The sequence below is a fragment of the Coregonus clupeaformis genome, chromosome 37, assembly GCF_020615455.1.
Source record: "Coregonus clupeaformis isolate EN_2021a chromosome 37, ASM2061545v1, whole genome shotgun sequence".
In the NCBI taxonomy this organism is placed as follows: Eukaryota; Metazoa; Chordata; class Actinopteri; order Salmoniformes; family Salmonidae; genus Coregonus; species Coregonus clupeaformis.
The window spans coordinates 28,053,750-28,197,928 of NC_059228.1; the positions used below are offsets into that span (position 1 = coordinate 28,053,750).

A 144,179-nucleotide genomic window follows, 5' to 3' on the forward strand; every position below is an offset into this window, starting at 1 on the left:
TAAATCGCTGAGGTGTCCAGAAGGCCAACTGGGAGGGAGTGACTTGTAATGAGCTCACAGCGATCCATCATACAACAACAATGGCAGCATAAGCAGTCTGATATGTTCAGAGTTGGGCTCTCTGCCTTCAAAGACCTCTAGCGTGTTGAGTCGAAAGGAAAGAAAGGCTTGTTGCCCTGGAGTGAAGTCATATGTAGTACACATGAAGATAGTGTGGATAGTGGATACATACTGTAGTATAAACACACTGAAACACAGTTAAATAGTCACTCATTAAAACTGTGTGATGACAATGAATGGGCAGGAACACATTGACAATGTCGGTTGGTAAAGGGTCACCTATTAACCCTTTGAATTACTCTAATGTCCTTTTAAATGGGTCATTAGTAGAATCCTATGGTGTTGTAATCGACAGAGACAGCCTGTGGGCGTACAGTAGTGATATCCGATAGCTGCGAGAAAAAAGTCAGGAACAGCTTTATGCAGATACTGTACCTACATGTCTTCTGTTTGGGTTTCACCATGTGATTGTCGATAATATCTAATTCATCCTTTCTCTGTGAAGAAAGACAGACTGACAGATACAGTATAGTATACTTCCTGTGTTGTTTTTCATTTGGGTGTTTCACCATATGATTGGTGAAAACAATGTCATGCTCATACTTCCTCTGTGCAGATAGACAGAGCAATAACAAACAGCGATTTGGAAAGAAGTGCAGAATTGAGTACAGTCCTTTTTCCTTTCCTGTGAAAGAGAGAGTCAATAGGGCTGGGTGAGGGAGGTGACCCTCTCAGCTCTTGAATCCTTGCCCATCCTCTACTTATCAGCTGTGCTCTACACACCATGTCAAACTTCACTCCTTCCCTGGAGCATGACCTAGGAAGAGAGGCCTTTGAAAGATATTTCCATCCACCAGCCAAATTGGCATAAATCTTGTTGAGTGAGTCACTCAACCTCAATGGTTCCACTACTACATCTCTCTCCACTGCTGTGGAGTGGAGTTGTTTGCTGTGGAACGTGGAAGCTCTTCAGCCAGCCGTGGCTGGAGGTGTCTGCTACGCATATAAATAATGCACTGTAATACGATGACGACAGAACAACAAAAACAGGAAGAGAGGGGAGGGCTCTATTGTCTCAGTTTATGAGAGGCTTTTTCCTCACTCAGCTCAAATTTGGCTCTGCTGCCCAGTTGGGGTTTGTATGGGTGTGTGTGCAATGTACATGTGGTGTGGATGAAGGACCCGTGACCAATTTAAGAAGAACAATCAAGGCTTATACGTATGGAGAACTAGTCTGAAACTCGGGACCTTTTGATATGCCTTCACCTAAGGTACTGTATAGCAGTTATAACACTTACCGCTTCACAACAGCTTTAAATCTAAGAGACAACCACCCTTGCAGCAATACACCAGCACTGGAATACATCATAAGCAAACATAATATTGGCAATTGGCAATGAAATGGGATACATTCAGGAGAGGTCAAAGGGCACTGACTTGGAAACGGACACTGTTTCCATATTAGGCCCATGCATTCCCTTACCCATCACCCCATGATACATACAGCTTTTCTTTGGAATAGGGGAAAGTGGCTAACAGTGCAACTCCCCCTCCTCCATCTCTCCTCTTCCCTCTCACCTCCCAGGATCTGACATCCCAATGTTACCACCCACCACTCAACCCTGCTGATGTCTCGTCCGACAGGAACATCACAGAAAATGCTGCAATTAATATCGAGGCACCTCTGCACCGCTCTAATTAGGCTTTCATATCAGTCTGCTTCCCTGTAATTACAGCAGAAGCCAGAGCACAGCTCCTGTGTTCACCGCAAACACTCTGTAATCACTGGCACTCCCCCTCCACAATGCTGCCTGCCTTTAAAAGGCATGCCCAGTTCAGAGACAAAGTATTGCGTCTGTGAGAGAAATGCACTCACAAACAGGCACACATTAACACTATCTCTCTCAACAACAAAAAACATACACAAACACTCATTGTTTAACACACACTCACAAATAAAGATATGTCATTTCTCTGAACAGACATAGATGAACAGAAGCACAGCAGATGCACACGTGTGCACACAGACATACTGTGAACACGTCCTATCAATACTCCTCATAATAAAATCATTAAAGCTCAGATAAACCTTTACAGTGGAGCATGCAATTACATAACATGCATAATTCAGTCTTTTAAAAATGATGCTCCATCAACCTACAGTTAAATACTACGTTAAGACAAACAAGAGACAACAAGTAATTTGTTCAATTGGCTCAACCTATAACCCCAGAGGGACAAGACACAGATTTGTCTTTCACAGCAGCATCTTTCGGGGTTTATGGGCGGGTTATGATGGAGACAGTAGTACAGATAATGAATGCTACAGTAGGCATCTCTTCCAGACTCCTGGAGAGATGGGAGTCACATATCCCTCGGGTGAATTAGGAAGCTGGCGGAGGCCGGTGGCAGCTGGACACAGGGAGGGCATGGGGATGATGAAGACCACAGGGAGGGCATGGTGATGATGAAGACCACAGGGAGGGCATGGGGATGATGAAGACAACAGGGAGGGCATGGGGATGATGAAGACCACAGGGAGGGCATGGGGATGATGAAGACCACAGGGAGGGCATGGGGATGATGAAGACCACAGGGAGGGCATGGGGATGATGAAGACCACAGGGAGGGCATGGGGATGATGAAGACCACAGGGAGGGCATGGGGATGATGAAGACACAGGGAGGGCATGGGGATGATGAAGACCATGCTCTCAGCTCTTGAATCATTGCTGATCCTCTACTTATCAGCTGTGCTCTACACACTTATGTTACAAAATGGGTTCATGTCAGGAGATGGTAGAGGAGCTCCATCCCACAGCCTACAGTATAGGCAGGGCCAACAGAGGAAGATGCTGAAAGGCCATCAGTAGGAACATGGTGCAGGACAGGAGGAAATGTGTGGTTGGGTGTGAAGGTGACATGCAAAAGCAGCGTTGCAATCTGAAAGGAAGGCAGAGCCTCAGAGTGGACTGGGAATCAGATGTTCTGAGAGACATGGCAGGCATTAATTTGCTCGAATCGAATCAAACTGTATTTGTCACATGCTTCGTAAACAACAAGTGTAGACTAACAGTGAAATGCTTCCTTACGGGCCCTTCCAACATCGCAGAGAGAAAAACAATCGGCATAGTAGAAAAAATAGAAAAATAATAACACGTGTAATAAATACACAATGAGTAACGATAACTTGGCTATATACATGGGCTACCAGTACCAAGTCCATGTCCAGTGGTACGAGGTAGTTGAGGTAGATATGTACATATAGGTAGGGATAAAGTCACTAGGCAACGGGATAGATAATAAACAGTAACAGCAGCGTATGTGATGAGTCAAAAGAGATTAATGCAAAAAGGGTCAATGCAGATATTCCTGGTAGCTATTCCATGATAGTTTGCAAGCCCTGTCACATTCGACGAGCGTCAGAGCTGGTGTAGTTGAATTCAATCTTGGTCCTTTATTGACACTGCCTGTTTGATAGTTCGTTGAAAGGCGTAGCGGGATTTCTTATAAGCGTCCAGATTAGTGTCCTGCTCATTGAAAGCGGCAACTCTAGCCTTTAGCTCAGTGCGGATGTTGCCTGTAATCCATGGCTTCTGGTTGGGATATATACCACAGCAGGCTTTTGAGGGGAGGACGGCTCATAATAATGGCTGGAATGGAGTGAATGGAATGGTATCAAATACATGGAAACCTCCTGTGATATGTACGTAAGGTCACTGTGGGGACAATGTTGTCGATTCACTAATTAATGAAGCCGGTGACTGATGTGGTAAACTCCTCAATGCCATCGGATGAATCCCGAAATATATTTCAGTCTGTGCTAGAGAAACAGTCCTGTAACTTAGCATCAGCTTCATCGGACCACTTCCTTATTGAGCGAGTCACTGATACTTCCTGTTTGAGTTTTTGTTTGTAAGCAGGAATCAGGAGGATAGAGTTATGGTCAGATTTGCCAAATGGAGGGTGAGGGCAAGCTTTGTATGCGTCTCTGTGTGTGGAGTAAAGTACAGGTGACATGCTGGTAGAAATGAGGAAAAACGGATTTCAGTTTTCCTGCATTAAAGTCACCGGCCACTAGGAGCGCCGCCTCTGGGTGAGCATTTTCTTGTTTGCTTATAGCCCTCTACAGCTCGTTGAGTGCGGTCTTAGTGCCAGTATCGGTTTGTGGTGGTAAATAGACAGCTACGAAAAATATGTCTTGGTAAATAGTGTGGTCTACAGCTTATCTATCATGAGGTATTCTAACTCAGGCAAGAAGATCCTAGAGACTTCCTTATATTAGAGATCATGCACCAGTTGTTTTTAACCAAGAGACACACACCCCCTCCTCTGAGCTTCTCTGACGCAGCCGTTCTGTCCTGCCGATGTATAGAAAAACCAGCTAGATTTATATTTACCATGTCCTTGTTCAGCCACGTCTCTGAGAAACATAGGATATTACAGTTCTTCAGAGCATGTTGATAAGATAGTCTCGAATGGAGCTCATCCAGTTTATTCTCCAGTGATTGCACGTTTTCCAATAGAATGGAGGGTAGAGGCGATTTATCCACTCTCCAACGTAGTCTCGTCAGGTATCCCGCACGCTGGCCTCTATAGCATCGTCTCCTCCTTTTTTAGAGTGTCGAGAATTTGGGCCTGGTCGCAATAATCAGTATGGCTTTCGCCTCCGACTCATTGAAGTAGAAGTACTCGTCCAAATGGAGGTTAGTGATAGCTGTTCTGATGACCAAAAGCTATTTTCGGTCATAGGAAACGATGGCGGAAACATTATGTACAAAAAAATACACAAAATAGCACAATTGGTCAGGAGCCCGTAAAACGGCCGCCATTCCCTCCAGCGCCATTATATGAGTGCTTTTTGCAAGATGTGTTTGGTCGTGATCAAATCAAATTCAATGCAGGGCAAGTCAGTGTTACACCTGATAGATCCATTTCAACCTACAACATCAACCAAAATCAGTCAAGGCCTAGTTAATTTTTCTGGGAAATACCTTAACAGTAGGCATAGGCCTATCTTTACAGTATATTTACAGTTCAAATGCCTATACTGACAAATATGGGAAATCTGCAACACTCACATTTAGATTGTAATTGAATGTGATTACTCATTTTGGGCTGCCATATCTCTCCGTGACAATGCAGCATCAGATCTATACTTTACTTCTTGCCTTCCCTTGTAGGATAACGCCGCCCATATGAGCTGATCTGGGGTCAGTTTTACTTTCAACTAAGATTTTTAATACCTACAGGAATTAGGTATAGGAAGCTGATCCTAAATCAGTGGCGCTCGAGACCAGGGATCTCGCGTTACTAGCCTTTTTTCTATACCTCAACCATCAGGGCCTTCCAAAGATGGTGGATAAATGAAGATAGTCCACTCAGGCCGTTTACCATTGAAAAAAATGGTAAGTTCTCTGTTCCCAAAGACACCAAGCGCGACAGCAGCTGGCTGTTCTGTGTAGTTGAATGTAATGTAACCAGAGAAAAATGAGGGAGTGGGGTGTCTCGCTTCCTCTTCCGTCTCTGCTACCACTTTCCTCCGCATTCTCCCCTGGTTAATGCGATATGGGATCCTTGGGAAGTCATTCCCCTAAACCCTAACCCTAACCCTAACCTTAACCCATACCCTTACCCTCACCTTGACCATAACCCTTACCTTAACCGTTTTAAATGTAAACTTCAATGGGGTGACGTCAGAGTTCAGAGTTGGGACGTCCCAGGGATCCCGTTTAGACTTATCAGTCTCTTCAGTATCTCCCTTTGCGTTTACGAGATCTCTCCCCGAAACCTGAGCGAGGCAGTCACTGAAACGAGAGGCGATACCCTCCTGCACAACATGGCTACAATTGTAACCTCGACCAGATTTACAGACGAATATCAGCTGTACGAAGAGCTCGGAAAGTAAGCGACATTAACACTATATATTCCTATTTTACCTTTTCCTGTAGTGCTTTGTAGACTATCATTGTGCGTGTCTAGTCTACTGTTGACAAGACAGGTTGTCAAAAACAGTGAATGCTCACCCCCCACCCCCCTTGTTAATTAAACCTGCTTTATAGTCGAACAACATATTTATTAGAATACATCTCGAGCTAGTATCGGATGGCTCGAGCATGCATGCGATTTGTACCGAATTTACCGTGGCTGTGTGTTATAGATATGTAGCGGATTATATATATAGTGTTGATTTATCTTAAGGTAGGACTTTCTCATGAAATTAATTTTAAAGACCCCCGACCCCTCCCCTCTATCTATTTGTTATAATGTCAATTTTCAGTATTATTTTGTAATTGGTAGAGAGCCACGCAGGAAAGAATGCTGCACTACTTGTGTGACGATATACAGATATAACTGTGTCGTCCACATCGAAAATGTATCCACTGTGTTTCATTCTGTGCATTTTAACAAATAATTGCTACACACAAAGCACCAAGTAGAAAAATACTGTTTAACCCGTCTGCGTTATTTTTTGCAGTTAGCAGTGGCAATGGTGTACGTCCAACCACATATAACAATTTTTTTCCGGTTTCAAGTATGCATGATGACATCATAACATAGACAGGCTATGATAGGCTTACTACACAATTCAGTTAGTCTACAGCAGACTTTTCGTTATTTTATCATGCATTGGTTTATTCTCAGATCGCTCACGTTTCTTTGCACTGTAGTTATGACTCGGCCCTTCCATATGACAATTTGCTCTGAGCTGACTTTCACGCACAAGCAGCGAATGATGGAGACACCCAGAAAGCAGAGCAAGTTTTCTGGCATTCTTATCTGAAATATTAGGTTATAAAGCTCGCCAGCTGGTAGTCCTAATAAACCAGAAAATTAGTTACCTCTGGTTCATTCAGCCATTCATATGGGGAAAAATGAATGGGGAAAGAATTGGGTTTTGTGATAAATGACGAAAATAAGGTCTGAGGTTAACACAGCCTTAGGAGGTCTTATACGTTTTGTTCTATGAGATAATATTAGTCAGTTAACATGACTGTTTTGATTACATAAATACTTCAAAATTCACAAAAAGTGACGTTAGCTGATTAAGATTATCTCATAGAACAAAAATCTCCTAAGCCTGTGTTTACCACAGACCTTATTTTCGGTGTTTATCCAAAACCCCTACAAAACCCCATTAGTTTCCCCTAGGCTTTGGCCAATGAGCCATGGCGGAGTGACTGCCTACAAAAATATGGCATTACTATTGGTCTCTACCACATGATACATCATTTTGTTATCACATGCCAAACAACAGTTAGCTTTGTATTGCCTTTGCCACAGTGATGGGCTATGTATCACTACCGACGATTAGTTTTAGCCTATTCATATTGCAACATTTCTCATTTAAAAGATGTAGGGGAGAGTGGGTTCAATTGTAACACTATTTTCACCTTTTGCCATTTTCTTTATTACTCAGAGATGGATTGAACTAGACACAATCCAGATTTTGGTGGGTTGTATTTTGTGTGCAGTAGTGAGAGTTGTCACGAGCTCATGTAGCTGTTTTGTTTATTAATTTGTCTCATTACAGGGGCGCCTTCTCCGTTGTCCGACGATGCGTTAAAAAGTCCAATGGCCAGGAATTTGCTGCTAAAATTATCAACACTAAAAAACTCTCAGCAAGAGGTAAGACAAAGGGAAATATTACACCACTTACTATGTTGAGTGCATTGATGCCTGTGATATTGTTTTGACTAATCAGATATAGTCCAATAGGAGATCGACACTGGAGGTAGTTTTCTCATTGTTAGTTTATTCAATTACCCATGTGCACATGAAAGCACTTGATCCATTTAATATCTAGTTCAAACAACATAATACAATTGCATTATAGGTTAGTGTTACATACATCAACTTGTCAAAGGGTGTGTGCCAAGTTGCATAGTGTAGGTAAGTGCAGCATATTTTGGGAGCTCCTTGTTCAATGAGATTAACAGTAGTATTCATCTCATGGTGTTCCAGTCCAGCAGGATATATTGTTACTGTGCCTGCCTACCCCAGTCACAGTAGCTCAGCCACTGTGTCTGTGTGTGGTGCGTTTGTTTATCCTCTACTCTTGCCCTCAGAAACCAAGTGTGTTTGTGAATATAGACTGCCAGAGGCCTTTTAGAAGGATCTGGATCACCTTTGTGTTGTTTAGTCATAGCTGTGGTCACAATACTACTCTTTGCTGCTCACATTTTCTCCACAGAAATCTGGACAATACATCAATTAAGAAGTGACCTTTAAGAGGCCTCACCTCTTCTCACAAAATGATTAAGTCAAGGGATGGGATAATTGAATCCATAATGCATGGTTGACTGTAAATTAATGTCGTTATGCAACTTTGGTGAATCTCAGTTTATGTTACGCCTCTCACAATACCCCCCTTGGCCGGAGGAGACTGTCACATCTGCTCTAATCAAGCCTTGGCCAGGAGGACTGCATGGGGATACGTCAGACGTGGCCAATCTGCCACTGCTGCAGCAGCAGAGACAAAAGGCTATGGATCTATTTCGGGGAAAGTGGACACTACTGTATTGGGGTATTGAGTGGGCCCATCTCCTGTTTGCTCCTGACATTGTGATGGAGATATTCATTAGATTTTTTGGGCCTTTCCGTCTCTGTCACTGCACGCATTGAAATGTCAAATAACTACGCCATGCTTGTTAGACTGTAATTACACTGAAATTCCATGTTTGCGTCATCAATTTTTCGGGGGCATTGTAGTCGAAGCCCTTGCTTGCGTCAGGCCCGGCTGCCAATGAATCCAAGAATAAATCTTCCTGAAGCACAGTCTTAGCTGTGCTGACTGGCTATTGACCTATTAAACCAAGCAGTCTTCTACTGCAAGTCTTAACAGTATCTCAACAGTGACCACACTGTTGCAGATAATGGCCTCCCTGCCATGTCTTGAGAAGGCTTTAGCGACGGTTTGCGCTGTCCTGTGGGGATGCCAGCTGAATTACAACAGGCCCCACTTTCCCCTCTGCCCCCCTCTGCAACGGTCTCAACGGATGGGCCAGTAAACAAAGAATTTCTTTAAAATCACCTTAAAAAAACAACAACTGGTAATTAGATCTGCTGTGTTTCAGCTGCGTCTGCAGAGATCCCATCAAGTAACCTGGCAACTGGGTTCTTGAAACTGTTCATCCTGTTGACAAGCACAGAATGAGAGGAACGCTCCAGTCCTATTGAGCTGAATAAAGGAGAAGAGAGGAGGGCCAAGTTGAGCCAGAGCCCCTTACCCCCTTATCTCCCTACAGCTCCTCATGCCCACTGCCCTTAAAGGGAACTCATGGATACCATTTTTATGTCTCTGCGTGCAGTTTGAAGGAAGTTTAAGGAAGTTTGGCGATCCATTGTTAACTAGCATTAGTGAAAATACTGGAAGTCTATGGGATCAGCTAGCTGATTGCGCTAACTCTAGCTGATCCCAGATACTTACAGTCATTCTGCTAACGCTAGTTAGCAATTACTTGCGAAACTACCGTCAACTTCCTTCAAACTGCACGCAGAGACATAAAAAGAGTATCCATGAGTTCATCTGACTCCGGGCAAGTAGATAAATTGTCACACTATCCGTTTAATCAGAGCTGAAGGCCCTGGACATGTCAATGTGTTTTACACAAACAGAAACTGTAATAATGTCCCTCAGATCTACCATCCATCTAGACATGGGGAAAAAGGCAGAGCCTCCACTGCCAGCAACGCTTTATTTATGTATAAAGTTAACAGGAGGAAGACGGAACAATCTAGAGAAGACAAACAAGCTTAGCTGCTATTAGTTGACAGTGCTCAGTGTGTGTGGACATGTTTAACTATACTTGGGACCAGAAGTCCCCACAAGAAAAGTACACAAACAAAAATGAGACCAACTGGATATATTTTGCCGGTCCCCACAAGGAAAAATGCTATTTCTAAGGGGGTTAGGGTTAGAATTAGGGTTAGTGGTTAAAGGTTAGGGTTATGTTTAGGTTTTAGGTTATGTTTTGGGGTTAAGGTTAGGGTAAATGTTAGGGAAAATAGGATTGTCAATGGGAATGTGTGTTTATTCTGTGTGACTGTGTGTGTGTTCATCCTGTGTGATGTGTGTTTATAAAAAGCAATGGCGACCAGATCTTTTGTGCTAGCTGGGAGCTTTGCCGCATTTGTGCAGATAAATTTAGTGCATGATGTGGGTGGGATTAAATCCCATTCTGGGTGTGTGTTACTGTTTGTGTGAGGTCAGGCCAGCCGTGTGTAGGTCAGTGATTATGCCTGTGGATTGTGTGTGTGCAGTCTGTCTTCCAGAAGCAGATTGCCACGGTTGAATATCTCTCACATGTAAAGTCTGCTGCTTAATCCATGCACCTATTGTAGGTTGGACTGCGAGGAAGCAACAGTATACCTCTCCATCAGCCATCCTCTTCCAGTCTATTTGATTGCTACAGTCTACCAGAGCTGCTCAAATGTCAATAATCCTACTCTTAATCCAAACCAAGTCAAATGCGGTCGGTGAGTGTTTTAAGTGTCAGCTGAGGTGCTGGATGTCAACCCTCTCACACACACCCCTTTATACAACACTTTTTACATAAGTAAATATTGGTTGGTTTAATACATAGTGCACCCTTTGCATAATGCACTATTTAATGCCATAAACTCTAAATTATGTAAGATTGTGTCATTGTATGTTTCTTAGCTCAGTGTTTTATGGCAAGCTGAGCTGTGGTCTGTTATGTTAGGGCTCTTGACAGTCAGTACAATCTCATCCACACACTTTCTTAAACACACACACACACTCGCACTCACACTCACACACTAGGCTTGGTGTCATAAAAAATTCACAGTTTGTCCCATTTAAAGATTCACCAGGGCAGTACTGCTACATTTATCACGCCTCTGCCAATCGACGTCCAGCGAGCAGCACAGAGGAAGCCTTCCAAGGCCCTGATAACACGCCTGCCTGGGCCACGATATGGCAGCTGATCTGGGAGAGGAGGACACAGACACCATGTCTCTCTGGACAACCTCTTCTGGGGGGCTCTAACCAGTACAGCAGGGGTTAACCTTCTCCTGCTTCACCGTGTGTGTGTGTGTTTGCCTGCCTGCCTGCGCGACCGTGCGCGTGTGTCACTATGCCCCTCTGCATGGAGACCTTTTAAAATGTACCCTGTCACTCACAGTGTTTGCTGTGGGCTGGAGGGGCCGTGAGGGGCTGGCTGGAGAATAAGAGGAGGAAGGGGGTTAGCTAGCTGGATGATGCTATATGCCTGCCTGGCTGGGTGGGATGGAATTTACGCGGACCCTGATCCTGAACCCTATAGTCTGAGTCTGAGCAGCCTGAAAGGCCCTGGATGGTGTCGAGAGGCTGATGGAACTGTACTGCTGAATAATTGACGCTAGCACGAGGCTGTGCTGGATGGAAATTGTTCAAGGGAGAGGGCCTGTCTCTCTACCTCTTTCCATCTTTCTCTCTCAATCGCTCTCCCTGTCTCTCTCTCTTTCCCTTCTCCCAATCTCTCCTTCCCTCCCGCCCTCTTTCTCTCGCTCTCTCCCCATCTCTCTCTCTCTCTCTCTCTCTCTCTCTCTCTCTCTCTCTCTCTCTCTCTCTCTCTCTCTCTCTCGCTCGATCTCTCTTTCTCTCCCTCAGTGTCCTCCTCTCCCAGATCAGCTGCCATATCGTGGCCCAGGCAGGCGTGTTATCAGGTCCTTGGAAGGCTTCCTCTGTGCTGCTCACTGGAGGTCGATTGGCGGAGGCCTGATAAATGTAGCAGTACTGCCCTGGTGAATCTTTAATGGGACAAACTGTGAATTTTTTATGACACCAAGCCTAGTGTGTGTGTGTGTGTGTGTTTAAGAGAGTGATTGTGTGTATGTGGGTGCAGGGTAGATATCGGACGTGGTTAAGATGAAATATCATAACATAACACATGTACCATAATGACCCCTCATACAGCCCATTCCCCTTCTTATTTTGTGGGGGCAGAGGCATCAACACAGGCCAATTAGTGGGGAGCAAGAGTGTGTTTTCACTGGATGGCAGCAGTGGGGGGAGCTGTGTGTGTGTGTGTTACTAACCACTTATGGGTGGATGTGTATTTCTCGGGCTTCTCACGCCTGAATGGCAAAGGCCTTCTCCCAGTCTTCTGTCCTGTTTTCTCTCTCTCCTAGGCATCTTGTGTGCTGTCTGATTATTGTGATTCAAGAGAGAATTAGGTGTAGACATAAGGAAAGGTCCCTATTTGCACATATTTAGCATTGTTAGAACATGGTTCTGCGGAACTACTGTACACTACACATTAGGGTTGTCACGATACCAGTATCGCGATACTCTGAGGGATCGTGGCAAGGAAACATTTACATTACATTTACATTTACGTAATTTAGCAGACGCTCTTATCCAGAGCGACTTAGAAATTGGTGCATTCACCTTATGATAGCCAGTGGGACAACCACTTTACAATTTTTTAATTTTTAGAGTATATTTTAAATTTCATTTGTTTTATATATATCTATATATATCTATATATATATATACTATTTTTTTTGTGGGGGTGGGGTGGGTAGAAGGATTACTTTTATACTATCCCAGGTATTCCTTAAAGAGGTAGGGTTTCAAGTGTCTCCGGAAGGTGGTCAGTGACTCCGCTGTCCTGGCGTCGTGAGGGAGCTTGTTCCACCATTGTGGTGCCAGAGCAGCGAACAGTTTTCACTGGGCTGAGCGGGAACTGTGCTTCCGCAGAGGTAGGGAGACCAGCAGGCCAGAGGTGGAAGAACGCAATGTGAAACAAAACATGAAATGGATTGAATTTCCTGAGGAAAACAGTCCTAATGTTGGAAACAAACAGCCTAATGTTGTCACCCAGAATCACATGTTTCTTTTCCAAGCTTCAGTACCAGTCAAAAGTCGGGGGCCCTAAGCGACCACATATGCCTGGAGCCGGCCCTGCATACATGTCTGTATGTCCTTATCTCTTTACGAGTGTATGCATGTACAGTACCAGTCAAAAGTTTGGACACACCTACTCATTCAAGGGTTTTTCTTTATTTTTACTATTTTCTACATTGTAGAATAATAGTGAAGACATCAAAACTATGAAATAACACATAGGTAATCATGTAGTAACCAAAAAAGTGTTAAACAAATCAAAAATATATTTTATATTTGAGATTATTCAAAGTAGCCACCCTTTGCCTTGATGACAGCTTTGCACACTCTTGGCATTCTCTCAACCAGCTTCATGAGGAATGCTTTTCCAACAGTATTGAAGGAGTTCTCACATATGCTGAGCACTTGTTGGCTGCTTTTCCTTCACTTTGCGTTCCAACTCATCTCAAACCATCTCAATTGGGTTTAGGTCGGGTGATTGTGGAGGCCAGGTCATCTGATGCAGCACTCCATCACTCTCCTTCTTGGTCAGATAGCCCTTACACAGCCTGGATGTGTGTTGGGTCATTGTCCTGTTGAAAAACAAATGATACAATACAGATGCAATGGCGTATCGCTGCAGAATGCTGTGGTAGCCATGCTGGTTAAGTGTGCCTTGAATTCTAAATAAATCACAGACAGTGTCACCAGCAAAGCACCCCCACACCATCACACCTCCTCCTCCATGCTTCACGGTGGTAACTGCACATGCGGAGATCATCCATTCACCTACTCTGCGTCTCACAAAGACATGGTGGTTGAAATCAAGAATCTCAAATTTGGACTCATCAGACCAAAGGACAGATTTCCACCGGTCTAATGTCGATTGCTCGTGTTTCTTGGCCCAAGCAAGTCTCTTCTTCTTATTGGTGTCCTTTAATAGTGGTTTCTTTGCAGCAATTCGACCATGAAGATCTGATTCACACAGTCTCCTCTGAACAGTTGATGTTCAGATGTGTCTGTTACTTGAACTCTGTGAAGCATTTATTTGGTCTGCAATTTCTGAGGCTGGTAACTCTAATGAACTTATCCTCTGCAACAGAGGTAACTCTGGGTCGGTCCTCATGAGAGGCAGTTTCTTCATAGCACAATAACTGTTCGTCGGGAGCTTCATGAAATGGGTTTCCATGGCCGAGCAGCCGCACACAAGCCTAAGATCACCATGCGCCATGCCAAGCATTAGCTGGAGTGGTGTAAAGCTCGCCGCCATTGGACTCTGGAGCAGTGGAAACGCGTTCTCTGGAGTGATGAATCACGCTTCACCATCTGGCAGTCCGACGGACGAATCTGGATTTGGCAGATGCCAGGAGAACTCTACCTGCCCCAATGCATAGTGCCAACTGTAAAGTTTGGTGGAGGAGGAATAATGGTCTGGGGCTGTTTTTCATTGTTTGGGAAAGCCCCTTAGTTCCAGTGAAGGTAAATATTAATGCTATAGCATACAATGACATTCTAGACGATTCTGTGCTTCCAACGTTGTGGCAACAGTTTGGGGAAGGCTCTTTCCTGTTTCAGCATGACAATGCCCCCATGCACAAAGCGAGGTCCATACAGAAATGGTTTGTCGAGATCGGTGTGGAAGAACTTGACTGGCCTGTTCAAAGCCCTGACCTCAACCCTATCGAACACCTTTGGGATTAATTGGAACGCCGACTGCGAGCCAGACCTAATCGCCCAACATAATAATAATATAATAATATAATATGCCATTTAGCAGACGCTTTTATCCAAAGCGACTTACAATCATGCGTGCATACATTTTTTGTGTATGGGTGGTCCTGGGGATCGAACCCACTACCTTGGCGTTACAAGCGCCGTGCTCTACCAGCTGAGCTACAGAGGACCACCAGTGCCCAACCTCACTAATGCCCTTGTGGCTGAATGGAAGCATGTCCCCGCAGCAATGTTCCAACATCTAGTGGAAAGCCTTCCCAGAAGAGTGGAAGCTGTTATAGCAGCAAAGGGGGGACCAACTCCATATTAATGCCCATGATTTTGGAATGAGAGGTTTGACGAGCAGGTGTCCACATACTTTTGGTCATGTAGTGCATCTCTCCTTAAAAGCATGATTCGATATGCATCTAGATACATGGGCTCCGATACGATACAGGAATGATACTTTTAGTTTGAAACGATTCAGTGCGATTTGGACTCTGGAGCAGTGGAAACTATATGATTCGATGCACTAACAATTATTGCATGAACACATTCAGTTTCCATTCTAAATTAATATCTGATACTGATTGAGCTCAGGAGCTGAGTTGGATGTGTCTGAGCTGACTTTTCTGAGCTGAATGGCCCTGGTGTGTTGTGTGTGTGTGTGTGAGAATTATGTAGTGCCTCCATGCTCAATACGGACCATAGGTCCCCCCCAAAAAACAGAAACGATTGCACATTTTTTAAATTTTATTTTATTTACTCGGTCAGGCTTCGACCCCTGGTATCATATAAACACACATAAGACATGGAAGAATGCATAGAATTGCAGGAAATTAGCTTTAAAACAGAAAATCAATCTCTGCCATATGCAACATTTGTAGAATTGCAGGAAATTAGCTTTAAAACTGCAACATTTTCTCTTCGCCAACAAGAGGGGTGTGAACAGATTGGGGTCACATGGGTTGCGAGGTGGGGGTTTGTTACTACGCCGATAAATTACATTACCCATCCGGACCTTTGCCACCTAGGAAATTTGTGTGACCGGACCTTCTCAAATAGTACTTGAGGACCCCTGATGTAGTGTGTGAGCTGAGCCATAGGGCAGACTGAGCATCAAAATCCTCATTACCCTCTGATTAACTTTATAGCAGATTAAAATGTTTTGAGCTAGGAGTATGTCAATATTTATCGTTAGAAATTAGCTATGACATACAGTACATAGCCAATTAATATAACACAGCTTTGGATTTCAACCCCTTCTCAAAAGCAAATGGTTTGACTGTTTGAAACTTCATGAAGGAGAGCTGCTCTCTTCTTCCGTTCTGGCCAGTGTGGCTCGCAAAAATGATTGCAGTCCTAGTGAAATTACACCTTTACCCCGTTCATGTAAAAATGACCAAATGCTGTTTAAAGCAGAACTCCCAAAAATATTTTGTACGGTGAACCTGGTAATTGAAAATCCCCAATCAGCAGTTAGATGTGCAATCAGCAAGATGTGAGTTGTGTCCACTCCGGTAGCCTACACAGCTCCACCGGTAAAACACAATTTTCTACAGCGCATTTGGTAACAATGACCCAGCAAATTATATTGGTTGTCCCTCAATTAATAAAGCCTATGATTTAATATTGCGAAAGCCATTTTACAAACCTCTGAATGCTGAAGGTGCTGCGCAGATGTAGCCTACCAATATTTGACCAGGGACAGGGTAGGCCTACCTCTCGTTGGCGCGAGCAGCTGCGTCTCCTGCACTGTGAGCATATTTCTTATCTGACTTGACTAGATCAATGTCATACGCAGTTACATGCATAAACATTTGATAGGCTGAAGGAGAGGACGCATCAATTCAGTCACAACAGATTAGAGGTATTTTCATAATAAGGCAGAAAACATTTATATGAGTAAAATGCGTTAGTGAACCGGCGATTCGTAATTTTTGAATGGGTTTCTAACCGATGCATGCTTCATTTGGTTCGGGCTCCAGCAGACTGATGCACTCGCATCTTAAACATTTGAACTAGGGACCGATGCATATCGGTAAATCATTATGTAACAGTGTTGCTTCCGTCCCTCTCCTCGCCCCTACCTGGGCTTGAACCAGGAACCCTCTGCACACATCGACAACAGTCACCCTCGAAGCACCGTTACCAGTCGCTCCACAAAAGCCGCGGCCCTTGCAGAGCAAGGGAAACAACTACTTCAAGGTCTCAGAGCGAGTGACGCCACCGATTGAAACGCTACTAGCGCGCACCGCTAACTAGCTAGCCATTTCACACCGGTTACAATTACATCCCTACAGATAATGCTATTAAAATACTGACGTTGTCCTTCAAAATGGGACCCCCCCAAAAAACGATACTGATTACTTATATACAGTGGCTTGCAAAAGTATTCACCCCCCTTGGCATTTTTCCTATTTTGTTGCCTTACAACCTGTAATTAAAATTGATTTTTGGGGGGTTTGTATCATTTGATTTACACAACATGCCTACCACTTTTTTATTGTGAAACAAACAAGAAATAAGACAAAAAAACAGAACTTGAGTGTGCATAACTATTCACCCCCCCAAAGTCAATACTTTGTAGAGCCACCTTTTGCAGCAATTACAGCTGCAAGTGTCTTGGGGTATGTCTCTATAAGCTTGGCACCTCTAGCCACTGGGATTTCTGCCCATTCTTCAAGGCAAAACTGCTCCAGCTCCTTCAAGTTGGATGGGTTCCGCTGGTGTACAGCAATCTGGAGCTTTGTGGAGTGTACGGCTTAAAGTGGTCCTATGGACAAATACTCCAATCTCCGCTGTGGAGCTTTGCAGCTCCTTCAGGGTTATCTTTGGTCTCTTTGTTGCCTTTCTGATTAATGCCCTCCTTGCCTGGTCCATTAGTTTTGGTGGGCGGCCATCTTTTGGCAGGTTTGTTGTGGTGCCATATTCTTTCCCTTTTTTAATAATGGATTTAATGGTGCTCCGTGGGATGTTCAAAGTTTCAGATCTTTTTTTATAACCCAACCCTGATCTGTACTTCTCCACAACTTTGTCCCTGACCTGTTTGGAGACCTCCTTGGTCTTCATGGTGCCGCTTGCTTGGTGGTGCCTCTTGCTTAGTGGTGTTGCAGACTCTGGGGCCTTTCAGAACAGGTGTATATATACTGAGATCATGTGACACTTACATTGCACACAGGTGGACATTATTTAATTAATTATGTGACTTCTGAAGGTAATTGGTTGCTCCAGATCTTATTTAGGGGCTTCATAGCAAAGGGTGTGAATCCATATGCACGCACCACTTTTCCGTAATGTTTTTTTTTTTGAATTTTTTGAAACAAGTTATTTTTTTCATTTCACTTCACCAATTTGGACTATTTTGTGTATGTCCGTTACATGAAATCCAAATAAAAATCCATTTAAATTACAGGTTGTAATTCAACAAAATAGGAAAAATGCCAAGGGGGATGAATACTTTTGCAAGGCACTGTAAAGATAGCTTGGAAGCTAATTTGTAGCTTGCTTGTGACTGATTAAATTGGGATCATTTGGGTGACAGTGCGTTTCTGTTCCTCAGCATCTTAATCAGCACAGCCAGTACTTTTCTGACTCACACAGTGACCTCACAAATGAAGTGCTCATTTGTTCTGTGGTGGGGACCGCTACTAGTGACATTCCATTAGACTACATTCCATTATACTCTATTACATTAGACTGGATCTGATTGATTACTTCGGTTGGAATCCTCATATGGGCTCTCTGTGGTCAACTGTGTGTTTTGTGTTTTGTGTATTTGAGTCATACTGTAGTCAGTGCTGATTTGTGTATCCTAAGCCTCAGGTTTCTATTGCGCTTCTCTCCACTTGTCATTCTTCTGCTGCTGCTGCATATGGAGTCTATCTCAGCACAGAGACTGAATGCCTGAAGTTGGTATTTTTTCTCCCTTTAAAAACTGAAATTGTGTGTCTCTCTCTCCGCCCACCCACTTGGCTGAAACCCCAACCCCCAGAGATGAAGGAACAGAGGTGTGTGGGTGGGTGTGTGTGTGTGTGTGTGTAATCCAAGGAGAATAAAAACACCCAGAAGTGAGAAGTGTCGAGTCATGATTACTCATAGTTAGGGGTAGGTGGCTGGATGTGGGGGTGTACAGGCACTGTTCAGTCCAATTCACGCTGGATTCAGGCAGAACTGTGTGTCCTTATTCCTGGCTTCAGTATGAAGAATGGCTGGGTTTGTGTTTGCTACTTTCTTTTTGCTTCCTCTAAGACTAAGGGGTGGGGGGGGTCCATGACTACCCTGAAGAATCAAGGCCATTTCTGATAAGCGTACTGAATTGTTGCTCTGGGTTTGGAGGTGTGTGTGTGCGCCTACGTACGTGCACACACTCCGATCAGGGTGACAGTAATGCTCTAACCAAGCGGACTTTCTCTCTTTCACTGTCTCTATCTCTATCCCTGCCTCTCTCTTTTCCACTCTCTCTCTCCCTGCCTCTCTCGCTCTGTGGTTGGAAGTGGTTTCTGTGTCAAGTGTGTGTGGTGTTAGTAGTAGGTACCTGCATTTCATAGTGAGCCTGCCAGACCAGGCCATGGCTGTGGATCTCCAAGCCTCTGAGGCACGTAATAGGATAATCCCAGCCTGATCGCAGAGACACATCGTGACACCCTCAATCAACCTGTCGCCTGGCAATGATCAGCCCTATTACCCCTACTGTTACTGTCTACTATACCTAGTCTGGCCTTTATCGATCTAGAACACCAGACATTATACAGAAATCACTAAATATATACACTACCGGTCAAAAGTTTTAGAACACCTACTCATTCAAGGGTTTTTCTTTATTTTTTACTATTTTCTACATTGTAGAATAATAGTGAAAACATCAAAACTACGAAATAACACATATGGAATCATGTAGTAACCAAAAAAGTGTTAAACAAATATATTTTAGATTTTAGATTCTTCAAAGTAGCCACCCTTTGCCTTGATGACAGCTTTGCACACTCTTGGCATTCTCTCAACCAGCTTCATGAGGAATGCTATTCCAACAGTCTTGAAGGAGTTCCCAAAAAAGTGTTAGGTGGCAGGCTTTAGAGAAGCGGTCCACAGCGACCAGGATGGTGGTGTTACCCTGAGAGAGGGGAAGATCAGTTAGAAAGTCAATCGATAAGTGGGACCATGGCCGTTGTGGAACTGGTAAGGGATGTAACTTACCCGCTGGAAGGTGCCTAGGTGCCTTACTCTGGGCGCACACCGAGCAGGAGGAGACATACACCCTCACTCCTTAGCCAAGGTAGGCCACCAGTACTTCCCGGTCAGGCAGCGCACTGTACGGCCGATGCCTGGGTGACCAGAGGAGGGGGATGTGTGTGCCCAATAGATAAGACGATCACGGACACTAGACGGCACGTACCGCAGCCCAGCTGGGCACTGAGGTGGAGATGGCCTTACACTGGGGAACTACCGTGTAATCAGGGAAGTTGACGTGGATGGTGAAATGCGCAGCAGAGGGCTCTGAACAAGTGTGGGTTTGCGCTACCTGGGGTGACGCGAGAGTGCCCTGCCTGCCGCCTCCAGATCCAGAAGAACTCTGACGACATCGTGCAGAAGAATGTCCTCTCTTGCCAAAAGAGTGACACTGGATCTGTCCTCCGTTCTCCCGGATCGCTGTACCACCCAGCTCCATCGGAACGTGATCCGGATTGAAAGGGGGTGAAACGGGCAGGCCCCTTCCAGGACGTCCTCTCGAAGCCAGCAGGTTGTCCAACCGGATGGCCATGTCCACCAGTTGGTTGAAAGTCAACGTGGTATCCCGGCAGGCTAGCTCCCTTCGGACGTCCTCACACAGGCTGCATCGGAAGTGGTCGATGAGGGCCTACTCGTTCCACCCGGACCCATCCGCTAGAGTTCTAAACTCCAGGGCAAAGTCTTCCGCGGTCCTCGTCCCCTGCCTCAGATGGACCAGACGCTCACCCGCCTCTCTTCCTTCGGTGGGATGAGCGAAGACTGCCCGGAAGAGGTGAGCGAACTCTCTGTAGTTGTCCAACGCATCTCCTCCTTCACTCCAGACCGCATTGGCCCACTCGAGGGCTTTCCCCGGGAGGCAGGAGATGAGGGCAGACACCTTCTCCCGATCCAATGGAGCAGGGCTGATGGTGGTGAAATAGAGGCAGCGGGCCGCTGTCCCGTCATATTCCCTCGGTTGAGACAAGTGAATACCTCTGGGTGCTGGGGTGTGGGTGGCTGGATCCGGTCGCTCAGCTGGTTCTGCAGGGTCGGGTCCTCTCCTCTCCAAGCGCTCGACGGCCTGGAGAACCCGATCACTCGCTTCGCCCAAGCTGGCTAACATGTTGAAATGCTCTCGGCCCCGCTCAAAGACTCCAGGCATATTCCCCGCTCCTGCTGACTTTTATTGGCCACATGCGCCAAATACAACAGGTGTAGACATTACAGTGAAATGCTTACTTACAGCCCTTAACCAACAATGCATTTATTTTTTAATAAAAAAGTAAAATAAAACAAACAAAAAAAAGTGTTGAGAAAAAAAGAGCAGAAGTAAAATAAAATAACATTAGGGAGGCTATATATACAGGGGGGTACCGGTGCAGAGTCAATGTGCGGGGACACCGGCTAGTTGAGGTAGTTGAGGTAATATGTACATGTGGGTAGAGTTAAAGTGACTATGCATAAATCATTAACAGAGTAGCAGCAGCATAAAAAGATGGGGTGGGGGTGGGGGTGGGGGGGCAGTGCAAATAGTCCGGGTAGCCATGATTAGCTGTTCAGGAGTCTTATGGCTTGGGGGTAGAAGCTGTTGAGAAGTCTTTTGGACTTAGACTTGGCACTCCGGTACCGCTTGCCGTGTGGTAGCAGAGAGAACAGTCTATGACTAGGGTGGCTGGAGTCTTTGACAATTTTGAGGGCCTTCCTCTGACACTGCCTGGTACAGAGGTCCTGGATGGCAGGAAGCTTGGCCCCAGTGATGTACTGGGCCGTACGCACTACCCTCTGTAGTGCCTTGTGGTCGGAGGCCGAGCAGTTGCCATACCAGGCGGTGATGCAACCAGTCAGGATGCTCTCGATGGTGCAGCTGTAGAATTTTTTGAGGATCTGAGGACCCATGCCAAATCTTTTCAGTCTCCTGAGGGGGAATAGACTTTGTCGTGCCCTCTTCACGACTGTCTTGGTGTGTTTGGACCATGATAGTTCGTTGGTGATGTGGACACCAAGGAACTTGAAGCTCTCAACCTGTTCCACTACAGCCCCGTCGATGAGAATGGGGGCATGCTCAGTCCTCTTTTATTTCCTGTAGTCCACAATCATCTCCTTTGTCTTGGTCACGTTGAGGGAGAGGTTGTTATCCTGGCACCACATGGCCAGGTCTCTGACCTCCTCCCTATAGGCTGTCTCATCGTTGTCGGTGATCAGGCCTGCCACTGTTGTGTCGTCGGCAAACTCAATGATGGTGTTGGAATCGTGCCTGGCCATGCAGTCATGGGTGAACAGGGAGTACAGGAGGGGACTGAGCACGCACCCCTGAGGGGCCCCCATGTTGAGGATCAGTGTGACAGATGTGTGGTTACCTACCCTTACCACCTGGGGGCGGCCCGTCAGGAAGTCCAGGATCCAGTTGCAGGGGGAGGTGTTTAGTCCCAGGATCCTTAACTTAGTGATGAGCTTTGAGGGCACTATGGTGTTGAATGCTGAGCTGTAGTCAATGAATAGCATTCTCACGTAGGTGTTCCTCTTGTCCAGGTGGGAAAGGGCAGTGTGGAGTGCAATACAGATTGCATCATCTGTGGATCTGTTGGGGCAGTATGCAAATTAGGTTGGGTCTAGGGTTTCTGGGATAATGGTGTTGATGTGAGCCATGACCAGCCTTTCAAAGCACTTCATGGCTACAGACGTCAGTGCTACGGGTCGGTAGTCATTTAGGCAGGTTATCTTAGTGTCCTTGGGCACGAGACTATGGTGGTCTGCTTGAAACATGTTGGTATTACAGACTCAGTCAGGGACATGTTGAAAATGTCAGTGAAGACACTTGCCAGTTGGTCAGCACATGCTCGGAGTACACGTCCTGGTAATCTGTCTGGCCCTGCGGCCTTGTGAATGTTGACCTGCTTAAAAGTCTTACTCACATTGGCTACGGAGGGCGTGATCACATAGTCATCCGGAACAGCTGGTGCTCTCATGCATGCTTCAGTGTTGCTTGCCTCGAAGCGAGCATAGAAGTGGTTTAGCTCGTCTGGAAGTCTTGTGTCACTAGGCAGCTCGCGGCTGTGCTTCCCTTTGTAGTCTGTAATAGTTTTCAAGCCCTGCCACATCCGACGAGCGTCAGAGCTGGTGTAGTACGATTCAATCTTAGTCCTGTACTGAATCTTTGCCTGTTTGATGGTTTGTCGGAGGGCATAGCGGGATTTCTTATAAGCGTCCGGGTTAGAGTCCTGCTCCTTGAAAGTGGCAGCTCTACCCTTTAGCTCAGTGCGGATGTTGCCTGTAATCCATGGCTTCTGGTTGGGGTATGTACGTACGGTCACTGTGGGGACGACGTCATCGATGCACTTATTGATGAAGCCAGTGACTGATGTGGTGTACTCCTCAATGCTATCTGAAGAATCGCGGAACATGTTCCAGTCTGTGCTAGCAAAACAGTCCTGTAGCTTAGCATCTGCGTCATCTGACCACTTTTTTATTAACCGAGTCACTGGTGCTTCCTGCTTTAATTTTTGCTTATAAGCAGGAATCAGGAGGATAGAGTTATGGTCAGATTTGCCAAATGGAGGGCGAGGGAGAGCTTTGTATGCGTCTCTGTGTGTGGAGTAAAGGTGGTCTAGAGTTTTTTTCCCTCTGGTTGCACATTTAACATGCTGGTAGAAATTAGGTAGAACTGATTTAAGTTTCCCTGCATTAAAGTCCCCGGCCACTAGGAGCGCTGCCTCTGGATGAGCGTTTTCCTGTTCACTTATGGCCTTATACAGCTCATTCAGTGCAATCTTAATGCCAGCATTGGTTTGTGGTGGTAAATAGACAGCTATGAAAAATCTAGATGAAAACTCTCTTGGTAAATAGTGTGGTCTACAGCTTATCATAAGATACTCTACCTCAGGCGAGCAAAACCTCGAGACTTCCTTAGTATTTGATTTTGTGCACCAGCTGTTTTTTACAAATATACACAGACCGCCACCCTTTGTCTTACCGGAGTCAGCCGTTCTATCCTGCCGATGTAGCGTATAGCCCGCTAGCTGTATGTTGTCCATGTCGTCTTTCAGCCACGACTCTGTGAAACATAATATATAACAGTTTTTAATGTCCCGTTGGTAGGATAACCGTAATCTTAGGTCATCTAATTTATTCTCAAATGATTGAACATTGGCTAATAGGTTTGATGGAAGAGGCAGTTTACTCGCTCGCCGTCGGATCCTTACAAGGCACCCTGACCTACGTCCACGATATCTCCGTCTCTTTCTCATGCGAATTATTGGGATTTGGGCCTTGTCGGGTGTCTGTAGGATATCCTTCGCGTCCGACTTGTTGAAGAAAAAATCCTCGTCCAATACGAGGTGCGTAATCGCTGTCCTGATATCCAGAAGCTCTTTTTGGTTATAATAGACGATGGCAGAAGCATTAGGTACAGATAAATTACAAATAACTCGGAAAAACACACATAATAGTACAATTGGTTAGAGGGCTGTAAAACGGCAGCCATCTTCTCTGGCGCCATTCAATACACCCGCTGTTGGGTGGGTGATTCTGTAGCGGGTGATTTGAACGTAGTCAGGCGCAGGAGGTGTAAATCACAGAATAATGGTTTATTCGGCCAATACAGCGGTTCGCAGCAATGCGTAAAAAAACAACAGTGCGACTTAACGGCACACTGGGGAAAACAAAACACACAGGTGAATATTCCGGCGATAAAGTACATAATGCTCCACCGAGCTATCGACACCTCCACATGGAAACAATCACACACAAAGACATGGGGGCAGAGGGAATACTTATAAGGGACTGATAAGGGGATATGAAGCAGGTGTGTGTAAAAAACAAGACAAAACAAATGGAATGAGAGGCAGTGGTTAGATGGCCGGTGACGATGAACGCCGACACCTGCCCGAACAAGGAGAGGAGGCAGCTTCGGAGGAAGTCATGACAATATTTGAGATTCTTCAAATAGCCACACATTTACATTTTTACATTTTTGTCATTTAGCAGACGCTCTTATCCAGAGTGACTTACAGTTAGTGAGTGCATACATTTTTCACACTTTGCTTTGATGACAGCTTTGCACACTCTTGACAATCTCTCAACCAGCTTCACCTGGAATGCTTTTCCAACAGTCTTGAAGGAGTTCCCACATATGCTGAGCACTTGTTGGCTGCTTTTCCTTCACTCTGCGGTCCAACTCATCCCAAACCATCTCAATTGGGTTGAGGTCGGGTGATTGTGGAGGCCAGGTCATCTGATGCAGCACTCCATCACTCTCCTTGGTCAAATAGCCCTTACACAGCCTGGAGGTGTGTTTTGGGTCATTGTCCTGCTGAAAAACAAATGATAGGTGGTGCCCCTTGCTTAGTGGTGTTGCAAACTCTAGGGCCTTTCAGAACAGGTGTATATATATACTGAGATCATGTGACAGATCATGTGACACTTAGATTGCACACAGGTGGACTTTATTTAACTAATTATGTGACTTCTGAAGGTAATTGGTTGCACCAGATCTTATTTAGGGGCTTCATAGCAAAGGGGGTGAATCCATATGCACGCACCACTTTTCCGTTATTTATTTTTTAGCATTTCTTGAAACAAGTTATATTTTTCATTTCACTTCACCAATTTGGACTATTTTGTTTATGTCCATTACATGAAATCCAAATAAAAATCCATTTAAATTACAGGTTGTAATGCAACAAAATAGGAAAAACGCAAAGGGGGATGAATACTTTTGCAAGGCACTGTAAGTACTATAGTATAGTCTGTGGAGTGTTTCTGTGTTTCTTTTTTACATGCAGGGGCCTAATGACTAAACGGTTCTATAAAGTGGTTTATTTGGCTGCTGTGCTGTTTGGATGGCTCAGTTTATATGGCCATCTAACAGAGCAGAGCAGAGGAGCATGTTTATTGGCCGGTAGTCTGCTGTGACCTGGGCTAACACTACTACTACTCCCAATGGACAGGATTACACTGGCTAGCATTGTGCTGCTGCTGCTGGACAATCTGCTGGTTTATTGTAGCCTTTTTCAGTCTGTCTGTGACACCAACAAGAGCCACTAAATAGTTGAGTAAGGGATGCTTTCGTTGGGCACAATTGTTTCTCTGTGTGAGAGATAAGGCTGGGCCCTATTTGATAATGTGGCGGCGTAATCCTCAACTCCAGGTTATTATCGTTCTCTAAATGTTTGTCTGTTCTTTCTCTTTATAAGTCAGTCTTTATCCTCTTGTGACTGTATAACATGCAAACACACACACACACACACCCACACCCTTCTCTGGTGCTCCTCTGAGTAAATATTGATAGGCCTTTTGTCATAATTATCTATGTGTATGCTGTTGCTCCTGTCCCTCACTGACAGCTGCAGTATTTCTTAAGAAGATGTCTGAGCGTTCAGCCTGCCCCTCGTGTGCACAGGATCAATGTAGGCACTTTAATGTCTTGGCCATTGGCCCTAGATGCCCCACACACTCACTCACGCACGCATGCAGAGCCTTGCCCCATGGCCCAGCGTTGGGATGGCCTTGGCCTTCCCCAAGGCCATCTCCGGTTTCTCTGTTCCCAGTTTGCCAAACACCTCAAGGTTAAAGTTCATAGTTAGAACCTAAAAGCATTGTTAAATCGCAGAGCTGTTGTTTACCGACTGCCTCAGACCACTCGAACAGCTAAGTGCGTCATTAGATGTGTTTCTTTCCCCTACCGCGTCACTTTATACACAGAAGATCTCCGCTAAACATAGCATCAAGATGTTTATCTGTCTCTCTGTGACTGCCGATAACTTCACAAGGAAGTTGACTACAAATAAAAAAATAGCCAATGACTGCAATTGTTACAAAGAAGCAAAGGATAAAAAGATGCTTCAAATGAAAACCGAGATGACTGCATTAAAATATAAATAGCTACCGACCTACAGTAGAGGCTACATAAGCTTATATATTTCAATGATATTGAAATCAATTTCATGTTCATTCAATTCAGTTTTATTTTGCTATTTGGCTGCTGTCTAATTTTTGCCTCAACATATTTCATTATGTGTAGCCTAACATGTGCACAGTGATGTGCTAAATCTTGATTTAGTGCATTAGTATAGAAACCTTTTCCAGTACACCACACACTGACGTCATGCACAGACTCTTGGCGGCAGTAAGAAAGCCATTTCCATCTGCGCCCATTCAACATAGCCTAGATTTACGTTTGTATTACTCCTAAACAAAATAACTTTTTGAATAGGCCGCCTCAATATTTGCAGCCATTGGTGATAATATATCTCTACGAGCTGATCCGTCGTCAGTATTGTGGAATAATTATAATGTTAAGGTAAGATTTGAATGGAGAAAGCTGACCCGAGAGCAGCGCTGCCTTTCTTTCAATCCTATCAGTATCGACACACGCCTCAACGACGCACTTAGCGAACGTTCTCTCTGCGTGGTGTTCTGGGAAGCTCATGTTACATCTTCGGCCGTTGTAGGAAATAACATTGTTAAAACACTTGTAAGCCTAAGTTCCATCGCTATCGGGAAACCGGACCCTGGTCTGTTTATGGTAGCCAGGGAATCAACTGTGTAGTCAAATTCAACCCCTCTTCAGTCACTGACAGTTAGCCAACACAGCTTAGACCACCTCAGACAAGAGTCAAACAGAGACCAAACCCTTCATTTAAAAGAGGTTGGTTAGATGGTGGTGTATGGGAAGTTATTGGCTGTCAGTAACTGGCAGACCACAGGTTTGCTCGCACAGCACGGCAACAAAGGCAGAGTAGGGTCACTCGGGGGTAATGAATGGTGATTAGGTTGCCCGTGACCATGAGTTAATCATATTATATTTGCACAAACCTGGATAGTACACATGTGTCTTGACACTACACAATAATCATGTGTGTGGCATGTTAACCCTGGAGGTACACGGTCTTTGTGAACAAAATACTTGTTAAACTTGTCTCTCTACACTGCTTCTCTGTTGTGTGAGAAGTCACAACCCTCGTTTTGGCGACAACTATTTAGTCAGTTTGAAGAGCGTTTTAATTAAGTGGCCTTCACGCTGACCCTAGATCACCTCTCCCAGTTCACCCTTGACCTCAAACTGGAAGCTCCTAACTGGCTGAAAGAGGCTGTGGAATACCATTCTTCAAACCCAGCAGCCTATTTATTCTGTGCTGTGTAGGATGTTTGATGTTTGTGTACCTCCCTATCTGTGCTAGTGGCCTCATTCAGCCACACTAATTGTGCACACCCTGTTGACAAGGTTGCGTCTCACTTGGTTGCCCGTGATGTGAGCGGTGCTGCATACATAAATCTAGTGAATGTAGCATTACTGTCTCTGAAGAGAGGTTGAATGGGAAAGGAGGTGAGGTGCACACACTTAACCGTGTAATCTTCCATACTAGCTGGAGCTCTCTATCTCTCTGGTAGCAATGTATGCCAACCATGCACACACTCACACACATAATTCACACGTATGCCAACACAGGTGTCAACACACTGCCTGTATTCATATCCATATCCATATACAGTACATATGGGTCTTTCTATAAATAATGTGTGACATTGGAATCAACATTTCAAAATGGTTTGAAACTTAAATAAAAATGTTTTTTATGCAGTTCCACATGTGTACTTAGAGGAAAAATGCAAATTGGCCCATAACTCCAACTATACAACAACATAGGCCTAGGAATATACTGTACATCCTTTAGTCAGGGTTCATACAGACATTGGCAAGTCAAATACTAGGACTTTCAGTGACTTTTTCAAGCATTTAATTGTAATTTTCAAGGATGTCAATGTTATACAATTGTATAATTTATATAATTGTACATATAGGGCCTAATATATAATCCCCCTCCCCAAAAAGCCATTACCACTTTAAGAATATATTTTTTTAAATAGACCATGCCAATGCATTGATATTCAAATTATTATTACATCTAAAATATGTGAGAATAATGACTTGCCTGGCTAAATAGATTGGATGCATGCATGGCGATCTTTCTGTAGCCTATGTGGCCGACGCAGGCACACATAATAAAGCCAGGAATAGTGGTAGCATTAATCTCACCATCGGTTGTTTTTATAATGAGAAAGCGACCAAAAAACAGGTTCATTTTGTAATGGAAGGATTTGTATGGAAAGCCAAGTTGAAGCCAGCAATAGATGTTGTCGTCCTCATAATAACCGCAAATGGTTTTACTGCAACAGAGTAGCACAACACTCTTCAATTGAAGCGGTGGGAAACAAACGAAAGTGGCCACATCTCTCACAAAACCGGATCAAAAAAGAAATCATGGATAATTATAAGGGAGAAGGAGAACTTATAAATTGGCTACAATACTTACAAGGACTTTTCAAGCACCAAATTTCGAAAATGTCTGATTTTCAAGGTAGGCCTATTCCAGTGCTTGAATTTCTGAGCTCCAAATTCTAGTTCAAGTAGGCTACTTCAAACCCCTTGTATTGTTTAAAATTGCAGGTGTAACATGGAAACCAAAATGTATTTGTCATGTTATTTCATTACCAGATCATATCGTGACGAAGCCCACTAGGCTATTTAATTTGTTGTCATTATATACAGAATAATTAATAGGAATAGCGTTGGGTGTTGTGCAATAGTCTATTCTACACAATTGCGCACAGTAGACTCTGTGTCCAATCCGAGGCACAAAAATATATCAAAACATGAACTCATAGTTTGATGCTTTCTCTGTTAAATCTAACGAGACCCTGCTGTAAATAAAGCTGACAACAACAGATGATCAACATCAATTCGCTAGGGATATTAGATCCAACGTGGATCCAGGCACAACTGTCTTCACTGGCGTAACGAATGAGACACCAAAATATACTGGACATTCCTCACGAACACCTTTTTTCCAGCACTTGGGCTGTTGTTGCATCGCATGCGCTCTCACAATAGCTGTTCGTCACATGACTGTCCTTCGGAAAATTCCTTCCTGGATCAGATGATGATGTGTGAAAAGATCACGGCGGAATTTAACAGCTCGACACCAAATAAAATAAAATAAAATGTTATTGGCCACATGCGCCGAATATAACAGGTGCAGACATTACAGTGAAATGCTTACTTCATAGCACTTGATGGTTTTTGCGACTGCACTTGAAGAAACGTTCAAAGTTCTTGACATTTTCCGGATTGACTGACCTTCATGTCTTAAAGTAATGATGGACTGTCGTTTCTCTTTGCTTATTTGAGCTGTTCTTGCCATAATATGTGACTGACTGCCTTGATTCGGTCTTATGTAGCAAAATAATTTGAAATTGTGTTTTTTACGTTGGATAAAAGCAGAGACACAGAGCTACAAAATGGTATGTCATAGACTGCATTTAAGAGAACAATGGGAAAGTATTTTTGCTTTGAAAGTTGATAAACTTGTAATCTCACTTTTGAGAAAATGGGTTTTGAATGTTTTGGTACCGAGTAAAGAGCTCTTCTTTGTCTACCCACATTCAGCATCGTTCACACCCTCTTAAGCTTTAGCCCCACCCATCTCGTTTCGCTCTCTGAGCGTTCAGAGCGCACACTTGACGCTCTGGCCCATGAATTGGGTTGATCCGAGCATTCTGACCTCAGAAGAGCGAAACGAGATAGTCAGTTTTACGAGGGCATGTTTGGCAGCATGAGTGAAGGAGGCTTTGTTGCGAAATAGGAAGCCGATTCTAGATTTAACTTTGGATTGGAGATGCTTAATGTGAGTCTGGAAGGAGAGTTTACGGTCTAACCAGACACATAGGTATTTGTAGTTGTCGACATATTCTAAGTCAGACCCGCCGAGAGTAGTGACTCTAGTCGGGCGGGCGGGTGCAAGCAGCGTTCGATTGAAGAGCATGCATTTAGTTTTACTAGCGTTTAAGAGCAGTTGGAGGCTACGGAAGGAGTGTTGTATGGCATTGAAGCTCGTTTGGAGGTTTGTTAACACAGTGTCCAATGAAGGGCCAGATGTATACAAAATGGTGTCGTCTGCGTAGAGGTGGATCTGAGAGTCACCAGCAGCAAGAGCGACATCATTGATATACACAGAGAATAGAGTCGGCCCGAGAATTGAACCCTGTGGCAGCCCCATAGAGACTGCCAGAGGTCCAGACAGCAGGCCCTCCGATTTGACACATTGAACTCTATCTGAGAAGTAGTTGGTGAACCAGGCGAGGCAGTCATTTGAGAAACCAAGGCTATTTAGTCTGCCAATAAGAATGCGGTGATTGACAGAGTCGAAAGCTCGATGAAGACGGGGGGGAGGGGGAGGGGGGGGCATGGGCAAGTTGCAGCGGAGGGTGGCGAGCTGGTGGCCAGGGTAGGGGTAGCCAGGTGGAAAGCATTGCCAGCCATAGCAAAATGCTTTTTGAAATATTCGATTATCGTAGATTTATCGGTAGTGACAGTGTTTCCTAGCCTCAGTGCAGTGGGCAGCTCGGAGGAGGTGCTCTTATTCTCCATGGACTTTACAGTGTACCAAAACCTTTTGGAGTTAGTGCTACAGGATGCACATTTCTGTTTGAAAAAGCTAGCTTTTGCTTTCCTAACTGATTGTGTATATTGGTTCCTGACTTCCCTGAAAAGTTGCATATCGTGGGGGCTGTTCGATGCTAATGCAGTACGCCACAGGATGTCTTTGTGCTGGTCAAGGGCAGTCAAGTCTGGGGTGAACCAGGGGCTATATCTGTTCTTAGTTCTGAATTTTTTGAATGGGGCATGCTTATTTAAGAGAGGAAAGCACTTTTTAAAGAACAACCAGGCACCCTCTACTGACGGAATGAGGTCAGTATCCATCCAGGATACCCGGGCCAGGTCAATTAGAAAGGCCTGCTCGCTGAAGTGTTTTAGGGAGCGTTTGACAGTGATGAGGGGTGGTCATTTGACTGCGGACCCATTACGGACGCAGGCAATGAGGCAGTGATCGCTGAGATCCTGGTTGAAGACAGCGGAGGGGTGTATTTAGAGAGTAAATTAGTCAGGATGATATCTATGAGGGTGCCCATGTTAACGGATTTAGGGTTGTACCTGGTAGGTTCCTTGATAATTTGTGTGTGATTGATGGCATCTAGTTTAGATTGTAGGATGGCCGGGGTGTTCAGCATATCCCAGTTTAGGTCACCAAGCAATACGAACTCTGAGGATAGATGGGGGGCAATCAATTCACATATGGTGTCCAGGGCACAGCTGGGGGTTGAGGGGGGTCTGTAGCAAGCGGCAACAGAGACTTCTTTCTGGAAAGGTGGATTTTTAGAAGTAGAAGCTCAAACTGTTTGGGCACAGACCTGGATAGTATGATAGAGCTCTGCAGGCTATCTCTACAAGAGATTGCAACTCCGCCCCCTTTGGCAGTTCTATCGAGACGGAAAATGTTGTAGTTGGGAATGGACATTTCTGAATCTTTGGTGGCCTTCCTAAGCCAGGATTCAGACACTGCTAGAACATACCCTTGCATGAATCTGCTGGTAGTGGTAGCTACCCAACCAGGTTCAATGTTAGCTAGCTAACATTAGGCTCTAACTAGCCAAGCAAATGGCTCTGAGATATGAATAATAACATCATACACGTAACGTTAGCTAGCGAGCCAGCCAGCTAGCTAACATTAGGCTCTAGTCTAACTAGCCAAGCAAACTACTCTGAGATTAACTTTAAACAAGGCACACCTGTTAATTGAAATGTATTCCAGGTGACTACCTCATAAAGCTGGTTGAGAGAATGCCAAGAGTGTGCAAAGCTGTTATCAAGGCAAAGGGTGGCTACTTTGAAGAATCTCAAATACAAGATATATTTTCATTTGTTTAACACTTTTTTGGTTACTACATGATTCCATATGTGTCATTTCATAGTTTTGATGTCTTCACTATTATTATATAATGTAGAAAATAGTAAAACATAAAGAAAAACCCTGGAATGAGTAGGTGTGTCCAAACTTTTGACCGGTACTGTACACTGTGGGGGATTTGTGTGCCCATGAAAACTGTTTTCACCCTGTAACATAAGGAGACCACAAATGTTACGTAGTTACACTGCATTTCTGAGCTCTCTATGCAAAAACTGTCTGACAGCTAGATCCAGGATTCTTACAGGGTTCAAGTTTAATGTTTAATTTAACTGATGAATGCCTAATATATTATATAATGGCAACTTACACTGCCATAAATGCAAGGACAGAAAAGTCATGTTTTATGTCACACCATTTTGGACATCCGTTAAGACACAAGCCATGAGAAAGGGTTAAACATTTGATTGAATATATCTATGTTCCCCCCTTATATGTTAATTATTTTCACATATTATTATCAATGACTAATCAACAGCTATAACAAGTTGTCCAGCGTAGGAAATTCCTCACTGGTACCCTAGTTTATAGAAGACTCATATACATATACACTGAGTATACCAAACATTCTGTCAGGGCGTCAGTGAAATGCGGTAGGCGAAGTCAAGCGCAGGACACAGAGCTGATCAGAAGACGTACTTTACTCGAAGGTAAAATAAAGAACAACAACCTCCACACAGGGAGGGAACAAACTCGCACACTAACGACTGCCGAAACATGAACAAATACACACAACACACAGTGAAAGACAGAGGGTTAAATAGGGAAGACATCACTACATAATGGGAAACAGGTGTAACCAATAAAGACAGAACAAATCGAACATCGATACATGGATCGGTAGCAGCTAGTACTCCGGTGACGACGAACGCCGAAGCCTGCCCGAGCAAGGAGGAGGGGCAGCCTCGGCTGAATCCGTGACAGTACCCACCCCTTGATGCGCGGCTCCAGCTGTGCGCCGTTCCGGCCTCGGGGACGGCCAGGAGGACGCGGAGCAGGGTGGGTCGGATGACTCTGGTGGAAATCCCTCAACATGGAGGGATCTAGGATGTCCCTCCTAGGGAAACAGAAACCTACCCACATCCTGGTTAACTCTCTCCACCTGCCCATTACTCTCGGGGTGAAAACCTGAGGTAAGGCTAATCGAGACCCCCAGACGTTCCATGAACGCCCTCCAGACCCTTGAGGTGAACTGGGGACCCCGATCCGACACAATATCCTCAGGTACCCCGTAGTGCCGGAAGACGTGTGTAAACAGGGCTTCAGCAGTTTGTAGGGCTGTAGGGAGACCTGGCATAGGAATGAGACGGCAGGCCTTTGAAAACCGATCCACAACGACCAGGATCGTGGTGTTCCCCTGCGAGGGGGGAAGGTCCGTCACAAAGTCCACCGTTAGGTGGGACCACGGCCGTTGTGGAACTGGTAGGGGTTGTAATTTCCCTCTGGGCAGGTGTCTAGGTGCCTTACACTGGGCGCACACCGAGCAGGAGGAAACATAAACTCTCACGTCCTTAGCTAGAGTGGGCCACCAGTACTTCCCACTAAGACAGTGCACTGTCCGACCGATGCCAGGATGACCAGAGGAGGGTGACGTGTGAGCCCAATAGATCAATCGATCACGAACCTCAAGCGGCACGTACCTCCGACCCTCTGGACACTGGGGGGGAGTAGGCTCGGTACGTAACGCCCGCTCGATGTCCGCATCAACCTCCCACACCACCGGTGCCACCAGACACGACGCCGGGAGTATGGGAGTGGGCTCAATGGACCTCTCCTCTGTGTCATACAGTCGGGACAGGGCGTCTGCCTTAGCGTTCTGGGAACCTGGTCTGTAAGTGAGAGTAAACACAAATCGAGTGAAGAACATGGCCCACCTTGCCTGACGAGGGTTCAACCTCCTCGCCGCCCGGATGTACTCCAGGTTACGATGGTCAGTCAAAATGAGAAAAGGGTGTTTAGCCCCCTCAAGCCAATGCCTCCACACCTTCAGGGCTTGAACCACAGCTAACAGCTCCCGGTCCCCCACATCATAATTGCGCTCCGCCGGACTGAGCTTCTTAGAAAAGAAAGCACAGGGGTGGAGTTTTGGTGGTGTACCCGAGCGCTGAGACAGTACAGCACCGATCCCAGCCTCGGACGCATCCACCTCAACCTGGAATGCCAAGGAAGGATCCGGATGAGCCAGCACCGGAGCCGAAGTAAACAGGTCCTTCAGATGCCCAAAAACCCTGTCCGCCTCAGCTGACCACTGCAGACGCACCGGCCCTCCCTTTAGCAAGGAGGTAATGGGAGCCAATACCTGCCCAAAGCCCCGGATAAACCTCCGGTAGTAATTGGCAAAACCCAAGAACCGCTGCACCTCCTTCACCGTGGTTGGAGTCTGCCAATTACGCACGGCCGAAACGCGGTCAATCTCCATCTCCACACCTGACGCGGACAAGCATTGTCCTAGGAAGGAGATGGACTCTTGGAAGAACAGACATTTCTCCGCCTTCACATACAGGTCATGCTCCAACAGTCTACCAAGCACCCGACGCACCAGGGACACATGCTCGGCCCGTGTAGCGGAGTATATTAGAATGTCATCTATATACACCACTACACCCTGTCCATGCAGGTCCCGGAAAATCTCATCAACAAACGATTGGAAGACTGAAGGAGCATTCATCAGACCGTATGGCATGACGAGGTACTCATAGTGCCCCGAGGTGGTACTAAATGCTGTCTTCCACTCATCTCCCTTCCGGATACGCACCAGGTTGTACGCGCTCCTGAGATCCAATTTAGTGAAGAAGCGCGCCCCGTGCAATGACTCCGTCATACTCGCAATCAGAGGTAATGGATAGCTATATTTTATTGTGATCTGATTTAGACCACGGTAGTCAATGCACGGGCGTAAACCACCATCCTTATTCTTCACAAAAAATAAACTCTATGACGCAGGGGAAGTGGACGGCCGAATGTATCCCTGTCTCAGAGATTCGGTGACATATGTTTCCATAGCCGCCGTCTCTTCCTGTGACAGAGGATACACGTGACTCCGGGGAAGCGCAGCGCCTACCTGGAGGTTTATCGCACAATCCCCCTGTCGATGGGGTGGTAATTGAGTCGCCCTCTTTTTACAGAAGGCGAGAGCCAAATCGGCATATTCAGGCGGAATGTGCATGGTGGGAACCTGGTTCGGACTTTCCACCGTAGTTGCCCCTACGGAAACACCTACACACCTCCCCAAGCACTGATTAGACCATCCCTTGAGAGCCCTCTGTTGCCATGAAATAGTGGGGTCATGAGAAGTTAACCAGGGAAGCCCCAACACCACGGGAAACGCAGGAGAATCAATCAGATATAGACTAATTATTTCCTCATGCCCCTCCTGCGTCTTCATCCTGAGGGGCGCTGTGACCTCCCTAATCAGACCTGACCGGTCCATCAGTGCGTTGCCTACTGCCTCGACTCCTTGGAGGCCCTCCCCAGCACCGACCAGCAGTGTGTCCTCTGCGGCCACAGTTGGTGCAGGGGATGGCCCCTCTACTGGTCTCCCTCATAGCAGCACCTCCGAGCTCCATAGGGGTAGGGTCGGAGGTGCTGGGGGGTGGAATGGACGGCCCCTGATCCGGACGTCTGCGGGTGGCCAACAGGTTATCCAGTCGAATCGACATATCCACCAGTTGGTCCAGGTTTAGGTTGGTGTCCCTGCAGGCCAATTCCCGACGAACGTCCTCCCTCAACCTACAGCGGTAGTGGTCGATGAGGGCCCTCTCATTCCATCCTGCGCTGGCAGCCAGAGTCCGAAAGTCCAGTGCGAATTCCTGCGCGCTCCTCTTCCCCTGTCTGAGGTGGAATAGACGCTCACCCGCCGCTCTCCCCTCTGGTGGATGATCGAATACTGCCCTAAAGCGGCGGGTGAACTCCGCATAGCTGACAGTTGCGGCGTCTATTCCCCCCCACTCGGCGTTGGCCCACTCCAGCGCTTTACCGGACAGACAGGAGATGAGGGCGGACACGCTGTCGTATCCCGAGGGAGCCGGGTGGATGGTTGCCAGGTAGAGCTCTACCTGGAGCAGAAAACCCTGACACCCGGCAGCTGTACCGTCATAAGCCCTCGGGAGCGAGAGCCGAATCCCACTGGACCCAGGAGGTGAAGCGATGGATATTGGTGTAGGTGGTGGTGTAATCGGAGGAGGTATAGGAAGACCTCCTCTCTCCCATCACTCCATAGTGTTCACCACTCGTTCCATGGCGGTGCCGAGAGCCTGGATCATGGCCGCTTGTTGTTGTACGCGTTCCTCCATTGATCCGGCTGGCATCGCGGTACCTGCTGACTCCATGTAGATGGTGTGTGTTTCTGTCAGGGCGTCAGTGAAATGCGGTAGACGAAGTCAAGCGCAGGACACAGAGCTGATCAGAAGACGTACTTTACTCGAAGGTAAAATAAAGAACAACAACCTCCACACAGGGAGGGAACAAACCCGCACACTAACGACTGCCGAAACATGAACAAACACACACAACACACAGTGAAAGACAGAGGGTTAAATAGGGAAGACATCACTACATAATGGGAAACAGGTGTAACCAATAAAGACAGAACAAATCGAACATCGATACATGTATCGGTAGCAGCTAGTACTCCGGTGACGACGAACGCCGAAGCCTGCCCAAGCAAGGAGGAGGGGCAGCCTCGGCTGAATCCGTGACACATTCAGAACAGCCTCAATTCGTTGGGCCATGGACTCCGCAAGGTGTCGAAAGCGTTCCACAGGGATGCTGGCCCATGTAGACTCCAATGCTTCCCACAGTTGTGTCAAGTTGGCTGGATGTCCTTTGGGTGGTGGACCATTCTTGATACACACGGGAAACTGTTGAGCGTGAAAAACCATGCAGCATTGCTGTTCTTGACACAAACCGGTGCTCCTGGCACCTACTACCATACCCCGTTCAAAGGCACTTAAATATTCTGTCTTGCCTATTCACCCTCTGAATGGCACACATACACAATCCATGTCTTAATTTGTCTCAAGGCTTAAAAATTGTTAACCTGTCTCCTCCCCTTCATCTACACTGATTGAAGTGGATTTAACATTTGACATCAATACAGGATCATAGCTTTCACCTGGTCAGTCTGTCATGGAAAGAGCAGGTGTTCTTAATGTTTTGTATACTTAGTATACATAATATACACATACACATATACACATACATAGATTAAGCTTGATTTGATTCTGTCAATTTTTCACCAATATAGTGATTTACGAGATGAAGTGGAGAGGATTTCGAAGTGGAGAGGATTTCAGCAGTCTGGTTGCTGGGCTGTGAGGGTGGAGGTGATACAGGGCTGGCATGGGTGGGGTTTGGTGTGGGCGGAGGGGTGGCAGTGGTGGGGGGTGAAGAAGCCAGGGCTGTGAGGGATAATCTTGTCATCTATTTAACTAGTGTGTGTGTGTGTGTGTGTGTGTGTGTGTGTGTGTGTGTGTGTGTGTGTGTGCAAATACCAGCACTGTGTGTTTGCATGTGTAATTGTAAATGTTAGTGGAATGACCCGCAGGGGAAGGATGCATGATTCATAATTCATGCAGGTTAGGGAGTGGAAATGACAGAAAAGGCAATGGACAAGTCTGCAGCAGGTGGTAGTGATGCAGAGAGTAGGGAGAGGGGGGGTGAGGGAGAGGGTTTAAAAGAGAGAGGGAGGGAGGGAGGGATAGAGAGAAAGAGAGGGGAGCGAAAGAGCAGAGTGCTTTCTCTGTGCCGCAGTGTGATGGTGGTGTCTGGAGGGTTGCTATGGTTTTCCTGTTGTCTTCACTACCGATGCACACTGCTCTGTCGCCAGGGTGTGTGGTTGCATGCTAATGTGTGTGTGTGTGTGTGCATTTGCCAGGGTCAGTGCTATCCGGAATCCTTGGGACATCCCTACCCTAAACCCTACCCTTACTCCTACCCTTATCCTAACCAAAACCCTTACCTAACCCAACATTAACCCTTACCTTAACCATTTTAAATATCAACTTCAAAAGGGTAGAGACGTCCCAAGGATCCCAGATAGCATGGACCTGTGTGTGAGTGTGTGAATTTGATACAGGCAGAAAGAGACAAGCGACAAAACAGGTTATCGTGTTACTAGCCTGGTTAGCTCGGTTGGCAGTGCATCACAAGGCAAGACTGGTTGGTTACATCAGCCTCTATACACCGCTGTATCATGCCATTACAATATTGACATAACCGCGGCTAGGTATCGAGAAACAACTTAGTCAGTAGTAAATCATGTTAATTAGTAATAGCAGCATGGTGCCATGGTGCTGTACCCTGTCTGTGTAAATCTTCTATTTGTACAAACACACATGGCACATCTGTCAAACAACATGCTGCTTCTCTATGTGGAAGCCATGAAGTCGTGCTAAGCTAAATGCATATCAGCCACCCGTTTGTTACAGCTTGACAGTGTGTGAGGTTGGGTGTTCTCACACACCAGTCACACTGGACTGTGCGATTGGGATTTGTGTGTGTGTCCAGGCACATTTTGCACTGACTTAGTCAAGGAATTCAAATGATAGAAGAGTAAGTGAGAGATTCACAGAGAGAGGTAGAAAAGGGAAAGAAGAGAGGAAGTGATAGGGCGATGAAGTACACTAGAGAGAGGGAATGATCTGGCTGGCAGAAAAAGGGGTCAGGTGAACGTTACCATGGCAGGCGAGAGGATAGAATGTCATAATAGAGGAGAGACAAGGCACACGTAGAGGGAGAGAGACCGAGATGAAGAACTAGGGCTAGGGGTAGAGAGAGGTGCAGGGCGCCAGTCTTAGCCCCCGAGGCTCTTTGTCAGCAGTATATGCTTTAAATAGTGGATTATCTCTCTTCTCACCCCTTCTCCTGTGGGATAGGGTGGGGGGGTCTTTATTCCTGGGAGATGAATAGATCACACTTGCTACTGTATAAGGGGAACAGAGAGACTGCCACTGCTGGGTGGTGCAGGTGCAGTCATTGTAAGACAGTGTGTCATTTGTCTCTTTGTATTAATACTTGAATCATGTACTCTGTAGGAGACCTCATATAAAGCAAGTGATGACTTATAACAATTATACTGGAGACCTTTTGTGATTTCTGGATCGTGGATGGCTCTGTCTTCCTTCCTTCCTTCCTTCCTTCCTTCCTTCCTTCCTTCCTTCCTTCCTTCCTTCCTTCCTTCCTTCCTTCCTTCCTTCCTTCCTTCCTTTCTCCCTTCCTTTCTCCCTTCCTTCCTTCCTCATCTCTTTCTCTATCTCACCATCTCTTTCTCCATCTCTCCATCTCTGTCTCTCTGTGCACGGCCCTTTGTCTTGCTAATTCAGTGTGCTCAGACAGCTGGTGAGTGGAGTGGAGGGCCTGAGGCTGAAGGGATGAGGGGTTGAGCGGAGCAGACCCAGGTGGCCCTGAGAGGAGAGATGGAGGAAGAGAGAGATGAAGAGACCAGCATCTGATCCAGTGGAGTGCTGGCGGTGGAGCACACCCGCAATAACATCTGCTAAATATGTGTATGTGACCAATAAAATGTAACTTGATTGAATTGGAGTGCTGGTGGTGGAACTGTCAGTCTGGAGGGGGACAGGGTGTTCTTGGCTGGTGTAGTGGGTGGTCTTATTGGAAAAATGGAATGGAAGTGGTGTCAATCTGAGCTTGGTTTTGATTTGGCTGGAAGAATGGTGTGTACTGTTACTAAGGGGCCCTGCTGCAGTCTCTCCTGCTCTTCCTCTCTCTGTACCTACTTCATCATCTTCATCTGTGTGATGTGAGGTGTCACAAGTCATTAGCTTTGCCTGCTCTGATACCTTCCTGACCTCACCACTGTTTGGCCACAAAGACACTCTCTTCTCCAGGCTCTGCCTTCCTGGATACATCCTAGAGCTGGGCGATATGGACAAAAATCTATTTAGAGAGAAATTACCTGAATTGATGCGATAATGATAAATAGAACGATACATTTATAACATGAATGTTCACCACAGTTTATTTTATTTTATTATCCTTTAAACTACTACTGCTAGTTTGATGGTTGTAGCCATCAATTGTCCCATTAACAATCACTCATATTAACAAAGGTTTAATTTAATTCCAAACTTTAGTATAGGCTACTTATCGTAATGAACGAGATCAGCCAAATGCCTGTGATAGTGATCGGTATGGTTGGTGTCAATAATTTTCAGGTTTATCGTCCCAGCTCTAATACAACCAGCCAATCAGAGCATTCTACCCTCTGTGCCCAGTGCCCACAACCATCTGAGGGTGTCTTGTGTTGTTAGACACAGATGTGACAAGATGCACACACACACACACACTAGTGTTGCACGGTATACTGAAACCTCTGTACTTTTTCAATACTAGAACATGAAAACGGTTCGGTACTAGATTTTGTTTTACTTTCGGTACTTCTGTCAAATGTCTTACGTCTTCTACTGATTGAGAGAGGGTCAAGTTTGTCTATCAGTGCAGTCGATGTCCCCTTATAGCGCGAGAGCACCGTGCCTGCTCCACTTACTCATTGCTAGCTTTAGCGTGTCCTGAGGAACCACTGCCCTCACTTTAAAATGCAAGAAGATTCACTACCCTAGTACCTTGTTTGTGATACCATAACGCAAAATATTGCTGATTTCAAAGCTGATTGTCATTTAAAACATTTTTTATTCACTTCGTCTCCCCCGCCTCACGTCTCTCCCAGTCAAGATCATCTTTGCTCAAGCCTCAAACTGTGTGTGTGAATGATGTCATGAGTCTTAGAGAGAGCGCACACTTTTATAAAAGAAGAGATTGCTTCTTCTATGCAAATGTTGTTGATCAGTAAAATAAAATATGTCCCATCTGTAGCTCCATGAAATCAGCCAAGGCAAGCTCAATAACTCAATGCATGCACACACTTCTATTACATGCGTTCACCTGTATTGTGGATAGGCCTAGGCTACATCTTGATTTACCCAGATTATCAATAGACTAGAGATTTACCATTCAAATAAATCATTACCATTATGATATTTAGTTAGATTTGTAAAAAAAATACAAAGTGAAATTGATTGTATTATTTGTATAATTGATTCATTAATGAATACATTAAAAAATCAAAACTTTGTAATGATATTGAACTCAAAAGATCTGTCTGGATCAGGTGCCATTCTGTGACTCTTTTTCTGCCGTGGTATTGTTTTAGTATTGAGTATCGTGATGGTATCGAGTATTGCGATACTAAACCTGGTATCGGTATCAAAGTCAAAACTCTGGTATCGTGACAACACTAACACACACACATCCTGTGATGGTGCATGTTTTTGTTGGAGCATAATGCAGTAATAAGTGGTGATGGGATATGGCACAGTTGTTTATCCCGTTTCTCTCTATGGCAGCCTGTCTGAAGAGCTCTATTTCCCCTTGAGATGCTCCAGTCTGAAGAGCTCTATTTCCCCTTGAGATGCTCCTGTCTGAAGAGCTCTATTTCCCCTTGAGATGCTCCTGTCTGGTGTTCAACCTTCCCAAGTTCTCTCACGTCACCCCGCTCCTCCGCACACTCCACTGGCTTCCAGTTGAAGCTCGCATCTGTTACAAGACCATGGTGCTTGCCTATGGAGCTGTGAGGGCAACGGCACCTCCGTACCTTCAGGCTCTGATCAGTCCCTACACCCAAACGAGGGCATTGCGTTCATCCACCTCTGGCCTGCTGGCTCCCCTTCCTCTGCGGAAGCATAGTTCCCGCTCAGCCCAGTCAAAACTGTTCGCTGCTCTGGCACCCCAATGGTGGAACAAGCTCCCTCACGACGCCAGGACAGCGGAGTCACTCACCACCTTCCGGAGACATTTGAAACCCCACCTCTTTAAGGAATACCTGGGATAGGATAAAGTAATCCTTCTACCCCCAAAAAAAATAAATAATAATAATTGTAAAGTGGTTATCCCACTGGCTATAAGGTGATTGCACCAATTTGTAAGTCGCTCTGGATAAGAGCGTCTGCTAAATGACGTAAATGTAAATGTAAATGAAGAGCTCTATTTCCCCTTGAGATGCTCCTGTCTGAAGAGCTATATTTCCCCTTGAGATGCTCCTGTCTGAAGAGCTATATTTCCCCTTGAGATGCTCCTGTCTGAAGAGCTCTATTTCCCCTTGAGATGCTCCTGTCTCATCGCTGACCTCACTTAATACACAAGCAGCTTTTATCCACCTGTACTCACGGTTACAGTCAGCCCCTCTGGCTCTCAGGGTCGCTGTACAACAAACTAAACAAGATTATTTTTCTCTCAGAGTATTATTCTTTTACTATAGTGGATACTCAAATCTAATGAAGCAGAAATATGAGCCTACAAACCTAGCCTTCTCTATAAGGGCCACAGACGCCTGCCTCATTTCAGTTGGATCTCGTGCCCAAACACTAAGCCATCCCTTAATCGGGGACATTATGACCAGAGTGGGCTTAATCTGCCCTCCGTGCCGCCTGATTCTGTAAGCAGATGATTTGTAGAAGAATCCTTTCCTCTTTTCCCCTCTTTCTCTTTTCCCTCTCTTCCGTGACTTGTGTGTCCTATGGTGACGGCCTTGAGTGCTGGGATTATGCCACCTCTGGATTACCCATGATCCTCCCCTCCTCAGGGATTGAACACGGGTGGTTTGACCCCCCCCCCCAACAAATATACTAAGATAAAAATGAATGTGTCTTTAGCTCTCTCCCAACCTTACCCCTCTCATGATATCAGTAGAGATTTAGCTTTTGGTAATCGTTCTGAAATCCCAATTGTAAATGAAAAATGTTCTTTGAGCGGTTCTGGACCGGTTCCGAATTACATTTTGGTGTACAAAGCGTTCTTTGATTGTCGTAGGTTCCCGTGTCTTATAGTGGCAGAAAGCCCCATCTCTCTGCTCTCCGCTCCCACTCTCTAAGTGGAGCTGACTTGAAGTGTCAGGTTTTAGACCCTACATTTGCATAGGGAATGACGTGTCACATTCTCTGGCCTATCCAGACAAAGGAACAATTTCCTGTGTCTGTGAAACTCACAGCTGTGCTTGCAATAGCGCATATGAGACCGGATAATCTAGCGGATGCAACAATATATGTTTTATCTCAATGTGATATTCTCAGCCGGATTTAGAGCTCTCAACATTAACGAATATTAAATAATTTCATGGAATTTAACTAAGACCTTTCTCTTGGTCACAGACAGACTAAATCACTTTGTGCTTAAAGCTGGTTCTAATGAGTTTGCACACATTTGAATGGTGTCACTGTGCCGCTCAGTGGACGTTTAGGTGAAAATTCTCTGTTGGAAGTTATATGAAATAGTGCCAATATTTTACTGTCATTAAGTATGATAATTTTTTTGTATAGTTATAAGAAATGTGAAAGCTTATAGTAAGTTGTTTATAATTTGATTGTTACTATATTTAGAAAGCATTTCAGTCATTTCAAGCTCTATTGCCCCACTTTTGTTGAATAGGAAAAAAAACATGGATACCTTTTTATATTTTCAGAATATTTGTAATATTTACTTGAGCTTGAGTCTTCAAAAGTGAGTACACCTCAGCAATTTCGAACTGTTTTTTACCAGACCTTTGTAAAACTGCAGCATTACCAGTTATTGTTTATGGTCATCTCATCAAAAATAATTACATTTGGGTATGTCTATTTCGGCGGAAATTGAAATTGTGCCCTATCAATGGGTGTAATTCACTGAAAGCCTTGACCCCAGACCAGCATTAACAGTATTTGATGGATACAGATACAAAAATGAGCTCTTAACATAGAGGAGTGAAGGACCTGATTCCAACTGACACAAACTTGTCTTGAACCAGAGGATAGTAGACAGGTTTGTAGACAGGACGACTGAGGTGTTGGGAGAGCAGTCAGGATGTGTCTGTGTCTACGTCTCCTCTCATGAGTCTCAAAATGCCTCTTTGATTCCAACCCGATGATTAAGATCAATGCAAATAACCCCGGTCCAAAGGAGAACATCAAGGAAAAACACACAAAAACAAGGACAAGTACATAAACATGACTGTTTGTGGTAAATGTATCCCAAAAATGAGTGTTTTTAGCAGGTGGCCCCTGATGGTGCTTGCATAAGGTCTGTTTGCAGTGACTCTAGGAGAGGGGACATGGGATGTCGGGGGATGATGCTACTGTTTGTGTGATGGGCCAGAAACATATAGGAAGGAGCAGCCAGAGTTGATGAGGGCAAACAAACACATCAACAAACAAACAACACCCACTACCCAGAGCAGGAGCATGGGGAGGAGGAGAGGCAGTAGCACTCCCCCCTACTGGAGCTGGGGTTGGTACAGGCCACCACATGTTATGGCCCTTTCCTACCTGCATGTGGGAACCGAGTCTGAAAATAGGGACCATAGAGCAAAAGCGGGGGTGGATTGGATTGGATGGGTGTTCTAATGAAATATAACAGAAAAAAGAAAAAAGCATCTTAGGGCTGTTTTCGTCTTCCTATTGTCTCCTTCTCTCTCCATCCCTATATCCATCCCCTCGCTCTCTCTCTCCCTCTCACCTCCTCTCTGGGTTGCAGCTGTGCATCAGGCTTGTCTCTGGGGGGCTGAGCGAGCCGTGATGGGTATCTCAGCCTCGTTTGCATACTGCGGAGGTGGAAGGAGGGGGTGTGAAGCTACTGTCGATGGCAGGCGAGCTAGCGAGCAGCCAACAGAGCTCTCTTGGAGCAGAGCAAAGCAGAGCATGTGTTATCACTGGGCTCTGCCAGGGTCTCAGGGCATCAGACTGTAAACCCCATCAAGACTACGCAGCACATAGAGAATGAGAAAAGAGGCTTTATGTAACCCAGCGCACACAAAACTCACTGTATACTAGCACGCATGCAGACATGCTGTAGTGTAGACACACACTCATACAAATCATACTGTACCCATTGCGCCGTTCAAGGGTTGATCTCTCGCTCTGTGATTGGCTGTAAGTTAGTGGTGTGGGCGGGAGGTTATGTTGTCTGGCCTGACATGAGCGGTCAGCTGTCACAGATGCCTCCCTCTGGATGCCTGACCTTTCAGAGCTGACAGCGACCTGCTTAGAGGGAGAGAGGGAGGGAGGAGAAGAGAGGAAGAGAGGGAGGGAGGGAGGGAAGAGAGGGAGAGAGGGAGGGAGGGAAGAGAGGGAGAGAGTGAGCAGGGATTCAATAGAAAGAGACAGAGTCCCTACAGCTTCTGCCCGTCAGGGTTTGGAGGTCTCAGGCAGTGCCAGAGGTGAGACCAAGTCACTATTATCCGAGTCTCAAGTCGAGTCCTAAGTAGAACAGGTCAAGACTCGAGTCAAGTCCAAGTCGTGCATTCTAAGAGCAAGTCAAGTTTTCAAGTCTCAAGTCAAGTAACAAAAAAAATCTATACATGCAACGACTTGTTCAACTACAAATCTTTGTCTATTTATTGAGGCTACCAGACAGCCCTTTTCATGATTTTGTCTGCAACATATTTTGATTAGCCTATGTAATTGTAAAATAGTGACCTTGTAGCAGTGGTAAGGGCTTAAAATCAGCAGACGGCAAGGCAGGTTGACGTGCTCAGAGTGTAGATTTATTTACAGGTCTTGGTGATCCAATGGTGAAAGCGCCATATGATGCAAAATATGCAAGTAGATTTACTAAATATAGCTTACATGGGCAATAGCCCAAAAGAAATAGCCTCTGTATCAGGCTTAACCTGCCCTATCTGAATGGACACAGGTAGAGGGCAAGACTGTACAACCTCCTGTTAAGAAACCAAATCGAATCTGTCTAACAGGAGCTTAAACAGGTAGACCTACATAATATAAGAACTTGGCCCACAGGACCATACAATTACCCAATTGGCAATTATACTGAACAAAAATATAAACGCAACATGCAACAATTTTAAAGATTTTACTGAGTTAGAGTTCATATAAGGAAATCAGTCAATTGAAATAAATGAATTAGGCCCTAATCTATAGATTTCACGACTGGTACAGATCACAGATACCTTAAAAAAATGGTAGAGGCGTGGATCAGAAAACCAGTCAGTATCTGGTTGGACCACCATTTACCACCATTTTTTGGTTTTTGTTCAGTTTATTAGTGTACAACTAATAAACTGGTTCTACAATGTAAAGGCAATTTCCACATCCATTGTTACATTGGTACATTCATCTTAATCAGACTTAATGATTATTAATGATGTTTCAACACCATGCATACATTTTCTCTTATTCAACGTTCTGACTCCAGGCCACGTAGCCTATTTCTATGCGCACTGAGGCGCGCGAGCTCATATAATGCACAACCAGAATGACAGAGACATAGGACACAGACACACGGAACTCCGACATAACCCGGGAAATATGAACAAAGGAAACCATACATTGAATTAAATAAACAGAACTTCTACCTCATGAGTCTTGTGAACGTTCATGTGCACAATAAACATTGCGCCCACTCAGAGGGTAAGAAATGGTTGGTTAAATGAAAATGTATCGTAGGCATATCAAACATGAAACAATAAACGGTACGGGATGGAATGATGAAATGCTAGAAGATATTGTAGTATTAAATGGAATATAGATTGACCACATAGGGCCTATGCATTTAAAAGTGTGAAAGCAACAGCAAATATTTCAACAAGAGAAAAAAAGCACTCTCCACTGGCGGGAGTTTGGAGAGTGCAAGTGAAGAGCAGCACCTATAGTGCGTCTTCGCCACAGTAATAATTAATTTTAAACAAATTCCAAATGCAAATTCAATTTCAAGCAATTGTTACGTACCAAAATACCAGTAGGCCTATGCTAGTAATTGTTGCCCCATCGCTGATGAGCCGTTAATATTCTTGATCACCAAACAATTTTTGGAGCTGCATATTTATTTATGGCAATCTTCTCTTCCTATAATTTGACGTTTTCGCTGCACCCAATGCTATAGCTGTACAGCAAATCAGCAATCTGTTTGCTAGCTCACCACCCAACCTGTGTTGATTGACAGTTTTCTGGTCCAATCAGAGTGCCAAGTGTGCGTTTCACTAGCCAATCTGTTGCAGTTTTTTTTGCAAGGGAGATGCTGCGGCTACTGTCTCTGGCTGCATGGAGAGTAATGCATGTAGACTCTGTGCCACGAAATGAGTGACAAAACATTATAAAACCTGGCCAGATAATTTCAAGTCATCAGTCTCAAGTCATCAGTCTCAAGTCATCAACTTTGTGACTTGAGTCAGACTCGAGTCCAAGTCATGTGACCCGAGTCCACAACTCTGGGCAGTGCACACACTCTTTGCTTAGGCCACTTTACCACACTCTACACATTTTACATTAACATTTTAGTCATTTAGCAGACACTCTTATACAGAGCGACTTACAGCAGCAATTAGGGTTATGTGCCTTGCTCAAGGGCACATCGATTTTCACCCAGTCAGTTCAAACCAGCAACCTTTCAGTTACTGGCCCAACGCTCTTAACCGCTAGGCTCCCTGTCACCCCCCACCACACACTTTAACTCTCCCTAGCCCACCAGAGCCTAATGAACCCCCGCTCTGAGTTCTGATAGGGTCTCTCTTCTCTGTGTCCTTACTCTGCCCTGCTCGACTCTGCTGTGTGTCTGTATCTCCGTATCTCCCTGTGTGTCTGTGACCTCTCCTGAGCGCTAGCTGGCTGGCTGGCTGGCTGGCTGAATGACTCACCGCCAAGCTAAGCCCTAGGATGGATTGTGGTATTTTTAGCCGTCTGGGCCACACTGACCTCTCCCTCTTCCACCACTTCCTGCTCATCTGTCATTACCAGGAGCCATTGTTTACATCCCATGAGCCGACCCCACCTGGCACCCACTGTGACTCTCTGGACATCGTAGTGTGACTCTGCTCCGCCTCTGACAAGGGCTCCTAATGGTGACAGAGGACTGGGAGTGTGTGTGAATGCCCTTTGGGATGCAATGAGGAGGGAGGGACGTTTAGTTTAGCTTCTATCAAGGTGACCCTGTCATCTTCTGACAATGTGATCGGACAGGGCAGTATGTCATCTCTGATATTTGAAGGCCGCCAGTGGTGTGTGTGGAAGTGGTTGACTGTGTTCCCCTGTGTTTCTGCCCAAATCTACTCCCTGAGAAGCAGAAGCAGGTGGACACCCCCACCATTTCTTCACCAGTGTTGCTGTTGCTGTATTGCTTCTGCTGTGTCTTTCTCCATGCTGGAGTCTGAGTCTTAATAAAGATATGTAGCTGCACTTGATAACTCACCTGTTTCACAGATCACCGATCCTGCTAATGAGCTCAGAGGGAATGGATTTTCTCTCACAGTCAGCAATTACTTACAGATGCTATGGAGCAAATAGCTCAGTCTGAGCCTCGGTGTTGGAGGAAGCTTAGTATGGTGTAGTCTGGATAGGGGTTCAGCCAGGGTAGCAGGGCTAAGATGATAGGGTTAACCTAGCCTTGATATGCTCCGGCTTCGCCTCAATGGATAATCTCTGTCAGAGTAGTGGAGCCGCTAGGCTTGCTATATCTGAGTCACTGTTTGTTTCACAATCCCTCCTAGCCAGACTGGCCATGTCTGAGCATGTTGAACAGACGCCACATTAAGGCAATATCTATGAAAAAAGTTTGGTTTTTGGACTCCTGCCTCAGCAGTGCGGCTTATTGTAAAATAATTGTCCAGCAAGCCTGCCAAACTGGGGATTTAGAAGCGAACTGGGGAAGAGATATTTCTGTAATGCGCAACTCCAATCAGTATTACAGCTAACCCTGACAACATGCTTCGCCATTTCCTGGTTGCTAAAATTCTAATAGTTCGCCTAATTTCAGTTTATGTGACAAAACAAGCAAGTATAGTGTAGAGAATAATTGTACCATCTAATCCGCTATTAAATATATTTTCCATAACCACAAATATTATATTCTCAGCTGTTTGAAACTAGTGTACATAACGGAAAGTAAAAGACGCAAAAAGCTAAACTTAAGAACTGGAAGCCTAGAAATAGCGCACATAGAAAATATCTACCGCATCTTAGACTTGCTTTCAATGTGAATGACAGATCTGTAACTCATATTTCTATGTGAATTTGGTTGGGTTGCCCAAAAAGTATATAGAAATAAATATTGCAGCTTTAAATGTGGTCCTGTATGTCTCAGTTGGTAGAGCATGGCGCTTGCAACGCCAGGATTGTGCGTTCAATTCCCGGGCCACACATAAGTAAGTTGCTTTGAATAAAAGCGTCTGCTAAATGGCATATATTATTATATTAAATAGGCACCAGTCTCTGTGCAGTAAGCAAATGATTGGTGATTGGTGGCAAATTATTGGTGAGAAGTCCTACAGTTTGAATCGCTGTAATGGGAAGGGACTGAAATCAAAAGGCTTCTACTCGGCTCCCTGCAGTAGCAACACACACAAACCATTACTACTTGTTGAATTGGAGCAAGCGTCTGTGCATTCCTCCGCTTGTGTTCCCTCTGCGAGAAGCAACGGTGCTTTGATCACAGATGCAACTCTTTCTCAGGGTAGGATTACAGTGGCAGTGAGCTTCCCATATGCCACAGATAACTCTGACTCTCTACTCGCTCTTCACTACTTTCTTTTCATCCTATCAGACAAGCATGTTTCTTTAAAGTGAAATCAAGGCATACTGTCGACATAACCCATCCTTCTTAGGGCTTGAAACAGTGTGTTCTTTCTCTATTGTTGAAACATAATCAGTCTGTAAAAATAGGAAAATATTGATGTACTTTAATTGATGGTTATAATACAGGGTTAATTATTTAGGTTTTCACCTAGAATATGATGGCAGGCAATGTTCACTGTGTCTCTTCTCCATGACCTCTCATCAAAATATCCATCTCATACCAACTTATTTTCCTCAGAAATGCTGATCTCAAAGCCCTTTATAGGTCAAAACATTAAAGTACTGTAAAAACATCTATCTCTAGGGGTGAATCTAAATAGTCTGAAGTAGCTTCCTCGCCTTGTCTCCTTTCCTCTGTCTGCATTGTTGAAGAAAGGAGACGAGGAGCGGAAACCACTGAGCCACTGAGGTGCGCTCCCATTCTTTTACCAAGGAATGATCATGAAACGAAGCAGATGACAAAAGTACACTATTCTGAACTATTGGAATACTTCCAAAGAGGTAACAAGCACAACCCTACCCATAATCCCTCCACTAGGACCCTGGAGGTAAATGGAGCACCTCAATAGGGGGTGGTGGTGTGGAGTCCCCTCCCACGTCCTGTGAGCGCAAACAGGGGGCCTATGACATCGTGGCATGGATGGTCCCGTGTTAGAGATTGATTTTCGAGATGGCCGATAGTGAGGCATAGGGCTGGACGATATGGCCAAAATATCATATCACAATATTTTTCAAATCTTTGATGGTATTTTATGTTTTTGAATAATATAAATTCTAAATATGCTTTATGAGTAGTGCATGACCTTAGAATGTATGTGTTGCCACCCTAAGTGATTTCAATGGGTCTTTCTCCATTCTGATTGTTTTATACCGTTCAATTAAACTTAAACCAAAAATATTTATCTGGATTTTCTGCATTTTCTGCATTTCCTGCATTCGTTTGAGATCATTTCCACACTGCCACGTAAGCCTGCACGATATTGGGAAAGAATTGAGGTGTTATTTTTAACCAAATATAGCAATTGAGATTTGACTTGCGATTTAGGTCAAAACACTTGGGTGAACTGTTGGAAACATGGAAATAGAATGATTATTCTAATTCTATAGTTAGAATATAATAGTGGGCTCTTTGAATAGAGTGTTGTTTGACATGACAACAAATGAAAATGCCAGGGAGGAGTTATTGTGACAGGGTAGGAACCAAAGTGTTAGTCAGTGTTTCCTAGGGGACCCTATAATCTTTGGCTACATTAAATGTTTCCTCTTAGCTACTTCATGTAGCTAACATTTGATTTGATTTGATTTATTAGGATCCCCATTAGCCGACACCAATGGCGACAGCTAGTCTTACTGGCGTTGGACATTCATGCTTCGCCTAATCCTCTTTGGTTTAGAAGATACTGTTGCACAAACAACATGCTGATTTAGGCCTACACCATCACTGGTATCAGGCTGTATTAGCTAGCTACGTTTTCTCTGACTTAGTACATTTATTAGCTAGCTAGCCAGCCAGCTAACTAGTGATTAGCATTAGCGGCTAACATGATTTAGCCACATCTTGCTTAGAAAAGACAAACTTGCTGTTTGTAGATGTAAGAAACACAAACTAATAGTGTAATTATAGAATGCTTGTCGATTTATATTAAGACACAAAGTGGAAACAGCGTCGTGCTGCATTGACCATACAGACTGAACGCAAGTGTCTTGTGGTCGAGCAACAACAAATGCGCTCCTTGAGTGACGGGGCGGGGCTAGGTCTGTGTGGAAAGCGGCATGGAGAGAGAAAGAGAGAGAGTGGAGACAGATGACTCAAGTAGGGGGGTAAATTATAAAAATGAACTTTACACACAGCGTATCACATTTAACAAACCAAACATTCAAATATCGTTACAGAAGTTAAAGTAAAAACCCAAACCGGTCCGTTCATCAATACCGGTATATAGTAAAATACGGCACACTGTTTATTTATCCATCTAGCTCATCTGGGAGGTCTACACAGAGAGACAGAGCGGGATGGATGGAGCGCCCTTCAGTCTACTCCAGTCACTCACTTATGTCTGGAAGAAAGAAAGTGAACCATTCCTGAACAAACTCCTCTTTCTGTTAGGGTTAAAGTTGGCCTCCCTTGGTACTTTAGCCTTGGTAGCTTTAGTGCGTACTTAGAATTCCCACGGGTGCAGTTGAGGTGTCATAATATATGACAAAATAGACAGACACCTATGATTTAAAACTGAACAAGAAGTCCACTTAACATTTACATAATTGATGCGATAGCCCAACGAACGTTTGGGGATTTGCATGCTAAACTGTTTTCAATAGGTTATGTTCAAGAAGAAAGACTGAATGTCTCACACAGGCAAGGCATGGTGCGTACCTGTTTTCACCACCACTATTATACTTTAGACTGAAGAAATGGTTTTGGGTATTTCTTCAAGGGTCAAAGCCCTCAAACTATGTCTCTCCATGAGAATGTGTAGAATCTGAGAGGAGAAAGAGGTTGTCATGTACTGCCGTTCATCCACTGATTTAGCATCAATCAAACAGCTGACCTCTCCTAAGCAGAACATGATGCACAATCAAACTGCAAGTCATTGATTGCACACTAACTGCCTTGCCAATTATTGAATCCACAAGGGCTCGCTCTACATTCAAGATCACGTTTCCCTAAACCCCCACACCCACCATTGTTTTTGGAGTTTTTTTTGTGTGCGTGGCGTTAGTGTGTGGCTGTGTTCGTATTGTCTGTGTGTGTCTGTGTGTTGGTGTATGTTACTGTCTGACCCCACGCATGCTGAGCAGTGTCCCTGGTGCAGTGTCTGGAACAGAAACACACACACACAGAAAATACAAACACACCCACACACTAAACCTACGCACACAAACCCTCTAAAAACAATGGTGGGTGTGGGGGTTTGGGGAAATGTGATCTTGAATGTAGAGCGAGTCCTTGTGGATTCAGCAATCGGCGAGGCAGTTAGTGTGCAATCAATGGTGTGTTTGTATACATTTCTGTGTGTGTGTGTTTCTGTTCCAGCCACTGCACCAGGGACGCTGCTCAGCATGCGTGGGGTCAGACAGTAACATAGACCAACACACACACAGACACACACAGACAATATGAACACAGCCACACACTAACACCACGCACAGACACACACAGTGCATTCGGAAAGTATTCAGACCCCTTGACTTTTTCCAAATTTTGTTACGTTACAGCCCTATTCTAAAATTGATTCAATTGTTATTTTTCCTCATCAATCTACACACAATACCCCATAATGATGAAGCAAACACAGGTTTGTAGACGTGACGCTTGGCATTCAGGCCAAAGATTTCAATCTTGGTTTCATCAGACCAGGGAATCTTGTTTCTCATGGTCTGAGAGTCCTTTAGGTGCCTTTTGGCAAACTCTAAGCGGGCTGTCATGTGCCTTTTACTGAGGAGTGGCTTCCATCTGGCCACTCTACCATAAAAGCCTGATTGGTGGAGTGCTGCAGAGATGGTTGTCCTTCTGGAAGGTTCTCCCATCTCCACAGAGGAACTCTAGAGCTCTATCAGAGTGACCATCGGGTTCTTGGTCACCTCCCTGACCAAGGCCCTTCACCCCCGATTGCTCAGTTTGGCCAGGCGGCCAGCTCTAGGAAGAGTCTTGGTGGTTCCAAACTTCTTCCATTTAAGAATGATGGAGGCAACTGTGTTCTTGGGGACCTTCAATGCTGTAGACATTTTTTGGTACCCTTCCCCAGATCTGTGCCTCGACACAGTCCTGTCTCGGAGCTCTACAGACAATTCCTTCGACCTCATGGCTTTGTTTTTGCTCTGCCATGCATTGTCAACTGTGGGACCTTATATAGACAGGTGTGTGTCTTTCCAAATCATGTCCAATCAATTGAAATTACCACAGGTGGACTCCAATCAAGTTGTAGAAACATCTCAAGGATGATCAATGGAAACAGGATGCACCTGAGCTCAATTTCCAGTCTCATAGCAAAGGGTCTGAATACTTATGTAAATACATTGTTATTATAATTTTTTTACCTCCATTTTCTCCCCAATTTCGATCTTGTCTCATCGCTGCAACTCCCCAACGGGCTCGGGAGGTGAAGGTCGAGTCATTCGTCCTCCGAAACATGACCCGCCAAACCGCGCTTCTTAACACCCGCCGCTTAACTCGGTAGCCAGCCGCACCAATGTGTCGGAGGAAACACTGTTCAACTAACGACCGAGGCCAGCCTGCAAGGAGTCGCTAGAGCGCGATGAGCCAAGTAAAGCCCCCACGGCCTAACCCGGACGACGCTGGGCCAATTGTGCGCCGCCCTATGGGACTCCCGATCACGGCCGGTTGTGATACAGGCTGGGATCGAACCCGGGTCTGTAGTGACGCCTCTAGCACTGCGATACAGTGCCTTAGACCGCTGCACCACTAGGGATGACCCTGTTTTTTGTGTTTAATAAATTTGCAAAAAAATCTAAAAACCTGTTTTCGCTTTGTCATTATGGGGTATTGTGTGTAGATTGATAAATCTTTTTATTTCTTTAATCCATTTTAGAATAAGGCTGTAACGTAACAAAATGTGGAGGAGTCTGAATACTTTCCGAATGCACTGTATATACTTGAATTCTTGGGTTTCTTTAACTCACATTGTAGTTGTTGTGATTTTTTAAATGTATTTTATGAAAAAATATATTATTATTATTATTATCACTGCATTGTTGGGAAAGAGTTCTCAAGGTAAGCATTTTACCATACAGTTTTACACCTGTTGTGTGCTGTGCACGTGGCAAATTAACTTTGAAACTTGAAACACAGTCACACACAGCCATGTTCCAGATTAACTGTCCTACTGGACGTTCCCTGGCCCAGCAGTGAGAGCAGGGTGGGGCTGTACTGGAGGGGCTGTGTGGATATAGTGTCTTCTGTTAATGTGGTTAGGTAATAAAGACATATGTGCGCTGTTGTAAATTATTCCAATGGTATGTCATGTTACACACTGAATGTCACTCACATAATCCACTGTTGAATATGCGCAGTGTGTGTGCTGGCTGTGGGCATGATTTACATTCTGGGAAAGGAATTAAAAGCCCCCACCACAGGACAATGCCACCCTATTTCGACATAATTCTTGTCCTATAGCGTAAATTCTCATTTAGGTTCAATGACGCAGGCCTCTAATACATATTCACGAATTGGGGCTGTGAACGTTGTGGTGATTTCCACATGGAGTAGAGAAATAACAACAAGTAGGGCACTGACAGCTGTCAGTGTAGCTAGCTAGCATGCTAACCTTATCTAGCTAGCTAATGTTATCTGTTGTTGCTACACCGTATTCAAAAGATTTGCCAGCTGGCTAGGCTATGGCTGGTGCTGGAAATGGATTTGTCATAAGCATTTAGGGAAAACTTCACCACAGATGGTTAGGGGAAACCAGTGTCTTTGACATTGCCATCTATTGTTATCTCCAAAGTTTTTCAATAAATTGCAGCCGCGAATCCGCCATAGAAATAGAAAGAATAAGATGAAGCTCCGGTAATATGGATAACTACTTGAACAGTTTGGACTAGAGACGCATTTTTCTACATCGTAATGTACACGGTGCAACCTTTGGTAGGCTGCTGGCAGGCTATTCAGCTGCGCTACAGCTGCGCTACAGCTGCGCTACAGCTGCGCTACAGCTGCGCTACAGCTGCGCTACAGCTGCGCTACAGCAATGCCAAGTCAGCCCGTGCTCATGCCATGGTTCTCACAGCTAGGGGAAGTGAAATGATAGGCTACAATGACTTTGCTCATGATGCATGCCGCAAATGATATGTACCAACACCCTTAGATCATCGTAAACGAAATGAAACACCAATAGAAATTATGTAACTAACAACAGCACAAAATAGATAAACAAGTTCATGGAACTTTCTTTCGCCGGTGCTTTTTCATTATAGGATAGACACTTGTGATTTCTAGCTGCACCAATCAAAGCAGTGGAGCGTGGTCAAAACCATTTTTCTTGGGTTGACGAGGGGAGCGGGGTTCCAAAATGCAATCATATCACACGCAATTCTACCATTTATAAAATTGTCATATATATACAGGTAAAAGTCAGTAAATTAGAATATTTTGAAAAACTTGATTTATTTCAGTAATTGCATTCAAAAGGTGTAACTTGTACATTATATTTATTCATTGCACACAGACTGATGCATTCAAATGTTTATTTCATTTAATTTTGATGATTTGAAGTGGCAACAAATGAAAATCCAAAATTCCGTGTGTCACAAAATTAGAATATTGTGTAAGGGTTACATTTTGAAGACACCTGGTGCCACAAACTAATCAGCTGATTAACTCAAAACACCTGCAAAGGGCTTTAAATGGTCTCTCAGTCCAGTTCTGAAGCCTACACAAACATGGGGAAGACTTCAGATTTGACAGCTGTCCAAAAGGCGACCATCGACACATTGCACAAGGAGGGAAAGACACAAAAGGTTATTGCAGAAGAGGCTGGCTGTTCTCAGAGCTCTGTGTCCAAACACATTAATAGAGAGGCAAAGGGAAGGAAAAACTGTGGTCAGAAAAAGTGTACAAGCGATAGGGATCACCGCGCCCTAGTCAAGATTGTGAAAAAAAACCCATTCAAAAATGTGGGGGAGATTCACAAGGAGTGGACAGCTGCTGGAGTCAGGGCTTCAAGATCCACCACCAAGAGACGCTTGAAAGACATGGGTTTCAACTGCCGCATACCTCGTGTCAAGCCACTGTTGACCAAGAAACAGCGAAAAGCGTCTCACCTGGGCTAAGGAAAAAAAGAGCTGGACTGCTGCTGAGTGGTCTAAAGTCATGTTTTCTGACGAAAGCAAATTTTGCATTTCCTTTGGAAATCGAGGTCCCAGAGTCTGGAGGAAGACAGGAGAGGCACAGGATCCACGTTGCCTGAAGTCTAGTGTAAAGTTTCCACCATCAGTGATGGTTTGGGGTGCCATGTCATCTGCTGGTGTCGGTCCACTCTGTTTCCTGAGATCCAGGGTCAACGCAGCCGTCTACCAGCAAGTTTTAGAGCACTTCATGCTTCCTGCTGCTGACCTGCTCTATGGAGATGGAGATTTCAGGTTCCAACAGGACTTGGCGCCTGCACACAGCGCAAAATCTACCCGTGCCTGGTTTACGGACCATGGTATTTCTGTTCTAAATTGGCCAGCCAACTCCCCTGACCTTAGCCCCATAGAAAATCTGTGGGGTATTGTGAAAAGGAAGATGCAGAATGCCAGACCCAACAACGCAGAAGAGTTGAAGGCCACTATCAGAGCAACCTGGGCTCTCATAACACCTGAGCAGTGCCAGAAACTCATCGACTCCATGCCACGCCGCATTAATGCAGTAATTGAGGCAAAAGGAGCTCCAACCAAGTATTGAGTATTGTACATGCTCATATTTTTCATTTTCATACTTTTCAGTTGGCCAACATTTCTAAAAAATCCCTTTTTTGTATTAGCCTTAAGTAATATTCTAATTTTGTGACACACGGAATTTTTGATTTTCATTTGTTGCCACTTCAAATCATCAAAATTAAATGAAATAAACATTTGAATGCATCAGTCTGTGTGCAATGAATAAATATAATGTACAAGTTACACCTTTTGAATGCAATTACTGAAATAAATCAAGTTTTTCAAAATATTCTAATTTACTGACTTTTACCTGTATATATTTTTTTTTATACAGACTAGATCAAAAATAAGTTTCACTTTACAAATTATCCAATGGATTATGATGATTTTCTGATAAAAGAGTGGAGGTGCAAAAACACAAGTTTGCACTCCCTATTTTAATTTGCTCCATGGCTCAGGCGGCAAAGTGTAGGCTACGGTGAAAAGCTGTTTGGCTCAGCCAATGATTATATATAATTCTATATTATTATATTGTTCCGCTCAGTTGCTACTCGCGAAGAGGAAGAACTTTGCAGGTGTTTCTGATTAATAAATAATGCGATGCTAGTGGCTAGTAACATTTAAATAAAACCCTGCCCTGAAAAGAAACGTAGACTGAAAAGTATTAGCACGTCATATCATAGGGGAAACACAAGACATTGACATGGAATAATATCTGAAGTTACCACTTCGGATTTCCCATTTCAACCCCAAATATACAGTGCATTCGGAAAGTATTCAGACCCCTTCCCTTTTCCACATTTTGTTACGTGACAGCCTTATTCTAAAATTGATTAAATAATTTTTTCCCCTCAATATCCCATAATGACAAAGCAAGAACAGGTTTTTAGAAAAACATCAATACCTAATTTACATAAGTATTCAAACCCTTTGCTATGAGACTGGAAATTGAGCTCAGGTGCATCCTGTTTCCATTGATCATCCTTGAGATGTTTCTACAACTTGATTGGAGTCCACCTGTGGTAATTTCAATTGATTGGACATGATTTGGAAAGACACACACCTGTCTATATAAGGTCCCACAGTTGACAATGCATGGCAGAGCAAAAACAAAGCCATGAGGTCGAAGGAATTGTCTGTAGAGCGCCGAGACAGGATTGTGTAGAGGCACAGATCTGGGGAAGGGTGGAAAATTATTTCTGCAGCATTGAAGTTCCCCAAGAACACAGTGGCCTCCATCATTCTTAAATGGAAGAAGTTTGGAACCACCAAGACTCTTCCTAGAGTTGGCTGCCTGGCCAAACTGAGCAATTGGGGGAGAAGGAGGTGGAAGGTGACCAAGAACCTGATGGTCACTCTGACAGAGCTCTAGAGTTCCTCTGTGGAGATGGGAGAACCTTTCAGAAGGACAACCATCTCTGCAGCACTCCACCAATCAGGCCTTTATGGTAGAGTGGCCAGACAGAAGCCACTCCTCAGTAAAAGGCACATGACAGCCTGCTTGGAGTTTGCCAAAAGGCACCTAAAGGACTCTCAGACCATGAGAAACAAGATTATCTGGTTTGATGAAACCAAGATTGAACTCTTTGTCCTGAATGCCAAGCGTCACGTCTGGAGGAAACCTGGCACCAACTCTACGGTGAAGCATGGTGGTGGCAGCCTCATGCTGTGGGGATGTTTTTCAGTGGCAGAGACTGGGAGACTACTCAGGATCGAGGGAAAGATGAACGGAGCAAAGTACAGAGAGATCCTTGATGAAAACCTGCTCCAGTTTGCTCAGGACCTCAGACTGGGGCGAACGAAGGTTCACCTTCCAACATGACAACAACCCTAAGCACACAGCCAAGACAACGCAGGAGTTGCTTCGGGACAAGTCTCTGAATGTCCTTGAGTGGCCCAGCCAGAGCCCGGACTTGAACCCAATCGAACATCTCTGGAGAGACCGGAAAATAGCTGTGCAGCGACACTCCCCATCCAACCTGACAGAGCTTGAGAGGATCTGCAGAGAAGAATGGGAGAAACTCCCCAAATACAGGTGTGCCAAGCTTGTACCCAAGAAGACTCGGCTGTAATCGCTGCCAAAGGTGTTTCAACAAAGTTCTGAGTAAAGGGTCTGAATACTAATGTAAATGTGATATTTTCAACATTTCTAAAAAACCTGTGGAAAAAGTCAAGGGGTTTGAAAACTTTCCAAATGCACCGTATAATACTTTTACTAAAACTATGTCTTACTTACTTAAATTGTTGTGCAACATCATGGGTAAAGTATGGGCATCGTCTTTCAGCTGAAATATTTTTGAAATTCCACTCTTGTGGGCATTTAACCATCACCACAGTTCCATTTAGAGCCTTTAAAGCCATTATTGTAAACTCAATCAAAACATCCCTCTAAGAACGACTAAAAGCATAGCTCTCTTGCTCTCCCCATCTCTCTTTCTATCTCTCGCTCTCACTTCTCTTTCTCCTTTTCTTTCTTTCTTTCTTTCTTTCTTTCTTTCTTTCTTTCTTTCTTTCTTTCTTTCTTTCTTTCTTTCTTTCTTTCTTTCTTTCTTTCTTTCTTTCTTTCTTTCTTTCTTTCTTTCTTTCTTTCTTTCTTTCTTTCTTTCTTTCTTTCTTTCTTTCTTTCTTTCTTTCTTTCTTTCTTTCTTTCTTTCTTTCTTTTTCTCTTTCAGCCACACACAAACACACAGTAGACGTAATCCTACTTGTGAACTTAAACGTAGTCTGTGTGCCCTGTGCTTCACTCCTATAGCTTTAGTTTCTTTGTCTTTGATCTCATCTGTTGCTTTTGAAAATAATTTCTACACACAGTGAAGGACATTGGATGACTCAACATGAGTGAATGAATGAGAGAGTTCAACATCAGCCTTGTCTTTGATCCATGATCACATTGTATGCTAAGCCACATCTGAAGCAGACTGTAATGGTGAATGCATTGGTAACAGGTTATTTTACAGTGTATGGCTCCCTGTCTGTTTACAATCAAATTCAATCAAATTTATTTTTATAAAGCGCTTTTAACATCAGCAGTTGTCACAAAGTGCTATACAGATACCCAGCCTAAAACCCCAAAGAGCAAGCAATGCAGATTATTATATTCTACTATTATGGCATGGTCATTACATTGTGACAGTAGGTGGTTGGGAACAGCTGGATAGGCTGCTGCTTTGATGCTGCTCCTCTCCTGAATGGTAGAGAGGTGGAAGGCGAGAGAGAGAGCAGAGAAAGAGAGAGAGAGAGAGACCGAGAGGGATCTGAGATGAATATTTAATGCAGGAGCTGCGTTATGTCATTTCTGGGAATTAGGCCTCACTGACTGTCAGAAGGGATTGGAGAGGAGAGGTCAGATGGGGAGAGGGGAAGAGGAGTGGCAGCTGGTTGGATGCATACACACACACACACACACACACATACAAATGTGCATACCGTATCACATATACATGCACATACACACTACAAACATAACAACACATGCACACACCTAGAGGGATAGTGATTGGCTGTAGTTCAGTGGTCCATGGTTGATGGGTTATCTGAGGGGCTCAGGCTGGGTGTGTGTGGGTGTCACGGGTCGAACTGTTGGCAGTCCCGTAATCCTTTTAAAGGTCAGTCTATCTCCCCCTTCTATCTCTCTCTCTCTCTCTCTGTCTCTCTCACTCACTCTCTCTGTCTCTGTCTGTCTCTCTGTCTCTCTTTCCCTCTCTCTGTGAGGCCTCCTAATTCAGCTGGTGGAGTGAGCCATCCAGGACCACCATGATGGAACTCATTTGTTAACACAGTGTTCTCCCTTTGTTAGTGCCGGGCTGGAACAAAAGCATGAACACCCAGTAGCTATCCATCTGTGTTTCTTTATCCACCCTATCGCCTATTTCTCTCACTCAGCATTTTCACTCTTTCTACAGTACTCATTCACTCACTTTCTTATGTTCACTTTCTCTCTCTTTCTGCTCTCCCTTGTCTCTCTCCTCTTCTCTCCTTTTGTTCTGACTCTCAGTGACAGACCCTTCATGCCGCAGTCTACCATTATCTTTTCACAGCAGCCAGCTTGTGTGTGTCCAGAGTGTGTGTGTGTGTCACAGGAATGTGTTTGACAGACAGAGAGAGGTCGTGCGTGTGCACAGCATCCTCAGATAATGTCAGAGCTTAAATGGCCTCAGATCCCAACCTTCAATTTAAAATAAAATCCCCCCTTTTAATCCTGAGCACTGTGGTCTTGTGTTGTAGAATAGATTACCTGGAGGTGTGTGTGTGTGTGTGTGCAAATGTTCCTGGCTGTGTGTATGTTTGAGTATTTGAGAAATGACAAGCCTTTCTGAGGCCAGGTGCTCAAGTGTCGAGAGCTGACTTTTTACTTCTGAAATTCTCCGAACAGGAAAGGTGTGTTTGTGTGAGTGACCGTGGGTGCGTGCGTGCCTGTGTGTGTGTGTGTGTGTGTGTGTGGGTGTACCGGAGTGAGGTTTCCAGCATACTCTCTACTCTGCCCCTGCAACCTCTACTGTAAAATCCCAGTGGCTCTGCCCATCTAATGGCTGCCACGGCTAGCCATGCTCTGTGTATGTAGCCATGTCATATTCCATTGATGAGGTCACATTCTTTCCGTGGGCCAGCTATGTAAAAAGCCAGACAGATGATTCCAGCACCTAGCCAGCCAGTTGGGATGACTGGGAGGCTCCGTTTCCCAAATCCCAAATCCTGGACGGGGGACAGGAGCGTGAGAGTGGGATTAGGGAGGCCAGAGGTCAACTCCATTCTGCCCCGGTGTAGTAACACACACATAACACACACATCTGTCCCCGGGAGCCTAACAGCTGGTGCCAAGGTCTGGCTGAACTTGGCCCACAAGCTCTCTCCTCATCCCACTGTACCATCTCTTTATCTGTCATTCTATCCATCTATCTGTCCATCCAATCTATCCATGTAGGGCTGCAATTGGAGCACTAGGTTTTAATACTGCCCACCCACGCACGTATGGATGTGAACACACACGTGTGCATTTGCATGACATGTGCACGAACACACACACACACACAGCGCCGCCCCTTACTATTAGAGTCATTAACTGGACAGTGATTGTATTAGTCTGAGCCCAGGAGACTCATTTAACTAAGTGCAGTAGGCTTGTGCTGCTGCAAGCATTTTGTGCATAGCTGTGTGTTCTAGTACACAGATCATTTGGCTCATGTATGCCTGGATATGCTGTACAGTATTATGAACTTCCATTTCTCATATTCTTTAATCAAAGGCTGTTTGATGAAGCAGGTCCACTGAGTGTAGTATAGTTTAATATACGCCAGTATAGAACATCAGTTTAATGTAAACCTCCTTTAGGATGGAGCCTGATTTGGAGTGGAGAAATGCTGTTAACTGTTGGGTCTTGTTGCCAAGGTTACCACTGATTAGGCTTTGGCGATATACTGTATATACATACCGTATACCGGGGTATTTTGAAATACCGTAATTGTTATTTTATTTAAAAAATCATAATGGGGGGTGTATTGTGTGTGTGTGGGTTTTCACACTTACTGGTGTTTACATTTACTGTATGTCTGAAGTACATTGAGTAAGTGATCACTTCTCCACCATCCTCTCCATCTCCCCTTCCCCTGTCTCCTCTGCCTTAGCCCTGGTTCCTTGTACTGTAGGAGCTGAGTGGAGGGAGGCGTTGGTTGTGCATGGCTGCTCAGCCTGCTCATAAATATCAGGACCCCACACCGGCCTGGTTAAATGTACACTGAGTGTACAAAACATTAGGAACACCTGCTCTTTCCATGTCATTGACCAGGTGAATCCTTGTGAAAAATATGATCCCTTATTGATGTCACCTGTTAAATCGACTTTAATCAGTGTAGATGAAGGGGAGGAGACAGGTTAAAGGAGGATTTTTAAGCCTTCAGACAATTGGTGTTTGTGTGTGTGCCATTCAGAGGGTGACTGGGCAAGACAAAATATGTAAGTGCCTTCGAACAGGGTATGGTATTAGGTGCCAGGCGCACCGGTTTGAGTGTGTCAAGAACTGCAACGCTGCTGGGCTTTTCACGCTCAACCTTTTCCTGTGTGTATCAAGAATGGTCCACCACCCAAAGAACATCCATCCAACTTGACACAACTGTGGGAAGCATTGGAGTCAACATGGGCCAGCATCCCTGTGGAACGCTTTCAGCACCTTGTAGTCCATGCCCAGACAAATTGAGACTGTTCTGAGGGCAAAAGGGGGTGGGTTGCAACTCAATATTAGTAAGGTGTTCCTAATGTTTGGTATACTCAGTGTATATGGAAGAGAGATGGGGGAGATGGGGGAATAGTAGGTCCGTCCGATTGGTGGTGGGACAGCAGAACGGATGAGACTCCACTGCCTGAATGACTGTATATTTGTATATTTTTTATAGTGCTACTACTGAATGTAAAGAGCCCAGTGAACATAACATACATGATAAATAAGGATGTTCCCACCAGTCCCATTGCCCAATGGTGGTTTGTGGAAAGTGTTTAAAAAAATGGACGGATCCTGCAGGGTATCGACTGAACAACAGAAAAGGTTTCTCTTCTGACTCTTTTCCTTTTACTCTCCCTTCAGATCATCAAAAACTGGAGCGAGAGGCCCGCATCTGTCGCCTGCTCAAACATCCCAACATAGGTGAGTGCCTCCTACTGTACTTACCATAGTAGGCTAAATAAAAGTGTGTCTGTATGACAACCTGAAAAAGAAAAGGAGAGCTGCACACTTTAGGAGCTCAGATGCAATCATTTAATAACCTAATAACCAACGTTTCGAAAGACAATCTGTCTTCAACATCTGTATGACAACCTATAGTTGAAGTCAGAAGTTTACATACAACTTAGCCAAATACATTTAAACTCAGTTTTCACAATTCCTGACATTTAATCCTAGTAAATATTCCCTGTCTTAGGTCAGTTAGGATCACCACTTTATTTTAAGAATGTGACATTTCAGAAAAATTGTAGAGCGAATGATTTATTTCAGCTTTTATTTATTTCATCACATTCCCAGTGGGCCAGAAGTTTACATACACTCAATTAGTATTTGGTAGCATTGCCTTTAAATTGTTTAACTTGGGTCAAACGTTTCGGGTAGCCTTCCACAAGCTTCCCACAATAAGTTGGGTGAATTTTATCCCATTCCTCCTGACAGAGCTGGTGTAACTGAGTCAGGTTTGTAGGCCTCCTTGCTCACACACGCTTTTTCAGTTCTGACCACAAATGTTCTATAGGATTGAGGTCAGGGCTTTGTGATGGCCACTCCAATACCTTGACTTTGTTGTCCTTAAGCCATTTTGGAAGTATGCTTGGGGTCACTTGTCCATTTGGAAGACCCATTTGCGACCAAGCTTTAATTTCCTGACTGATGTCTTGAGATGTTGCTTCAATATATCCACATAATTTTCCTTCGTGATGCCATCTATTTTGTGACGTGCACCAGTCCCTCCTGCAGCAAAGCACCCCCACAGCATGATGCTGCCACCCCCGTGCTTCACGGTTGGGATGGTGTTTTTCGGCTTGCAAGTGGCCCCCTTTTTCCTCCAAACATAACGATGGTCATTATGACCAAACAGTTCTATTTTTGTTTCATCAGACCAGAGGACATTTCTCCAAAAAGTATGATCTTTGTCCCCATGTGCGATTTAAAAAACGTAGTCTGGCTTTTTTATGGCGGTTTTGGAGCAATGGCTTCTTCCTTGATGAGTGGCCTTTCAGGTTATGTCGATATAGGACTCGTTTTACTGTGGAAATAGATACTTTTGTACCTGTTTCCTCCAGCATCTTCACAAGGTCCTTTGCTGTTGTTCTGGGATTGATTTGCACTTCTCGCACCAAAGTACGTTCATCTCTAGGAGACAGAACGCATCTCCTTCCTGAGCGGTATGACGGCTGCGTGGTCCCATGGTGTTTATACTTGCGTACTATTGTTTGTACAGATGAACGTGGTACCTTCAGGCGTTTGGAAATTGCTCGCAAAGATGAACCAGACTTGTGGAGGTCTACAATATTTTTTTCTGAGGTCTTGTCTGATTTCTTTTGATTTTCCCATGATGTCAAGCAAAGAGGCACTGAGTTTGAAGGTAGGCCTTGAAATACATCCACAGGTACACCTCCAATTGAGGTCAGAAGCTTCTAATGCCATGACATCATTTTCTGGAATTTTCCAAATTTTGAAAGGCACAGTCAACTTAGTGTATGTAAACTTCTGACCCACTGGAATTGTGATACAGGGAATTATAAGTGAAATAATCTGTCTGTAAACAATTGTTGGAAATATTACTTGTGTCATGCACAAAGTAGATGTCCTAACCGACTTGCCAAAACTATAGTTTGTTAACAAGAAATTTGTGGAGTGGTTTAAAAACTAGTTTTAATGACTCCAACCTAAGTGTATGTAAACCTCCGACTTCAACTGTACCTGCTGAGCGAGAGCAGTTTGGTGGCAACCAACAATGACAGGACGAAACCGAGGTGACATTGTTGTCAGTCTACTTGGGGAGCAGGCTAACAGGATAGCAGTTATTCATGCTCGGCTGGTTGCCTAGCAACAGGTGAAGTCTCTCGCTGTACATTTGACCGCTGCCAAAAAGTCGTTGGGATGTCCAGTGGAAAAAATTAGATTTGAGTGGTTAAATTCTGCCTATATTTCAGGCATGTTGGTTTGAAGAGCATTGGGGGTGTCTCCAGTGTCAGTGTGTTACATGGTGTCACAGCAGAATTTCATGGAAGAGAGATAGGGTATAGGCAAATGGAGGAAGCCAGCCAAATTAACTTATGCCCACTAGTGTGGGCCATTTGCATGGTCCGACTGGTGTGTGAGAGCCACGGAATTGAGGAGTCAACCCACCACCACATGCAAACTCAGGGAAATGACAGTCGTCACCTCTCCTCACACTGCAAGCCAGCCTCTCCCTCCACTACACTGAATGTGCGACATACGTGCAGGTCAGTGGAGGCTCCTCAGAGGAAGAAGGGGAGGACAATCTTCCTCCATGAATTTCATGAAAATAAAAATAGTGAAACATTAAAAAATTTATCATTTTTAGATAAAACTAAACTAAATATATTCATGTCAACAAATAATTGATTAAAACACACAGTTTTGCAAAGAAGGTCTACAGTAGCCTCAACAGCACTCTGTAGGGTAACACCATGGTGTAGCCGGAGGACAGCTAGCTTCCGTCCTCCTCTGGGTACATAGACTTCAATACAAAACCTAGGAGTCTCATGGTTCTCACCCCCTTCCATAGACTTACAAAGTAGTTATGACAACTTCCGGAGGACGTCCTCCAACTTTGCAGCATGAAATGACATGTTATCCCCCCAATCAAAGGATCAGAGAATTAATCTAGTACTGAAAGCATAACATGCTGTCTAGACCGGGCACCCGCGTGCGTCCGCCATGGAGCGCATAATGATTTTGTACATCCACACCTAACGCGATCCAGACATGTAGGTTGAACTATCAAAATGAACTCTGAACCAACTATATTCATTTGGGGACAGGTCGAAAACACATAACACTCATGGACATTTAGCTAGCTTGCTTGCTGTTGCTAGCTAATTTGTCCTGGGATATAAACATTGGGTTGTTATTTTACCTTAAAAGGTCATTTTTTGTAGAATTTTGACCCATTTTGAGTCACACAAAATCGTGTGTTCTCTACTTCAACATTTAATACACAGATAAAAGGGGAAACTAATAGTTTTTAGTAATCTCTCCTCCTACAGTAGTAAGTAGTAGTAGTAGTGTTCTTCTTCTGTGGACTTTATATGTTAGTTGTGGACCTCAGTTCATCGTTCAATCACCCACAGCTAGCTGGCACTGCAGTGCATAAAATGTGGTGAGTAGTTGACTCATTTCTTCAAAAATTAAGGAGAAGCGAGAGAGACAGAGAGATTCATTTTCATTTTTAGTCATTTAGCAGACGCTCTTATCCAGAGCGACTTACAGTTAGTGAGTGCATACATTATTTTTTATTTTTTCCATACTGGCCCCCCGTGGGAATCGAACCCACAACCCTGGCGTCGCAAACACCATGCTCTACCAACTGAGCTACATCCCTGCCGGCCATTCCCTCCCCTACCCTGGACGACGCTGGGCCAATTGTGCGGCGCCCCATGGGTCTCCCGGTCACGGCCAGCTACAACAGAGCCTGGATTCAAACCAGGATCTCTAGTGGCACAGCTAGCACTGCGATGCAGTGCCTTAGACCACTGCGCCACTCGGGAGAACAGATATTTCACTTACTCACTTTCACTTACTTAGCTAGCAAATGCAGCTAGCTAGTTTAGCATACTCAAACTGAGGGATGCTATGTTAGCTAGCTGGCTATGACTATCCAACACAACACTAGAACTCCAAGTTCCAAGTCAAAGTAAGCTTTGGTTTTACTAATTTATTGCCACCAGGGCCGGCTGTTGTAATTGCTAAACTGCTGACTGACTGTACACTGTACTGCATGATTGTAGCGTGTTTAGTTCTATTAGCTATGTTGACTATGACGTTTCTTTAGCTAATATGGTGACAACGATGTAGGCTGTGTGTAGCGGTTATGATATGGTTTGGCTTGGAAAGGTTTTTTCGCCTGGTCACATTCAGCTGATGTGTTGTGCATTGAAGTCCACAAGCGCAGGGACAAGATGAAAGGAGGAGACAGCGTAAATGTGAGAAGGAATACAACGTGGCTGCTATGAAAGTGAACTGTTTACGTGTGATCAGGGGTGTATTCATTCCGCTGATTCTGTTGAAAAACTTTAGCAAACGGAACGAAACGGGGATAAACATACCTGAATTTGTCCAATGGAAACTCTTGTTTGCAACTGTTGGACTAATCATTACACCCTAGATCAGCTATATGCAGGCAAGAGTGTGCAAGGCGGTATTGAATGTGTCTGTCCCTCTGTCCGTCACCTCACATTTTTCTCTCGACCTGTGTGCACCTACGTTGTAAACTTTTATTCATTAACTAGGTTGTAGCAACCTCATGATGGGTATTGCGAAAATAGGAGTATCATGTAGTAGCCTAAACCTATCGATGTTACATTGAACTGGGTGAATGGAATATGAATGGCAGTCATCCAATATGCTGTAATAGAAATAAGGCCATGCTCATGGAAAAAATTAATTGTCCTCCCTCATCTTAAACGGCACCGACCGCCACTGATGCAGGTGTGTGTTTGTGCAAGCGTGTGCAATGTTTGTGTGTGCGTACATGCGTATGTCTGTGTGTATGTGAGATATGTATGACAGGAATGTATATTGGGGAGATTGGTGTTGGTGGTGAGCTGTGTGGCTGAAGACAGTGGCACTGTGTGTGTGTGTGTGTTTGTGTCTGTGTGTGTGTGTGTGCAGGTGGGTGAGAGCAGGTGGGTGGGATCAGGCAGCAGCAAGCAGGCCAGGGAGACAACATGTAATTACACTTTCAAAGCCACAGAGAGAAGGGGGAGGTAGATAGGGAGGGAGGACCGGATAAAGCGAGGGAGGAGAGGACGAGAGAAGAGTTCATAGCACAGCATGAATGCCTCTTCTCCTACTGCCTGACTATATTAATGCGCTTCTTCAAACTACAAGCACCTACTTCCTTTTTCTTCCTTCCTTCTGCATTTTTACTTTTTCTTTCACTTGCTTCTCGTTTCTGCATTCTTCTCTCTTCGCAATTGCTTTTTCATTCTCTCATCCTCCTCTTTCTGCTCTCTCTCTTTCTCTCTCTCTTTCTTCTCTGTTCTCCAGCGGCATCTCATTCTGGTCCACCCGCCCTCCCCATCTGTCTCTCACCTCACCTCTCCCCTTCTTTCTCTTTCTATCACTTTCACTGTTTCCCTGCTCTCTCTCTCTCTCTCTCTCTCTCTCTCTCTCTCTCTCTCTCTCTCTCTCTCTCCCTGTCCCAGATTGTTCTCAGTCCCCTAAAGCACACTCCTTCTCTCTCCCTCCCCTCACCTCTCTGTCAAAGGGACAGCTTGTCATGTTTTCTGCTTGGACTGCAGATAAACTCCTAACAAAGGGAGCAATTGAGAGAGAAAGGAGAGAGAGGGGAGGGAGGGAGGAATGGAGCGCACTGCCGCTGGCAGGGCAGGCTAATTCATTCCAACACACACACACGCACACGCACTGACTCTCTGCCCCCTTTTTGCTCTCTTTCTGTGCTCCTAAACACACATGTGACAGACATTGCAGGCCTGTACACACATGATTCACACACACCACGTACTGTTGGCCTTCACATCCTGTCAAACATAACTATACACACACTCTCTCACGCATATAGTACAGGAACACACTTATGCATGCACACATTGACTCACAAACACACATCCTGTATGGTTGCTCACCATCGTGTGCCATGAGCGATTTTAGACGATGTGTTGAGGGACATATCACTAAGCCCCAATGCTTTGAGTGGCGTTAGCATTGGAAGTCTGTGTGTTCCCAGTGCAAATCCTGGTATTCCATGATGAGCACAGAAGCTCAGTGGGAACATCTACATCATTCTCTAATAAACCCCCCAGCTCACCATTGGGGTGGGGACCCCTTTGTTCCCACAGAGGCATGCCAGGCATGGGTGTGTTTGTGTCATTGGGATGGGGGGTCGTTGGGATGGGGGATGGCTGAACCAGCTGAATGTTCTGAGCTCATTGCGCCATATATCACTGAGGTGACACATGCACATGCACTACCGGTCAAAAGTTTTAGAACACCTACTCATTCAAGGGTTTTTCTTTTTTTAAACTATTTTCTACATTGTAGAATAATAGTGAAGACACCAAAACTATGAAATAACACATATGGAATCATGTAGTAACCAAAAAAGTGTTAAACAAATCAAAATATATTTTATATTTGAGATTTTTCAAACAGCCACCTTGATGACAGCTTTGCACACTCTTGGCATTCTCTCAACCAGCTTCACCTGGAATGCTTTTCCAACAGTCTTGAAGGAGTTTCCACATATGCTGAGCACTTGTTGGCTGCTTTTCCTTCACTCTGCGGTCCAACTCAACCCAAACCATCTCAATTTGGTTGAGGTCAGGGGATTGTGGAGGCCAGGTCATCTGATGCAGCACCCCATCACTCTATCACTAACACAGCCTGGAGGTGTGTTGGGTCATTGTCCTATTGAAAAACAAATGATAAGCCCAAATCAGATGGGATGGCGTATCACTGCAGAATGCTGTGGTAGCCATGCTGGTTAAGTGTGCCTTGAATTCTAAATAAATCACAGACAGTGTCACCAGCAAAGCACCCCCACACCATAACACCTCCTCCTCCATGCTTTTCGGTGGGAAATACACATGCGGAGATCATCCGTTCACCCACACCGCGTCTCACAAAGACACAGTGGTTGGAACCAAAAATCTCAAATTTGGACTCCAGACCAAAGGACAAATTTCCACCGGTGCAATGTCCATTGCTCGTGTTTCTTTTCCCAAGTAAGTCTCTTCTTCTTATTGGTGTCCTTTAGTAGTGGTTACTTTGCAGCAATTCGACCATGAAGACCTGATTCACACAGTCTCCTCTGAAGATTTGATGTTGAGATGTGTCTGTTACTTGAACTCTGTGAAGCATTTATTTGGGCTGCAATTTATGAGGCTGGTAACTCTAATGAACTTATCCTCTGCAGCAGAGGTAACTCTGGGTCTTCCATTCCTGTGACGGTCCTCATGAGAGCCAGTTTCATCATAGCGCTTGATGTTTTTTGCGACTGTGCTTGAAGAAACGTTCAAAGTAATGATGGACTGTCATTTCTCTTTGCTTATTTGAGCTGTTCTTGCCATAATATGGACTTGGTCTTTTACCAAATAGGACTATCTTCTGTATACCACCCCCTACCTTGTCACAACACAACTGATTGGCTCAAACGCATTAAAAAGGAAAGAAATTCCACAAATTAACTTTGAAGAAGGCACACCTGTTAATTGAAATGCATTCCAGGTGACTACCTCATGAAGCTGGTTGAGAGAATGCCAAGAGTGTGCAAAGCTGTCATCAAGGCAAAGGGTGGCTATTTGAAGAATCTCAAATATAAAATAGATTTTGATTTGTTTAACACTTTTTTGGTTACTACATGATTCCATATGTGTTATTTCAAAGTTTTGATGTCTTCACTATTATTCTACAATGTAGAAAATAGTAAAAATAAAGAAAAACCCTTGAATGAGTAGGTGTTCTAAAACTTTTGACCGGTAGTGTACACTCCCATGCAATCACACATACAGTATATTCAAACTTGATCTCTTACGCCACACATGCCACATTCTAACACATAGTGTGTAGTATACTGGCTACTGAAGACAGTGAACAGACATGCTATAGGACTTAAGTGGCAGTGCAATACTACTCACACTGACACCTGCTCATGTCACCTGAATGAAACGGCTTAACCTCCTACCTAGAAAAAACTTCACTTCCACAGCCAGAGGCAACAGGGGATTGAACAAGTATGTGTTTGCCCACGCAAATATCTTGCTTTCTAGGAACTCTAGGTCACATTTTTACACAAACAAGCTCACTGTCCTAAGTGCGTCCCTGGGGCTCAGTGGGAAAGCAGAGGAGTAATTGACGAGGCGAGAGATAAGGAGATAAGAGTTGACTGTTATTTAACTCTCTCTGTTTCCCTGTCTGTCTGTGTGTCTGTCTGTCTGTCCCACAGTACGACTACACGAAAGTATCTCAGAGGAAGGCTTCCATTACCTCGTCTTTGACCTGTGAGTATACTGATACCGTTCAGCCGGTCCCACTGCTCTCTCTGGCACATAAACTCTCACAACTCTCATACTTAATGGTGCTTACTGCTTAGAGAATACAATGTGGCTTTGATTCCTACGGAGGCCACATGTAATGACTATATGTACTAATTATAAGTCTGCTAACTGACCATATTATTATCATTAATACATCCAATACCAAAAAACCATCAGAAATGTTTATTTCTTTAGTTATAGTAATACCTACTTTGTTGTTGTACTCCAGAGGCTGTGATGGTGTCTATGGTTATCAGCAGTGGTGTAGACCAGTGTTTCCCAACTCCAGTCCCTGAGTACCCCCAACGGCACACATTTATGTTGTAGCCCCAGACAAACTCGAGGCCTGGAGTTGGGAAACACTGGTGTAGACTGAGAGTTTTATGTAGAACATAGTCTAGTGGGTCTGTTCTGACAGGAGGAGAGGATAGGGTGACATGTCACCACTCAGATAGCACTGTGTCCCCACAGGGCACTCAGGGGAGGGGAGAGGAGGGAACATATCTATGGGTTACACCCTAGCCCCAATTGTTGGCAACATCCTTCCTCAACCAAAACACTTACTTAATTGTCTTAGACTAAGTTGTCTTTTGAATAAATCATGATTTTATGTGTGTGTGTGTGTGTGTGTGTGTGTGTGTGTGTGCTCTCTCTGGGCTGTGTTTCCTGGTGTCTCTGGTAGACTGGGTGTGTGCCATCATATGTGCTTCCAGACTGGTGTCCATGTGTTGACTAAGCTGTTGTTTCCCTCCTCCCAGTGTCACCGGTGGAGAGCTGTTTGAAGACATTGTTGCCAGAGAGTATTACAGTGAGGCTGATGCCAGGTGGGAACATACACACTCCCGTGCACATATGCACACACACACACACATTATGCAAACACACTCTCCTATATGCACACATATATAGTACAGTACACACTGTCATCCTACATCCATATTGAGAACACACAACACTGCAACTGTTGCCCCCAACCTACCTTTGTTTGGGCCTCATTGAAACCCAGCTGTGTCTGTACCATGTATCTTTGGAAACCTTTGTACATATGAACATAGTAAGGGCAAATACATCCTCTTCTTCGCCACATGGACATTGTGTGTAACTATACAGCACCACACTCATGCTTTCCTCCCTAGGGTGAGTATTGTCCTGGCAAGGTGTTTGTGTGCCGTGTGGGAGAGAGTGAAACTTGGTGTGGGCCAGGGGTGTATGGCTGTCAGAGGGGACAGGAAGCTGCAGGCAGCATGTGGACAATATGGAGGCTCTGGCCCAGAGGCCTGCTGTCACGCCCTGACCCTGGGGACTCTTATTTGTTGAGTCAGGGTGTGTATTTTCTATGTGGTCTAGATCTATGTTGGCCGGTGTGGTTCCCAATCAGAGGCAGCTGTCGCTCATTGTCTCTGATTGGGGACCATACTTAGGCAGCCTTTTGGCACTAGTGGGTTGTGGGATCTTGTTCCGTGTGAGGTTTGTTGTGTGTACCTTAGGACGTCACGTATCGTTGGTTTATTGTTTTGTCGTTGTGTTTATTCGTTAAATAAACATGTTTGCATATCACGCTGCGCCTTGGTCCGTCCCGTCTATGAACGAACGTGACAGAAGATCCCACCAGACCTGGACCAAGCAGTGTGCCGAGGAGGAGCAGAGAGGATGGACTTGGCAGGAGATGAGAGAGGATCTGGCATGAAAGATGGAGGCCCTGATCAGGGTGGAGAGGCAACCCCAAGAAAATGTTGGGGGGCACACGGTGTGGATGACGAGGCAGCAGGAGGCCGCGACAGGGCGGATCTGCTGGTTAGGAGAGGAGGCCACCAGGTTACGGGGGCTATTGGTTCAGAGGAAGCAGAAGGAAGGTGTAGAGGCACGGCGAGAGGAGCTGGTTAGGCAGCAGAAGGAGCGGGGGTTAATAAAGGAACCCAGTCCCGCTCCTCGCACCAAGCAAGTGGTGCGTGTCGCCAGTCCGGTCCGGCCCGTTCCTGCTCCCCGCACTAAGCCAGTGGTGCGTGTTCCCAGTACGGCCCGACCCGTTCCTGCTCCTCGCACCAAGCCAGTGGTGCGCGTTGCCAGCCCGGCCCGTTCCTGCTCCTCGCACCAAGCCAGTGGTGGGCGTCGCCAGCCTGGCCCGGCCGGTTCCTGCTCCTCGCACCAAGCCAGTGGTGCGCGTCGCCAGCCCGGCCCGGCCTGTTCCTGCTCCTCGCACCAAACCAGTGGTGCGCGTCGCCAGTCCGGTCCGGCCCGTGCCTGCTCCTCGCACCAGACCAGTGGTGCGTTTGTCCGGCATGGCCCGTGCCCGGTCCACCGGTGCCTGATCCGGCACCGGTCAGCTGCTCCACTCCGGAGCCAGAGCAGTCCGCTCCACCGTTGCCTGATCTAGTTCCGGTCAGCTGTTCCACTCCGGAGCCAGAGCAGTCCGCTCCACCGGTGCCTGATCCAGTTCTGGTCAGCTGTTCCACTCCGGAGCCAGAGCAGTCCGCTCCGCCGGTGCCTGATCCAGCTCCGGTCGGCTGCGCCACTCCGGAGCCAGAGCAGTCCGCTCCACCGGGGTAGTCCTGCTCCGGTCAGCGGCTCCACTCCGGAGCCAGAGCAGTCCGCTCCACCGGGGTCCAGTCCTGCTCCGGTCAGCGGCTCCAATCCGGAGCCAGAGCAGTCCGCTCCACCGGTGCCTGATCCAGTTCCGGTCAGCTGTTCCACTCCGGAGCCAGAGCAGTCCGCTCCGCCGGTGCCTGATCCAGCTCCGGTCAGCTGCGCCACTCCGGAGCCAGAGCAGTCCGCTCCACCTCCGTGTGAGGTTTGTTGTGTGTACCTTAGGACGTCACGTATCGTTGGTTTATTGTTTTGTCGTTATTATTTGTTAAATAAACATGTTTGCATATCACGCTGCGCCTTGGTCCGTCCCGTCTATGAACGAACGTGACACCTGCATTGCTCTGTTCTGGCTGCGAAGAGTTTCTCTCCAGGACAGAATCAGGGGCCGAGCTCAACCACGTTGCCTGAGCTGCTCATTTAATCAAGCAAAAGAAGAAGAGAGCGAATATGATAGATAGGGTGAAAAATGCCTCCGGGAGTATGACTCCTCACAAGTACAGGGAGAGGAGAGAGAGGTGCAGAAATAGAGGGACAGGGAAAGAGACTGGATAACCAAGAGAGGGTGAGGGAGGGAGAGAAAAAGAGGAGAGGGGACAAGGAGGGAGAAGACAAAGAATGTGGGGTAGAGTGAGAAAAAATGTGTACGAAAGATAAGAGGGGCAACATAGAGTGAAATGGGAGGGAGGGCGAGAGACAGGGAGACTTTATTGGGAAAGTGCTGGTGCCTGTGTAGTGGGATGGAATGGAATGCAGGGCACAGATTTGGCCAAATTTGGATAAAAATACATGCTTTTCTCCTGATTACTCTGAAAGAAAGACACAGAGAATATCTCACGGGTACTACGGCCTCCTAGGACTCCGTCTCTCATAGCATCCGTTCTCTTCTCTCTCTCTCTCCTTCTTTTTAATTATTCTTTCCCTCTTCTATTTTCTTCTTCCTCCACTTTTAACCCAGTCTGACTAGATGGAAAGGGGCTGTTGTATTTAAGGGTCGATTGATGTAAAACACCACATTAGTGGCCTCTCAGCTCTGTTTTTAAGTAATACAATGTGTTAGAGAGTGTAAAGACAGAAGAACCAGACCCTGTACTATCAAACCCACTTCTCCTCACACATACTGAAGTTAATAAAGACCTTATTCACTATGGCAGTCTACAGATGATATCTCTCACCATTTAGCCCTAATAGGCGGCTGGTTTTACCCACAGACTGTGGAAAACTGCAGATAAGTCACTTTGGTAGTCGGCGGCAATGTTTAGAGTAAGGCCAAAAAGCACCAACTTCAGTATGACTTAAAGTTTGCCTTAAAACTCCATTGGAGGAGTAGGCACATCTAGATGGAATATAACTGTGTGTGTGTGATTCGTCCAGCCAGATTGTGGGGAGGATATGACAGATGTGAGGTCGACAGTAGGAAATTTGCCTTGGCGCTGAGGTGACATGCTAATATATCTGCTGTCTCGCAGGCTTTTGGGTTCAAAGAAAACAGAGCCGGTATCGAAAAAGGGCTGAGGCTAGCGAGGTTCCTCTGGCTGCTCTTCCTCTCTCTTTCTCAGCATCTGTCTGTCTTTCTCAGTCTCCCTATTTGCTCTCTTTCAGTCTCTGTCTGGCTTGTCTGTCTCTTTCTCTCTGTTTCTAGCCGTCTCTGTTTTTCTCTTGGTTCTCTCTCTGTCTCTCTCTTCGCCTGCCTCGATCAGTCTGTAGTTGAAGATCACTGTTTCTAATAATAAGAATCAGCAGTAGTCATGAATTGGATTAATTTAGCAAATCTCTACGTGCTCAAAGTGCTTAAACAGCAAGGGGAAACTCACCTCATCTGATCCATCAACCAGTGGTTTCCATTAGTTCCTATCCCTGACTGTGTCAGTGTGTGGTTGGTGTGATGTGTCTGCTGTGCATTGACGTGTGCGTTCTGTGTTCTGTGTCTCCTATCTCTGCAGCCAGTGCATCAATCAGATCCTGGAGAGTGTCCACCACATGCACCAGCATGACATTGTGCACAGGGACCTCAAGGTGAGTCATCAATCACCATGGCAACATGCAACACCTGGTGGGGGGGCCCCAAACCCCAAAATCCCTCCCACTGGAAATTTTACCCGGTCATATGCACACATGCATACTCACGCACACACATGCGTGTATACGTAAGCCAATGAAAACTCGCACAAAATTGCACACACGTAAGCAAATGAAAAAAAAAATCTAATTTCTTCGGACGTCAGAGAGAGTGACTGGGCTGGTGCTGATGAATTGTGGGTAGAGGCACTGAGCCAGACAGTGTGTTTCAGGTGATTATCATCCCCCAGCCCGTCTCCCTCCCTCTTTCTCTCTCTCTCTCTCTCTCTCTCTCTCTCTCTCTCTCTCTCTCTCTCTCTCTCTCTCTCTCTCTCTCTCTCTCTCTCTCTCTCTCTCTCTCTGTCTCTGACGAAAGCAGACAAACACCATTTGGCTGCTATTTATAGCCAGGGTGACATCACAGTGAATAGACACAACGCTGGCTAGCCTGGTGATACTTACCACCATACTCCAGTATTAACAATAGGACACACTTCAAATAGTTATTTTGTTTTTGTTTAGATGAAAAACAACAACCCATGCTTGACATTAACGCATGCTTACCTTTGTCAAGAGCAAACCGTTTACGTGCTCTAGTCTATAAGATGAATGTTGAATATCACAGTGAGTGCCACTTGAATGTACAGCTCTTATAAACACGGCACTGAAAGCATTATTACCAATACTACTACAACTACATCTTGTATCAACACCATAATTCTGAGTACATCTACCAGTAAAACCATCCGTCATTCAGCTGGCAGGCTGGGAGGTGTTCCACGAAAGTCAAATGCATTGTAACTACTGTTGCCATCAGATTGAGAGCCCTCCAACGCAGAGATCAGCAGTAAGTGAGGGGGAAATAATTAAGTGTGTGTTTTTGGTTTTACTATCCTTGTGGGGACCAGAAGTCCTCTTAAGGATAGTAAAACAAGGAGAATTCGGACAAGTGGGGACATTTTGCCGGTCCCCACAAGGAAGAAGGCTATTTTAGGCTTAGGGGTTAGGGTTAGGGTTACAATTAGGGAAGTAGGATTTTGAATGGGAATCAATTGTTTGGTCCCCACAAGGATAGTAAAACAAACGTGTGTGTGTGTGTGTGTGTGGGTGTGTGTGCACATATGCGTGTGTATGATTTTTGCAGTTGCCGTGGAGTGAGGCCTAGGTTTTATGCTATGTCCTTTAGAAATTTGAAAGAGAAAGAGGGGGCCAGTTGCAATAGTCTGACGTTAAGGCAGCGCCAGTGTCAAACACAGGTTAGTCTGCAATTTGGTAATGTAAAAACTGGCACACTGGCATTTTCCATCCCCAACGCCAGGTCGCATTTTACCTGTTTAACATCAGCACGCTTGCGCTCAGATGGGAGGGGTTGGAAATATTTTAGGCTTGTCCTTAAAAACATGATCCAAAGTGCTAATTTCAGGCAGTGCTGATAGGGATATTTAAGACCAACCAAAAGCTTGTTTTAGCGGTAACGCAGTTAGTTATGAATTTTGACAGCAGAAACACAGCCTATCTAGCTGTAACGCACACTGCCCATATGCGCATGGAACAAGAGTAGCCTAATGTGCTTTTGGTGCCTGTATACTTTGTATTTAGAAACATAAAAAACTAGTGTTTTTTTCGTATTTTGTTTGATTTGATTAAAAACCAAGCATAGCCTCCCCTCCTGTAAGTGTGACATAGCCTATTTAAAACAAGTTGTTGTTTCGTTTTGTTTAGAATTTGATTCAAATTATTTGTTATCTTTTTAGGCCTTATCAATAATGAATCTTTCTTATTGACGATGTTTGGCATGTCCATGCTCAGCCATAATGCAATTTACAGTAGGCCTAGCCCCTATATCAATGTGAATGCTATTGAAGCCATGCAATTACTTAGAACAATGTGGACTGCAAATGGGTTCAAGTTAACGTATTTAGCAAGGACAGGTCTACAACTACTGCACTGTTGGAGCTAGGAACACAAGCATTTCGCTACACGCGCAATAACATCTGCTAAATATGTGTATGTGACCAATAAAATTTTATTTTATTTTGTTATTTCGTTTCTGTAAGCCGTTTAACAAACTATAACAGATTAACATTGGAATTGGAGTTGATTCCAAGGCAATACATAGAAGACCGTAAATACACAACTTGAAGCAACCACATATTTCGACATGGAGCACGTTCTGATTGGCCAGTGAAGGGCCAAGCCTCGACACACCCACAACTTGTTTATTCATCAAAACCAAAGCCCTTTTGCGCCAATGCCAGTAAGTATGCCGGTAATTGTAATAATGAAAATAGCAAAAATATTTCTGACACACCCCTGAACCTATAGTGCTACTGCCTACGCTTAGATTTACCATTGTGTTAGGTTTGTTAAAATAGAGCCCAAATAGTGAGACGTACATAGAGGGGAAGAAGAGATACTGCGAGATGAACCCCCCACCACACATATACACACATATACTCACACACACAAAGAGACCATCACAATGGCTGGCTGCCTGCATGGCATCTCCGGAGGCTGAATTGCTGAAGGTAAACAAGGGAAGAGAAAAGGGGAGGAGAGAGGTGCTGGTGGCAGCCTGGTTACCATGGCAACCTGTATGACGACACACTGCTGCAGCACCAGTGTAGAGACTAATTCATCACGACGGTTGTCATCTCTCGCTCTCTCTCAAGAGTAGCCTAATGTGCTTTTGGTGCCTGTATACTTTGTATTTAGAAACATAAAAAACTAGTGTTTTTTTCGTATTTTGTTTGATTTGATTAAAAACCAAGCATAGCCTCCCCTCCTGTAAGTGTGACATAGCCTATTTAAAACAAGTTGTTGTTTCGTTTTGTTTAGAATTTGATTCAAATTATTTGTTATCTTTTTAGGCCTTATCAATAATGAATCTTTCTTATTGACGATGTTTGGCATGTCCATGCTCAGCCATAATGCAATTTACAGTAGGCCTAGCCCCTATATCAATGTGAATGCTATTGAAGCCATGCAATTACTTAGAACAATGTGGACTGCAAATGGGTTCAAGTTAACGTATTTAGCAAGGACAGGTCTACAACTACTGCACTGTTGGAGCTAGGAACACAAGCATTTCGCTACACACGCAATAACATCTGCTAAATATGTGTATGTGACCAATAAAATTTTATTTTATTTTGTTATTTCGTTTCTGTAAGCCGTTTAACAAACTATAACGGATTAACATTGGAATTGGAGTTGATTCCAAGGCAATACATAGAAGACCGTAAATACACAACTTGAAGCAACCACATATTTCGACATGGAGCACGTTCTGATTGGCCAGTGAAGGGCCAAGCCTCGACACACCCACAACTTGTTTATTCATCAAAACCAAAGCCCTTTTGCGCCAATGCCAGTAAGTATGCCGATAATTGTAATAATGAAAATAGCAAAAATATTTCTGACACACCCCTGAACCTATAGTGCTACTGCCTACGCTTAGATTTACCATTGTGTTAGGTTTGTTAAAATAGAGCCCAAATAGTGAGACGTACATAGAGGGGAAGAAGAGATACTGCGAGATGAACCCCCCACCACACATATACACACATATACTCACACACACAAAGAGACCATCACAATGGCTGGCTGCCTGCATGGCATCTCCGGAGGCTGAATTGCTGAAGGTAAACAAGGGAAGAGAAAAGGGGAGGAGAGAGGTGCTGGTGGCAGCCTGGTTACCATGGCAACCTGTATGACGACACACTGCTGCAGCACCAGTGTAGAGACTAATTCATCACGACGGTTGTCATCTCTCGCTCTCTCTCTTTCTCTCTCCTCTGTCTGTCTACTTTCTCTTTCTCTCTCCTCTGTCTGTCTACTCTCTCTTTCTCTCTCCTCTGTCTACTCTCTCTTTCTCTCCCCTCTGTCTGTCTACTCTCTCTTTCTCTCCCCTCTCTCTGTCTACTCTCTCTTTCTCTCTCCTCTGTCTGTCTACTCTCTCTTTCTCTCTCCTCTGTCTGTCTACTCTCTCTTTCTCTCCCCTCTGTCTGTCTACTCTCTCTTTCTCTCCCCTCTGTCTGTCTACTCTCTCTTTCTCTCTCCTCTGCCCTTTATCTCTTTCTCTGTTCTCCCGGTCTCTCTTGCACTCTTTCTGTCTCCCCCTCTCTTTCCCCCTCTCTTCCTGTCTGTCTCCCTCTCTCCTTTCCTACACACACACACACACACACAGAGAGAGAGAGAGAGAGAGAGAGAGACTCTCTTAGCAAAAGTGTCACGCGCCCGTCGCAGCATGAATCAAACTGAGCCAGGCCCAAGAGGGCACTCGGCACCGCATTGAAGCTCATACCCAATTACATTCACGCCACTTCTGACACACATGACTTTTAATGATTCATGCCTTTCTTCATTTATCACCTACAGTACGTTTTTTCATGGAATTTCTGATCCAGATTCGTGTCATGTTTTGCGGTCAGCGTAGATGGACCTCACAGTTCCGTTGAATGACTCAACTCTGTCTGTGACTTTTATATTATAGCCTTTTGAAGGAGTTTCTTCTTCAATTAGTTTAGCCTCATTGATTGAGTCTCTTTATATCTGTCTCTGTGGTTTTGCTCTGGTCTGTAGCCAGAGAACCTGCTCCTGGCCAGTAAGCTGAAGGGAGCTGCAGTGAAGTTGGCTGACTTTGGGCTGGCCATCGATGTCCAGGGAGACGAGCAAGCATGGTTCGGTAAGAGTTTGACTTTGAACATTCAAATGTACATGACATGAAAAGAGTAATGCTAGCAATGATAGAAAAACTAAGATGGAAGGTGTACAATGGCAGGAAGTCAATTCTTTACCTCCTCCTTTCTCCTCCCCCTCACCCCTCCCTCCTTCCATCTCTCTGCCCATCATCCCTCCATCCCTCACTTACTGGCATGATGTAACTTGGCATTTGCACATCAAAGTAGTGGGGCCAGAGGTTGTTCAGTATTGACAGTAGGGCTCCTCACCTTTAATCAGAGGACTATTTGATTTGCCCCCCCCGTGTCTTATCTTTCAAGTCCAAGCTGTTTGAACCTGTCACTTACACCAGACCCCAGAGAGAAACCGGGGCCAGCAGGCCTTCGCTGAGTACCCACATACATTAATATATGTTTATTAGATCAGTGTAGAGGAATCAGCTCAAAATTGACAGACTTGCTTTTATCTTGCCAAAGAGCCAGACGTCTGTGCCCACTCCAGGGACAGACTGGACATCTCTGAATGGAAGCCTAGCTTGTTCCTTCTTGTCAGATCAGAATGCTACTCATTAATACTGCCCTACCAAGCAAAAGAGCAGTAACTGCACATTTGGTCAAAAATGAGTTATTTACAGTTTCTATACATTAAATACATGCTTTATCATGTGGACAAATATTCTGCCTCCATTGTGTTGTATTGTGGAGAAAATGGGGGGTCATGTTTGCAGTAATTGCAAAAAGTTAAAGTGAAACCAAGGAAAAAGGCAGTAACTGGCATCACTCACGTCAGTTACTGCCTTTTAGCTTGGTTTCACTGAGCTTTGGGCTGCAGTGTCTACGGTAAACCTTGGTATTATCTGTTGGTCTTTGCTGATACCAGTATCAAACTATATGACACTGACAGCCACATACAAATACATATACTTACACAATAGTATTTTTTTATTGTCATGGAAACGTATTCCAGTGGGTCTCCAATGATCTGCCTACAATTCATTTGGCTAGACAATAAAAAAACGTATCAGTTTCACTCTATGAGCAGTTACTGCTCTTTAGCTTGGTAGGGCAGAATAGAGCTGAATGAATGGGGATGACAGGGGGTTTTGATGGAATGCTGTGTTGTCATTACATTAGATCCTAGACGTTGTTGTTTTATTCCTTTTGACAAGTTATTTGCTGCTGTAGGTTTTGCAGGCACTCCAGGCTACCTCTCTCCAGAGGTCTTGAGGAAGGACCCCTACGGCAAGCCGGTGGATATCTGGGCCTGTGGTGAGTGACTCCTCCAATGTGCGTGTGTGTGTGTGTGTGTGTGTGTACTAACCCCCCCCCCCCCACACACTGTGTGTGTGTTCTGTATGCAGGTGTGGTCCTGTACATTCTCCTGGTGGGCTACCCTCCCTTCTGGGATGAAGACCAGCACAAGCTCTATCAGCAGATCAAGGCTGGGGCCTACGATGTGAGTAGTGACCATCTGCCCCCTCTCTCTCTGTTCACCATTCACCTCTATGGGATTACAACAGATTTGTGTGTGCATGATTATATTATGTCGAATTCATTGAGAGGCCAGTGTGTATGTGTGTGTGAGTTTTTGTGCCTTGTTAATGTCCTTGACTCAGAGTAGTGAGTAAAATAGTCCCCTGTAGCTCAGTTGGTAGAGCATGGCACTTGCAACGCCAGGGTTGTGGGTTCGTTTCCCACGGGGGGCCAGTATGAAAATGTATGCACTCACTAACTGTAAGTCGCTCTGGATAAGAGCGTCTGCAAAATGACTAAAATGTAAATGTAAAATCTTGTGTGTTTGCGTGAGTACGTTTATGTACTTGCATGCACGTGTTTGCTTGCGCTTGTGTGTGTTTATGTTTGGATGAGGCTTTGGGAAAGAGAAGGATGGAGGGAGAGCTGTAGGGAAGCAGTGGAGTGGTGTTGGGTTGGGCTTGAAGGAGCTTTTAGCAGCACTCAGGCCATTAACACTAAACTGATGGGAGGAGAGGGGGAAGAGCTCAAAAGAGCCTCATGCTGTGTGTGTGTGTGTTTGCACACGTGTGTGTGCAACGAACCCCACCAGAGAGAGTGCCTGTCTGAGTGCACACTTTGTCACATACCCTTCAAGTCCCCGTAACGACCCAAGCAGTCCCGGTCCAGATTTTGCTCTCGTTAATTTTTAATTGGCTGCGATAGAGCTGTGTTTTCTGCCCATTGAGCCTGTCAGAGTGGCCTCTGCAGTTACTAACCCAGGGGTAGGGGCCTAGGAGACACTACATCACTGTGGCAGCCAGGGACACAACTCAAACTACTGCATGAGGAATACAAGCTAGCAGGGATGCTCTGATGTGTATACATGCAGCAGGACTGTGTTTTGTATTTTTACTGTATACCTTTGGTTTAGGGCAGGGGTGCCCAACCCATCTTCTGGAGAGCTACTGTACCGTCTTGCAGGCTTTTGCGCCAAACCTAATCTAGCACACATGAATCTACAAAATCAAATCAAATCAAATTGTGTTGGTCACATACACATATTTAGCAGATGTTATTGCGGGTGTAGCGAAATGCTTGTGTTCCTAGCTCCAACAGTGCAGTAGTATCTAACAAGTAGCTGGTGACCAGCTAGTTACTAACTACCTCCTAATTCAGGTTCAGATGTGTTACAACTGGGTTGGAGCAAAATCCTGCACACCTAGTATCTCTCCAGGAGGATGGTTGGCCACCTCTGGTTAGCACTTTATTCTACTCATATGTTCTACTCATGTCTTGACCATTGTCTTATCAGATCTGATTGTGTGAGGTGTAATGCAACTGAATAAACATGGATCGGTTTTGGCTTCAGTAATTGATTTGATGCAATCTTTTCCGATGCGGCGATGTCCGTCAGCCCCGACTTTGATTCAATTAATTACTTTTTGTATCTAGTTTAATTTGCTGTCTGAAAGCACCATTCAGTTCAATTATATTTCCTCATAACTTCCTCATAATTAGATAGCAGGCTTCATTGTTTGGCATCTCTGCAATGTGGGCTGATTTTATTGCACCCTGAGAGAGTGTGTGTACTGTCTGTGTGTGTTTGTGTGTTTGTGTGACTTAATGTGCATCTCTAATAATTTCTCCACCTCTTTCTTTCACTCTCTCTCTCACCTCCCCCCTCTCTCCCTGCCTCCCTCCCTCCCAGTTCCCCTCCCCAGAGTGGGACACAGTGACCCCCGAAGCCAAGAACCTGATCAACCAGATGTTGACCATCAACCCTGCCAAGAGGATCACTGCTGACCAGGCCCTCAAGCACCCATGGATCTGCGTAAGTCACCCCATCACCAGGCTATCACTTACACGTCATTTGCTTTGGATGTATGTACTTGAGTATGGTATCGGTATTACATTTATGGTAACGTTGGCCCCATTTTACCATCATAACTGATGCTGTGATGGCGTAATCATTGATGTGTTGTTACTTCTCTGCTCCTGTTCCACAATCCAGCAACGTTCCACTGTGGCTTCCATGATGCATCGCCAAGAGACTGTGGAGTGCCTGCGCAAGTTCAATGCCAGGAGAAAACTCAAGGTGAGTGTACACAGACACACACACACTCACTTGGGTGCACACACAAATGCACACATATATCCCATCTGTTGTGTTAGAGAGATTGTATACACTTTGTCCTTTGCACTAACTTTGTAATCTGTGTCTTCTCCAGGGAGCCATCCTTACCACCATGCTGGTGACCAGAAACTTCTCAGGTGAGGGGGGCATCTGGGTGTTCACATTTAGAATGGCATTAGTGTTGTTCTACGTTATAGTTAGTCAATATACTCCAAAGATAGGCAATAATACATACTGTATGTTCAGAAGTTTAGTGTCTTTACCTCAGATTGAATTTCCCTTGGAGAGGAAACTGCCTTGAACACTCTCTCAAACACTTTCCTAAGTAGATGCATTGAGCTTTTTGTTGTTATATAGACGTTATAAATAAGATAATTACATTCATAGTAAGGAGCATTGTAAAGTACAGATGTGTAGAGTAGGTTGTTTGTCCTTGTCTACATCCACAACCCAAGGAATACTGGGATACTGAGTTCTGTTCTATGGCCCACATTTCCTGGCTAATTGAGAAATGTCAGACTACCACTTCAAATCCTAGCAGCACGTAAAGAGCTTGTCTCAGCCTTGTATGAAAGCCACTCTATAAAGCACTATCATGGAGGACAGACAATAGTCATAGAGCTCTCTGCTCGTAAGAAAGTAGTGTTATGTGTACAATGTTGCTTCATAACACCGCATAACTGTCACTTGTTGATCTCAGTGTTTTGTGTGGCTATTTTTTTTTACAACTGGTTGTGATCAATGATAGGCCATTGGAGGTGTTTTTGTTAACATTGAGTGTGCACACTGGGGTAAGTATCGGTAGGATATACAGTTTGGAGCTCATGGATGTATCTGCCCCCCCCCTCCTCATATCATCTATGAGTTGAAAAAGGTGGGTGAGTGGCGTGAAGGGGGAGGGGCAGGTCACTTAAAGAAGGAAGTGACACTGTGCTCAAGAGAGGCCCCGCCTCTTCCCTGGTTGGTCCCTCCCAACTGAATGCCTCTCTGTCCAATAGTTGGCCGACAGCACACCAGCCCTGCGGCCACCACCAGCACAGCTGCTCTTGCTTCAGAAGGTATGTTAGTCAGGGCAGGGGAGCCGCAGCAACCTGGCACTGTGCCAACACTGCCCCCTGGTTTGTTAGCATGTGGCCTGGGGTGCCCGCCACTGACCCTTGGTTGCCCCCCACCCCCCATCTGCCTGCGCACTGGCACGTACTCTACTGCTCTAGAGTGGCCATCCTCCCATCAAGACATCCCACAAACACACACACACCCCACCCACTGCCCCCCAAACCCCCTCCCTCCCTCTCCACCCCTACACTACACCCTCTGAGTGATCCAGGACAATGGACCAAGGCTGACCCTCCCTAAGGCTTAGAACGCAGGACACTACACCCCTGCTTTAAAGACGCATGGTTCTATGGGCCCATGCAAATGATTTAAAAACTTTTCACAGCCTTAGATCACCTAGTTATGGTGTTTTGCGGGCAGGTACTGGTAGCTGACAATGTAACACAAAAAAAAGGATTATGAGCCATGGATAGATTGTGTGATGTTCTAAAGAAAATGTAATTGAAGGTGATAGCCATAGTTCTCATTGTCACACACACACACATACACACACACACATACACACACACACATACACACACACATGCGCGCTCACGCAGTTAGGGAATCAAAGCAAATATTATTTGTCATATGCTTCGTAAACAACAGGTGTTGGTAGACTAACAGTGAAATGCTTGCTTACTGGCCCTTCCCAACAATGCAGAGAGAAAGAAAATAGAGAAATAATAGAAAAGTAAAACACGTAATAATACAAGTAATAATAGATACACAATGAGTAACGATAACTTGGCTATATACAAGGGGTACCAGTACAGAGTCGATGTGGAAGGGGTACGAGGTAATTGAGGTAGATATGTACATATACTGTAACTAGGAATAAAGTGACAGATAATAAACAGTAGCAGCAGCGTATGTGATGAGACAAATAAGTTAGTGCAAAAAGGGTCAATGCAGATAGCTATTTGGTTAACTATTTAACTAACTATTTATCAGTCTTATGGCTTGGGGGTAGAAGCTATTCAGGCTCCTCTTGGTTCCAGACTTGGTGCATCAGTAACGCTTGCCGTGTGGTAGCAGAGAGAACAGTTTATGACTTGGGTGGCTGGAGTCTTTTACAATTTTTAGGGCCTTCCTCTGATACCACCTGGTATAGAGGTCCTGGATGGCAGGGAGCTCGGCCCCAGTGATTTACTCCACTTCGGCCCCATCGATGTGAATGGGGGCGTGCTCGGCCCTCCGTTTCCTGTAGTCCATGATCATCTCCTTTGTCTTGCTGACGTTGAGGGAAAGGTTGTTGACCTGGCACCACACTGCCAGGTCTCTGACCTCCTCCCTATAGGCTGTCTCATTGTCGTCGTTGATCAGGCCTACCACCGTCATGTCGTCTACAAACTTAATGATGGTGTTGGAGTCGTGCGCGGCCACGCAGTCGTGGGTGAACAGGGAGTACATGAGGGGACTAAGCACGCACCTCTGTTGAGAGTCAGCATGATAGATGTGTTTTTGCTTACCCTCACCACCTGTGGGCATCCCATCAGGAAGTCCAGGATCCAGTTGCAGAGGGATGTGTTCAGTCTCAGGGTCCTTAGCTTAGTGATGAGCTTGGAGGGCACTATGGTGATAAACAGCATTCTCATGTAGGTGTTCCTTTTGTCCAGGTGGGAAAGGGCAGTGTGGAGTCCAATAGAGATTGCATAATCTGTGGATCTGTTGGGGCGGTATATGGATTGGAGTGGATCCAGGGTGTCTGGGATGATAGTGTTGATGTGAGCCATGACCAGCCTTTTCATGGCTACAGATGTGAGTGCAGGTTACCTTTTGCGTTCTTGGGCACAGGGACTATGGTGGTCTGCTTGACACATGTAGGTATTACAGACTGGGTCAGGGAGAGGTTGAAGACACTTGCCAGCTGGTCGGCGCATGCTCTGAGTAGGCGCACTGGTAGTACTGGCCTTGTGCCTGTATAAAGGTCTTACTCACATCGGCTACGGAGAGCGTGATCACACAGTCGTCCGGAACTGGTGTTCTCACGCATGGTTCAGTGTTGCTTGCCTCAAAGCGAGCATAGAAGGCATTTAGCTCGTCTGGTAGGCTTGCGTCACTGGGCAGCTCGCGGCTGGGTTTCCCTTTTTAATCTGTGATTGTTAGCAAGCCCTGCCACATCCGACGAGCGTCAGAGCTGGTGTAGTAGGATTCGATCTAAGTCCTGTATTGACGCTTTGCCTGTTTGATGGGAAGAGGTTGGAGAGGAAATTAAGTTAGTCACTAGCTCTCTTTCTGCTGTGTGATAGCAGACAGCAATCTCCTTTCCATAATAATTCCATTTGTCAGGTGACACTGGCCTTATTTTTTTTTAATATTCAGACATATCTCAGACGTTTAACATAACCTGATTTAGCTTAGGTTATTAATGCACAGTCAGTCACAGCGCTGATACAACAGGACTGTGTGTGTGTGCATGCACAATATGTGTGCCAGCCTACCTACCTAGTGTGTGCATGTCTCCCTTTCTTTCCACTAAATACATCTTTGTCAATGAACATTTGGGCAGTCTCAACTCTAATTAGGACTCAAACTCTAAAAACAAACTAACAATCAAACACCCACACCCTACTTTTCCCCTGCAAATAAGTCCAGTTAAGATCCATAGATCTTAATCAATGCCCAGCTGATGCCCAGTCTATGCCCATACCCCACTGCCCCATTGCATTCCCTTGCATGGACTGGCACCTCCAACCAGCCAGCATGTATCTGTGCCTCTGCCAGCCTGCATGGGTTACCAGATGCACCTGGGTGGTTCTGATTTCTTTCTTGTTTTATCTCTTTCGTGTTGCTTGCTCCATTTGATTTTTTCCCGTCTGTACCTTCCTATGGGGAAAGAAAGCACACCTATGTCACTGGCATTTTGAGTTGGTTGGTGATGGGTCACGCCCACAGAAGCTTTGAGTAACACTTGGACACGCCCCCTTGGCCCTGCTCTTTCTGTTGCTGTTTGTTGTCTTGTTTCTCCCGCCTGATCATGGCCTCGCAACTCTTCCACAAGGATGATAGATGGTATTTAATTGCAGCAGTTGAAAGAAGATATACTGCTGATGGCTTACAACCGCAATACAGTCTAGGCTTTAGATGCTTGGATCCAATCTATACCAGGTGGCAGGCAGCGTGTCTCCCTTTTTTTCCCTACAATGCACCCTTTAGCTGGGCTGCACTCTGGGAGCTGAGCTGCACTCTGGGAGCTGTAGTTTGCTGTGGATAATGCATGGCAAGCTTTCGATATGACCCACCAACCACCATCGCATGAACCACCTGCTAACGAGCCTGAGACCAATTTTTGCCTGCAGTCGTCGTTGTCGCTGTAAATGAAGATATGAAAATACTGACCTTTAAAAAAAAAAATCCCCTTGCCCTCCTTCCTACATTTTTCAATGGAAGGTAAGGGACTTTGAGGATCTTTGAGACCTGATTGAAGGTTATCGTATATATGTGTGTGTGTGTTTTTTTCTCCGTCTCTGTGTGTTTATATTTGATCTCTTTCGTTTTCTAAGTGAGCGTTTGCAATGTACTGTGATGTATGTACAGTGTGTGTGGCGTCGAGAGCATGTGTCTGTACGTGATAATATGTCTGTGAGGCATGCTGAAAAGGAAACGGTACTGTTGTACCACCCTGCTCTCACTGTACATACAGGTACCCTGCTCCCTACAGTGTTTACTGTCCAAGTCTCAAACGCCAGATGACTACTGAGCAGGTCTTCACCTCAGTGACCACAGAGGCTTGTGACATCACTGCCCTCTATGTTTCTGGTCTCTGTTCTTCTACAGTATTATGGCTCCTGGTTGATTGACGCTGGGCGTGGTTTGTTCTAGATTATACAACGGGTGGGTCTAATCCTGAATGCTGATTGGTTAAAAGCGCATTCCAGTTCCCAGTCATGTTCTAACGTCTGTCCCTCTCCCTCTTCTGTTTCAGCATGCAAAAGTTTACTAAACAAAAAGTCGGATGGTGGAGTGAAGGTAAGTGTTTTGAGCGGTATGGACGTTCTTCTCTTTTTGTCTTCCTCTGTCTTTTGATCTCCCTCTCTCTCTCTCTCTCTCTCTCTCTCTCTCTCTCTCTCTCTCTCTCTCTCTCTCTCTCTCTCTCTCTCTCTCTCTCTCTCTCTCTCTCTCCTGCACTTGCTATTTCTCTACTTTCCTGAGAAGTGTGTTGGTGTTAGGAGACAGATTTCCTGTGTATGCTGTGGGAATGGAGAGACCAGCGTTTTGGTCTCCCCTTCCGCAAGACGTCTTACGTCTTAAGACGTCTCACAACTCAGTGTCTGTAATGTTTATAAAATGACAGGCAGTTGAAATATCACTTGCTGGGGGGAACGGTACAAGGTTATTATAGATAAATATTACTTCACTGTCCATCTCAGCTGTCCAGATTGTGTAAAGGGTATATAATCTACACCCATAGTAATTGATAGTAAAGTTATGATTTTCATTTTGGATGTGTGTATGTTTGTGTGTGCAGACAGCTAGCACAGAAAGACAAGTAGGACAGGTTTTTTTCACCAGCAAAACCTCTCCTCTGATCCTAAGTGATCCGAGCGATCCGCATGCTCAAAGATCATTGGTTTTCAACAAGGAGTCAGTGCATGCAGTGAAGTGCCGTGATCGACAAAGGCCAAACAATAACCAGGTCTAAAGCAACACAACCCGCCTTAACGTTAAAAAGAAAATCTGCACACTCTAGTAGCTCCGATGCAATCATTTATTCACCAACGTTTCGACAGCTAAGCTGTCTTCATCAGGGTTTCAAATCAAACACTGCAGGTTAGAAGTATATGTAAGTTTCCATTGGACACATGCAGGTGTTTGTAATCTGTGGCATGATATCATTGGTCATGATCATACATTTGTTGAATATGACTTAATGGATCCATATTGCTTTACAGCTATGTCATTTATTTTTATTGGTGGAAAGCCCTCCCTCTATTTTTATTGGTTCATTTTTCCCTATGATACCCTGTTTTTCCCCTCCTCTCTGTTGCTATCTGTTCAGAAAAGGAAGTCCAGCTCCAGTGTTTGTTTAATGGTGAGATCTGCTCCGTCTTCTTCTATCTCGTTCTCTCTTTGTTCACTCTCTCTCTTTCTCTCTCGGTTGAGATGCTAGAGGGTCTGTGGCAGTTTGCCTTGTTGGAATTCCATTGGGTCTCTCAATTCCATCCAACATCTCCAGTATTCTCACCATCATAACCATTTCCCTTCCACAGAACCAATATCTACAGTACATGGGCTAACACACACACACTCTCACATACATGCACAAACAAACACTCTCACATACACACAAAAACACACATCATCTATTTCCTGCATCTGCATTTCCCCTCAATGCTCTCCCCAGTAGCCAGGCCAAGCCTACCTGTCTATGGACTCACTAGCCTACCCCCAGTGTAGGTCCCCTCATCCCTCACATTGGCTCACAGCTCCAGGGTTGCCCAGAAGGAAGCTGTAGGTCAGTGCCAAGACAGAAACTCAAACCCCAAACCATAGCCAAGGTCTCTCCCTCACAACCCTCCAAAGAGCTAGAAAAAAGAACTGTAGCAGAAAATAAATAGCATAGATAGAATTCAATGTTTTTTTCTGACGCAGGAAAAAGCCTACGTAACATTTTTGCTGTATAGGAGAGAGAACATTTAAAGTATTTTCAGGATCTGTTTGAAAAGGGACACACAAGTGACTCTTTCTCTCTGAGGACCCCCCCCCCCATTCCACTTTCCCAGAGACGCACTGATTACCATGGCAATGGTAGTGTATCCCATGGCAGCAGGCTTGGCCTAGCAACAGGAATAGGGTGCATTTGTGCCATTGTAAATATCTATATTTTTTGTTTCTTTATTTTTCAAGGAGGATTTATTGGACCCTCATGTTTTTTTCCCCCTTCAAGATAAACTTTCTATTTTTTCCCACTTTTATTTTTTCTGTCTTGGTTGCCTACAAAATAATCTTTAGCAGCAATAACCCAGTAATGACCGATACATCTTTGGGGAATGTCACATGACAGGGAATGTCACAGGACAGGGAATGTCACAGGACAGAGAATGTCACAGGACAGAGAATGTCACAGGACAGAGAATGTCACAGGACAGGGAATGTCACAGGACAGGGAATGTCACAGGACAGGGAATGTCACAGGACAGAGAATGTCACAGGACAGAGAATGTCACAGGACAGAGAACACTCTGAAATGGTCATCCAATCCCAGCCTCTCTGTAGTGACCAACAGGACAGGGGTAGTCAAATCCATGCCTTGAGTTCCCCATTACTGCTGGTTTTATTTTCTCCCTGGCAGTTGATTGATCAGTGTTACTGATTGACCAGAGATTCCAATCACCTGGTGTCCCAGGTCTGAATTCCTCCCTGATTAGAGGGGAATGATAAAAACCAGCGGTGCTGCAGACATTGAGGCCGGAATTGAGTAAGGGTGGGGCATAGGAGATGTGGAGTGCTTGCACGTGCTGTCACCTACCTACACTTAATATACAAAAGTATGTGGACACCCCTTCAATTAGCAGATTCGGCTATTTCAGCCACACCCGTTGCTGACAGGTGTATAAAATCGAGCACACAGCCATGCAATCTGCATAGACAGACATTGGCAGTAGAATGGCCTTACTGAAGAACTCAGTGACTTTCAACGTGGCACCGTCATAGGATGCCACCTTTCCAACAAGTCAATTCATAACATTTCAGCCCTGCTAGAGCTGCCCCGGTCAAATGTAAGTGCTGTTATTGTGAAGTGGAAATGTCTAGGAGCAACAACGGCTCAGCCGCAAAGTATAACATTACCTGCCCCAATGCATAGTGCCAACTGTAAAGTTTGGTGGAGGAGGAATAATGGTCTGGGGCTATTTTTCATGGTTCGGGCTAGGCCCCTTAGTTCCAGTGAAGGGAAATCTTAATGCTACAGCATACAATGTCATTCTTCACGATTCTGTGCTTCCAACTTTGTGGCAACAGTTTGGGGAAGGCACTTTCCTGTTTCAGCATGACAATGCCCCCCGTACACAAATTGAGGTCCATACAGAAATGGTTTGTCAAGATAGGTGTGCAAGAACTTGACTGGCCTGCACAGAGCCCTGACCTCAACCCCATCGAACACCTTTGGGATGAATTTGAATGCTGACTGCGAGCCTAATCGCCCAACATCAGTGCCCGACCTCACTAATGCCCTTGTGGCTGAATGGAAGCAAGTCCCCGCAGCAATGTTCCAACATCTAGTGGAAAGCCTTCCCAGAAGAGTAGAAGCTGTTATCGCAATAAAGGGTGGACCAACTCCATATTAATGGCCATGATTTTGGAATGAGATGTTCGACAAGCAGGTGTCCATATACTTTTGGTCATGTTGTGTACCTCACATGTCTTTGGCTGCAGCCAAATTCTGATCATTTTACACTAATTGGTCTTTTGACCAATCAGATCTGCACTGAAAAATATCTTATGTGAAAAGATCTGATGTGATTGGTCAAAATACCAGTGAGTGGAACAAAGATCAGAATTGGGCTGCCTGTGTAGATGCAGCCATAGAGCCTCATTGGAGCACACTACAAGGATCCATCCTACAGCCTGGACCCCTCTTCTCTGGCCCCCCTGCACTATCTCAAGCCCCATGCTTACTCCCCACAACACCATACACACTCCATGAAAATATCTGCTAAGTAGATTAGCTGTCATTTGTGGTTTGGGGTTGAATGTGGGTCAGTTGTTTGTCAGTCTAATTGTAAAGGGTGTATATATTGAATTAAAATAGTAATCTGTGAGCCTGCCAGGAAAATGAATCAAGAAATTGTATTTAAAGCTAGTCTAAATTATATTTATAACATTGATATATAGCTGTTAGTATAGCGTAAATGCTACTATTTATAATTGAAAGGTAGAATCCTTAATTGAAACAATAACAGTTATAGTTTAAGGCTATATAGTGTTTGTTTACATTTACTTTGTTTATAAACATTGGAGTAAAATAGCTTATATTTTGGGTTCTGATGAGGTACGACAGTTAAATTAAGCTCATGATGCATATAAGTTATATTCTTCAAGAATCAATGGGTATATAGCATTAATTTATAAGTGCAGAAATGGATGTAGCAATTAAGGATTCTAGTTTAAGAGATGACGCTGTCTTAACAACGACAGCTCTTGTTCTCTTTGATGTAAAGATTTCGATATAGAAAATACAGTAGGCTATACAGTCTTATAGTCTTAACAGAGTCAGGTTCTATGCCCCAGAGCTGGAATAGCTCTATTACAGCTCGACTAGACACTGAAGCTTTGCTTGTATTACTCTTGTGATGGAGTGAGTGTTCAAAATGCTCTCTTCAAACCTATTGTGGGTCCATAAAAACCATAATAATGTCGATATTGCTTAGAACAATAATACTACAATCAAATGTGCCCACCATCACAACCATCTCACCCCCTTTCATGGGTAGTTGTGATTATTTAGGCTTTAGTTTCTGTTATAGGAGAAAGAGAGCACTGGACTAACGTTTGACGCATATAGGTTCAGTTTCTGGGGAATGGGAGCATTGAGCACCAGTGGTACGCTGGACCTTGTTCAATATCAGTGTGAGTACGTCAGAGACAGTGTCAAAAGGCTACTCTGTCTGGGACATTTTATCACCAGTAAAGTACTTCGGTACCAGCTGAAACCTCAACAGCATATTGCTCTTAACCTTTTATTGACAGAACATACTTTTCAACACCTCTCATGAATTCATCTTTAAAGACCCTCTGTTAAAGGGATAGTTGTGATATTAGTTACATTCCTATTTGCCTTGAAGTTATTCTAGGGTCTAGTGCTCTTTTTTTACACAATGGTCAGGCTGTGGGGTTGTTGCAGGAGGCGTTCTTGTCTATGCAACTTATTCTTCATTGTCTTACTCAGGAAATCCTCCAGATCCATACATGCCTAGACCATTTGGGCGAAACAACAACCTTCTCATCAAGGCCTTTCACTGCATGCACACTCAGACAACTAGGCGTCGCCAGTCACTTATTCTTCATTCCTTAACCAGATTCTGTAGCCATTTGATATTGGCTATCTGGTTGACTCTTTGGAGTCCATAGGTGGTGCAGACTGTGTTCTATGCTGTCCCCAGGGACAGTGGTTTCTTTACCCTAGCAGGTACCAATCAATATTGACATTGAAGTGCTGGGGCCTGTCTGGTTCTACTCTCAAAGTTGTTAGAGATTTTTTACAATGCATGTGATGATATTCCTGTGTATTTAGAAATGTTACTACCGTGTGCAATATCTGCAAAGACTGTAGACTCTAATGCAACAACAAATCACACTCAAGAGGTAGACACAGACTCAAAACCACTTCAAACACCCAATTGGAGACCTCCACACAGGCATTTCCGAAATGAAAGAAAATCGCTAAATTCATTTAGCGTGTCAAGAATGTTAATTTGCTCGCACAGAAGTGTCAATGTCTTCAGAGCTGATCTTTCTAGTACTACAAATTCCTTTCAAAACAGGCAGTCATTTCATGTATTAAAGGGAAAACTGCTGCTGAATTAAAGCAAGTACGTAGTGCATACTGTACAGAAGACGGCATTCAACAATTGTCCCTGCAAAAACACCATCCAAACACACTGGCAGGCACACTGCAGGCATAAGTCTATGCAGACAACATACATTTACTGTAGCCTGAAGAAGATATCTCTTACATGACACCTACCCACCGACCTGCACCTCAGCCTCACAGACTGGGGCTGATCAATCCCATGGGTTTGCCTACATATACAGTATACTCTGTAGAAGTCATTTTGTGTTGTTGTTTTTTTTGCCCCAGCCGCAGACAAACAACAGTAAAAACAGTGTAGTGAGCAGTACCAGCAGCACCAAAGACAGCAGCATATCATCTTCAGCACCGATGGTATCTCATCTATACTTGGTTTCTCTCATTGTTGCTTTACTCACCCTGTTCCGTTGGATTAGTCCCTAAGTTTCTGTTTAGTTCTTGCTTTTTGCCATCCGTTTGTCTCATCCGCTCTTTATTGACTCTCCCTTTTCTTTTTCCATCTGTTCCTTCCACCCTCTCCTCTTCACCTCCATTTTGAAAAAAGTGTGATGTTGACGATGGTTTTGATGGTTTTTAAACCGAACAACTGGTTTGTGCCTGTGACCCTCTCTCACTAGGCTCCTGTTTTACCCAGTCCTACTCCTTTGTCAAACACAGCCATACATGACAATGCACAACAAAACATACACTGATAATGGTATTTTACAAATTGTATGTTTTTAGAATAATAGATTCACAATGCCACGATTGAATATTCCTATGGGTCTGTCATTGGCATTTGTATTTCTCCCTTGATAATGCTGGTGATTTGATACGCTACACAATTACAGTACGGTAGCTGAATGGGGGGGGGGGGGCATGTGTGAAAATAAATTATTTATTTGATACCAAATTCAAAACAAGGAAATTCAAAAGCTCATTAAAACCATGGGTAAAACAGGATCCAGACATGTCAGGAAACAGAGATATCCCAATTGTATGGAAGATGCAGTCCTTCTATCTACGTGTATCTCCTTGTGACCCCTACCCCAGGGCACAAACACAACAGATGCCATTTCAAGAATACATCTCATCTAAAGTGACATTGAATCTCCCTTTCCAGTCCTGTCTCTGCCCCTCTGCCCTGTTAACAGAACATATACAGGGGAAGCAAAGAACTGTGGTGTCTAGAGGCATGTATAGTGGTGTCTGTCAGACAGACTACTGAGCTCCAGTGACCTGAGAGAGACTTAAAACCTGTATGAGGGAGAGAATCTTAGCCCGGGTGTTTGGCAAGGCAACAATGTACTGTAGAATTTTGGAATGTCAATCAGGCACCCAGCAGGGCTCTACGTTGACCTTTTTTACAAGGAGCACATGTGCGCCCAAGTTGAAAAATGTAGGTGCACACAAAGACATTTAGGAGCACAATGCAAAATATTTGAGGTAATAAAGCTAGAATCCTTAATTTTTCTAGGCGCACTGCTGCTCCTAAATTAAAATTCCAGGTTGCATATACAAGTAAAATGGTCACACTGTAGACCCCTGCCCAGGCTAAGAGAATCCCTTTTCTATTAAAGCCAAATCAGAGGACCACCTCCATCAAACTGATAGGTAAGATCAGTTTCTTACTCTTCTCCAGTAGGGCTAGAGGTAAGCTATTTGGTTGTGGATTCATTGTGGTCAGTGTTAAATGATGTTTTGTCTCTCTGGGTCACCGCTCAGTTGATCTGACAGTCGTTCCAAGGCAGTGCTGTCTATGCTATATCAGCCTCCTAGCTTTTTCTGATCACCTACAATACATAAACTTACAGAAGGGCAGACTGTCAGGCTCTGTGGTACCATTTAAAGGGATAGTGCAACATATTGACAACCCTTTTTTTCTACTAACCCAGGGACAGATTAACTCATGGATACCATTTGTATGTCTCTGCGTGGCTTAATTGCCAAAATGTCGCACTATCCCTTTAAGCTAATGGCCCTGTTATCTGGGGGACTGCATCTTCATGTGTGTAGGTGGTTGTGTTGAGAATGAGTCTGTAGACCAGTGTTCTGTGGGAAGGTCCAGGGGTGTGCTATGTGAGAGTGCCTTGGGGGTGTCTGTGATGCAGTATTGTAAGCTATTAGGCGCTTTTACGATGAGTGTTTCCATGGCGACTGACTGTGAAGGCAGGGTCTCGGTTGGGGGTCGATGGGTGGACTGCTGATCCAATCTCATAGCCAGTCAATCCCCTCATCCTCAATTCAGACTTTGCAGCCTTTTCTGTCTGTGTGTCCTCTCTCCTCTGTTTCTTTACGTTATAGAGGCCCTCCTCTAAGTCTGATAGCTCCAATGATAAGTGACATAGTACATAGCTCCTTCCTCTAGTGAAAGGGGGTAGTATGGCTCTTTGTAGTATAGTCTACTTCTCAAACCCCCATCCTGTCTCGTTGTCCCACATGATGGAGCCCCTCTGCTGCCTCTGTGCTTGGCGCTGTGTGTGTGTGTGTGTGTGTGTGTGTGTGTGTGTGTGTGTGTTTACATGCATCGGGCGTGCACCACACGCCCTGGGCCTTCCCTGGTGGTCCCTGCATGTTAAACTCTCTCCTGCTTCCCCTAGGAACCACAGACCACTGTCGTGCACAACCCAGCTGACGGCACCAAGGTAAGCCGCTACTGTACCTCTATAATCCCATAGTCACTATAGGCTAATGCTAAAATACCTTAGAGTGGATACTAAGGTACCTTATAGTGGCTAGAGCTCTACTAAGATACCTTAGAGCGATGTTAATGCCATGAACACTTAACCACTCCACGTCTACTGACAGTCACACTAACTTAGTCGCACTAACCCTCAAAACACACAAGCCACAACTGCTGCAGCAGTCCCTCGCTCGCACAAACCACACTGGCTCAGCCACCAAAAAAGTCACATACACACCACAAAAGTCACATACACACCGAAAAAGTAACATACACACACCCTTAACACACAGTTTGTACCCCACCTCACCAAAAGGCTGTGTTTGGTGTGGGTCCTCATGCGCTTGCCCTCCTGTCTGCCTGGCTGGTTTGTGCAGGGTTTGTGTTCCTCCGAGGGAGCGTCCGTCCAACCGTTTGTCTGTCCGTCCACCTGGGAAAGGCCTCATCCAAGTCATCTCTCAGCACACAGACTAACTCCTGTTATATCTCTCTCTCTCTTCCTCTCTTTTCCTTCTCCTCTCTATCCTCCATGGTTCTGTCCATCCCTCTTCTCCCCTACAGGGCTCCACAGAGAGCTGTAACACCACAGAAGAGGAGGATGTGAAAGGTAGGAAAGGTATGTCAAACTTTCACGTACTCTGCATGTTTTCGCACGTCTTGTATCTATACACACTGGGGAGAACAAGTATTTGATACACTGCCGATTTTGCAGGTTTTCCTACTTACAAAGCATGTAGAGGTCTGTCATTTTTATCATAGGTACACTTCAACTGTGAGACGGAATCTAAAACAAAAATCCAGAAAATCACATTGTATGATTTTTAAGTAAGTAATTTGCATTTTATTGCATGACATAAGTATTTGATACATCAGAAAAGCAAAACTTAATATTTGCTACAGAAACCTTTGTTTGCAATTATAGAGAACATACGTTTCCTGTAGGTCTTGACCAGGTTTGCACACACGGCAGCAGGGATTTTGGCCCACTCCTCCATACAGACCTTCTCCAGATCCTTCAGGTTTCGGGGCTGTCGCTGGGCAATACGGACTTTCAGCTCCCTCCAAAGATTTTCTATTGTGTTCAGGTCTGGAGACTGGCTAGGCCACTCCAGGACCTTGAGATGCTTCTTACGGAGCCACTCCTTAGTTGCCCTGGCTGTGTGTTTCGGGTCGTTGTCATGCTGGAAGACCCAGCCACGACCCATCTTCAATGCTCTTACTGAGGGAAGGAGGTTGTTGGCCAAGATCTCGCGATACATGGCCCAATCCATCCTCCCCTCAATACGGTGCAGTCGTCCTGTCCCCTTTGCAGAAAAGCATCCCCAAAGAATGATGTTTCCAACTCTATGCTTCACGGTTGGGATGGTGTTCTTGGGGTTTTACTCATCCTTCTTCTTCCTCCAAACACGGCGAGTGGAGTTTAGACCAAAAAGCTCTATTTTTGTCTCATCAGACCACATGACCTTCTCCAATTCCTCCTCTGGATCATCCAGATGGTCATTGGCAAACTTCAGACGGACCTGGACATGCGCTGGCTTGAGCAGGGGGACCTTGCGTGCGCTGCAGGACTTTAATCCATGACGGCGTATTGTGTTACTAATGGTTTTCTTTGAGACTGTGGTCCCAGCTCTCTTCAGGTCATTGACCAGGTCCTGCCGTGTAGTTCTGGGCTGATCCCTCACCTTCCTCATGATCATTGATGCCCCAGGAGGTGAGATCTTGCATGGAGCCCCAGACCGAGGGTGATTGACCGTCATCTTAAACTTCTTCCATTTTCTAATAATTGCGCCAACAGTTGTTGCCTTCTCAACAAGCTGCTTGCCTATTGTCCTGTAGCCCATCCCAGCCTTGTGCAGGTCTACAATTTTATCCCTGATGTCCTTACACAGCTCTCTGGTCTTGGCCATTGTGGGGAGGTTGGAGTCTGTTTGATTGAGTGTGTGGACAGGTGTCTTTTATACAGGTAACGAGTTCAAACAGGTGCAGTTAATATAGGTAATGAGTGGAGAACAGGAGGGCTTCTTAAAGAAAAACTAACAGGTCTGTGAGAGCCGGAATTCTTACTGGTTGGTAGGTGATCAAATACTCATGTCACGCAATAAAATGCAAATGAATTACTTAAAAATCATACAATGTGATTTTCTGGATTTTTGTTTTAGAACCTGTCTCTCACAGTTGAAGTGTACCTATGATAAAAATTACAGACCTCTACATGCTTTGTAAGTAGGAAAACCTGCAAAATCGGCAGTGTATCAAATACTTGTTCTCCCCACTGTATCTGTCTGCAAAGGTTTTGGTCAGAAAGACAGGGCTAGAATTCAAGATGGGCCTCAGAGATCTAGGCCAATGGATTCTCTTGAGGTAGTGCATATTATTACACGTTTGAAGAAGCCATAGTTATGAGACATGGGGATACAAAGGGATCATTCAGGTGCTCCCGTGTTGTCAATCCTTCTCCTTCATTTCTTTAGAAAGACAAGAGATTATGATCAAGGCCTGGGAAGCCTTTGATGGCCTGAGTTAACTGTCAGGCTGGTGTCTGGGCCTGTGAGGATCTGGGAGATGTATCCTATAGGAGATGGAAACACAGATGGAAGGTGTCTGTAAATGAGTATACATTATATGGCTGGAGAGGTAATGAGGAAGCACTGCCATATTGGAGAGCAGCTTTTCCTTTGGTCCTCACAGCTGCTGTGGAGAAGTCAAAGAAGTTTGTATTCCTACAGAGTGAAAGGAAATGTCTTGCTAAGAATGGAAAATAGCACAGTAGTCTTAGCTTTTCAGACTGTGAGAGACTGGGCGGTCTAGCTGTGGATGTAGACTATGCTTTGTCTGAACAAACTACTGAACTAGCACATGAAGGCCTTATATGTCGTTAGATAGTCCCTAGTCTTTAGATAGTCTATAGTCTTTAGAAAGTATCTAGTCTTTAGATAGTCTCCCCATTCTTAGTCTCACAGCTCCCCTGGGCTTAAAGAGTTGTCACTCCACCACTCTCAAACCTGTGTGTGTGTATGTGTGTGTGCTTGCGCATGTGCGCTATCAGTCTGCACCCAGAGCTCAATAACATGGATAACAGGGCTCTCCTGTTCAGAAGAGTTGTGAAACCGTGGGTTTACAGGTGTGCAAACTTAGCCTTTTTACGGCTCGTTCAAACTGCGGTGTTTAGATAACAACTTCATCCTATTTTAACTGGTTGCTTAAACAGTGTTGACGAGTGGCGGCTTCATCTGGGAAACAAGTGTCTCCACTCAGTTCACCACGGTCAGGGCCTCACGGCACAGCTCACCCTGGGAAAACCAGGCTTTTACGAGGGCACCCTCGTGTCAAGTCGTCAGGAAAACATAGCAACATACTCCAGGACCGACAGGCTCTCTGGCACTAACTTCATCGTGCCGATGAGTGTAAAGGCCCCACATTCTGAGGGAGGGTGAAACAATTTGCCAACACAGAGGCCTCTTTCAGATCCTAAACACAGAGACACAGATACAGACGCGCGCACATAGACATCGGAACCGATGAAAGCACATGTCAATCGTCACTCTCATACAGTATTTCCAGAGACCTACAGTGACTTCAGAAAGTATTCACACACCTTGACTTTTTCCACATTTAGTTGTCTTACAGCCTGAATTTAAAATGGATTAAATTGAGATTTTTGGTCACTGGCCTACACACAATACCCCATAATGTCAAAGTGGAATTATGTTATTTTTTAAGTTTTTACAAATTAATACAAAATGAAAAGCTGAAATGTCTGAAAAGTATTCAACCCCTTTGTTATAGCAAGCCTAAATGAGTTCAGGAGTAAACATTTGCTTAACAAGTCACATAATAAGTTGCATGGACTCACTCTGTGTGCAATAATAGTTTAACGTGATTTTCGAATGACTACCTCATCTCTGTACCCCACACATACAATTATCTGAAAGGTCTCTCAGTCGAGCAGTGAATTTCAAAAACAGATTCAACAACAAAGACCAGGGAGGTTTTCCAATGCCTCACCAAGAAGGGCACCTATTGGTAGATTGAAAAAAAAAAAAAAAAGTAGACATTGAATATCCCTTTGAGCATGGTGAAGTTATTAATTACACTTTGGATGGTGTATCAATACACCCAGTTACTACAAAGATGCAGGAGTCCTTCCTAACCCAGTTGCCGGAGAGGAAAGACACTGCTCAGGGATTTCACCATGAGGCAAATGGTGACTTTAAAACAGTTACAAAGTTTAATGGCTGTGATAGGAGAAAACTGAAGATGGATCAACAACATTGTAGTTACTCTACAATACTAACTTAATTGACAGAATGAAAAGATGGCGTGTACTGAATAAAAATATTCCAAAACATTAATCCTGTTTGCAACAAAGCACTAAAGTAATACTGCAAAAAATGTGGCAAAGCAATTCACTTTTTGTCCTGAATACAAAAGTGTTATGTTTGGGGCAAATCCAATACAAGACATTACTAAGTACCACTCTCCATATGTTCAAGCATAGAGGTAGCTGCATCATGTTAGGGGTATGCTTGTAATCGTTAGGACTGGGGAGTTTTTCAGGATAAAAAAGAAAGGGAATGGAGCCAAGCACAGGCAAAATCTACAGGTTTATCTATTTATTTGTTCTTCTTTTTTTTTGTTCTTCATTCTTACATACGTTTGGTAACATGAGCTCATGTGTGCACAGTTTTTTACATTTATGGTATTACATTTCTTTTGTGGTGTTGCATTCAGTGTTTTTTTTATTATTATTGTGGAGCTGTATGACAGTATGGGTCGCTGTGGCTCTCAGCACTGATGTAGTCTCACAAAGAGTGCTGTGAAGCGCTCCTAACGGGACGTGGATACTGAGTGCTGGCCAAGTGGCTATACACACACTCCTCCGAGGAGATCGGCATAGCTGGAATGCAAAATAGGTTGTTAACGTTGTGTGTCAGACATTGAACATGTAACACTGTGGTGTCTTCTGATTTGTGAGGTGTGTGTACAGTGTAGTCTCACGCCTCTGTTTCTCTGGCTAGTTGTGATGGGCTGGGATTATATATATTGTGTCTCACACACCCCTCCCTGTGTGTCTCTGTGTACGGTGGTGGTGGGATATATAATGTGTTGCGGGTTTTGTTAGTGCATGGTTGGGTTGGGGTGTAGTGTTTTCTCTTGGTAAAATAGTAGATTGTACAGAACTGTGTCTGATCCTCCTGTGTCTCTCTCTGGCGTGTGTGTGTGTTGTGGTGGGGGCAGTTTCTGCGTGCGGGTCTAGCGCGGACAGCGCAATGGTCAGCCAGTGCAGTGCCAGTGAGGAACAGACCCAGGCCCAGCCCCCTCACTGTCCTCCCTCCTGTAAGTCAGCAGCAGTACCACCCCTCTCCTCTCAAATCTGACCTTTGTGTCCTTTCCCCCCTTTGAACTCATTTATATTGTCCCCTTAATATTGTTCCCCTAAGGCTGTCTGTCCCCATAATACTGTCCCCATAATACTGTCCCCATGAGACTGTCCCCATGAGACTGTCCCCATCATACTGTCCCCATGAGACTGTCTCCATCATACTGTCCCCATGAGACTGTCTCCCTAAGACTGTCCCCATGAGACTGTCTCCCTAAGACTGTCCCCATAATACTGTTCCTGCAAGACTCTTCCTGTATTAATATTAGGGTCTAGATTCAATCCGTAGTGCTGTAGTTCCGCGTTGTAGCCTGATTGACATTTAAAGGCAATGTTCCCACTTTAGCGGAGACTGCATTCACGGTACACGCTGCATATGTTGGCTCAATCGGAAATTACCTTTACATTTCAAGCACGCTACAGCGCTAGAACTTCGGCGATATGGATTGAATCCAACCGAAGAGTGTCTCGATTGGGACAATACAGACAAGGTCCCCCTCACTATCTTCAATAGAGCTATATCAGCTGCTGATCTTCAGTTTGTTTGTATGTATATAACTTGACCACCCACTAAAAAAGGAACTAATTATCACAATCACTAATAATTTTGATCAAATTATTTCAGACAAATGCATACTAAGACAATATTAATTTGGACAGTCATTAGCCAATGGCCGTTTCCGAAATCTGTCTTGCCTACTACTTACTTAAACTGCATACTGTGTACTACTTACTATTTAGAACATACTGTTTTAGTAAAAACAAATGCAACAAATGTCAGCATACTAGGCTCATCCTACTGAGAATGCGTAATCTAATGCGCAATTGCGTAGATTCCGGCCATTCGTTCATTTTGAAAATAAGTATGGACTCCTGGCATTTAAAGCATACTTCATTTTCAAAATTTCACGTACTATAAAACTGTATTTTTTTGCATACCCAAAATGCCTACTATTTAGAACGCAAGTACGGGTATTCGGACATGGCCAGTGACTTAGTGATCCAAAAAATTTAATCCCAAAAATATTTCACCGTTAAAAGTTTCCAGATTGCTGCGGAGTGATTGGAGTGAGTGTGACTCCTGCGTCTCAGTGTGTGACATTTTAAAAATGTGTCTCACATCTCTCCTGCTTATCTCTGTGTCAGCTCATCAGACTGAAGCTACTCAGCTGTCCTATCTATCACTCAGCCTGTTCCAGTCCCTCTCAGACCTTGCCAAAAGCATGGACCATATCCGCTTTGCTATGACAAAAACGTTATCATGCTGTGCTCAAGTGCTGTGTATAGACACATTGTTTTGCACAGACATGCGTTCACTGTTGGCTTACTGTTGGCTTTCCCTAGTCATTGAAGTGAAAACCTGAATCTGGGACCCAGTGTCCTACCTGTAGCTTCTACGTCTCTCTCCGTTCCTCTCCCTACATTACATATTCCTCCCTTTCTCTTCCCCTCCTTTCTCTGACAGAGAGAATAAATAATGCTGACCTTCTGAGGCTCACTGGCCTTTTAATTTATTTATCTCTCCCCATGGCCCTGACACAGACACCCAGCCTGACAGCTGAGCAGACCATAGACAGACAGCAAGCTGGACTAGACACAGGCTGGATCTCAATAAGCCTAAAGGCTTTCTCTTCTTTTTCTCACTTGCACTAGTTGATAGGACTGGACTGGTGACATCAGCAAATCCCTCATCAGGTCTCTGAAGAGAGGAAGCCATTGTAGACTTTTGAGATCAATTGAGATCCACCCCTAGACTTTGGCCTGCTCCGGTCGTCGGCTCATTAAACAGCCACCCCTATCCCTGAGGTGTCTCTGTCTGTCTGTACTCCTACTTCCTCATTCTGGCAGTATCCTCCTCTGTGGTGGCCTGTAACTGGCTTTAGTGCTTGAATGCTGTCCCCTGCTGGCCATGAGGCCACAGTGTCTTCTCCATCTCCTGCTGTCAGTGTTCACTGGTGTCCCCTCTGTCATTCTGTGTGACGCTATGCCCATTGGTATATCTAAGTTGTTATTAGTGTATGGATGTTCTTCTTCTAAGTTTGGTTTCTATGTAACATGTCCTTTATATAACTCCATTGCATGTGGGCATTGTGCTCCTCTCAGAGCTGTGTGAAGTTATATGTTAACTTATATAGACTATGTAACAACTGCCATTCGAGTGCACAGTATTCCAGTTTGAGAAAATGGGTCTTGTTGTCCTATCAGTTTTTTATTTTTTATTTTTTTGTCTGATTTGATTGCTTACATGGTTGCCATTTTGTTGCTGTTGTCACATTGTCTTCCAGCTGCCCCACTGCATGATGATGCTAAGCACACTTTTGCTAATTGGAAAAGTTCAGGTCATAGCTCCTGCCCTGACTTAGAGCAAGCTCTGCCTGTGCCACCCTCCGTGGCCCCAGGGGGCAGCAACACGCAGCTGAGTAAGTTCAGCCCTGGGGCAGCTATGCTGCGCAGTAGAGCTAGTTACACGCACACCACACACACACAGCATTCCACTGGCTTTCATTACTAACCCTGCCTCGCAGTTATGCTACTGCTATATTTATGTGACAGTAACATATAGGCTACAGTACAATACCAAGCTTCTATAACGCCAGGCTTGAGCTGCTTTTTGCCAGTTCATCATTCCTGTGGGAATATGAACTATATATATATTGTGATGTCACGAGAGGCTGTGTCCTGGAGGGACGTTACATCCCCCTGAGATGGCTGCAAACCCAGACAGCTATGGCTCCATCTGCTGGTATGGTCGGGAACTCCAACCCTCTATGGCCAATCTTCCCACGCAGCTGAAACCAATCAGGAGCTGATGAGCTGAAGGTTTGGGAAGGGAAGACACACAGTCTCCAACCGGGGCTCTCTGGAGGACAAGAGTGCTGCACGTCCACTTCCATGAGGAATATAAGGATGTGGAGATACTTACCTTTGGGAAATACTCACCTTTGGATATATGCACCTGTGGAAATACGTGTGGGACATTTGGAAGGACGTTTTGCTGGGTTGGCCACTAGCTGCAACGTGGAATATAGTAAGACTGGGGAAAAGTTATTTGAGCGAGGGAGAGTTATGATTTTGGATGTGGAAGAGACATCCCTGAACTGTTAACCCTGAAAGAGCCACCAGAGTACAGAATTGTGTTATACTTTCGTTAGTTTCCCAAGACCTTTAATAAAATCCTTGTTTTGGTTGAACCTGGTCTCCTTGCACTACTTGAGCAATCCCGCTGAAAGCTGTGTAGCCTCTCGTGACATCACAGATGGTGGAGAATACAGGCACGCTCCAGCGTTAATAGTGCATGTCAGAGGAGGATACCGAAGGTTTGATCACCCAGTTTTCCAAGTTGGCCGTAGGCTCCCCGCCGACTGAAATGGAGGACATATTGAAAGCCCTTGTTGCTGGCCAGCAAGCCCAGATGCAAGTAAACGTGGCTCTCTTGGAGGAGCAAAAGAAAGCCAACCTTCTGAAGGCAGAGGAATTGCAGTTGCAGAGACAGAGGGTGGTCCAAAATACCCGCCCAATAAAGGCAAGTGACTTTATATCTAAGATGGGGAGCTACCGATGACATTGAGGCATACCTGCATGCATTTGAGGCCACGGCCACTAGGGAAGCCTGGCCCAAGCAACAGTGGGTTGGTCTGTTAGCCCCCTTTCTAACCGGGGAATCGCTGAATGCTGTCCGGGACCTGGGCCCTGACCAGGTTACTGACTATGATGCCCTGAAGTCTGAGATCCTCAGCAGATATGGACTCACAAAGTTTGGTATGGCCCAGCGCTTTCACAGCTGGACCTTCCAACCAGACCAACCTCCTCGGGCGCAGATGCATGAACTTGTCCGAATCGCAAGGAAATGGCTGGATCCGCAGAGGAATACAGCAGTGGCGGTGGTGGAGGCCGTTGTGGTGGATCGTTACTCACGCGCCCTGCCTTATGAGGCAAAACGGTTCATCAGTCAACAGGCCTTGACCACGGCTGATCTGACCGTGGAAGCTGTGGAAAAGTACCAGGCCACAGCGGAGATGCTGAATGCTTCCCGAAAAGACCCCAGGAGGGCGGCCCCACCACAAATGGGAAGAACCCGTCCAAAGGACCCCAAGGTCTCGAACCCAGCCACGTCAGGACTTATCCCGGCTCCAGGGGGAGCCAGAAACCAGGCGGGTCCAAGAAGAGTACACCAGGAGGGGGGAAACTCGACAGTGTTACCGGTGTGGGGAGATGGGACATATCTCCTGGCAGTGTGGGAAACCAGCCGATGAACCTAGGCCCACTGCGGAGTCCTCCAGCTCAGCACCCACACACCGCTTTGCCTCGCTCTTGGGAGTCGTAGATGGCGGCCCAGATCGACCCCCCCCACCTGCCCGGTAACTGTGAATCACCATGATGTGGAGGCCTTACTGGATTCTGGTAGCCGGGCCACCCTGGTGCGTAAGGATTTGGTGGGCCCAACGTGTCTGACCCCGGGAAAGTCCTCCCAGTTTCCTGTGTCCATGGGGACACCAGAGAATACCCCATTACTGAACTTACAATGACCAGCACACGGGGAACCATACACACGACGGCGGGGGTGGTTGATTCCCTCCCCGTCCCTGTCCTAATTGGACGAGACTGCCCAGCCTTTTACCCACTCTGGAGAGAGTCTCAGGAGAGGATAACCCGAGTACCTCGGAAACGGAGAGGCAAAACTCATCCTGGGAAGGCTCCGGTGCAATCCTCCGAATTACTCACTCCCGCCCGGGCTCTGATAGGGATGGCAGGTGCCCAGACCGACACAGAGACGGAGCTACAGAATCTGGACAAAGAACTGTCTGGTCTGAAGGGGACCGCTGAGAGGTATCGTTTGTTAAAGCAACAGTTAGACATGAAGACAGAAGAGTTAGATATCCTCCAGGCTAAACTCCAACAGAGCTCCTTCCCTAAGCAACAGGAGGAGCTGGAGAGGCTGCGCAGGACCATCGAGGAGTGTGAGGAGACCCTGCGCAGTAGTAAGGAGGTCCAGAAGAAGGCAGAGGAGAAGTACAAGGTGTTGGAGAACAAGATGAAGAATGCGGAGGCAGAGAGAGAGAAGGAACTGAAAGCTGCTCAACAGAAGCTAAACTCTGCTAAAACCAAGGCTGATGCGTTCAGGCTGGCAAGCACCACGGCAATGCGGACGCCCTCTCCCGGCGTGATGCCTTCTTCGCTGCCTTTACCCGACGAGGACGTCGGTCCCGAGGAGGGGGATGTGATGTCACGAGAGGCTGTGTCCTGGAGGGACGTTACATCCCCCTGAGATGGCTGCAAACCCAGACAGCTATGGCTCCATCTGCTGGTATGGTCGGGAACTCCAACCCTCTATGGCCAATCTTCCCACGCAGCTGAAACCAATCAGGAGCTGATGAGCTGAAGGTTTGGGAAGGGAAGACACACAGTCTCCAACCGGGGCTCTCTGGAGGACAAGAGTGCTGCACGTCCACTTCCATGAGGAATATAAGGATGTGGAGATACTTACCTTTGGGAAATACTCACCTTTGGATATATGCACCTGTGGAAATACGTGTGGGACATTTGGAAAGGACGTTTTGCTGGGTTGGCCACTAGCTGCAACGTGGAATATAGTAAGACTGGGGAAAAGTTATTTGAGCGAGGGAGAGTTATGATTTTGGATGTGGAAGAGACATCCCTGAACTGTTAACCCTGAAAGAGCCACCAGAGTACAGAATTGTGTTATACTTTCGTTAGTTTCCCAAGACCTTTAATAAAATCCTTGTTTTGGTTGAACCTGGTCTCCTTGCACTACTTGAGCAATCCCGCTGAAAGCTGTGTAGCCTCTCGTGACATCACAATATATATATATATATATATATATACACACACATATATATATACACATATATATATGTGTATATATATATACATATACACATATATATAAATACATATACACATGTGTGTATATATATATATATATATATATATATATATATATATATATATATATACATACAGTGGGGGAAAAAAGTATTTAGTCAGCCACCAATTGTGCAAGTTCTCCCACTTAAAAAGATGAGAGAGGCCTGTAATTTTCATCATAGGTACACGTCAACTATGACAGACAAATTGAGAAAAGAAAATCCAGAAAATCACATTGTAGGATTTTTAATGAATTTATTTGCAAATTATGGTGGAAAATAAGTATTTGGTCACCTACAAACAAGCAAGATTTCTGGCTCTCACAGACCTGTAAATTCTTCTTTAAGAGGCTCCTCTGTCCTCCAATCGTTACCTGTATTAATGGCACCTGTTTGAACTTGTTATCAGTATAAAAGACACCTGTCCACAACCTCAAACAGTCACACTCCAAACTCCACTATGGCCAAGACCAAAGAGCTGTCAAAGGACACCAGAAACAAAATTGTAGACCTGCACCAGGCTGGGAAGACTGAATCTGCAATAGGTAAGCAGCTTGGTTTGAAGAAATCAACTATTGGAGCAATTATTAGGAAATGGAAGACATACAAGACCACTGATAATCTCCCTCGATCTGGGGCTCCACGCAAGATCTCACCCCGTGGGGTCAAAATTATCACAAGAACGGTGAGCAAAAATCCCAGAACCACACGGGGGGACCTAGTGAATCACCTGCAGAGAGCTGGGACCAAAGTAACAAAGCCTACCACACTACGCCGCCAGGGACTCAAATCCTGCAGTGCCAGACGTGTCCCCCTGCTTAAGCCAGTACATGTCCAGGCCCGTCTGAAGTTTGCTAGAGTGCATTTGGATGATCCAGAAGAGGATTGGGAGAATGTCATATGGTCAGATGAAACCAAAATATAACTTTTTGGTAAAAACTCAACTCGTCGTGTTTGGAGGACAAAGAATGCTGAGTTGCATCCAAAGAACACCATACCTACTGTGAAGCATGGGGGTGGAAACATCATGCTTTGGGGCTGTTTTTCTGCAAAGGGACCAGGACGACCGATCCGTGTAAAGGAAAGAATGAATGGGGCCATGTATCGTGAGATTTTGAGTGAAAACCTCCTTCCATCAGCAAGGGCATTGAAGATGAAACGTGGCTGGGTCTTTCAGCATGACAATGATCCCAAACACACCGCCCGGGCAACGAAGGAGTGGCTTCGTAAGAAGTATTTCAAGGTCCTGGAGTGGCCTAGCCAGTCTCCAGATCTCAACCCCATAGAAAATCTTTGGAGGGAGTTGAAAGTCTGTGTTGCCCAACGACAGCCCCAAAACATCACTGCTCTAGAGGAGATCTGCATGGAGGAATGGGCCAAAATACCAGCAACAGTGTGTGAAAACCTTGTGAAGACTTACAGAAAACGTTTGACCTGTGTCATTGCCAACAAAGTGTATATAACAAAGTATTGAGAAACTTTTGTTATTGACCAAATACTTATTTTCCACCATAATTTGCAAATAAATTCATAAAAAATCCTACAATGTGATTTTCTGGATTTTTTCTCCTCATTTTGTCTGTCATAGTTGACGTATACCTATGATGAAAATTACAGGCCTCTCTCATATTTTTAAGTGGGAGAACTTGCACAATTGGTGGCTGACTAAATGTTTTTTTTCCCCACTGTATATATATATTTATTTGAACAGTGAGAGACAGAATAACAACAACAAAATCCAGGTCAAAAATGTTATAAATTGATTTGCATTTTAATGAGGGAAATAAGTATTTGACCCCCTCTCAATCAGAAAGATTTCTGGCTCTCAGGTGTCTTTTATACAGGTAACGAGCTGAGATTAGGAGCACACTCTTAAAGGGAGTGCTCCTAATCTCAGTTTGTTACCTGTATAAAAGACACCTGTCCACAGAAGCAATCAATCAATCAGATTCCAAACTCTCCACCATGGCCAAGACCAAAGAGCTCTCCAAGGATGTCAGGGACAAGATTGTAGACCTACACAAGGCTGGAATAGGCTACAAGACCATCGCCAAGCAGCTTGGTGAGAAGGTGACAACAGTTGGTGCGATTATTCGCAAATGGAAGAAACACAAAATAACTGTCAATCCTTGTGGAGTTGCAATGATCATGAGAATGGTAAGGAATCAGCCCAGAACTACACGGGAGGATCTTGTCAATGATCTCAAGGCAGCTGGGACCATAGTCACCAAGAAAACAATTGGTAACGCACTACGCCGTGAAGGACTGAAATCCTGCAGCACTCGCAAGGTCCCCCTGCTCAAGAAAGCACATATACAGGGCCGTCTGAAGTTTGCCAATGAACATCTGAATGATTCAGAGGAGAACTGGGTGAAAGTTTTGTGGTCAGATGAGACCAAAATCGAGCTCTTTGACATCAACTCAACTCGCCGTGTTTGGAGGAGGAGGAATGCTGCCTATGACCCCAAGAACACCATCCCCACCGTCAAACATGGAGGTGGAAACATTATGCTTTGGGGGTGTTTTTCTGCTAAGGGGACAGGACAACTGACGATGGACGGGGCCATGTACCGTCAAATCTTGGGTGAGAACCTCCTTCCCTCAGCCAGGGCATTGAAAATAGGTCGTGGATGTGTATTCCAGCATGACAATGACCCAAAACACACGGCCAAGGCAACAAAGGAGTGGCTCAAGAAGAAGCACATTAAGGTCCTGGAGTGGCCTAGCCAGTCTCCAGACCTTAATCCCATAGAAAATCTGTGGAGGGAGCTGAAGGTTCGAGTTGCCAAACGTCAGCCTCAAAACCTTAATGACTTGGAGAAGATCTGCAAAGAGGAGTGGGACAAAATCCCTCTTGAGATATGTGCAAACCTGGTGGCCAACTACAAGAAACGTCTGACCTCTGTGATTGCCAACAAGGGTTTTGCCACCAAGTACTAAATCATGTTTTGCAGAGGGGTCAAATACTTATTTCCCTCATTAAAATGCAAATCAATTTATAACATTTTTGACATGCATTTTTCTTGATTTTTGTTGTTGTTTTTCTGTCTCTCACTGTTCAAATAAACCTACCATTAAAATTATAGACTGATCATGTCTTTGTCAGTGGGCAAATGTACAAAATCAGCAGGGGATCAAATACTTTTTTCCCTCACTCTATATATTTATATAAGCTGTGCTGTGTGGAATTTCTCGACTCTGCTGGCAGGTTGTCTGGCGTGTCTATGTGTCACCCTCCCAGATGACATTTCAGTGAGCCCAGTTGGTTTGTGTGTCACTTGTCTGATGAGTGTGTGGTTGAGGATGGAGTTGTAGACAGAGTTGAGGTTTAGACCAGGAATTATAAAACACCAACACATCTGAAGTAACTTTAGGAGAATCAGAAACTTGCACTTGAGATTCAGGGAAGTGAAACTGTTCAAAAACTCAAACATTGCCAGGTGCTTTGGGTAGGGCAGACTATTAGAATGGAAAGAGAGCTGGACTGCAGCTCAGTTGGGGCCTGTTAGGGTAGTTTCTATGAGATTGGTGGTCCCCAGTAGTGCTGCTGTAAGCTGTGTCTTGTACAACCAAACAACAATAAGCATGGATGACATTGTAAAAAGTCTCTGCAATCAGTACCATACAGGAAAGGGCTAGTGAGTTAGGTGAAGCATGGGGAGGGAGGGGTTCTGCATGCTGATCTTAAAGTATTTCTGACTGGAGCACTCTTAAGGTCTCTCTAATCCCATCTGGCCATCTTTCTCTCCTGCCGTTTATCTATCTATCTATCGTTCACTGGATTTCAGCTCGCAAACAGGAGATCATCAAGATTACTGAGCAGCTGATTGAGGCCATCAACAATGGAGACTTTGAGGCTTACACGTGAGTTTACATACATAGATTGTGTGAGTGCATACATTTCATACCTCCTGGTTTAAAACTGACCCTAACCCTGCTGATTTTCCTTCCAGGAGAATCTGTGACCCCGGACTAACCTCATTTGAACCTGAGGCTTTGGGAAACCTGGTGGAGGGCATGGACTTCCACAAGTTCTACTTTGAGAACTGTAAGCATCTCTTATCAACAGGGAACTTGATGTTGTTGTCATTCCACAAATGGTGCGCTTTGGGTAGTGTAATTTGATCAAAAATAACTATTTATTTCACCTTATTTTAACACTGTCGTAAAGAGCATAAAAAATGTTTTACCATCAAAAAAAAAAAGACTAGAAAAGTGCCCATCTTAAATCAGGCTAAACTCCCCTTGATACAGGGGGAACGTAAGCTTGTTCTGTGCAACATGGAGGGGGAATTTTTATTTGTTGAAACATTTATAGCTTATCAATCTATGGGTAACATGGTTGGCGCAAAAGTGGAAGAGGAAAGTGGAAGGGGGAGAAAGTAAGGAACTGTCTGTCGGCCTTGCATTAAAGAACATCATTGGTTAAGGAAAACTGATAAATAAAAAAGTATATCAGTTTCACTTAAGGACCAAAGGATTGACAGCCGTCCCATATAGATTGCAAAATAGTTGGGAAGAGATTATTGACGTACCGATCCCATGGCATAGTGTTTATGAACTGACACGCAAAACGACACCGGATTCAAAAATTAGAATCTTTCAATTTAAATTATTATATAAAATTATTGCGACCAATAGAATGTTATTTATATGGGGGATACAATCTTCCCAGCTCTGCAGATTTTGCTGTGAAGAGACAGAATCATTAGATCATTTGTTTTGGTTCTGTCCATTTGTAGCTTGTTTTTGGACACAGGTCCAGGAATGGCTAAAGGATTTACCTGGAGCTAACCTTGCAGATTGCATTACTGGGTGATCTGAAAAGTCATAGTCAATCGATCAATAATATAATAATACTTTTAGCAAAAATGTTTATTTTTAATTCACAATCTGTAGAAGCAATGAGAATAGAAAGGTTCAGAACTTTTGTTAAACATCACAGTACGGTTGAAATATATATGGCAAATAGAAATCCTATATGGATGGTGTTAAGAGATAGATGGGAGGTATTGAATGGAGTTGAAGGATGGGACTAATAACAAATAACAACAAATAATAACAAGATAACTAATAATGTAAGCATACTGTGTCCATAATAAGTATATAGGTTGTATGTTGGGAGCTTTTGGGAAAGAGCACAGTTAGAAAGATATGGCATATAGAAGCAAACCGGATGGACATCATGGGAATGATCGGAGAGGTTGAGAGTAGAAGAGTTTCAGGAGCAAAAACAAATAAAATAGAATTATTGTAAAATGTACTGTGTCCATAAGGTGTAGATAGTAAGTATAGGCTGGAAGTAGAGGCCTGGGCATTGTTGTTCACTAATTTACCCCAAGTAGGGAAAGGATGGCGGGGTTGAAAAGTAATAAAGGGGAGTATATATATAAAAAACATGGGGGATTGGAAGTGATGCAGACAATTACATTGATAGAAGTTACAATCTATCTGCAATATTAAGCTGATCTACCCCAAAGAAAAAAAAAGAAAAACATGGTTGGCGTGGTATGCTCGACGCGATCAGTTTTCTAATACAAAGACCAGAAAATTGTCAAAAAGAGTAGAACCAGTTCACCTGTAAAAAAAATAATTAAAGGGATAGTTTTACCATATTAAAACGAGAGTTCAGTTCATGTTACAGGGTTTACCTTAAACCTGAGGGACAAATGTAAATGAATCATTAATGACATGGGCTTTACAATTTTTGTGCAAACTTGGGGAAATTGTGGGATTAAGTGGGTTAAAATCTTCCTAGATTTGGACAAACATGATGTGGGACATGCCAAAATTGGGATTTTCAGAGAAAGCAAAACTTATTTTAATGAAAACACACTGCTATTGGAATTTTTACATGGTTTAATTTTGTTAAAGCATAGATGTATGTGATCCAACTGTTGAATTTAGTGTTTTATAAAAATTTACACAATATTTGTGACACAAAAGGTACTATTCGTGGAACTACCCTGTTATTGTGTTCATTGTTGTATTTTTTTTATTTACCAGGTAAGTCACTGAGCACACTATTTTACGCTAATGGCTTGGTAGGTCTTTCTCTATTGGAATCTAATCAAGGATGAAGTCCATTTAAATACCAACTTATGCAAGTTGATGACTGTGTGTCCTTGTCTCCTATGTAGTGTTGAGTAAGAACAGTAAGCCGGTCCACACCACCATCCTGAACCCCCATGTGCACCTGATCGGGGAGGATGCGGCCTGCATCGCCTACATCCGCCTGACGCAGTACATCGACAGCCAGGGACGCCCGCGCTCCTGCCAGTCAGAGGAGACCCGTGTGTGGCACCGCCGCGATGCCAAGTGGCTCAACGTGCATTTCCACTGTTCAGGAGCGCCTGCCGCACCTCTCCAGTGAACCTTTATCAGACACAGGTGCTGACTGCAAATAGCTTTATTCTAGGGTCTGTCTACAGGTGTGCTCTCCCTCACACTCATATACATGTGCTAAAGTACTGATACTGTACATATCTTTGTGTTGATGTATGTGTGATCTTCTGTGACACCTGTTGGAAAGAGGCCAAGTGCTGTATGTACTGAGTATGCCAAACATTAGGAACACCTTCCTAATATTGAGTTGGAGTAGTTTGGAGATGTACACACTCTTGACAGGCTGTCCTGTGCCCTCCCTACCACTCTCTCTCTCTCCCTTTCTCTCAGCTTTGCCTGAATTCTGAAGCCGACTGGAGCATTTTCTCAGTGGTCGGATTGGCGCCAAGAGCCCTGTCGGAAGAGACCGCTTGAAGTTTAAAATCCAAAGGGAAAATATAACAAAATAAAATATTTTAAAGCCGACCGACTGACAACACCACCACCACCAATCCAGTCCAACCCTAGCTATATGTTGGGGGCCGGCTGTGGCCGAAGCCCTGCCCTCCAGACGGTGCATGCTTCTGACGCCCACAGGGGGGCGATGTCTTGTCCTTTTTCCATGGATCCATATTTTTTGCAGTTTTGAAAGGTGTTTAAAGTATTAACGTATGTAAAAGAAATTATCAAAAAACCTTCACATTTAATCAACAGGTATGGGAGTAATGATTAAAGAAAATAAATGTGAATTTTCTATTAAAAAAAGAGAAAAAAGGAACACCCTAATTTTTGTGGTGGTTGGTTTTTTGTTTTGTTTTGTTTAATAATTAACATATCTAATTATTTATTTTGTTGGATGACAAAACAAATGCTAGAAGGGAACATTTCAGAAAAACTAAAAGCTTCGATTCAATCTGTATTGCGGACGTTCAACGCTATGGCGGGATTGAAATTTAAAGGTAATTTTTCAGATTGAGCTGACCGATGCAGCGTTTACCGTGAATGCAGTCTCCACGAATATGGGCACATTGCCTTTAAATTTCAAAAGCGCTATAGTGCTGAACTTCCGCGATATGAATTGAATCAAGCCCTAAATTGTTAGTTAATATCAAAATTAAAGACTTTAGGCATTTGAAGATATTGTTTTAATGTAGATGTTATCTTTTAAGGGGTCGGGTGGGTTGCAGAAGGGACTATTTTTTAGTATTCTTATGTGTTATTGTGGACCTATTCATTTTTATCCCCTGAATGATGGTGTATTTGAAAGTATTTTGTGTTTGAAGAAAATATTTAATATAGTAATGTATACATAGATATTTATAAGGAGAACGACTTTACTTTCAGGGTTTGGATGTGTGTGTGAGAGTGAAGGTGTGTTCTCATGTCCCTATAGCTCCCTTTCAGGCTATTTTGTGCTTTGAGATCCCCGGTGTATATGCACACACATACACACTCACACAAGGCCCAAACTCCAGGTCCCTGTCCTGTGCCCTTTGGGTCTGTAGATCAGCCTGCTCCTCCAGCTACAGGCCACAATATCCTGACCAGCACAACCTGAAGTTGCAGAACACTACCATTGGTTCAGTGTGCCGAGTCTACCATCTTCCTTTTGGCCATTAGAGGGCACACGACACAATCAAGCCTACTGCTACTATTCTGACGGAGGCCCCAAACCGCAAACTCTGAAAGCTCGTACACCTTTCCTTCCTATTGTTTTCTACTCTAATTTTAGCATGTTTGATTTAAAAAAATTGGGGGAAATATGGAAAAATCTAATAAAATCTAAAATGGCCTGTACTGTTTTGCACAAACTTGAGACTCAATGCTGTTTTGTTCACTCCCCGGATGAACGTTTCTGCAACTTCAGGTTAAGCTCACTTACTCCTGGGGTCTCTACCTGTGTTTCTATAGTGAGCGACCCTACTAATCAGCTGTCTATTAGTGCCACTCAGTGTGATATCACCCTTTGCCTGTCTCTTGTTCTGGTCCCCATCCTGTTCCCTAACATTGTATATTGTCTGTCTTCGCTTGCCATACCTCTCTGTAAAGTCATTGGCACTAAAAGCATGTGAAAATGAAAATGCTGTAAAGTGGGGTGCTGAGTTGTCCGTTGGCATGTCAAACCGCTGGCTGGGGATGGGACGGGAGGTGGATCTGGGGGCCACACTAAAGGCAATCAATGGATTGGTCCCTTTATCCCGGTTTCAGTTGTAACTGTTCTAGATGTTAAGTGTTTGTACTGTTGGTATTATTATGAATAATCAGTTTCTTTTTGAGATTGGAGCTGTAAATATGGGGAGGCAGTTGAGTGGGGGTTGGGGCTCAGGCCAATCACACCCAAGCCTCCCCTGTCCAACCCGATTCCCACAATACACATATGTGGAATCAACACACACACAGTGCACTCCCAATGCAAATTGTATTTGAATATATATACACTGAACAAAAATATAAACGCAACATGTAAAGTGCTGGTCCCATGTTTCATGAGCTGAAATAAAAGATCCCAGAATTGTTCCATACTCACAAAAAGCTTAATTCTCTCAAATTTTGAGCACAAATTTGTTTACATGCCTGTTAGTGAGCATTTCTCATTTGCCAAGATAATCCATCCACCTGACAGGTGTGCCATATCAAGAAGCTGATTAAACAGCATGATCATTACACAGGTGCACCTTGTGCTGGGGACAATAAAAGGCCACTAAAATGTGCAGTTTTGTCATATAACACAATGCCACAGTTGTCTCAAGTTTTGAGGGAGTGTGCAATTGGCATGCTGACTGCAGGAATGTCCAACAGAGCTATTGCCAGAGAACTGAATGTTAATTTCTCTACCATAACGTCATTTTAGGGAATTTGGTAGTATGTCCAACCAGCCTCACAACCCGCAGACCACGTGTAACCACACCAGCCCAGGAACTCCACATCCGGCTTCTTCACCCGCGGGATCGTCAGGGGCAGGGGGTGCTGCTGAGGAGTATTTCTGTCTGTAATAAAGCCCTTTTGTGGGGAAAAACGTATTCTGATTGGCTGGGCCTGGCTCCCCAGTGGGTGGGCCTATGCCTGGTCATGTGAAATCCATAGATTAGAGCCTAATGAATTTATTTCAATTGACTGATTTCCTTATATGAACTGTAACCCAGCAAAATCTTCAAAATTGTTGCATTTATATTTTTGTTATATGAGACACACAGAAAACATACACACTCAAAACAATATCCCTTTAAAAACATATCTTTGTGTTGATGGTAAAACATTGGAACACTGTTTTTCACTATGTTATAGCAACTTGTGACTTTGTACCGCCAGAGGCTGTAAACCCCTTCATTTCTGTGCTAAACAGCTCCATAGTACTCACGTTCCATAGAACCTGTGGAAGGCTGGGCACCGAAAAGACAACAACCTACCGATGAGACTCTTGGTCATCAAAAATTATATCAAAACATGTTGAATGAAAAACATTAAAACAAAACCTGTGCTCTGTGTTCATACCATGAGTCACAACTGGCCCCGCCCACCCTACTGCTCATTGTGACATATCTGCCATGCCATGAAACTGTGTTCCCCTTTGCACCATAATGCGATGTTTACAGTACTGAACTGTGTGATGTTTTTTGGCTCTTGCGTAGTTTTTCCTGACTTTGTGCTGTGGGCACTGGCCTCTCTCTCTCCCACTGGGCCTGATGCTTCCATTCATTGTGTCGGTGTTCACACAGCCATGGGAATGTTCATGTGAATGAGTACAACCATGCAGTTTACTTCAACTTAAAAATAATTCAAAGGGAAGAAGAGGAGAGAAATAGTTAGTGAGGGAAGGATAGTAACCTTGGATTATACTGTAGCCTACCTAACTGGCTAGTAGGACAGGAAGAGAGCCTTGATATACTTACAAAAATAAATACTGAAAAAGACATTAACAACTATATATGCAGTTTTACAAGAGAAAGAAATATGCATGTCTACTTTCTGGTAATATTTTTCATTGTCTGTGTTTACTTGATTAAGAAATGGAAATATATATGTTACTTGCATCCTCAAGGTCAATGAAAATGGCTCCGTCTCAAATATTGAAATTAAGTGATATCACGTTTAAAAAAAGCTAAAAAATATATGTAAATTTACTGCATTGTAACCATATACTATATGACTATACTCCGTTTTCATTTGGATGCTGGATTTTTGCATGACCATATAATAAATAAAACCATGACTTAAACTATCAAGTGTTTGTTTGAATGTCAGTAGAACATCATAGCTTTGTTATTATTGAAACAATCAGAAGTATTTAATAAAAATTACATTTCAACATAAGTTGTCCGTTTTTTCATTTTCTTGCAAGCGTGTGCTAGTCCATCCATCCAGGATCGAAATGTATCTTGTATGTGTCAAACCACTACACAATATTAGAGTTGCGTACATTACTTCTTTCATATATTTTTTCTGTCCAGCACCTGACACTTGGGTGCGTATATTTCCTTTTTTCTGCTAGTTCATCTAGCCTGTTTTGACTAATCCCTGGGAGTCTATCAGTGGCGTGGATGCCAAGGGAAGCCAGGCTTCCCCAAAAAATGAATAAATAAATATATATATATATACAGTATATCTTTCGTCTCTGTGTTTCATCATTTTCCTTCAATTCGCAACAGGCTGAATGTATCTCACAAGAGAAAGCGTCCGAGCGAGCGAAACAGCGCCCCTCTGTCTCTACGTGTAGGCCATCTATCTGATGCTGTCTGGTCCAAAAGAGTTTGACATTGTTGCCGCCCGTAGCCTAGGACAACAAAAAATAAAAGCATGTACTGTATGACAGAGTGATAGACCATTTCGTCAATATGAAAAAGAGGATGGCATTGGGTGAGTAAACATGTTTTTCTACTTGCACGAACGCGCGCGCACACGCACGCACACAGAAATCAGAACCACGGACAGCCACATCTTTACGTTGATTGGACTAATTTGGTTTTGGTATCTTTTAGTTGTCACTGTATTAGACAAAGCAGAGGTGATTTGCTAAATGGCATATTCATTTGATGATGTTGAAATGTTGAAGTTGAAATGGTGCTGGAATAGTAGAGGCAGCTCCTGTTTTCTTTGTGACTTGAGGTAACTCCGTGGTTCTAAATCAATAGTTGTTTAGTGGTCTGAAAATTTCGGAAACATTAACTGGCTTGACCATGCTGTAGGTCAGGGTTCTTCAATTCCGGTCCTGGAGGGCCGAAACACTTCTGTTTTTTATTTCTACCTGGTAGTTAATTGCACTCACCTGGTGTCCCAGGTCTGAATTAGCCCCTGATTAGAAGGAGAGGATGAAAAACAGAGGTGTTTCGGCCCTCCAAAGGACCGGAATTGAAGAACCCTGCTGTAGGTCATGCAACTGTCTTACTGTACATGCAATATGCTTTGTGGACTTCACTGGACAGAGGTTGCTATCCGGTTTTGTGATAAAACAAAGGTGTGGTTAAATGTACTCTGCCAATGTGTCTTCTTATTGTCTCGGCTTTTAGATCATGGTCACAAGGCATATGAATTAACAGGTTATAGACCAAACAACGCAATTATCACAACACATAGGTTGTAATAAGGCTTTTTTTGGGGGGGGGGGATTTTACCCATGCACCGCTACTGGAGTCTATCCAGCTAAGGGACTTCGGAAATTGAGGTCAAGTCCCTTGTTAACACTGGACCGTGAATAATGAACATGATCTGCCCATTTAACAGGTTTCAAACTGATTCATCATGCGAGATAGTTATGTGATAATGCCTGAGAAGCCGGTGTTTGGAGGATATATTGGCATGAGTGTTGTCCAAACACCGGCTTCGAGGGCATTATCACTTTTATACAACGGGTTACCAACATATTCAAATAATGATTGACATATTTTCATTAAAAACGTTATTTTGATTAATTTAGTCATACTATTTCATCCTTCCACAAGATATAGCCCTGACACAAATCTAGGGTTGCTACCCAAGCCGGCTGGTCGTTCGTTCTATTGGTTCGGTTGCCAGAGACGCGACCCAGTCTTTCGTTCTAAACGTTTTATTGCCATACCGGTTGGCAATGTTCTTATTCCTTGCTTGCTAGCCAACTACGGCTAATTTACGGTCACGTAAAACAGTGCAGCCAGAATAACAGCAAATAGCTGCATTTGTGTTTGTTTAAGCTGTTTTCTAGTGACATTTATTTGGATACATCCATAACAATGAGCTAATGAGGCGCGATTAAGCCTGGCATAGAAAATGTGCTCACTCGTCAGGACACGGTTGTTCAGAAGAGTTAGCCAACAACACAGCTAACACAATCACTTCAAACTGAAGCTGGAAAGACTGCAAACTAGCTGCATTTCGTTTCGTTGTACATTTTTTCAATTGAAATGTATTTGTATATATCCATAAAAATGACGCCAGCTGATCCATGATTTCGACTGGCTGAGAAACGCTGCCTGCCTGTCTGTCTTTTCCCGACATGTTCATTACTATGGGACAGCTGGAGCTTGAATTTGAATGTTGAAACAATGTTGCAAATGTCGGAGAGACAGACAGCAAGGTTTATACAAATCTCCGCTGTTGAAAACTAAATGTTAGTCTAAAAGAAATGTGAGATAATGTCTAGATGCTTTTTATAGTGGAGATGAAGTTTATAAAGTGCCTGGCTAGGCTGATGAGACAGTGGATTGCGCAGTCAGATGGAACAGCCTAAATAGGCTAACGTCATAGATTTAGCTGGTAATTTATGGAATAGACACCGGCTGGAATGTGGTTTTAACCAACTCAGCACTCAGGTTTAGACCCACCCAATGGAACATTTAGGGTGCGTAAATTCACTCTGGCTATCTACTCCGATTTCAGAGCACTCTCGTCTGAGTGTGCCAGAGTGCAGAATAACTGATTAATTTATGAACTCTCAACACCAGTTGAATATGGCTGGTGTCAGTAAACGTCGGCAAAAAAAGCGTAATTAAGGGTGCCTTTGTAAATCCAATTTGGAGTGCCAGAGTGCGCTCAGAATGCCCTCTGGGCGTTTGTAAATTCAGAGCTTTGTCAGATTGTCCGTTAGTATATTCAGAGCGTTTCGCTCTCGGAGCGTTCAGAGAGAACACTGGACGCTCTGGCCGAGGAGCAGGGTTGATCCGAGCGTTCTGGCCTCAACGGCAGTCAAGCACCCAAGCTAACGTTGGCTAGCTTGCTAGCTACTTCCAGACACAAATGAGAGAACACCTCACTCTGACCATTTTACTCGCCCTAGCAGAGCTGGTTAGACTGTTATCCAGAGCGTTGGTGACTGCAACTGCTGCTGGCAACAATTGAATTAAGCTTTTATGCCGACGTTTACTGACAATGGCCATATTCAATGGGTGTTGAGCGTTCGTAAATTCGTCAGTTATTATGCGCTCTGAAATCGGAGTAGATAGCCAGAGTGAATTTACGAACGCACCCTAAATTGTTGCCAGCAGCACAGTTAGTCACCAACGCTCCGGATAACATGAAAACTGCCTAACCAGCTCTGCTAGGGCGAGTAAAATGGTCAATGAGGTGTTCTCTCATTTTTGTCTGGAAGTAGCTAGCAAGTTAGCTTGGGTGCCGTTGTGAGGTCAGAACACTCGGATTAACCCTACTCCTCCGCTAGAGCGTCCAGTAGCGCTCTGAATTTACGAACGGACAATCTGACAACGCTCTGAATTTACAAACGCCCAGAGCGCACTCTGGCACTCCAGATTGAATTTACGAGCACACCCTAAATCGCGTCCATAGATACATAACAAAAAGACTGAACGACTGGGTCACGCCTCTCGCAACCGAACATATAGAACGAACGACCAGCCGGCTTGGGTAGCAACCCTAGATTTGTGTTGGGACTATATCTTGTGGAAGGATGAAATAGTATGAATAAATTCCTCAAAATAACGTTTTTAATTAAAATGTCAATCATTATTTGAATATGTTGGTAACCCCTTGTATAAAATTGATAATGCCCTCGAAGCCAGTGTTTGGAGGATATATTGGCAGGGTTTGCCGGCCATCGACGAACAACACCCTTGCCAATATCCTCCAAACACCGCTTCTCGGGCATTGTCACTTAAATGATAGACCCAGTGGAATAATCCATTGAAAATATGCCTTCCGAAGAGTATAATTACTATACTGCAGACTATAATATGTACCTCTACTCTCCTGTCCGTCAAATACTGTAGGCACAGCCGTTTCCATGCCAGACTTCTGTTGGCAGCATCAGAGGGGTACATGACAGTGGCTCCTGCATTGACAGACATGCAGAAGCTGTAAAAAAAATAAAAAGACAAAAACAATCCATTCCAACCTCTCTGAGTTTATTAGAGATGATACAGCGTTGGTCTTTGTTTTGTAGTTTTTACAAAATAAACAGAAAACAAAACAAGACAGCAGCTCCTATTAAGACGGACAGTCACAGGCAGAGACATATACCCTCTCTTTTTCTCTCTCTCTAGCTCATCCTCCTCTCTCTACACAGCTCTAAACTGGCTGGGTACCTATGTGAGAGATGGGGAAAGTGCATGTTAAAGTGTGTGGTTTCTCTGTAGACTTGTGGGGCCTATAGTAGACAGCTTGTTTATCAGAATGTACTCCAATGGCCTCAGCTCTGGGGTAGTGGAATGCACAGAGAGTCTGGAGGAGATGTGGCCTGTGATTAATACACTACATCCATCCTACGGCACAAGCCTCTGTCCAGAGCACTACAGTACGCTGTCTGGTTTAGTCAATGTCTATTCTGTCACATTTCCCCCCCACACCCACCCACCCACCCACCCAAAATATACAACAGATTTAAAATGTACAATGTTTTACAATCATTCTTCTGAAGAAATGAGAAGTGTGTGTGTGAGCTTGTGACCACACGTATGTTGCCGGGCTCATTCATGCGCTACAGGGCCACAGGATATCCTGTGAGGTCAGTTCTTGTTAAAGAGTGGGGTGACATGACATTAGACCCCCCTCTCAGTCTACCAGACCCTGGCGTCAGTCAGTCTAACCGGTTGCAGGCTTAGACAAGTCCTCTACTTTCTGGATGAAGACAATGTGTGCGACTGCAAGGTGAAAGAGCGAGGGTTGTTTCAGCAGTCCAACTCATGAACTCCCTTATTAGAGGCCATTATTCCACCCATGAGGTTTGGTTGCTACAGTGGCGCTTCGGAGTCCATTGTCCTGATAGGGGGCTGTCCCCCCGCCTTCTCACCTCGTTCACCCTCTGTAGTGACTGGTGTTGGTGTGGGTGAACAGGGCCCTCTTCCCCCCGGGCCAGGCCGGGTGGGGCAGTGCTCCATTCCAGACTGTGGTTCCAGTCTCAGCTCCAGCTGGAGCTCTGCAGCTCCTCTCTCAGCCAGACGGGCAGGGGCTGGCCCAGCCGGTTCAGCAGCCTCAGCAGCTCCATGTTGTGCTCCCGGTAATGCGCCGTCAGGAAGGCACGCGACTGTAATACACGCAGCAGAGAACAGTCAGGTAAGGACTGTATGAGGCACTTGTTTAGACATATCTACATGACAGAAGTTAAACAAAATGCATCATGGCAAGCTGGCAACAGGGGATAATGTTGCGTGTGTGATGTCACTGTACCTCAGGGGTCATGTCAGGGTATTTCCTGCCTTTACTCTTGCCCAGACACTTGGGTCGTCCACCTTCCACCCTCTGGCACCAGAACCCTTTACTTTCATCGTACGTCAGAGCCTGGGTGTAGTTGAAGATGGGTGTGACCCCCAGGAACCTCTGGATGCCCTCCATAACCAGGGCAGGGTTGGATCGCAGCTGGGACCCGTCCACTATGTGCACCTGGAAACAGGAATCACACCTCTCACATTCGGGCCTTCACACAGGTGGTACTGCCATGATCAAGCATGGAAAATACTGTGAAGCCATATTTCAGATTTTGAATTGGTGACTGGGGGTGTCTCCTGTAGTTTTCAGTATCTAGCTGTGCTCGTATAGTATGTGTATGTGTATGTGTATTTCCAGTAAAGTGTTACCTGGCTGGGCTGGTAGTGGTGTAGCCAGCGCTCCAGGTGTGTGGCGTAGGCCCCAGGTTTAAGGCAGCGTCTCTGCAGAATGAGCAGCTCTCGGGGGGAGGCAGGCCCCGCTGTCACCACCTCCTGGAATGTGTGGTTGATGGCCATTGGGTCCTGATGAGCCCGCTGGTGCTGCAGGGTCACACACAGGGGAAAGGTCAAAGGTCAGCCACCATGAGTCAAAGGTTATCAGAGGTCAGGCTTCAGAGGGATCAAGTAACAAGATAACATTGACCTACCTTGCTTGTTAAAGTAACATAGTAACTACAAGCAAATAAACCTCACAGGTGAAGCTAAAATAAAAACAGATGACTCTACATCCAGCAGTATCTTCAGCATGTGTGGTCACTTAATGGTCAAAATGGTCTGGGAACAGTTTATATTTCATGACCCTAATGGTTCATATTATGGCTGAGGTAGTTAGAGCTGATCCTGAACATTGGTAAATCTGATCAGTGTAGTGCGATAGACCCACCTGGTACCAGGAGTAGGCGCGGTCCGCTGGGTTGATGAGCACAGCCAGGATCTTGGCCCTGGATAGCAGGGCCGCCGCTCTCTTAGGGGCCACCTCCGTGTCAAAGTAATTGGCACTTTTCTCAAATATGAAGTCTGTGCTGACATTCGATGGGAAGGGGTAGAAGTCCATGTACCTGAAGAGAGGAGGGGGGAGAGCAGTTTGGTTTACCGAGGGCCAGTGGAGAGCTTATGACATAAAATGTCCCAATAACTTTGAATGGCTTCCTGCGCCATGTCCCTTTCCACCTAGGACCAAATAGACCATACTGTTATATGTTCTCACTGATATGAGAGAACTAGATAAGAGAGCAATATGGAGGAAGACTAAACTACAAGTAAGCATGACGGAACTACACAGAGGCAATGTTGAGGTGAGGCTTCATTAGAGTGTTTAAAGAATGGGCAGTAATGTTGTCTTACCAGTCAATGCCGTTGTCGTAGTTGGGTCCGCTAAAGAACTGGATCTCCTCAAAGGTGACAGGACTGGGGAAGCTACTGGTGATGGCAGGGTGGAGGCTCAGGAACGAGTGCAGGGCTGTGGTGCCTGAAATAACACATATGAATACACTTTTGGTTAGACTGAAACTCACCACCACAAATGCCATCATGCTACACATTCTGGCCAAGAGAGAGTGTGCGAAGAGCGAGAGAGGTTATGTCGGAGGAGAATGGCCGGCCACAGGGTCTCACCTGTTTTCTGTGGGCCTATGACCAAGAACCTGGGTAGTCTATCACAGGTCTTTTCCTTCGACCAGATGTCTTTATGCCTCTTGTCTTGACATGGGTTCTGAGGACAGATAGAGGGGATCGATTAGGGTCTCCAATATATATAGCTCATCAGTAAGTAATTTCATTGCAAACTCAAATAAAATGATAGGCCAAACTTAAACTAAAATAGGAAACAGTAACTAACAACCAATGCATTACCATGTCTATAATAATAATTGATAATTGCAGTTCCCTAACCTGCCAGAGGGGGTCTCTCTCCTCAGGGAAGGTCTGGAAGTATTTGTCAGCCAGCTGCGTTGGGGGCAGGGTCTGCAGCCGCAGGTTGGTCCAACACTGAACAAACTTCACCAGGGACTCAAAGGTGTACAGGCCCAGCCGGTCATTCCCATAGTTAGACAGGTGGGTCATGAAGATGCTGATCTGTGGGGGGGGGTTAGAGGACCATCCAACAGGTGAGTAGGAAAGTGAGACTTTTCACTGTCTGTTCGTTACAATTCAATTTTCCAAGTTAAGATTCTTCCAGATAGAGCAGCGGCCTGAAATAGGTAGCAGCTCCAGTAATGACAGGGAGAGTATCTCCAGAGCAAACTAGAACTCACAGGGTTGAGGAGGACAGTGAGGAACAGCTCCCCTCCCCTGATGCTCTTGTCCAGCTCTTTGGATCCACCTGGGTACTCGTTATAGAAGATAGTGTGAGTGAAGAGGCCACATGTCTGTCTGGGTAACACCTGCAGAGACAGAGGGAAACTGTCAAAAAGAAATCAAAATAACCAACTTGCCTTCTCTCCACTTTAATAATGAATAGGGCCTTTGCACCTTTGTATAAACTCTAAGCCCTTGAGTGCGCTCAGTAAGCACTGAGAGGCAAATCCTCTTCTGCTTAAATCATATTTTCACTTTCATCATTGATGTCAATGGGAGATGAAGTGAAAATTCGACTTAAATTGAAGTTTAAAGTAACTGCCAGTGAAAATCTCACTTTTAAAAGTTCATACTCAGTCAACTTATACCTAAATAATGTTGTTGACGTCTATAGCCTACACCTTCACAATAAATCCATTATTTATTTTAGACAGGTCTAAAGAAGCATGATATTAAGAAAATGTAGTCTATTTCAGAAGAACAGAATAGTATACTCTGAGTTGTCCTTATGTTAGGTCCTTATCTGGCTATACCAAATGGCTGTTGGCTACACTAGTTCATTTAGCAGACAAGATTTGCTTAGAATTCCGTGGCATTATTTTATAGAATGAAGAATACAACTGAACAAAGCTGAATAAAATAGAAAGGATATTTTCTCCAAACGATTTGAGGGAGTGCGCACATGCGGCTATTCTGTGTTGATCGGTTAACAAAGAAATAGGTATGCCTATATTCTTAATTTAGAGTTATTCATGTACAGTGGGGAAAAAAAGTATTTAGTCAGCCACCAATTGTGCAAGTTCTCCCACTTAAAAAGATGAGAGGCCTGTAATTTTCATCATAGGTACACGTCAACTATGACAGACAAATTGAGAAAAAAAAATCCAGAAAATCACATTGTAGGATTTTTAATGAATTTATTTGCAAATTATGGTGGAAAATAAGTATTTGGTCACCTACAAACAAGCAAGATTTCTGGCTCTCACAGACCTGTAACTTCTTCTTTAAGAGGCTCCTCTGTCCTCCACTCGTTACCTGTATTAATGGCACCTGTTTGAACTTGTTATCAGTATAAAAGACACCTGTCCACAACCTCAAACAGTCACACTACAAACTCCACTATGGCCAAGACCAAAGAGCTGTCAAAGGACACACGAAACAAAATTTTAGACCTGCACCAGGCTGGGAAGACTGAATCGGCAATAGGTAAGCAGCTTGGTTTGAAGAAATCAACTGTGGGAGCAATTATTAGGAAATGGAAGACATACAAGACCACTGATAATCTCCCTCAATCTGGGGCTCCACGCAAGATCTCACCCCGTGGGGTCAAAATGATCACAAGAACGGTGAGCAAAAATCCCAGAACCACACGGGGGGACCTAGTGAATGACCTGTAGAGAGCTGGGACCAAAGTAACAAAGCCTACCATCAGTAACACACTACGCCGCCAGGGACTCAAATCCTGCAGTGCCAGACGTGTCCCCCTGCTTAAGCCAGTACATGTCCAGGCCCGTCTGAAGTTTGCTAGAGTGCATTTGGATGATCCAGAAGAGGATTGGGGAGAATGTCATATGGTCAGATGAAACCAAAATATAACTTTTTTGGTAAAAACTCAACTCGTCGTGTTTGGAGGACAAAGAATGCTGAGTTGCATCCAAAGAACACCATACCTACTGTGAAGCATGGGGGTGGAAACATCATGCTTTGGGGCTGTTTTTCTGCAAAGGGACCAGGACGACTGATCCGTGTAAAGGAAAGAATGAATGGGGCCATGTATCGTGAGATTTTGAGTGAAAACCTCCTTCCATCAGCAAGGGCATTGAAGATGAAACGTGGCTGGGTCTTTCAGCATGACAATGATCCCAAACACACCGCCCGGGCAACGAAGGAGTGGCTTCGTAAGAAGCATTTCAAGGTCCTGGAGTGGCCTAGCCAGTCTCCAGATCTCAACCCCATAGAAAATCTTTGGAGGGAGTTGAAAGTCTGTGTTGCCCAGCGACAGCCCCAAAACATCACTGCTCTAGAGGAGATCTGCATGGAGGAATGGGCCAAAATACCAGCAACTGTGTGTGAAAACCTTGTGAAGACTTACAGAAAACGTTTGACCTGTGTCATTGCCAACAAAGGGTATTTAACAAAGTATTGAGAAACTTTTGTTATTGACAAAATACTTATTTTCCACCATAATTTGCAAATAAATTCATTAAAAATCATACAATGTGATTTTCTGGAATTTCTTTTCTCATTTTGTCTGTCATAGTTGACGTGTACCTATGATGAAAATTACAGGCCTCTCATCTTTTTAAGTGGGAGAACTTGCACAATTGGTGGCTGACTAAATACTTTTTTTCCCCACTGTAACTTTAGTTGTTCTACAAACGTTGGGCTACAGTGGGGAAAAAAAGTATTTAGTCAGCCACCAATTGTGCAAGTTCTCCCACTTAAAAAGATGAGAGAGGCCTGTAATTTTCATCATAGGTACACGTCAACTATGACAAACAAATTGAGAAAAAAAAATCCAGAAAATCACATTGTAGGATTTTTTAATGAATTTATTTGCAAATTATGGTGGAAAATAAGTATTTGGTCACCTACAAACAAGCAAGATTTCTGGCTCTCACAGACCTGTAACTTCTTCTTTAAGAGGCTCCTCTGTCCTCCACTCGTTACCTGTATTAATGGCACCTGTTTGAACTTGTTATCAGTATAAAAGACACCTGTTCACAACCTCAAACAGTCACACTCCAAACTCCACTATGGCCAAGACCAAAGAGCTGTCAAAGGACACCAGAAACAAAATTGTAGACCTGCACCAGGCTGGGAAGACTGAATCTGCAATAGGTAAGCAGCTTGGTTTGAAGAAATCAACTGTGGGAGCAATTATTAGGAAATGGAAGACATACAAGACCACTGATAATCTCCCTCGATCTGGAGCTCCACGAAGATCTCACCCCGTGGGGTCAAAATGATCACAAGAACGGTGAGCAAAAATCCCAGAACCACACGGGGGGACCTAGTGAATGACCTGCAGAGAGCTGGGACCAAAGTAACAAAGCCTACCATCAGTAACACACTACGCCGCCAGGGACTCAAATCCTGCAGTGCCAGACTTGTCCCCCTGCTTAAGCCAGTACATGTCCAGGCCCGTCTGAAGTTTGCTAGAGTGCATTTGGATGATCCAGAAGAGGATTGGGAGAATGTCATATGGTCAGATGAAACCAAAATATAACTTTTTGGTAAAAACTCAACTCGTCGTGTTTGGAGGACAAAGAATGCTGAGTTGCATCCAAAGAACACCATACCTACTGTGAAGCATGGGGGTGGAAACATCATGCTTTGGGGCTGTTTTTCTGCAAAGGGACTAGGACGACTGATCCGTGTAAAGGAAAGAATGAATGGGGCCATGTATCGTGAGATTTTGAGTGAAAACCTCCTTCCATCAGCAAGGGTATTGAAGATGAAACGTGTCTGGGTCTTTCAGCATGACAATGATCCCAAACACACCGCCCGGGCAATGAAGGAGTGGCTTCGTAAGAAGCATTTCAAGGTCCTGGAGTGGCCTAGCCAGTCTCCAGATCTCAACCCCATAGAACATCTTTGGAGGGAGTTGAAAGTCCGTGTTGCCCAGCGACAGCCCCAAAACATCACTGCTCTAGAGGAGATCTGCATGGAGGAATGGGCCAAAATACCAGCAACAGTGTGTGAAAACCTTGTGAAGACTTACAGAAAATGTTTAACCTGTGTCATTGCCAACAAAGGGTATATAACATAGTATTGAGAAACTTTTGTTATTGACCAAATACTTATTTTCCACCATAATTTGCAAATAAATTCATTAAAAATCCTACAATGTGATTTTCTGGATTTTTTTCCTAATTTTGTCTGTCATAGTTTGACGTGTACCTATGATGAAAATTACAGGTCTCTCTCATCTTTTTAAGTGGGAGAACTTGCACAATTGGTGGCTGACTAAATACTTTTTTTCCCCACTGTATATGTTTTGATTTTTAATATATTGTAAGGCTGCATGATGCGACTCTAATGATGATTTGAAAAAAGTTGGTTGAAAGGCATGAGCTCTGCTTTGTTTTTTGCGCAGGCTGTACACACTACATCAGTCACTCATTCACAATTTGACAAGCACTTGATAATAATAAATAAATAATATGCCATTTAGCAGACGCTTTTATCCAAAGCGACTTACAGTCATGCATGCATACATTTTTGTGTATGGGTGGTCCCGGGGCTCGAACCCACTACCTTGGCGTTTCAAGCGCCGTGCTCTACCAGTTGAGCTAGCCTAGAATTTCACAGCGGCATCCCCTTTGTGTGGTCGTAATGCACCCAAAGAAAATCCATGCCTTTTGCGGCCAGTGGCCGTTGTGCCCTTCTGCCTGAGTGCTACACACTCCATCACGTGATCGGGTCTTTCTCACAGGCTACAAGTGAAGACAGACACATCGGGGACGCAACTGCACGCATCCTTATCCAATTGCGAGGTGCATATTGAAGACATTTCGTCAGCCAACAAGATGAGTATGCCTAACGAACAGCAAAAGCACTAGCCTATGTCAATCTACTATCCCCCATAGTACAAAAGTTGACCTATTCTATTCTGTGCGAGAAATAAATATTCCAAACATGGTCTGGGACAGTTGTGGGATGCGATAGATCCCAAATTAATATAACCACTAGCATCACAAAACATTTTTTACGCAATGTGGCTGACGCAACAGATCAGAACGTTTAGCTTAAGATGTTGATAAACTATTAGGCTATTTCTTCACATTATAAGCGCAGAAATGCGCACATGGTAGTAGGCTATAAGCGCAAAAGTTCCATTAGCGGAAAACACCATTATCAAAAGTGACCGCAAATGCAATTTTATTATAAAAAGGTGCATTTCTATGGTGAAAATTATCTTCCCCAAACTTTTTTATATTTTTATTTCACCTTTATTTAACCGGGTAAGCCAGTTGAGAACAAGTTCTCAATTACAACTGCGACCTGGCCAAGATAAAGCAAAGCAGTGTGATAAAAACAACAGAGTTACATATGGGGTAAAACAAAACATAGTCAAAAATACAACAGAAAATGTATATACAGTGTGTGCAAATGTAGCAAGTTATGGAGGTAAGGCAATAAATAGGCCATAGTGCAAAATAATTACAATTAGTATTAACACTGGAATGATAGATGTGCAAACTTGAAACTCACGCGCTGCTTATGTATGCCAGTTAGGCTCTACACCCTTTGTAAAGCAGATTCATATGCTTCATTTTAAGAAGATATTTGGCCACTTCAGTTGTGATACAAACCTTATTAAAACATGAGGTGTGCGACTATGATTCGAAAAAGTCAACAAAAACTAAAGGCATTGTTTCTTATGCTGGGCATCATTCTCAAGTGATAATATATAATTCACAAGTGATAGGCTACTGTTGTCACCCATCAGACTATTCTTGATTTAATCTCGTCTTTACATATACTAAATAATATATGTGTGAAATTTGTTTTGATTTAGAATGGACCATTATCATGCACCTGTATCGAAACAGGGGCAGCAGGAAAGAAATACATGTCATCTATGCACTTAAATAGCGAATAGAGGACGCTTTTCCCCATGGTTTATTTTCATGCCAGCCAGGTAGGCTATACTCCTGTTGTAAATATAGGCAATGTGCTTAATATTAGGAAAGTTGAGAAATAAATATAGTAGGCCTAGCCTATAGAAAGCTGATGGGATCCTCCTCTTTTTAGTAGAGGCCATCACTCTGTTTTCTCGCACAATTGCATAGCCTATAGAAATGTTGCGCAACATAAGCTCATGGGCTCTCATTAAGTGTTTGATTAGATTTTTGAATACATTTGCATTGATGTCAGAGTTATTAGAGGGACAATAGAGTGCTGAGTACCAGGCAGTTAGCAAGTTTTGTAGGCTACTAATGACCAGCAGCAGCATTAGAGCTTGGAGAAACCTAATTACCGCATGTGGAATTTCACTGCCTTCATGACTCGTGACCGCCGGTGTGGCTGTAATACAGTCACCGCAACAGCCCTAATACGAGCTCACTGCACACAAGCAAGCTAGCTAGCAAGCCAAGCAATCCACAGCTGGTGTTAGAAAAAAGGATAAAGCCTATGCAACAACTATCTCGCTAGTCACATCTATTTAAAATTATGTGGTTTGTAAGAGTTGGCCTGCTGGTTGTTTAGAAGAAGTTTGCTAATGTTATTTTTATTTATTTTTTCAGGGGGAATGGATCAGCTTAATATTGCAGATAGATTGTATCTTCTATCAATGTAATTGTCTGCATCACTTCCAATCCCCCATGTTTTATTTTATTTTTATATATATACTCCCCTTTATTACTTTTCAACCCCACCATCCTTTCCCTACTTGGAGTAAATTATTGAACAACAATGCCCAGGCCTCTACTTCCGGTCTATACTTACTATCTACACCTTATGGACAGAGTTAATTTTACAATAATTATATTATATATATATATATATATATATATATATATATATATATATATATATATATATATATATATATATATATTTTTTGCTCCTGAACTTCTTCTACTCTCAACCTCTCCGGTCATTTCCGGTTTGCTTCTATATGCCATATCTTTCTAACTGTGCTCTTTCCCAAAAGCTCCCAACATACAACCTATATACTTACTATGGACACAGTATGCTTACATTATTAGCTATCTTTGTTATTATTTGTTGTTATTTGTTATTAGTCCCATCCTTAAACTCTATTCAATACCTCCCATCTATCTCTTAGAAATCCTATATGGATGGGGTTATTTGCCATATATATTTCAACCGTACTGTGATGTTTTACAAAAGTTCTGAACCTTTCTATTCTCATTGCTTCTACAGATTGTGAATTAAAAATAAACATTTTTGCTAAAAGTATTATTATATTATTGATTGATTGACTATGACTTTTGAGATCACCCAGTAATGCTATCTGCAAGGTTAGTTCCAGGTAAATATTGCAATCCTTTAGTCATTCCTGGACCTGTGTCCAAAAACAAGCTACAAATGGACAGAACCAAAACAAATGATCTAATGATTCTGTCTCTTCACAGCAAAATCTGCAGAGCTGGGAAGATTGTATCCCCCATATAAATAACATTCTATTGGTAGCAAGAATTTTATATAATAATTTAAATTGAAAGATTCTAATTTTTGAATCCGGTGTCGTTTTGCGTGTCAGTTCATAAACACTATGCCATGGGATCGGTACGTCAAAGATCTCTTCCCAACTATTTTGCAATCTATATGGGACGGCTGTCAATCCTTTGGTCCTTAAGTGAAACTGATATACTTTTTTATTTATCACAGTTTTCCTTAACCAATTATGTTCTTTAATGCAAGGCCGACAGACAAGTTCCTTACTTTCTCCCCCTTCCACTTTCCTCTTCCACTTAAGGTAAGGCTGCAATTATTTGGTTGTAATTTTGGGTAGAGCCGACATTTCCATATGTTTTTGTTAGCTGCATGTGCGACATAACTCCACCAGTCCTACCGATGATATCATTTTACGAAGATTATACATTTTTTTAACATTCTGTCAAAAAATAAAAGTTTTTTGTCAATTAGTATATTTGAATTTAACCACAATATTTGTTGCATTATTTGTTCTGTTGTTTCTGGAGGATTAAATCGAAATTGCAACCAACTTTCTATGGCTTGTTTTAGAAATAGTGACATTTGGGAGATTATTTCCTTTTCAAATAACTGAAAGTGAGAGGTTGTAAACTGAATAAAGGGAAAAAGGCCTTTCTTGAACATTGGGTGAGACAATCTTACTAATTTGCTTGAGAACCAGTTCGGATTTAAGTATAACTTTTGTATGACTGAAGCTTTTAGTGATAGGTCTAATGCTTTAATATTTAATCATTTCTGTCCTCCGAATTCATATTCATTATATAAATATGCTCTTTTAATTTTGTCTGGCTTGCCGTTCCAAATAAAATTGAATATTTTTTTCTCATATAATAAAAAAAAACTGTTCGCTAGGCGTAGGCAAAACCATAAGCAAATAGGTAAACTGGGATAATACTAAATAATTAATCAGGGTGATTTTTCCACAAATTGACAGGTATTTTCCTTTCCATGGTAGTAAGATCTTATCTATTTTTGCTAACTTTCTATTCAAATTTATTGAAGTGAGATCATTTATTTCCTTTGGGATATGTATTCCGAGTATATCCACATCACCATCAGACCATTTTATTGGTAAACTACATGGTAATGTAAAAATTGTATTTTCTAGTGATCCAATACGTAATATAGTACATTTGTCATAATTTGGTTGTAATCCAGAGAGGTTAGAAAATGTATCTAGATCCTCTATGAGGCTGTGGAGGGATTCTAGTTGTGGATTTAAAAGAAAACATGAATCATCAGCGTACAATGACACCTTTGTTTTTAAGCCCTGTATTTCTAATCCTCTGATATTATTATTGGATCAGATTTTAATAGCTAACATCTCGATGGCCACAATAAATAGATATGCCGATAGTGGACAACCTTGTTTCACTCCTCTTGACAGTTTAAAACTTTCTGAGAAATAGCCATTATTTACTATTTTACACCTAGGGTTACTATACATGATTTTGACCCATTTTATAAGAGATTCTCCAAAATTGAAACGCTCCAGGCATTTATATATAGTTAGCTAATATTAGCATACACCCAAACCACTCTGTTGTTTCCTAACAGGCCAAGCAGAGGCAGAAAAGCAGAAAAGCTGCTTTTTAACATCCTTAATTATAATATTTTGGAAGGACATCTATTTAATTATACATTACATGATCAAAAGTATGTGGACACCTGAACATCTCATTTCAAAATCATGGGCATTAATATGGAGTTGGTCCCCCATATGCTGCTATAACAGCCTCCACTCTTTTGGCAAGGCTTTCCACTAGATGTTGGAACATTGCTGCCACAAAAGCATTAGTGAGGTCGGGCACTGATGTTGGGCGATTAGGCCTGGCTCGCAGTCGGTGTTCCAATTCATCCCAAAGGTGTTCGATGGGGTTGAGGTCAGGGCTCTGTGCAGGCCAGTCAAGTTCTTCCACACCAATCTCGACAAACCATTTCTGTATGGACCTCGCTTTGTGCACGGGGGCATTGTCATGCTGAAACAAGAAAGGGCCTTCCCCTAACTGTTACCACAAAGTTGGAAGCACAGAATCGTGTAGAATGTAATTGGATACTGTAGCATTAAGATTTCCCTTCACTGGAACTAAGGGGCCTAGCCCGAACCATTGAAAAACAGCCCCAGACCATTATTCCTCCTCCACCAAACTTTACAGTTGTCACTATCTATGCATTCGGGCAGGTAGCGTTCTCCTGGCATCCGCCAAACCCAGATTCGTCCGTCGGACTGCCAGATGGTGAAGTGTGATTCATCACGCCAGAGAACGCGTTTCCACTGCTCCAGAGTCCAATGGCGGCGAGCTTTACACCACTCCAGCCGATGCTTGGCATCGCACATGGTGATGCTAGGCTTGTGTGTGGCTGCTCAGCCATGGAAACCCATTTCATGAAGCTCCCGACGAATAGTGCTGACGTTGCTTCCAGAGGCAGTTTGGAACTCGGTAGTGAGTGTTGCAACCGAGGACAGACGATTTTTAAGCACTACGCGCTTCAGCACTGCGGTCCCGTTCTGTGAGCTTGTGTGGCCTACTACTTTGCGGCTGAGCCGTTGTTGCTCCTAGATGTTTCCACTTCACATTAACAGCACTTACAGTTGACGGGGCAGCTCTAGCAGGGCAGACATTTGACGAACTTGTTGGAAAGGTGGCATCATATGACGGTGCCATGTTGAAAGTCACTGACCTCTTCAGTACGGGCCATTCTACTGCCAATGTTTGTCTATGGAGATTGCATGGCTGTATGCTCGATTTTATACACCTGTCAGCAACGGGTGTGGCTGAAATAGCCGAAGCCACTAATTTGAAGGGGTGTCCTTTTGGCCATGTAGTGTACTTTAACCCCTGAATGATTTGCTATTTCTAGCATCACTTAATAAACAGATTGACTGCCATGACTAACAATAGACTGACCTGGATGCCACTGTGGATGAATCCCCTGCGGTAGCGGGCAGGTCTGAGGTGGGGGTACTCCTCTGTGCTGGTCACCTTGATGCCCCACACTGACTTCCAGGCCTCATACAGCTGGCTGTGGACAGGGTAGACCCCCGAGTGGTGGGGGGCCACAGCATAGCCCATGTCTGTAGGGATTCCATGCTCCTGGACAGGAAGAGAGAGTGAGAGACAGATGGATGTTAGTAGTGTCTAGGGACAGGAGAGGACACCCAGAACAAATTGCAATAACAAACGTGATGAAATGGCAATTGTATTGAACCATGAATGAGTCACCGTCTGCTTCAAAACAAACACGCAGCAGAAAAAAATAATGTGCAGCTCCTCCACTGGAGGGCAACATAGCCCTGCTCTGTCCACAGACCACTCCACAAACTGCTAAATAAGAAACAGTCAGGAAGCTCAGCAGGAGCCTACATCCTTTAGAGACTAACAAAAATGCATCCAAAACTCAATGTATGGTGGTACCGTGCCACTGTGCCCCTCGCTGGCAGAACACAGAGTGTTGGGAATGCATAAGGGACTGGTGTTTGTTCAGCTCAGTTGAGACGGTGTATCCTTGCTAAGGAGAAGCTAAGGAGAGCTGTTTGAAGGACCCTCTCTCCCCTGACCACTCAGAAATTCTGTCCGTCACTGTCAGCCAGCAAGGACAGCTGTATGGCAGCAGGGATTACTGAGAGGGGACGTGGTGTTGGTTGGTATTCACCTCACACACACATCCACTGACACCGTCTGCTCGCTGGGCCCAGGCCCCTGACTCCCAATGCCACTCACTACATCAACAAGGCAGCCTTCGGGGCATCTTTAGCACCAATGTCTGGGAGCCATGTTACAGTGGTTTATTGTGCATCTGAAATGCCAATGTAATCGCGAGCAAGGAAACATCTACAATGTCCAGCATCCAGGAATCCAATTACCACTCACCATCTGGATCAACACGGCCATAACTACAGCATACATCTTACTAGAGAGTTATTGTATGATTAGGATGTTTGGTATCGACAGACTGGAGGCCCACTCACCTGGGCAAACAGCATGTTGAGCCTCATCTGTTCAGCCAGCACACTGACGTTGTGGAACAGGTGGGGCTGCATGTGACTCCACATGTGGGGGAACCACCAGAACTCCTTTCTGTGTCTTAGCAGCATGTCATCTCCCCGGTCCTCCTCATCTGTGCCTGGAGGGGGAGGGAAAGGAAGCAGAGGGGAGGGAGGAGAGGGGAGGGAATGATGGGTACGGGGAGTTTCTCAATGACACTATCCAACTCAAAATCTACAGTGAGATTGTCTAGCACAGGGTATGTTTTGTGTTTTCACTTCGAGATGCTCTCTCACCTGTGTGGTAGAACTTTCCAGAGAAGCCGAGGTTGAATGTGAAATCAGGGACCAGCGTTCGCAGCTTGTTTTGAGTATTGAGCAAGGCCTGCAAACGACGACATGACAGAGGAATGTGAATTATATTCACAATTGCAGTTATTAGCTTTAAAAACTATAATGTTGTTTTTATTATTGTTTTCTTAACCACTAGATGGTGAAATAACTCTTGGACATAACAAAATGCAGATGCATCATTCAAGTCAAGAATGCAGACAGTGGGAGGACATGGAATAAAAACAGAACCATATCTACGGTTGCCACAAGGGTGAAAGAATGAGCACATGTTGGGATTATTGTACATTTTGGAATGGGATTGCAAAGCAAACCCACAGAGTCCTGTTCAACAAATTCCCCAAACCTTCACACTTTATCAGCTATATCAGATGATTACAGCAGCATCCGTACACAACTCATAGGATGGAAAAGAGATAGCTACTCTGCCTCCACAAATCAACCCAGAGCTGCACTTTACCTCGGAGAGAGCGATAGCGGCTGTACCTGATAAGAGATGCAATCGCTGACTTATTTAAAGGGGGACTGATGTCCTTGAGCATGTGTGCACACACTTTGTTTTCCTTGCCGATTAGGATGAGTGTGTGTGAGTGTTTGGGTTGTCTGTGTGTGTGTGTGCGGTCTGTCTGTGTGTGTGTGTGTGCGGTCTGTGTGTGTGTGTGTGCGGTCTGTGTGTGTGTGTGCGCAATATGATCCATGTCTCAGTATTGGCTGCCTAGGACCTGAGGTTTGCTGATGGAGAGACAAGAGCGTCCCCACAGACACATCAAGCGATAATTCATGTCTGATGACATGCAGTGATCAGTAACTGAACTGTCTCTTCCAGCACCACAACAACCGATCGTCTTTCAAAAGGCCTTCAGTGTTACTGAGAAGAAGGGAGAGAGGGGCTACTGGACAGGGGGATGTGGTATGGAGCATATGCCTAGTTGATGTCCTGTGGGCCCACACATACCTTTGTGCCAGCCTGGTAAAGAGGGGTCAGGGTAAGGAGGGCTGGGGTGGGCAGAAGGGCAGACAGACAGAGGGGTGGGGGCATAAGGGTCGGTCAGGTGCCCTAGTTAGTCAGTCACCATGGCAACTGATCTTCACCGTCTGTGCCGAGTACAGAGAGCCGACAAGGAGGTGAGAAGAGCTCTTTGTATTTCCTCTTCGATTGCCTTATCAAATGGATGCCTATAGATCCCTGACCTCAATATTCTTTAATTTTTCCATGTCTTTAGAAACAAAATCGAAGGACATTGTGAATGCCCGGGCTGGCTTAAAAGCCTCACCCTGCAGTGATGATCTGACTCAAGCCTCTGGGCATTGACTGACCATACCCTAGACCAGTGGTTCCCAAACTGTGGGGTGCGCCCCAGGGATCGACGGGGGCACGGGGATCCCCCCCCCCAGAATGCACAAAGTGCAATTTCGAAATTGGGTGGTGCATTATCAGTCATGTTAGTCATTGCATACCTTAGAGAGCTATTTATAACTTGTCAGAAATGTCAGCTAACGTTTTTATATATATATATATATTTTTGCCCATAGATATTGTTGTAATTTTTTTGTCACTCAAATATCACATGATTACACATTAGACACGCCAAAATGTATGGAATTGCAAGACAATTTGCTTTAAAACTGTAATATTTTCTTTGCACCCCATGACAAAATGTGTACAATTGCAGGAAATAAGCTTTAAACCTGCACCAACAAGAGGAGTGTGAACAGTTTGTCATAAACAGTGCTTGTGCCCATAGAAATAGTGGTGTTCCCCAATGCTGGAAGGGGGGCCCCAGAGTGAAAAGGTTTGGGAACCCCTGTCCTATGCCATCAACATGTCCAGGACTCCTACCTGGCCCAGGCCTGCATTATAGGAGGAGGATGAGAGAACATGGTCAATGACAAACATCAGCTGCCATTTACCTATGGACAGAGATATAGAAATGCCTGTTTGAGATGCTAAAGTGAGCGAGTACCCATCCAACCAGAGTGATTATGGCAGCACTCCAAGGGCACTGCATGTTAATTCAACCATCTAAAGCAAGTAGAATATAGTGGAGATGCAGGAGTCAACCGTATCTAACATACCATAGAAAAGTGAACGTGGGTATGCATGTATGTGCGTGGTCTGTGTGTGTGTGTGTGTGTGTGTGTGTGGAAATCAGCTTTAGTGCTTAAGAGTCAGTGCAGTGTTGAGGCTGCACCCAGAGTGAGAATAATAAACAAGATTAGTGGTCCATTAGCCATGCCTTGTTTGTGCCCTGCTACTCGCCTCACAACTGCTTGAGGTGATTAAAGCTGCTTTGCTCAACCAGAGGCCAGGTGGTAGTGGTAGTTAGACAACACTGAGGTAAATAAAGTCGAGCCTACATGGCAACGACCACAATGTTTTACACCATGTCAGGGCAGGCGGAAGAAAAATGCAATTTAACCACTTTGTCACACCTCAAATGTTAATAGGATCAACATGGTCGTTTGCAATGAACTACAGGTGAGTAACATGGTCCCTGAAGAGCCATTCATGTTTAACATGCTTTTTACACCCACTTTAGTAGAGAATTTAGGTGATTTCACTTCAAATGGCAATAGCTTAATGCTGCACAAGACAACTGTCCGGATCAATATACTGTGGTGGAAAATAGTTTTTTTTTGTTGCTAGGTAGCATTGGCTTTCGCTAGTCGGCTGTACCTGCGCTAAAACGCTGGTATTTTTCATCCTATAGCTTGTTCTCCATCTTCTTTGTAAATAGTGAGCCAACATGTTTTCAGCACTTATTTACATGACTGATCAAAACTAATTTTCTAATGCTCGATTCTGTCTCTCTGCAGCAGACAAATAGTGAGCAATATGTTTGGAACATCAAATCACAAAATCCCAGTATCGAATCGCAATACATGTAGAATAGTGAGAATCGCAATATATACTGCTCAAAAAAATAAAGGGAACACTTAAACAACACAATGTAACTCCAAGTCAATCACACTTCTGTGAAATCAAACTGTCCACTTAGGAAGCAACACTGATTGACAATACATTTCACATGCTGTTGTGCAAATGGAATAGACAACAGGTGGAAATTATAGGCAATTAGCAAGACACCCCCAATAAAGGACTGGTTTTGCAGGTGGTGACCACAGACCACTTCTCAGTTCCTATGCTTCCTGGCTGATGTTTTGGTCACTTTTGAATGCTGGCGGTGCTTTCACTCTAGTGGTAGCATGAGACGGAGTCTACAACCCACACAAGTGGCTCAGGTAGTGCAGCTCATCCAGGATGGCACATCAATGGGAGCTGTGGCAAGAAGGTTTGCTGTGTCTGTCAGCGTAGTGTCCAGAGCATGGAGGCGCTACCAGGAGACAGGCCAGTACATCAGGAGACGTGGAGGAGGCCATAGGAGGGCAACAACCCAGCAGCAGGACTGCTACCTCCGCCTTTGTGCAAGGAGGAGCAGGAGGAGCACTGCCAGAGCCCTGCAAAATGACCTCCAGCAGACCACAAATGTGCATGTGTCTGCTCAAACGGTCAGAAAAAGACTCCATGAGGGTGGTATGAGGGCATGACGTCCACAGGTGGGGGTTGTGCTTACAGCCCAACACCGTGCAGGACGTTTGGCATTTGCCAGCGAACACCAAGATTGGCAAATTCGCCACTGGCGCCCTGTGCTCTTCACAGATGAAAGCAGGTTCACACTGAGCACGTGACAGACGTGACAGAGTCTGGAGACGCCGTGGAGAACGTTCTGCTGCCTGCAACATCCTCCAGCATGACCGGTTTGGCGGTGGGTCAGTCATGGTGTGGGGTGGCATTTCTTTGGGGGGCCGCACAGCCCTCCATGTGCTCGCCAGAGGTAGCCTGACTGCCATTAGGTACCGAGATGAGATCCTCAGACCCCTTGTGAGACCATATGCTGGTACGGTTGGCCCTGGGTCCTCCTAATGCAAGACAATGCTAGACCTCATGTGGCTGGAGTGTGTCAGCAGTTCCTGCAAGAGGAAGGCATTGATGCTATGGACTGGCCCGCCCGTTCCCCAGACCTGAATCCAATTGAGCACATCTGGGACATCATGTCTCGCTCCATCCACCAACGCCACGTTGCACCACAGACTGTCCAGGAGTTGGCGGATGCTTTAGTCCAGGTCTGGGAGGAGATCCCTCAGGAGACCATCCGCCACCTCATCAGGAGCATGCCCAGGCATTGTAGGGAGGTCATACAGGCACGTGGAGGCCACACACACTACTGAGCCTCATTCTGACTTGTTTTAAGGACATTACATCAAAGTTGGATCAGCCTGTAGTATGGTTTTCCACTTTAATTTTGAGGGTGACTCCAAATCCAGACCTCCATGGGTTGATAAATTTGATTTCCATTGATAATTTGTGTGATTTTGTTGTCAGCACATTCAGCTATGTAAAGAAAAAAGTATTTAATAAGATTATTTCATTCATTCAGATCTAGGATGTGTTATTTTAGTGTTCCCTTTATTTTTTTGAGCAGTGTATAACGTATTGGCACTTAAGTATTGTGATATTATCATGAGGTCCCTGGCAATTCCCAGCCCTTGTGAAAACATTATTTGAAAAGTCATCTAATATATTTCAGCATCTTTAACACATTAGAAAGCGGTAAGAGGTTCCATTGACTTGATTCTCTAGAGAC

The 144,179-nt window shown here is 44.5% G+C and overlaps 2 protein-coding genes across 34 annotated transcripts in view; one reads left to right on the forward strand and one right to left on the reverse strand.

Moving 5' to 3' along the window:
* Positions 1-5,708: 5,708 nt before the first annotated feature.
* LOC121553568 (calcium/calmodulin-dependent protein kinase type II subunit gamma) lies at positions 5,709-118,586 on the forward strand. Of its 28 annotated transcripts, XM_041866762.2 has the most exons (23): positions 5,741-5,963; positions 7,594-7,688; positions 64,131-64,190; positions 72,205-72,259; positions 73,054-73,119; positions 76,822-76,894; positions 81,521-81,623; positions 82,804-82,887; positions 82,980-83,074; positions 84,782-84,904; positions 85,085-85,168; positions 85,302-85,344; positions 86,206-86,265; positions 90,231-90,274; positions 91,305-91,337; positions 96,105-96,188; positions 98,414-98,458; positions 99,058-99,112; positions 103,735-103,833; positions 113,550-113,625; positions 113,715-113,809; positions 115,902-116,151; positions 116,437-118,586. In XM_041866762.2, exons 1-22 carry the CDS (start codon positions 5,899-5,901, stop codon positions 116,132-116,134), a joined length of 1,770 nt encoding a protein of 589 aa, XP_041722696.1. In that variant the 5' UTR covers positions 5,741-5,898; the 3' UTR covers positions 116,135-116,151; positions 116,437-118,586. The 28 variants fall into 28 exon arrangements, with proteins under 28 accessions (XP_041722714.1, XP_041722696.1, XP_041722699.1 ...); XM_041866765.2 differs by lacking the exon at positions 98,414-98,458; XM_041866770.2 differs by lacking the exon at positions 103,735-103,833 and having other exon boundaries at positions 5,743-5,963; positions 99,058-99,103.
* A 6,283-nt stretch (positions 118,587-124,869) lies between these two features.
* LOC121553513 (bifunctional heparan sulfate N-deacetylase/N-sulfotransferase 2) overlaps positions 124,870-144,179 on the reverse strand; it is a 175,234-nt gene continuing 155,924 nt past the window's right edge. For all 6 annotated transcript variants that reach the window (XM_041866665.2, XM_045211600.1, XM_041866666.2 and 3 more), the window contains 11 exons: positions 139,480-139,567; positions 139,168-139,322; positions 138,107-138,292; positions 127,964-128,092; positions 127,602-127,784; positions 127,326-127,422; positions 127,056-127,179; positions 126,595-126,769; positions 126,081-126,251; positions 125,674-125,886; positions 124,870-125,530 (listed from right to left, as the gene is read on the reverse strand). In XM_041866665.2, coding sequence (XP_041722599.1) covers positions 125,405-125,530; positions 125,674-125,886; positions 126,081-126,251; positions 126,595-126,769; positions 127,056-127,179; positions 127,326-127,422; positions 127,602-127,784; positions 127,964-128,092; positions 138,107-138,292; positions 139,168-139,322; positions 139,480-139,567 — 1,647 coding nt within the window. In that variant the 3' untranslated portion in view covers positions 124,870-125,404. The remainder of the gene's footprint in view (positions 125,531-125,673; positions 125,887-126,080; positions 126,252-126,594; positions 126,770-127,055; positions 127,180-127,325; positions 127,423-127,601; positions 127,785-127,963; positions 128,093-138,106; positions 138,293-139,167; positions 139,323-139,479; positions 139,568-144,179) is intronic.

Bases quoted from the DNA above. Each gene is read 5' to 3' on its own strand.
- LOC121553568 (XM_041866762.2), top strand. From the start codon at position 5,899: ATGGCTACAATTGTAACCTCGACCAGATTTACAGACGAATATCAGCTG. The intron at 81,624-82,803 runs GTAAGAGTTTGA...TTGCTGCTGTAG, and splicing joins AGACGAGCAAGCATGGTTCG to GTTTTGCAGGCACTCCAGGC. The intron at 99,113-103,734 runs GTATGTCAAACT...TGGTGGGGGCAG, and splicing joins GGATGTGAAAGGTAGGAAAG to TTTCTGCGTGCGGGTCTAGC.